At 38.1% G+C, this 141,696-nt stretch overlaps 10 protein-coding genes across 26 annotated transcripts in view; 3 read left to right on the top strand and 7 right to left on the bottom strand.

The window, feature by feature from the left end:
• The first annotated feature begins 1,372 nt into the window (after positions 1 to 1,372).
• On the top strand, positions 1,373 to 3,343 carry foxe1 (forkhead box E1). Its single transcript, XM_041984044.1, has one exon. It carries the CDS (start codon positions 1,732 to 1,734, stop codon positions 2,830 to 2,832), a length of 1,101 nt encoding a protein of 366 aa, XP_041839978.1. The 5' UTR covers positions 1,373 to 1,731; the 3' UTR covers positions 2,833 to 3,343.
• Positions 3,344 to 4,030: 687 nt separating this feature from the next.
• Positions 4,031 to 16,232, bottom strand: spag5 (sperm associated antigen 5). 3 transcript variants are annotated; one of them, XM_041984041.1, is made up of 26 exons: positions 16,102 to 16,218; positions 15,317 to 15,409; positions 14,955 to 15,028; positions 14,741 to 14,854; positions 12,385 to 14,651; positions 12,096 to 12,288; positions 11,886 to 12,002; positions 11,669 to 11,761; positions 11,437 to 11,571; positions 11,129 to 11,248; positions 10,946 to 11,038; positions 10,657 to 10,791; positions 10,468 to 10,561; positions 10,200 to 10,347; positions 10,033 to 10,083; positions 9,651 to 9,825; positions 8,428 to 8,561; positions 7,746 to 7,914; positions 7,125 to 7,272; positions 6,296 to 6,530; positions 5,754 to 5,886; positions 5,584 to 5,664; positions 5,316 to 5,465; positions 5,116 to 5,190; positions 4,943 to 5,023; positions 4,031 to 4,829 (listed from the first exon to the last, which is right to left on the bottom strand). In XM_041984041.1, exons 3-26 carry the CDS (start codon positions 14,991 to 14,993, stop codon positions 4,758 to 4,760), a joined length of 5,052 nt encoding a protein of 1,683 aa, XP_041839975.1. In that variant the 5' UTR covers positions 14,994 to 15,028; positions 15,317 to 15,409; positions 16,102 to 16,218; the 3' UTR covers positions 4,031 to 4,757. The 3 variants fall into 3 exon arrangements, with proteins under 3 accessions (XP_041839975.1, XP_041839976.1, XP_041839974.1); XM_041984042.1 differs by having other exon boundaries at positions 15,317 to 15,441; XM_041984040.1 differs by lacking the exon at positions 15,317 to 15,409 and having other exon boundaries at positions 4,032 to 4,829; positions 14,955 to 15,025; positions 16,102 to 16,232.
• A 608-nt stretch (positions 16,233 to 16,840) lies between these two features.
• trmo (tRNA methyltransferase O) lies at positions 16,841 to 23,166 on the bottom strand. Of its 2 annotated transcripts, XM_041982109.1 has the most exons (7): positions 22,412 to 23,166; positions 22,066 to 22,202; positions 21,522 to 21,696; positions 19,281 to 19,438; positions 17,865 to 17,940; positions 17,365 to 17,771; positions 16,841 to 17,231 (listed from the first exon to the last, which is right to left on the bottom strand). In XM_041982109.1, the coding sequence occupies exons 1-7, from the start codon at positions 22,498 to 22,500 to the stop codon at positions 16,996 to 16,998; spliced, it is 1,278 nt and encodes a 425-aa protein (XP_041838043.1). In that variant the 5' UTR covers positions 22,501 to 23,166; the 3' UTR covers positions 16,841 to 16,995. The 2 variants fall into 2 exon arrangements, with proteins under 2 accessions (XP_041838043.1, XP_041838042.1); XM_041982108.1 differs by having other exon boundaries at positions 16,843 to 17,231; positions 17,365 to 17,940; positions 22,412 to 23,162.
• Positions 23,167 to 24,053: 887 nt separating this feature from the next.
• On the bottom strand, positions 24,054 to 26,505 carry hemgn (hemogen). 2 transcript variants are annotated; one of them, XM_041982111.1, is made up of 4 exons: positions 25,979 to 26,505; positions 25,646 to 25,724; positions 24,625 to 25,208; positions 24,054 to 24,538 (listed from the first exon to the last, which is right to left on the bottom strand). In XM_041982111.1, the coding sequence occupies exons 1-4, from the start codon at positions 26,043 to 26,045 to the stop codon at positions 24,432 to 24,434; spliced, it is 837 nt and encodes a 278-aa protein (XP_041838045.1). In that variant the 5' UTR covers positions 26,046 to 26,505; the 3' UTR covers positions 24,054 to 24,431. The 2 variants fall into 2 exon arrangements, with proteins under 2 accessions (XP_041838045.1, XP_041838044.1); XM_041982110.1 differs by having other exon boundaries at positions 25,634 to 25,724; positions 25,979 to 26,504.
• A 1,303-nt stretch (positions 26,506 to 27,808) lies between these two features.
• anp32b (acidic (leucine-rich) nuclear phosphoprotein 32 family, member B) lies at positions 27,809 to 35,000 on the top strand. 3 transcript variants are annotated; one of them, XM_041982113.1, is made up of 7 exons: positions 27,809 to 28,112; positions 30,953 to 31,102; positions 31,193 to 31,315; positions 31,886 to 32,078; positions 32,231 to 32,361; positions 32,465 to 32,531; positions 34,259 to 35,000. In XM_041982113.1, the coding sequence occupies exons 1-7, from the start codon at positions 28,059 to 28,061 to the stop codon at positions 34,336 to 34,338; spliced, it is 798 nt and encodes a 265-aa protein (XP_041838047.1). In that variant the 5' UTR covers positions 27,809 to 28,058; the 3' UTR covers positions 34,339 to 35,000. The 3 variants fall into 3 exon arrangements, with proteins under 3 accessions (XP_041838047.1, XP_041838048.1, XP_041838046.1); XM_041982114.1 differs by having other exon boundaries at positions 27,811 to 28,112; positions 32,234 to 32,361; positions 34,256 to 35,000; XM_041982112.1 differs by having other exon boundaries at positions 27,813 to 28,112; positions 34,256 to 35,000.
• Positions 35,001 to 43,447: 8,447 nt separating this feature from the next.
• Positions 43,448 to 87,692, bottom strand: coro2aa (coronin 2Aa). Of its 3 annotated transcripts, XM_041983950.1 has the most exons (13): positions 87,604 to 87,692; positions 87,337 to 87,485; positions 58,475 to 58,675; positions 55,616 to 55,732; positions 55,141 to 55,290; positions 54,164 to 54,343; positions 52,290 to 52,406; positions 50,557 to 50,661; positions 50,369 to 50,465; positions 49,017 to 49,129; positions 48,806 to 48,896; positions 48,382 to 48,647; positions 43,448 to 44,139 (listed from the first exon to the last, which is right to left on the bottom strand). In XM_041983950.1, the coding sequence occupies exons 2-13, from the start codon at positions 87,349 to 87,351 to the stop codon at positions 44,002 to 44,004; spliced, it is 1,590 nt and encodes a 529-aa protein (XP_041839884.1). In that variant the 5' UTR covers positions 87,352 to 87,485; positions 87,604 to 87,692; the 3' UTR covers positions 43,448 to 44,001. The 3 variants fall into 3 exon arrangements, with proteins under 3 accessions (XP_041839884.1, XP_041839883.1, XP_041839885.1); XM_041983949.1 differs by lacking the exons at positions 87,337 to 87,485; positions 87,604 to 87,692 and adding an exon at positions 86,938 to 86,975; XM_041983951.1 differs by lacking the exons at positions 87,337 to 87,485; positions 87,604 to 87,692 and adding an exon at positions 68,689 to 68,989.
• Positions 87,693 to 90,891: 3,199 nt separating this feature from the next.
• On the bottom strand, positions 90,892 to 107,273 carry uso1 (USO1 vesicle transport factor). Of its 5 annotated transcripts, none has more exons than XM_041983948.1 (27): positions 107,221 to 107,273; positions 107,007 to 107,113; positions 105,822 to 105,908; positions 104,333 to 104,397; positions 104,050 to 104,126; positions 102,556 to 102,567; positions 101,215 to 101,315; positions 101,021 to 101,123; positions 100,820 to 100,875; positions 100,606 to 100,726; positions 100,342 to 100,520; positions 100,122 to 100,262; positions 99,922 to 100,010; positions 99,668 to 99,822; positions 99,353 to 99,558; positions 99,191 to 99,211; positions 95,724 to 95,834; positions 95,456 to 95,574; positions 95,077 to 95,258; positions 94,848 to 94,969; positions 94,608 to 94,746; positions 93,928 to 94,088; positions 93,602 to 93,661; positions 92,857 to 92,955; positions 92,667 to 92,771; positions 92,303 to 92,497; positions 90,892 to 91,841 (listed from the first exon to the last, which is right to left on the bottom strand). In XM_041983948.1, the coding sequence occupies exons 2-27, from the start codon at positions 107,070 to 107,072 to the stop codon at positions 91,770 to 91,772; spliced, it is 2,844 nt and encodes a 947-aa protein (XP_041839882.1). In that variant the 5' UTR covers positions 107,073 to 107,113; positions 107,221 to 107,273; the 3' UTR covers positions 90,892 to 91,769. The 5 variants fall into 5 exon arrangements, with proteins under 5 accessions (XP_041839882.1, XP_041839878.1, XP_041839879.1 ...); XM_041983944.1 differs by having other exon boundaries at positions 107,225 to 107,248; XM_041983945.1 differs by lacking the exon at positions 102,556 to 102,567 and having other exon boundaries at positions 107,225 to 107,248.
• Positions 107,274 to 110,875: 3,602 nt separating this feature from the next.
• g3bp2a (G3BP stress granule assembly factor 2a) lies at positions 110,876 to 124,167 on the bottom strand. Of its 4 annotated transcripts, none has more exons than XM_041982379.1 (13): positions 123,999 to 124,166; positions 121,868 to 121,986; positions 121,701 to 121,782; positions 119,516 to 119,689; positions 119,013 to 119,103; positions 118,806 to 118,911; positions 118,122 to 118,302; positions 117,587 to 117,688; positions 116,637 to 116,739; positions 116,497 to 116,556; positions 116,260 to 116,388; positions 116,016 to 116,134; positions 110,876 to 114,083 (listed from the first exon to the last, which is right to left on the bottom strand). In XM_041982379.1, the coding sequence occupies exons 2-13, from the start codon at positions 121,960 to 121,962 to the stop codon at positions 113,805 to 113,807; spliced, it is 1,521 nt and encodes a 506-aa protein (XP_041838313.1). In that variant the 5' UTR covers positions 121,963 to 121,986; positions 123,999 to 124,166; the 3' UTR covers positions 110,876 to 113,804. The 4 variants fall into 4 exon arrangements, with proteins under 4 accessions (XP_041838313.1, XP_041838312.1, XP_041838315.1 ...); XM_041982378.1 differs by having other exon boundaries at positions 116,007 to 116,134; XM_041982381.1 differs by lacking the exon at positions 116,497 to 116,556 and having other exon boundaries at positions 123,999 to 124,167.
• A 3,880-nt stretch (positions 124,168 to 128,047) lies between these two features.
• Positions 128,048 to 136,855, top strand: pkd2 (polycystic kidney disease 2). Of its 2 annotated transcripts, none has more exons than XM_041981899.1 (15): positions 128,048 to 128,980; positions 129,403 to 129,516; positions 130,335 to 130,468; positions 130,950 to 131,200; positions 131,287 to 131,511; positions 131,702 to 131,930; positions 132,036 to 132,206; positions 132,307 to 132,488; positions 132,582 to 132,702; positions 132,790 to 132,888; positions 134,177 to 134,298; positions 134,432 to 134,549; positions 134,656 to 134,816; positions 135,483 to 135,630; positions 136,491 to 136,855. In XM_041981899.1, exons 1-15 carry the CDS (start codon positions 128,557 to 128,559, stop codon positions 136,698 to 136,700), a joined length of 2,709 nt encoding a protein of 902 aa, XP_041837833.1. In that variant the 5' UTR covers positions 128,048 to 128,556; the 3' UTR covers positions 136,701 to 136,855. The 2 variants fall into 2 exon arrangements, with proteins under 2 accessions (XP_041837833.1, XP_041837832.1); XM_041981898.1 differs by having other exon boundaries at positions 128,049 to 128,980; positions 134,653 to 134,816.
• A 732-nt stretch (positions 136,856 to 137,587) lies between these two features.
• abcg2d (ATP-binding cassette, sub-family G (WHITE), member 2d) overlaps positions 137,588 to 141,696 on the bottom strand; it is a 10,802-nt gene continuing 6,693 nt past the window's right edge. The window contains exons 9-15 of the mRNA XM_041981900.1: positions 140,600 to 140,682; positions 139,712 to 139,801; positions 139,488 to 139,609; positions 139,230 to 139,384; positions 138,853 to 138,942; positions 138,053 to 138,165; positions 137,588 to 137,955 (exon numbers count right to left, since the gene is read on the bottom strand). Of these exons, the coding sequence (XP_041837834.1) occupies positions 137,808 to 137,955; positions 138,053 to 138,165; positions 138,853 to 138,942; positions 139,230 to 139,384; positions 139,488 to 139,609; positions 139,712 to 139,801; positions 140,600 to 140,682 (801 nt within the window). The 3' untranslated portion in view covers positions 137,588 to 137,807. The remainder of the gene's footprint in view (positions 137,956 to 138,052; positions 138,166 to 138,852; positions 138,943 to 139,229; positions 139,385 to 139,487; positions 139,610 to 139,711; positions 139,802 to 140,599; positions 140,683 to 141,696) is intronic.

Raw genomic sequence — 141,696 nt, forward strand, 5'->3', positions numbered from 1 at the left:
CCTCCCTACAGGACTCAACTTTTCATCAGGGTGTTTGTCTAAACAAACCAACGCTTGCTCTCAGTGTTCCTGCTCTCGCACATGCCTGCAGCGTTAACCCAGCCTGGTGTTGAACGGTGGGAGTGTGCTGCTGTATTTTACACTGTTTGGTTAAGAGATTAAGGTGGTGAACCCCAACCTCGTGGATTACCTGGACTTTATACCACCAGAGCTGCTCAGAGCATCAGCAACTATCCTTTTAGTTAGTCTAAAAGCATCCAGCTGAGGCTAAGTTTATGGTTCGGCGTGGCTTGGCAAGGTAGAGCGGTCGTCTCGTAACCCGAGGGTTGCCGGTTCGATCCTCGGCCAAGTCGAGTTCATGTCGAGGTGTCCTTGGGCAAGACATCGAACCCCTAATTGCTCCTGACGGGTCGTGGTTGAGCCCCTTGCATGGCAGCTTCCGCCATCAGTGTGTGAATGGGTGAATGTGATGTATGGGTATCGTTGCAGATACAGTAAAACGCTATATAAATAAGGGCCATTCACCATTTAAATGAGAATGATGCTGGTACCATCTAGCTTATACACAACATAAAATATTCCATGAAAGTGACTTTAAAAACACGTAGAGCAAGCACTCCCACTAGTTTCGACTCAACCTATTTCAGATGTGTACTCTACTCTCTCGGGTTGTGTCCAGGCTTCATGACGATGGCCTATATTTTGCATGCTGAAATCACAGGAGGCCCTTTGTCTAGAAAACATTTACATCTCTTAACACAGCTGGCTTGTCCAACCACTGGCACAAAACAAACAAGGAAGCAAGATAGAAAAACAACTCATAGGTTAAGTTACCACTAAAGAGGTGTTTTAATGTTAAACATCAAAACAACGAGGACCATTTTAGACATCTTAAAATAAACTGAGGTCGGCTTCGAAGGAAAATTTGAATATAAAGAGGAAACATTAGTTGTTTTGGCTGTTCTGGCTATTTAAACTGAAAGGTGAAGTGCCTACATCAATTAACTCTCATTATAACAAGTAAATAAATAAATAAATGATAAAAATACAAATAAATAGATTCTAAAAGATATAATTAAAAAATATTTAAATGATTAAAAATTTTCTTATTTACTTTTTTTCCAGGATATCAGACCGGACTTACAGTAAAATTTAAAAAACTAAATAAATATTTATTTAAAAAAAAAAACAAAAAAAAACGCAGAAATAGACATTTCTACAACAAAGCATTGTGCCTTTGACAAACATGAACAGCAGACCCTTATAAAGCAGAGGTATGTTAAGAGCATGTGATGCTCTGGGGGGTGTGGCCCTCTAGGTGCTTACACTCTTCAGGTAACACAGAGTGACTCATTCTCTCTCACACCTTCAACACCACAAATGGCGCTCTCACAGCTTAACTTTTCCACTTAAGCCGACAGCGAACCACAAGGAAACAACTGAATGGGACCTACATTTAACTAAAGATTCCTCTGAAGAGCAAATTACTTGTGTGGCATTTAAAGAAGATTTTCTGGATTTGGACTCAGAGACTGTGAGATTTTTAAAGCAGCAAGCTTGCATTTTTGACAGATGGTTTGTTTTGACAGTTTTCCACAGTCCAGGATCTAATCCGGTTCTTCTAGCATAAGGAAGTCACTCAAAGTTGGAAACAACGCATTTTGTGCAGCTTCTGCAATAAATTCACTTAAAAGTCTGTCTTTGAAGAGACTCTTTATTTTCCAACTTTCCATGACAATGCCAGTGGTCAAAGTGGAGAAAGACTCTCCAGCAGGCACCACCTTGCCGTCATCCAATCCTACACCGCAGACAGAGGAGCAGCCCCGAGGTCGAAGGAGGAAGAGACCCCTCCAGCGAGGGAAACCACCGTACAGCTATATTGCACTCATTTCTATGGCTATAGCCAACTCCCCTGACCGCAAACTGACTCTGGGGGGCATCTACAAATTCATCACAGAGCGCTTCCCTTTCTACAGAGACAATTCAAAGAAGTGGCAAAACTCCATTCGTCACAACCTGACTCTCAATGATTGCTTTATCAAGATCCCTCGAGAGCCGGGAAGGCCTGGGAAGGGCAACTACTGGGCACTGGACCCAAACGCAGAGGACATGTTTGAGAGTGGCAGCTTTTTGAGACGCAGGAAGAGGTTTAAACGCTGTGACTTGAGCACTTATGCTTCATATATGCATGAGACGCCAGTTTTCTCTCCTGTCCAGATTACAAGATCAGCAGCATACACCAACTCAGTCTACTCCAACATGACAGTAAGTCCAACCTACGGACAGCAGCTTCCCTCTGCCTATTACCCCTCTTCCTCACCTCCAGGGTTTGGCCATGGTCAAACTCGCATGTTCAGCATCAATAACATCATAGGACACCCAACCACTGCAAGCATGCTGACAGGTCAGGCAGCAGAGGTGATGCAGCAGCCCAGCCGGAGCTTCAGTCCTGAGGGGCTTCCAAATGGATCCAGCCCCTGTGGCCTGGGAGCCCCAGGTTTCCAGAGTCAGCCATGTGGGGGAGCTGTGCCACCTCGCTCCTCCACACATCCAGGCTTCACTTACTCTGGATCAAACAGCCATCCACACCATCAAGCCCACCAAAGCTCATATGGACAGGGTCACACTCAGGGGTATGCAGCAGCTGGCCGGATCCACACCTCAGCTCACGGCCATGCAGAAATGGTGGACCATTACGGCAGGGTCTCCCCAGTCCAGCTGGGCTCTTTCTCCCAGTACAACAGCACAGTAGGTCCTGTTGCCAGCACTGGCGGATATCTGAGACACCCAACATACCCAGGGAACATGGACCGGTTTGTGCCTGCCATTTAAACTTCTAAACACCTTTTTAAAAGGACATCAGAGATCTGAGAGGGCACCAAGTAAGCCAGACTTCTGCATACAAACATGATGATTCTGGACAAACTGAACAGACCGACCTCTGAGACACAACTGTGATAGCTTTCTTTTCTTCTTTTTCTTGTTTGTTGATCCTAAAGCTCTTCTTCTGCACTGTTAAATACATTCTCTGAACCTGGATTTAAATGTAAAAATCATGAGAATGTAAATCGAGTGTAATTTTGTGTGGTTGCAAGTTGTTATTTTTTCTTTTGTCACATCTTGAATGTGAGTTAAAATGACATATTTGGTAATGCTCATATAAGTTATTGTGCTTCATGGTTATAGGCTTTACAGTGAATGTCTTGTGTGAAGAGCGTTGATTTTTGTACATGAATTGCATGAATTTTACTGCCAAATAATGCATAAAGTTTGCCTTTTTCTTTTTTGTAAAGACTGTTATAGCACTTTTGTTCGTCAAGAATAAAACATAATTACTTATGAATCATTGCAGTTAGTTGTGACAAAACATTACATCATAATTACTTTTATTATTCAAACATGAAAAAAAAGCTTTAACTTGCAGCCATATAATCACATTATAGCTGTTACTAATTTGTCTGGTGTTAATGACACATTAACACCAGATAAATTAGTAGTTACTACATTAATTTTCATATTATAAAAGTGAAATGTACCATAAGATCCAGACATGAAGCCACCAGGAACAAAATCAGTTCTTTATTGTCTTATGTTTGTGGTGGGTTTTGCAGTGTTTCAGCTCAGCTGGTCTGAAGTGTTGTCTGGAGCCAGTGTTATTAGCAGCCACTGTGACCAGCCTCAATTATCACGTCAAGACATCAACACAGCACTTGAATCCACTGATCAAGAAAATAAATTGTCTTGTAACTTGATATTTTAGTTAACAAAGGCATCGAGACCTCGTCCATATCTGAATATCTGACAAGACGAGACTTGCGAGGAAAAACTTGTTATAGTTCAGATTTTTTTTTTTTTTAAATGTTTTGTGGACAGATTACTTCTTTTTCCTTTCCATTGCTCAAAGAGTTTTTCTTTGTCTAGTTCCTGTGAATTTAAACATCTATAAATGACAGCAGATGAGAGATCGACTTACTGCAAATTACAGTTAATCAATAAACTTAAAAAAGCCACTATGTACAAAATAATCACCCGAGTGCAAGCGAAAGCATGAAAAACAAATATTATCTGTACAGTAATCTTGTACTACAGCTTGAGCAGAAGAAAAGTCTGTTGGCGTGGAGACTTTCCAACATCGGTAAATATTAACACTCAGGATACTTACACCTTTACAAACCTTTACAAAACAAACGGGATGTATTTTTCTTCATACTTTGTTAGAAACACTAGTCACACAAGTGCGATGTATTAGCAAACTGATATATTGGCTGCACAGGACAAACACTGAGTCAAGAAGTGAAACCATTAAAATCATTGTTTACTTTTCATTATTACCTCACAGAGCACACGAAAAGAATAAAACGTTTCTAGAAGGTCTCAATCTGATAAACATGGAGGCCGCAACTTGCACCACATCATTTTCATACATTTGATGACAACTCTTTAGCCCATTGGCTCAGTGACTTCTCCTTTAAATCTATCCCAGTAAAAAAAATAAATAAATAAAATTATGAAGAAGAAGAAGAAAAAAAAATCGCCACAACACAACATCTCACTGTTATGAGATACAAGGCTTGGGGTTTTCAGCGATCAGTGTAGTTGTTTCAAACAAAAATGTTTGTAAAATACAAAAGAATGAACAAAAGAGGACTTTTAAGATTAAAATAACTTTAATTATACCTAAATTTAAGAACACTTAAGTGTGACAAGCTAAAACATGACAGGCATGAATAAACCAAACACTGATAACAAGAAGCATGTCAGCCGATGTACTGGACCAGCTGCTGGAGCTGCTCGCACTTCTTCACAACCTCTGGCAAAGACAGCAGAGTCTGAGTGATAAAAGCAGAAATACGTCAGTCATCCAAACGCATTATTAGTGACAGAATAGTGAAGATGAAATGGTGTTAAAGAAAAAAAAAAGCAATGTAAAAAAATAACTCACCTCCCTGACTTTATTGATCATGCTGTTTAAAATCTGAAGCTCATTTTCACTTTTCTGCTGGTTTGTCTGATGAATGATTTGCTGTGAGAGAAGATACAACAATATGAACATAAGTGAAAAAAGGTTCTCTGTAGTTAGGAATACTAGTTGTTCTCTATAGCATCAGCACTTACATGTCTCTTTGCTCTTTCAAGGAGTTTAACTCTGGCCTGCTCTGCATCCTGAAGACTTGCCCTCAGTCTCTCCATCTGAGGATCAAATCCAACATGCCAGAAAAATACCATTAAAAAGGTCATTCCTCAAGACCAGAATGAGAATTTGCAGAAGATACAAGTTATTAATTTACACTTTCAGACTGAGTACAGTTACAGACCTCCTTCAGTAACTGGATCTTTTCCTCCATGTAATCTACTGGGTTAGCTGACTGGCCACCAGCTTTCCTCAACTCCTCTCGCAGGAACTGGGTTTCAACCTTTGACTGCTGAAGGGCACGACGAAGTTCAATCACATCCTTTCGCAAGTCCTGAGGGAATTTTTTTTAAATGAAAATAAACATTAATAGAAATGACACAGCCTCTGCTGGAAGGAGAGTGTTACAATTAACAGAGTTATTTAAGAGTGAGTTATATTTGATGCCTCACACTGTTGTCAGTCTTGTGTTTATTTAGAATTTCCTGGGCCTCTTGAACATCTGCCATCAATTTAGTCAAAGTTTTCTCATCCTGTAGAAAAAGAAAAACATAAGAACACTGTTGCACCAACAGTGTTGTATGGATGAAGCACAGTGACGTCCAGTAACAGCAGACCTCACCTGAGCTTTCTGCTGCAGAGCCTGATTTCCTCTTTCGACCACGGTATTTAGGCGGCTGAGTTGACTCTTCAGCTCGAACACTTCAGCCTGATGTCTGTTGTTTGCAGCCTGTTGCTCCACCTGCAGGCCATAGCTTGAAGAATACAACATATTTTTCATAAGGAGAAATAAACATGCAGTGCTTTGAATTTTATAGATTTGTGAGCACATTTTTTTTAATTCTTTTAAAGACAAAAAGAAATTTGGTCCATTGTTAAAAATAAATAAAATGAAAATGGAGATAGTTTGAAGTATTTACTTCTCTGTGTCCATCAAAAATATCTTCTATATTACTTTAAAATTCATGTCTGTTCAGCTATCATCATTTTTACTATCTTATAGAGTTAACATTTTGTGGTGTTCAACATTTTACAAAGTACAGATTCAAATAAGTAACTTTATACTGAAGACCAACTTAAAGTCACCAATCTAAACAGATATTAGACAGAAAACCACAATAACTCAGTGACCTCTGCCCCCACCACACAACTTCCAGCACTTACATGGTGCTGTGCAGCTCCTGCAGCTGGGCGTCTTTATGCCGCTGCACCAACTTCAGCATGCCGGTGAGCTCTGTGACGGTGCTGCCCAGGCCAGAGAGCAGCTCCGTCACGCTGCTCTGCTCCTCGTCTTCCTCAACCTCAACTGCAATCAAGTTCTCTTTTGGATTGGGGGGTGCAATGCGGGTGAAGGCGCTCGTCTCACTGAACAAAGTTTCACTCTGCAGCTCAGGCGTGTCTGGAAGAAGTAAATAAAAGACTAATCAGAGCTTAGATTCTCAATTGTTAAGTTATTTAATGATATTAAAGCTGTCCATCAACTTATAAAGTTCTGAGATTTTTCCAGTGCAGAGGCATAATGTTCAATTTCACTTAATCACAGCTACTTGTACTCACATTACCTGTCATCAGCAGCCATTTCCTTTCAAAATGACTCATCTATAGTTAATGTAAAACTAGAGATTTTGGGTAATAAAAGAAATAAAACCCTTGCAGCAGTAGATAATATTAAAGTCAAGAAGCTAAGGGTATCAAAGGAAAACAATGACTTTGCAATCTTTAAATAAAACAAGACCACTAAGCCATTACAACATTATATTTATGACTCATTTTATAAAAAAGATAACATGCTGAACAATTTAATTAAAGTAGCTGTCACAGATTACACTAGATTGTACCTACTAACAGCAGCTAACTAAAGCGTATTTACCTGTCTGGACTTAAAAGTGTTTAACAAGATGACTTTATCACTGAGGTGCTTTAATGAGCTAAGACCAACAAGTTTTATGTGTCTCTGAGGAAAAAAAAGACACATGTGGTGTGTTTTAAATACCTGATCCAGCAGGTGGGTCTGTTTTCATGTCTTCCTCATTCTCGGTGGTTAACGCCACCATAACGCTGCTGACGAAGGAGCTGGATGGCTGATGGCACGCCGCAGCATGAAGCAGCTGAGACTCTTTATCCTTCTGTAAGTCTTGTGTCTGAAAAGAAAAATAAGTCTACCCATGTAATAACTCTTATACATCCACAGTATTAAATGACTTATTGGCATAATAAACTATGAGGTAAAAACAATAAGAAAATTTAAATAAACTAAATTAAATTAAATAATTAAAATGTTATCTTCCACGAACACCAATAAATCAATTACAGACTGTAGTTACAAGTTTTTTTTACTATTTAATTACCATGAGGAGCTGGCTGAGAAAGAATTGCTTAATGAATGTATGCCGTGTAAAATAAAGCAGGCTAAGAACATCTAATTCATGCCAGTGGTCTTTCAGTACTACTTGCTACATCTTCAGTATAAAATGAAAATAAAAATCATCTTTGAATGCTGTCTGTAACTACACGATACAAACATGAGCACATCTGACAGAATTTGGAACAAAAAGTGGAAAATATGCTGCCTGAGTTTATCTGGATTGAGTCGTGTGACTATACTCTACGTTACCTGGTCATTGAGAGCAGCATGTAGCTCACTGGCCACTCCTCGCAGTGTGTGATGCAGCAACGTGATTTCAGTGACGGCCTGAGCAATCTTCTCCTCGAGCTCCAGCTGGGTTGCTTCAGCTGTGGATCTTGTGGTTTCCATCTCTTCATGCAAGGTCGTGTTCTCAAGTCTGCAACACACGCAACAAGAAAAGTTATCATTCAGAATGTTTAAACATACCTCAGAACAATTTCTGAAATCTATAGGAAATTCAATTTTATGGCTAAATAACACTACATGCATGGAATAATGACAACCTTTAATCAGTTAGTATATCTCTAGGCTTTGCCTGAACATTTTCCCCCCACAGTCATTCAGCCCCGTCTCAACATCTACAGGCCAAGCTTTTTGAAGAAGACAAGATAAGGGATGAAGAATAATCCTAGTTGAAACCATACCACTTCTTGTGGTAATAAGCTGGTCTGGAGTCTTTAAAATAGATTTTCTGATCAAATATTTGTCAACACCTATATAGACAAAGGACTCGTTTCATTTTCCAATAACATTAATGTAAAATGCAAGGCTGTTATAAAGTATGTGAAGAGAAGAATAGAAATATTCTGTGAAACAACAGAAAAACACTATACCAAGAAATGACAATATATGAAAAAGCTTAAGATGGGTTTGGTTAACTTCAACTTACTGAAGTTTACTAATTTCTCTTTTTAGGTCTTCACACTGGACGTTCCTCTCCCGAAGCCCCTGCAGGTTTGTCCTCAGCATATGCTCACTCTCAGACACCTGCTCCCTTGCCAACTCATTCTCCATCTGCAGAAACTAAAGCATGCAACATAAATTAGAGCAGAAACAGTAATTAACTGACGGCACATACTGTTATAATGAGCATATCTTTGGGAGCAATCACTCAATCTACAGCAAATATTCAGTTACATGGACTGGGTCCACATAGTGTGGTCCATCTAAACATGAGATTGCAAACTGTGTAAACTGGACTGAAAGTGTAAACACCTACAGAAGTAGTGTAGTGTAAATATTTACTATATAACTCACACTCAAACTGCTCCTTTTTTTTCTTTTATTTTCATTATTTTTGTCGTTAAGACATCTGCTTTTCAAGTGGCCACGTTTTCAGCTTTTAACTTCATCAGGAAAGTTTTTTTGACTCTCCAAACTAGCGGTGTTCTGCCCGCAGTCTACTCCAGGAAGGAAATAGAAATTAAACAAATAGGTACAAGGAAATGAGTCTGTGATAAAGTGAATCTGAAGACAAATGTATTGTCTCATGTAAATTAAAAGTATGGTTGCATATCATAAATAGAGCCAATAAAAGGGTCCCGTTCTGCACATCTCAGCCACCAGACATCTAAAGTTTAGGAACAAGGTCGTCGTTGTCATCGTCATCATCATCATATTGACTAAGTATTAACAACATTATAGCTTTCACTTTAGTTTTCAGTGTGAAGACAATGTTTCACAGACAACGCAAACACAGGTTAGCCGTTACGATGATGATAATGATCTTTGGTTAGGCTAACTATTGTTTTTATGGACAACTTTTAGGATTTCTCTTCAAGTGATGGGTTACCCAAAACTCCATTTATGATCATTACCAGAAGCATGCTGTGTTAAAAATGATGCAGGTAGCTGCTGTGCTGCAGCAGCTCTGCAGCTGAAACATCAGTTGGTGAGAAAAAAAAAGCATGAAGCCGTAACACAGCATATGTTCGTGGTGTTATGGTGGTCCAACAGTTGTCACTGCAGCCTACTGTTTTGCTTTGGACTAAGGCAATGAGCGTAACATTTAAAAAGCTATGTAAAGAGCAAGTAAGACAGCTAAAGAAAACATTCTTCGATAAGGATCCAAAAGCCTGTCTGAGATTTACCAGTGCACTCTGGCAAGCTAACCTCATTCATTTCCCACACGCCGCTGAGTTGTGCACAAGCATCCTGTAGCTGCTGGATCTGCAGACTCTGAGACTGTGAGACGGTCTGCAGCTGACTGAGCTGCTCTTCACTCTGAGCCAGAGCCTGACTCAAGTCAGACACACGTTGCTCTGATTCACGCAGAGATGCCTCCAACCTGGAAAGAATAGTTAGTCTATCATTAGTAAAGATGTGGCCAGGAGCTCATCCAGCTGGAATAAAAGCAAGTTCCCCTTCCCTCCCATCCCCCCGTCATCCGCTATGTTTTAACTGTCATTTCTTTACATGCATTGTAATTTTACAAAACAGGTCTTTGTCTACCTTGGAAATAAATAAATGTTAACATGAACCTGACAATACTTACGTATCTGCCCTCTCATTAGCTTGATGGATGTCTTTCCATGACTGCTGCAACCTGGAAATTAAGCAGTTTTAAATAGAGATGCCACATAATGGAGCATTATTTGATTCTTAAACTATTTAAAGCAAATTTATTCCGTGAATAAATTATTCTGATATGGGAGCTCATACTTTGTCGTCTCAGCAGCTAATGCCTGCTCCAAGAACGTGTAGGATGCCAGCGTGGAGGAAACAGTGGCTGACAACTCTGTTGCCTTCCTCTCTAGCTGACCTGTCTCCTCTTCTTTCTCTGTTAGCTTCTGTCGCAGAACACCCATCTCTGAAAAATTTTTACCAAAAATTTGTCTTTTTAAAACACTAATATTTCAGTAGGTGGAGAGGAAGAATACATGAAACAAAAGAACCAAAGAACATCCAAAATATTTCTTTCAGTGTTTACCTGATGTCAGAATTGTCACCTGCAGATTTAAATCACCAATCTGTTGTCTGGCATTTTGGAGACTTGAATGGGTTTCATTCAGTTCTTCTTCAATCTATTTGTTGGAACAACGATAATTCAACTACTAATGAAGCAAGTAGAAAAGAAGAACAAGTGGTGCATGTCCAGATTAAATACTAAAGATCTGACCTGCTCTCGCTCCTTATCAGCTTGGTCTCTCGCAGATATATGTTCATCCCTCTCTCTTATAGCATCAGCTGCCTTCTCATTCAGCATCATTAGGGTGGGAGCAGTCTTCTGCAGAAGGCTCCGGACTGTGCAGAGCTATGAGATGAGCACAAAAGCAGCAGTGCTAAGAGCATCATTACATTTAAGACCAAGCTATGGATGAGTGTGTAGATATTGCTGCATTACTAAGAAACTGTTACAGAGATAAAAAAAAAATATATATACATGTTAATGAACACACTAAACTTACTTCAATCATCAAATTGGAGTGCTCATCCATGGTTTGGGACAAAAGTTCAGAGGCTGACCTCAATGTTCCAGCACAGACTTTGTTTAGTTCAACCTTTATTAGAAAAAGAAAGGGGGAAATTATAAGCTATTAAGATGACTAAATGATTGTACTACAGAATCTTATTTCGCTTGGTCTGTGTACCTGTTCTGGATAGGTTTGGTTAAGAGTAGCCAAGAGCTCTTGTTGAGACCCGACACTCTCTTCCAGTGCTGAAATTTCTTTGGCACAGTGTTTCCTTAGTTGTTCCATCGCACTGAAGGCCTGAAAACAGACAACCAGATACACATAACATCTTGAAATAAACAATACTACAAAAGATACCACATAACAGACAACGTTTGAATATGTTCTTTACTATAACAGAAGCTTGAACAGAGCAGGCAAACGACCAATCCTCTACAAGTATATTGAATAAAACCCTAAGAAAATTTTAAATAAATAGTGCTTACAGCCTCCTTAGCTGTGAAGGCCTCTTCCATCTGAGCCCTCATCTCATGTCTTTGCTGAAGAACTTCTTTTACCTTCTCCATCATTCGTGTCTGTGTCTCCGTTGATTTTTCAAGTAGAGACTTCATGTGTCCATACTAAAGCAAAGAATATTCATAATCTTAATAGTGGAAATAAACCAGGAAATAGCAGCTGCTGGTATGTAGCAAAGACATGGAAGACATGTTTACATACATGTGAAATGAGGCTTTGATGGTCCTCTCTGACAATGTCATCCATTTCTTTCAGGTTAGAGAGAGAGGCGTCTGTATTACTACTCAATAAAGCCTGATGGAATAAAGACGGAAAAGTGTTTAATTTTTTTTTCTTATATACATAAATATTAATGAGTATTGTTTCACTAAAGTTTGAGCCAAGTAATTCTGGAGTTGTGTGGCTGTTGGTGTCTCACCATAGTAACCCTCGTGTCTTGCATACACTGCATGACGCTCTGCAGAGAACTTTCATCGAGCTCCAACTCATTAATCCTCCTCAGAGCCTCAGTGTACAGCTCTCTGTACATTGTGGTCTATAAAGACAAATCAAATAACTTAAAAGAAAAATTACTAAAACCAAACCTTTAATTACTCTTTCACCATCACCATTGGTGACATGTTTTTACCTGGCTGAGTTCTGTGTGGTCCGTCTGTACTAGTTTCTCCCTGAGGTCTGAAGGAGCAGGGCCTGCAGACAGACATCTTTGTGTCCTGGCTGCAGCCAACTGTTGTGCCAGGGCCTCAACCATGATCATGCTAGACCTTAGCCTCTCCTCCAGCTCCTGTCTGGGTAAACACTCCAAGCTGCCAGGAGGCAAACTGAGACCACATCAACAGAAAAAATAATGAGTGGCATCATAATCTCAAATTATTACAGGAAAATTGATTTTTTATTTTTAGAAAGAGAACACTCACTTCCACAAGAGGGGGTCAGTCACAGTGCAGGAATCAACCACAGAGAATTCCCGCTTTCTCTCAAACAGGCCAGATGTATTTAGACTGCGCTCGGTCAATTTCACAGGGCTGGTGCCCACACAAACACTGTGGGATTCTAGTGGAGGCACTCGCTGTGGGGGGGCCAAAGATTCGCTAGGTGGTGGAGCAGAGACAGAGAAAACAGCAGGACCCATCTTTCCACATGCCGATACGAGGAGCTCTACCATCTGCCGAAACTGATGAAGTTGAGCCTCAGGAACCAGAGGGTTATCCAAAACAGGCTTTTCAACTACAGACCGAGGCGCTGCACAGAGCTTCCTTCCCAGATCCTCATTCTGTTCTGTGGCTGAGCCTGGTTGGGGTTTCACACTTACTGCTGTGGAGTTGAACAGAGGACGAGGCATGGGGCTCTCCATGATTTCTGCCAATAACCCAGCAGGGTCACTGTTAACTGGAGCCACAAAGCTTTTGTCATCCTCAAGAGCAGAATAATCAACCAAAAACTGGTCTTGAGCTGGGTCCCCATGAGCCTTTAACAAAGACAAAGATGCTTTCTTGACAATGGGACTGAGTATTCCTAACTCCAAGGCTGAGGCAATTGAGGGGCAGTTCGACAGCATTTTCAAAACCTCATGCTGTTGAAGATGTTCCTGTGCATCCTGCTTCTCAGGTTTCTCTGCAGAGTTATAAATAATGGGACCATTAGACGATGAACCAAGAGCACTGTCTTTTGCTTCACTGGAGTCAGAGGGTCCACTTGTGGAGCACACTTGTGTTACACAATCCAAAAGCTGCTGCACTTCACGTGCAGGGCTCTCTGCTGATGCAAGATGGCACCAGTCAGACACATCAGCTCTATGGACCACTGAAGGCAACATACTGTCCTTATATGTTGAAATCTCTGACATTTCATGCACAGGAAATTTAACAATTTCATTATCCAAAACTTCTGAAGATGTCTTTGTCACAGGAGATCCACTATTAATTACTAACTCAGCATCAACCAATACAGAGTGCTTATCTGGTTGTTCATTTTCATCTTGAATATGATCCCCTGTAAGTGGAGCAGACACATTGTCAGTCAGGGGTTGACAGTTTACATCCTGGTTCTGACATGGAAGAAAGGTCTCCTCTGATAACTGGATATCTGATTTTTCAGCCTCACCTGCAGCTTTAGTGAAAGAGTGGGATGTAACAAGCTTCCCTGTGCCTCCCTGGTTGTCAGGTACCATCACACTTGTCTGTTTAACTTCTACAGCTTCATTAGTACATGGCAAGGGTACTTGAGCAGTGACAAGGTTGCCACGTGGTGAGGAATCATTTTTAAAGTCATAGTAGGGATGATCCAAGTGTTGAGTAACATTTTGCAAATCATGGTCACTAGCTAACATGCTTGGATTCATACTGTAATTGTATGACTCACTGATGGCAACACTATGGTTAACTGGTAAAAGGACAGTCTCGTGTGAAAGTTTAGTTTCCTCTGAAATTTCTACCTCACCTCCAGTACAGTCAATTGTTTTAAAGGTTACATCCCACAGCCCATCATCAGTCTCTACAGACCCATTTGCTGGTACAGAGAAGGATGTGATGACAGGAACAATCCCATTTTCACTGATACAGTATGGATGATCAGCATGTTCCTTTTGAATAAGCAGAGCATGGTCATCAGAGTTGTAAGTTGAATTTATACTGTTGTCTTCAGATGGATCACTAGGATCTGCGATGGGCAGAGGAATGGTGTCATCCTGTAGTCTGGAGGCATCTGAAAGTTCCACCTCTCCTCCATCACAGACAAAGGATTTCCAAGTGACAAGTTTCTCTCCACTACAATCAGTGTGAAAATCTTGGATGCCTTGTTTATCCTCCACCTCATCAAAGGAGAGTGTAGTGTTGGGAATTTCACTGACACTCACTTCACTGTCAAGTAGCTCTTTCCCATCAGGATTGAAATAGGGGTGCTCTTTATGATCACAGCATGACTGTTCCATCATGCTGTGAAAGATGACTGTATCTTGTGTTTCTATGTTGCACAAACCAACGTCTTCAGGCAAAATTATACTCTCTTCTCCAGAAACTGAAGATTCGGAAATCTCAACTTCTCCACCAGCGCAAATAAAGGATTTAAACGTTACATCTCCAATCCCATACGCCGTCTGGGTAGTATCAGAGGGATTAGTTAATTTCCCTTTGGTAAATGGAGGCGAGTGTAAGTGGGGATCTGAGTCACAGAGAGCAATGTCATCCTGTCAAACAAGAACAAGTGTTTGGTAAGAAAAAGCCACAAATATACTGAAAAGAATGAGAATTTTCAGTATAGTTTAAATAAACACACCATTGTCATTTTCACAGCATCCAGCTGTGATTTTGATTTGAACTTTGATGACACACACTCAATCTCATTGTCCAGGCTTCCAAGAGGGATACGTTGTCCATATCTGCCAAAGGGCTAACATCAACAAAAGTTGGGGGAAAAAAAAAGTTATTTGGCTTGCTCATTTGTTCATTGATAACTTCACAGAGTGCATAACGGAGTACAAAAGTATTACCAAGCCTCCCCCTCTTGAACTTGGCTTTCTGGAAGACATTACTCTGATGCTCTCAGAAACCACATACAGAACTGCAAAGAAGATGACAGTTTTTATGTTACACCCCCTTTTTTATTGCAGTTAATCTGCTTAACAATAAAGCATTATAACACTGTGTTAATATGATGGATTCAAAACAATTGTCAGACATAAAAATGAATGCTAAACCAGATTTAGCCCCTTTTCATCATTCCTCCTGCTCATACTGTAATACAAATCCCTTTGTGTAGACTTTTTACTTCAGGTGATGGGGGATCTCAATTATAGGCCTGTCAACATTTAAAAGTGCAAAAATAAAAAGAACATTTAGCACAAATTTTCTGTTATCTGTAGAGTGTTTCCTTGATGAACTGTAGAAAATTAATGGTGCTAGCAGGTAGAAAAGTCTAACTCTGGAAGACATCCTCTGCAACAGACTGCCCAGCTCCTTAATTAGCTAAAAAATAAACTGCAACTTATCATTGATTTGAAATATTATTAAATTATGGATTTTGATTGTTTCCCCAGCGATTACATGAAAAAAAAGATTGTCTCAACGACAATATAAGCGTTAATAACCTCTAATCTTTTGGGGCAGGAGCGCCAAGCTCAGGTCCTCAAGGGCCACAATATTCCAGGTTTTCTATGTGTCCCTGCTCCAACACACCTGACTTAGATTAATGAGTCATTGTGTAGAACTTCATAGGCTGTTGGATCAATTTAATTTGAGTCAGGTGTGTTAGAACAGAAAACGTTCCAAATCTGCAGGACAGACACCCTGTTTTAGGGGATATAAAGCAATCGCGCAATCTTTCATAACAGTACTGAGAGAAAAGTCTGTCAACGTCAACAAGCTAACTTTCTGACCTGCTGAAATCGATTACAGACAGACTGCCACTATTAGCTAAACATTTAATCTAGTCCTGCTAAATAATAAATAAGTTCAAGTTTGAACGCAATGACACAATGTCCAGAACAACAGCGAGGCAGTAGGCTGAAAAAACAGGAAACCGTTACCAGAGTCGTTATTTACGTTCTAAGTTCGTTGGTTTAAACACATCCGACAAAAGGTGGCAAACAAACACTTGAAATATGATGAAAGAGTGTGTAAGTGCATTAAGTACAATACCTTCAAACGTTACCAGAACACATCAAGCAACGTTGCACCGGAGAAAAATATTGAGTAAACAAGTTTTACTGAGCTACCATCAACCGCGTTTCATTCAAAAACACAAATGTCGGTACTGCTATTGGTTCATTTCTCTTCTTCGGTACTTCATCGACGTATTGGGGGAAAACACGCTGCATTGCCACCTAATGGTGCCCCCTACAGGAGTCAAGTGTCACTACATGGATGCATGTCTGCATATGAAAAACACCGTATTACCTTTTCCTAATGCTTTTTATCTAAAATGTCTTATGCAAATCAGTATTTATAAATTAGTAATGAATTTTTAACATTTAACCCTTTACCTTTTCTTAATTCTTACGTGTTGTTCACTAAGCTAAGCTGCCTACTAGTTCAGCTTTTAGGACTAGTCCAGCCAAGCCTTGCTCAAGCCTTCTTGTCAATGTCAGCAACATTATCAGCATGGCAAGAGTACTCTAGCTCAAAACTCACTGTTATGCAGCTGTTGTAATACATTTAAATATATATATATATATATATATATATATATATATATTTATATATACACATTTAAATATATATATATGTATATATTTATTTATTTATATATATAAAAGATTTTCTAAAAATATAATTTATATAATCCATTTGCCCACTTTATGACAGACCAATAAAGAAAAGTACGGGGATTTTAACATTTCTTTACATTAAAGAACAAAATTTTTTTTTAAAATTGTTTCAGAACATTTTATTCAGTTAATTTACACAACTTTTTATGTACATCATTTAACATTTGCAAAATTTTAAAGAATGTCTTATAACTTTATTTGCATAAAAATGATATTCAGTCGCATTCAACAAGATCTGCTTGTGAATCTTCACTGAATCGGATTCTCACACTGAGACAATGTGGCGCTCAACAGGTCGGACCTGCAGTACCTCAGCAAAACCATGTCCAAACCAGCAGGTGATGTCAGCTGTGTCAAGGGTGAAGAAAAATAGTCTGTCTCTGCAGCGAGTCCTCCGATACACTGACCTGGGGTCTGCTGACAGAACCCCCTTGATGGCAGCAGCAGCCTCCTCTGAGCTGTGCAGAAACTTAAATCTGGGTCTGTCACTTTCGAGAAGTCCTGTGTGAGAGACAGATTAGATTTTTCTCCACTTTGCTATGAACAACTGCATTCCAAGTAAATCTCAATCACAACAGCACCCTCTTGTGGAAATAAACACAGCAGTCGTTCATCTGCTTACTGATTACCTTACCTGTCAGGTGTGTGGGAACAAATTCTGCCAGCTGCCTCTCAGCATGGGGGGTGAAGCGAACATCCAGGCTTGCAACAGGGGGCTCTTTGATCCAGCCAGCAATAGTTGCACAGGCTTCCTCTCCATAGCAGGGGTGGTCCATGGCCAGTGCTGTCTGTTTTCTTTTAGCAGACTCAGACAATCTAGACTTGCCCTCACAACCATGTTGTGAGATGTCATCTTGGATCATAAAGGCCTCAACTTCCTCTAACACACTGTAAAGATCTTTGGGCAGAAAAAGCTGCTCACTGGCACTGGATGAATGTGTAAAAGAAACGTCAGTTTCAGATTTGTCTTTTGAGAAGAGGATCTCCACATCAGCATTCTCCGTTTCCAAGACTTTGTCAAGGTTTGACATGGTCACCTCCCTATTTACCAAAAGAGGGGTTGCAGTTGGTTGGTCTGTGTTCGATTCAAATTGTTCTAAATCCAAATTAATCCTGGTGTCAGGGGAGTCATACTCTGGAATGTAAGGTTTGATGTCCAGGACTGGTGTGCCAGCAATCATATCAATGCCAGACAGATGTAGCGTATCACCTGGAAAATAGAGAAATCCATTTGTCTTTTATTAGATTTTCTGGCAAACACTACATCTGAAAGCAGAATATTTAGACAGACCAAATGGTTGAATGTGTCAAAGTATTATATCATCAAACATCAATATATACATGGGACGAACATTACATGAAAAAGTGAGCAATAAAGTACTGATTTTCTAAGAGGGACCAAGCTTTACTTACTTTGTAATATAACATCTGGTTGAAAGACTGCAGTCCAGTGCTAACTTTATGTATTTATCCTCAATTCATGCACACAAATCAGCTTATGTTGTTTGCAACATGTATATACACAAACATAGAGGAACGTTCACAGCAAGTGTATCCCAAGTCCTAGTCCATTAGCATTAACTAGCACAACAAACACAACCTGCTGTGTTACATTAAGTTGGATAGCAACATGGACACGTACAATTTAGTGTCAGACTGCCAAGTGTTTACCTAAGTTTACCGTATTTTTGTTGTTGGAATAAAACCCTGTGTTTCCTCGGCCATACCAGTATGTCATTTCTTCTCTGTCGGGTGTTCCGCTCCAAGTAAACGCATCGCCATCAGAGAACAAACACTATCAACAAACCTGCCCCTCTTAGTGGCATCTTTATTGTGTAAAGCTCCATGTTCTTCGGATTCACTTTATTTTTCTTTTTTTTTTTTTAACCACAATTAGAATTTTTCCACTGCTATTCTAACAACGCTGAATTGTTTAAGTCCTTCCAGATTTCTTTGACATTGTTAAGACAATAGTCAGATTCTTATCTATTCTGCCCTCACATGTACAGAAATGCCACCTCAGCAATGGCGGAGGGTCTTCTTCTGGTGTTTGCCCGCATACGTATCATGGTTGTCACACATTCCTAGTGTACATTTGGCACGCTAATAACATGAGGCCACTCGCATTGCTATAGTTTTGATGGAGCTTGTCCACAACTACCTGCATCTTTATCATTTTTCTTCCCTTTTGCACAGAGACACACACTCCAAACTTAACAGTTGGCAGCAGATTGGTAAACTTTTATTTATGGAAATGCAGTGTAATTGAAAACATCACCTAGCAGTGTGGGATCATGAGATCCATTGTCTTCCATACCACTTCCCATGAAAACCTATCTGACATAACTCAGGCAGAAAAAGTGTCTTGAAATTTTATTTACATCAAGTTCACGGTGCTTTAAGTCATTTTACCCAAGTTTGTGAGAGGAGACTACAGCAATGCTGCCCTCAGTTTATGGGTTGCGTTGTTGGAAGCATTACTGCCAGTGCACAAGTGAGCTACAAAATTAAATGTAAAATGTTACATATTTCACCTTTAATAATGCTCACCTTCAATTCTGTCCAACTTCGCCAGCGTTAGACCCAAAGCATTTGGTCTGTGTGGACTGCGTGTCGAATACACACCAACTCGCTGTCCGTTCAGTCGGGGAGGCTTCACTTTGGCTTTACAGCTCAGGTGCCCATTTTTATGAAAGAGAAAAAGGATCCTGTGAAGATTAAATATAAGAAAAAAAGATTAAAAGAAATACGCAATGGGCAGACATAGTCAGCAATATGAAAAAAAAAAAATTTAAATCCTCCTTCAATATGTGTTTGACAGAAGGAAACAACACCTCCTCCACCTTTAATGTTAAATTCTACAACACTTAAACACATTACTAGTTTTAAAAAGCTTTGGACGGTGTTGATAATTAGATTTCAACATGAAAACTCCTGACATGCTTTTAATGCCATAATAACATTGTTATCTGCTGCAGCTCAGTGGGACAAGTCAAGATTTAATTAAAAACTGCTTTTCTTAAGACACTGTCCCTTCTTTCACTCAAACAACCACATTGCAGTGAACATCCACTCACACAAATGTAATAAACTTCCCCAACCGAACACAGCAGCTTTACTGTGGACACATTTTACTTTGGAGCCAAATGAAAAGGAGATCCGTAACTTGGAGGAGACTTTGGTTTTGCAGGAAAAAAAAGGAGTAAGTCAAATGTAGTTTGGCCCTAGTGGGAAACACCATCTAAGGATTGACCATGACTCCATTCAGTTCACTGATCTTGAAACGCCAGTCACCAAAAAAATAAAGGGATCACATAATCAAACTCAAAGTCAGTCACACTTCTGAGATATCAATCTGTCCAGTTAGGAAGTACCAGTGATTGTAAATCAATTTCACCTGCTGTTGTACAAATGGGACAGACAGGTGGAAATGAGAGGCAATTGGCAAGACATCCCTTATAAAATAATGGTCCTGCAGGTGGTGGTCACAGACCATTTCCCTGTCTTCATCTTTTCTGGCTGATTTTTGGTCACATATGAATTTTGCCAGTGCCCTCACCACTAGATGAGATCCTCAGATCCATTTTTAGATCATGAGGTGGTGTCTGCACACCCATAGAAGCTGCTCAGGTAGTGCAACTCATCCAGGATGGCACATCATTGTTTGCTGTGTCTCCCAGCACAGTGTTGAGAGCATTGAGGAGATACCAGTAGACAGGCCAGTATGCCAGGAGAGGTGGAGGAGGTTGTTGTAGAACTTCCCAGCAGCAGCACTGCTAACTGCTCCTTTGTGCAAGGAGGAACAGGAGGAGCACTGACCTCCAGCAGGCCACTAATGTTCATTTTTCTGCCCAAACTGTCAGAAACAGACACCATGAGGGTGGTATGAGGGCCTGATGTACACAAGTGGGGCCCGTACTTACAGCCCACCACCGTGCAGCCTGACTGGTATTTGCCAGAGACCACCAGGATTGGCAGATTCACCACTGGCACCATGTGCTCTTCACGGATGAAAGCAGCTTCACATTGAGCACGTGTGACTAATGTAAGAGTCTGGAGACCCTGTGGAGATTGTTCTACTGCCTGCAACATCCTCCAGCATTATCAGTTTGGCGGTGGGTCAGTGATGGTCTGGGGAGGCATATGCTTGGAGGGCCGCACAGACCTCCATGTGCTTGCCAGGGGTACCCTGACTGCCATTAGGTACCAGGATGACATCCTCAAATCCATTTTTAGATCATATGCTGCAGCAGTGGGACCTGGGTTCCTTCTGAAGCATGACAAGTGGAGTGTGTCAGCAGTTCCTGCACGATGAAGGCATTGACGCTATGGACTGGCCTGCCTGTTCACCAGACCTGAATTCAATCAAGCACCTCTGGGACATCATGTCTTGGTCCATTCACATTGCACCACAGACTATCCAGGGGTTGACTGATGGGAGGAGACCCCTCAGGAGAACATCCGTTTTCTCATCAGGTGATCTATGATATGATCTTTCCACTTTTATTTTGAATATGATTCTGAATCCAGACCTCCACAGGTTAATGATTTTGATTTTTCCATTATTCATTCCTATGTTAATTTGTTCTCAACACATTCCACTATGTAATGGATAAAGATTTTCAACTGAAATATTTCATTCATCAAGATCTAGGAGGTGTCAAGTGTTTGTTTTTGAGCAGTGTATTATATCAATATAACATGGTGCAAGTTTACATCAATATCTCGGTGCCAGACCAGACTGTGACATCTATAAACTGAGCAGCAGCACACCAACAACATTTCACCTACCAGACATGGGAGAACTGCTCTAAGCCCACCAGGGCATGCTCGGGGTTGTTGAACACACTCTGTTTAATCCGTAGTTCTCCCCGCGAGGGACCACACACGGTGGGCTGTCTGGGTGTCCCATTTTTCATGGAAAAACAGGAACTAATGTAACCAATTGGCACCGTCTGGATGTGTCCTGTAAGATGCACAATTGACAATATTATATCATATATATATTGACAGTACTGGTTTTGTCCACACTGCACATGGCTTCAGCTAATTGTGCAAATTATATGCAGCACTTTCATTATTTAATTAGTATTTTGCACTGGATTTTATTCTATGTTTGTACTTATATGAGTAAGGAGTCAATCACTAATCACATTTTAGGTAGTTTTACTTTTTTTTTTTATTTAACATTTTAGAGACTTTTTAGCTAATTTTGTAAATTTTTAACAGAAATAAATCAGTGGTATTTAGTTTTAGGAACTGAATAAAAAGGTAAACAGTTCCTCCACTTGTCTATAAGTGTAAGTGGCTTCAGATATGTATCAATGGTGGTCACCTTGCTCTAATGCTGTCTGTGGTGATGGTAAATGGTTTCTTTCCTTCTCATCATTAGAGAGATTAATCTTTGACACAGCAGCCTGAACAGATACTAGATGTTTGCGATGAGCTCTAACAGCACTGTCCAGCATCTGCCTGTGGAAAGGAGAGGAAGACTTAATTCATTGTTTATTTATTTTTACGAAGAACATGTAAGGAATCTACAAAGATCAAGACAACATAAAATTAGCTTTTCTCCATAATGTTACGCATTTTTCTAAAGAAAATAAATATATGCATAAACCGATAGCTGAGTTATTTGCAGCTTTTTCTATCTGCATCGGATAACCGGATGATAAACATACCTTAGGTTCTTGATTTCTTTCCGCATCACAGACACCTGCTCGTTTAGTTTATTAATATACTCGCCACAGCAATCACACAACGGAGTCATCTTTCTGAATTAAAGGGGAAAACGGCAGGACACAACTTGACTGTCCGCTTCTAGGTGCTAGAGAAACAACATACCGAGGAGGAAGAAACACGTGGGAGAGTCCGAATGCGGAAGCTCATGGTGGATTTTATTGTTGGCCAACCAGGAATGTTTCACGTGAAAAAAACAATCAACATATTCCTTATATGAAACATTAAAATAATCCCCTTGTTTTTCATATTCAGAGTATTTTGTTTAGCTATTTTTGTTTCACCGCCATTACCCATTAATGACGCGTGCATTGAGCTAAATGAACAGATAAAATTTTTTTACGAGAACCGAACGAAAACATTTTGTCATGTTTCTGCCAGCAGGGGGCAGCAGAGAGGGATTGATAGCGACTAACAATAAACAGCACTGACAGAAGTAATAACTAAAACTACCCTACAAGTTCATATTTTACATGCAAATGATGGCATACTACGAAATGCATTCCACTGTTATATTAAACAAAAAAGATTTTTTTTAAAAAAGCTTCTGACATGAGCATTCATACAGAAGTTAAAATGTGAACAGTTATGTTTTAGGAGCCAAACTTATGAATACATCACTTTCTCTTTTTTAGACTTAAATAACATTTTGGCAATACATCTGCATTTCAACTAAAGTGAACTGCAGAATTTTCCATATGCAACATAGCAGTATTACAATGAAATTATAAAATAGGTCTGAATAATACACCTTCTTTTCCAACAATAACCATTTAATCGATTAATTACTGTAATGTAGCGTCAGTCCCAGTATTTTGTTTTTTTTTTCTTTTAGGTAAAGTGTCTGACTTTTGGTGGTTGAACAAACAAGGCACAGATTAGATCATATTAATCACGCTGTACACTAAAATGAAATATACCTGGTAATGAGATAAATATGCAGATAAAAAGGTTTCAGATAGGCAGAATTAATCCCGTTGTAAGTGCTGATTTTCTTTCTTTTTTTTTATTTGAATCCTGGATATTACAGGAGTTGATAGTCTCGTGAAAATAACCAAATTTTCTTCCTAAATCAATTAATAATTCATGTAAAATGTAAGCTGTTGTAAAAGGTAAACTATGGCCTAAAAGGTTTAGGTTACAGAAAGCCAAAAAATAAATTATTTTTTTCCAAAAAAAAAATGCAAACATGTCTCACAGGTGTCCTAGTTTATTTACTTACAAACCTGTATGTTCAGTTTTGTAGGGCAGAAAATATTAGAAAAAAAGGATTTCAATACCAAACTTAAATAAGAGGAAAACATGTTCCATATTAGTTAGTTTCTACCTATAAAGGTATATCATGTTTTATGTTATATATTCATGATTTTCATGTTTTAACCCTTGGATATTGTTTTATCGTATACCTTGTGTAGTATATTGATACCTTTTTTTTACCACTAACGTCATTCACTAGAGTATAGAAATTACTTAAACTTCCATAAAACCAGGAAAATTGTATATTCTACAATTATTCTACAAATATTCAGTGGCACTTGTGGTTACTGAATACACTGTTAAAATAAAGAAGCAAAAAATAATTTTATATAAGCAGTGTGTTTTATTGGATTCAATACATGTTTTAACAATATCACTTTAAAAGAATACACCATTACAAACTCACAAGTGATTTATAGTGTTTTCCTTTAAATAAAGAAGGCAAAATTAACTTTTTGTCAAATGCAAAGTTAAAAAAAACAGATAAAGTTTGCAACCTAAAATAAATAACCAAATAACCACACAGGTTTGGTTTGAATTTACATTTCAGATAAGCAATGTCTACACTCAACACATTTGGACATCAATCATCATCCTGCAGATGAACCAACGTAATACTCAGATACAAAGTTGACCTAAAAGGAAGTATCTGGTTTTGAATTGAACATCTGACAGTCGATTTTGGGGAGAACAAAAAAATTACAATCAGTTTCCAGGAAGATATTCCTGTGGGAGAGGAGGGGAGGACAAGGTTGGAACTGAGTACAATGTGTTTTGCTCGGGCACATTGATTGACAGAGTTTCATTCAAACCTAAAGAAAAACAGAAAAATAGTTAAAAGCGGGACAGAGTTCCATGTAGAGATCGCATTACGGCTGTATTTCTATAACATTCATACCTTCATCAGCACCTTTGTCTTTTGATGGAGAGATTTCTTCATCCTCATCTGGGCCCAAGTCTTCAATCAGAACCTGCTCAAGGACCTCTGCGCCTTGGGACTCTGTGTAGAGGGTCTCCACCTGAGGAGGAGCTGAGGGAGGAGCAAGTGCTGCTGCTGGGACATAGTCTTGGAACAGAGCTGGGGCTGAAACAGCATCAAGAGCTTGCGCTGGAAGTGAAGCTGAATCTTGTGCTGGAGCTGGAAAGCTATCTAGAACTGAATTAACTGGAGTGGGAGAGGTCAGAGCAGGAGCAAAGACGGAGCTCTGGACAGATTCAAGCACTGGTGCAGGAGCAGGGGCCACTGGGAAAGAAACTGGCTGTGGTTCCACTGCCAGTATTGGGTACAGAGAGCTTGATAGTTGATCTGAGATGAGTGCAGAAGGTTCAGGTGCCACTATTACTGCTGGAGCTTCCTGAGTCACAGCAGCATCTTCCTGAATGACCGATAATTGCGGAACTGGTTCAGTCTTCCTGGGCCTCCCTCTCTTCTTTGTGCCACTCTTGTACTCAGCTCTTGATCTTTTTCTTTGGCTCTCCAACCTGAGAGTATGACAATCGTAATTAAGCTCAACAACAGTGGGCATTAACACAGCTCTGTGTGATATTGTTCCAAAGTTAATAGTACAAAGTCCTTGACTGGGATCTGGGGTGTCAACAGACTGAGCAGAGCAACCTTTGGTTTCCTCTTGCTTCATATTCAATATAAACCAGAGGAGCGATAAGCAGCTAGGTAGCTGATAGTGTTTTTACCATGTACTGTAAAGTAAACCCATACAGTAGAAGGCTTCAAAATCTTTATGGGTGAGGTTTAAACTTATACTCCACTCTCAGCTATATCAGAGCAAATATTTACGGTATCCTTTCATAAATGTGAGTACTTGAATGTGAAAAGATTTTTCTTAGCTGTGCAGTAAATGTGGGTTACTGTTCCAACACTGACAGTGTTTTTTCTTCAACAAATTTACCCCCAAACCCACTGGTTAGTTTCCTTCTCTTCTGCCTCGGCTCTTCTCTTCCTGAGAAGGTCTCTGTCTCGCAATCGACGACGGATCCCTCCTGCAAAGCAATAACCCATACATTGATATGGTGCAGTATAAAATCAATGCTGAGTTTTTAACAGTCTGCAACACTGATTAAATGTTGATATAATTATTTGTGTCAGAATAGCCCCCCCTCCAACAACAACAACAAAAAAAACACATCACACTGCACACCATAACACACATAACATACTCATTCAACCTCCTGTTGTGGACACACTGTCTCACAACACACTATTTCAAAACAGGAGAGGAGTTTATGATCGTTACCTTCTTCCTCATTCTGGTTTTTATACTCCGACTCTTGCTTTTTCTCCTGTTGCAACGTCTCGTCCATTCTGACCCTTCCTTTGAATGAATTCAACTAAAGGCGCGCAAGTACAGCAAAGAAGATAGAAAACCTTCTGACTGTTGTCTTTTCCCACCCCCTAGAAGAATTATCTGGTTAACCATTACCGTGGTGCTGGGAGAGTTCTTGCAGCTTTACCCTTATCATATTTGTAAAGCTGGAGGAGTTGGCAGAGTACTGTCAGAGAGAAAGGGGGTGAGGGGTGGGGGAAAGAGACTGGAGCAAGTTGTGTGTTAGAGGAGGGAGGTGGACAGTTTTTGAAAGTGAAAAAATTATTGTAACTGCCCGAGTTTGTGTAAAACAATGTAGACTGCATGAAAGCCAGCAGCCAGTCTCAAAGCCAACATGAGCTTTGATCTTGGGAATTCCTGGTTGAATTTGGACTATTACTCAAGATGTAAACTACTTAATTGTGCAGGGAGGTGCAATAAAGGTAGGCTGCTATTCTGTTTTAAATATGACTTCAAATAAAGCAATATTCCAAAGGCCTACATGTGGATTTCCATATGCAAGCTTGTGATACCAATTAGTAAAACATGCTAGAGGTTTCTGTTTGGGATGAAGTAAAACTGCTGCAGAAACAAATAGAGAAATCCTGTCTTCAAATTAGAGCAGGGGCATGCCCGTCTTATCTCTCAGATGGAGTGCCGCTCAGTTAGGGAGTGTTCTCAATCTTCTCACAACACATTGAGCCATGGTGTGTGTGTGTTTGAGCCACTAAAAAATAAATAAATAAAATAATAATAATAATAATATTTCTGTCCAATTTTGATTAAGAAAAAAAAGCGTCATACTTTAAAATTCAAACTTCTTTAGATAAAACCTGCATCCAGTATCTGTGTTGACATGCATCTGGTCTAATTTCAGTTAAACTTCTATAGCTGATAACAGTCCAGCAGACATTGATGGACTCTTTCCAGGTATGCTGAATGAGCCTAGTGTCACAGCATTACTATTACAGTGAAAAGCAAAGAGGGCTGTCTGTCACACACAACCCCCCCACCCCGACAGCTGAAGAATGTCTGAGCAGATATCTCCAAATAGGAAGTCATTGATACGACAACGCCATCTTCAGGGCACACACGAGACATTTAATGTCTTTAATTTCATTAATAAATAAATAAAAAATAATAAAAGATTCTGCAGTTTTAGGGAAACTCAACAGCCTTGCTCTGAAATACTGAATGGTCTTTTACTTCAGGGCTCGGATGTCTCAGGAAGTTAAAGGGGTGGGGTTCTAGGGGGTGCCCTACCCTCCCTTTGCACACACAATGCTCTCTTTACTGCAAATCAAATACACCCTCCTTTCTACTGATCTGTCCACACAGAGAAAAAGGGAGAGAAAAAATCAAGCATTTTAAAGTCAAGTAAACGACAATGAATTTATTGATCAAAATTACAAAGGCCACCCAAACCTGTTAGACAACAGGTTTGAATAATATAAAAAAATGCGCTTTCTAAATTATGTTAGATGACTGGTGCACGTATACGCAATGAACATAAAGCAATAAGTAAATCAAACATAGGTTTAAGTTCTTTATTAAGTCAGACATAAAGTTCATCATATGACCTACTTTATCATTGTAAACGCTATTTAGAGCGACTGTGCATATATCTTCTGCATATCTTAAATGAAAAATATATATATTTTAGAAAAGAATGTCGCGTGTCTCCACAAAATAATAATAATAATAATAATACATATTAATTTCTTTGCAAAAATAAATTGCACCATAACACCGTTTCGGGGCAGCGTCATGTTTTCTGACTGCAATGCCCTTTCAGAAGCGATGGGCGTTTCTGGACGTAGATGGCGCTGTTGAGCATATATTTTGTTTCAGTCCCGTTTCCCTCCATGGTTTCCCCTCTCTCCGACTAACTTAGCGTTTGGCTCAGTTCATTATACAGTCCTATATTCTCCCTCCATAAGGGCATCTCTGCCTTTGGACTGAAGATCCCACCAAAACCCAAGAGAGAAAAGTTAAACTTTCACAGGGGAAGATGGACATGAAAAAGAGGATCCACTTGGAGCTAAGAAACAGGACACCGTCTGATGTGAGTCGTGCTTTTTTAAAACCAACCCTTAGTTTTCTGGCTAGCCCCGCTAGCTAGCTTGCTACTTTTTTTGCTTTGCGAGTGACCTGTGAAGCTAATTGTGACCACATGGGTTTTAGATTGTGTTTCTCTTTTGTAACAGAGTGGAAAACACTCACAACAAGCTTAATCCTTGATACTGTTCTGGATTGGGCGTATAAGGGTAACGAGACGAGAAAAGCTATATTCAATGGTTACTTTGAAACGGCGATTCCCCCAGCTTGCTGATATTATTGCAGCGCTTTAACCGTTTCGCAGCCTCTTTGGTCAGTGGTGCACACACGGTACAGCTCGACTCCACCGTTGTAGCACAATTAGTAAACTTATTTTAATGCTGATATATCGTGGAATCTGCTTCCTGCGCCGCGTTTGGCATGTACATAGTGCTATATTTTATACAGTCCTTGGAAGCCATGTTTGCTGCAAGCACAACTGCTGAAAACGGGCGCTTTTTATTACAAATACACTTCACCACTCTTTCAAGTGTTTAAATCGAGTTTTATCAATGGCAAACGAGAATCAAGAATAATATACCAACGTTTCTGCGGGCACCTCAACACTACAATCAAATGGACAAATTCAGGAGAAAACAAAAACAGCCATCCATATCACGATTAAGTTATGTTACTCATATTCTCTGACAGTAAATGGTCCTTTTCCAAATAGAAAACCACTCTTGTATTTCATTTCTTTAAAACCCACGTTCAAGCGTGTCCCGTTCCTATGTGTTAAAAGAAACGCACAGCAGATACTCCCAAAAATAGTTTACATTGATACATAGCAACCATGTTTCCCTTTCATCTGTACTGGTCCCAAAATTGCACGCTTTTTAAATGAAGTCTGTTGCTCCCATAATTCAGGATCAGACACCAGCCAGCTAACTTAGTCATTTGTTCCCGCCATATTACCCTGTTCTCTACGCCAGGCAAAGACAACAAAATCCATCCACATGTAAGCTCAAAACACACCCTTGTGTTCTACAGTTGTTGTTACTAAAGGAAAACTTTGCATTTGCAATGAAATCGGTCGACGTGTTGTCTCGCGGCTTCACCAACCGTCTCAGCCTGCCTGAGTGACACGGAGATCCGGTGTCTCGCGCTTCATGCGTGGGAAACCAAAAACTCGACTGTCGGCGTTTCCGCTCGACTCATGCATGAATTAAAAGAAATTTATGAACATCAACATAATTTTGGCAACGTGAAAGTCACTGTAATCGCTCATTCTAAACAGCACTTTCCGCCATTGGAGTGTTCAGAGGACTGCATACTGTAGCCCAGGAATCGCCATGTTGTCATTCTGTCGTCTTTGAAGCCCTGGGAGAAAGGAACTGTCTCCATCTTTGTTTTTACTAAATTTCCGTTCTCTTTCCTCCACAACTTCGACCTGAAAGCGATTCTTTAACAATCTGGCAATATCGGTCGTTCGTTCGACGACGAGAAATATTCCACTTCCCCCATGAAAGATGGCATTTAGAAAAAGAAAAGCTTTACTAAGGGTGTATTCGCAATCCTTTCCGTTGCTGTTGGGTTGTCTAATGGCGGGCAGACAGACCTCTGTAGCTGCTCCTCTACTGCACGGCAGCGTTTAAAAGGGGCAATGGCTAGCCTGTAGCGAGCTAGCTCCCAAAATCGTTGCATTTGTCATTAGCGAGTGCATCAGCAGGCCATGAGGAAGCTGCTGTTTTCTCTTCCTCTTGTCTAAGAAAGCAGTAGATTATGTTTGGTGAAGCACACTGTGACGCGGAACATTTTTAGCGCGAGACACATTGTTCATTTGGCTGTTTTTACTTGGGTAAACGTGATCTTTGAGAGTCAACAACAACTTTTTATGCAACGTTTTTGTCCAACAATTAATTGCGCAACCAGTGTGAGCTTTAATAGACTCAAAGTAACTCCGCCTTCACATTTGTTTTCCTAATATTTAAAGCCACAAAATATCTTTTTAACATTACACATTACATGGGAACAAAGTTTTTACTGGTTTTATTTCAGCACTTTCCCAGATGAATCTCTGCTTTTTTATCAGTTATAAAAACAACGAATATTGTTTTTGTTTTCTCTTTTTTGGGGGGCAAATTTGTGTATGTATTTGCTAACTTAATTATATTTAGATGAAAGTGCTAATTTGCATAAATTTTCATAACAGAAATGTAAACACTGGATAAACTGAGGTTTATCCAGTGGAAACGATATCTTGAAAAACCACTGTAAGCCAGGGAATAAATTTATCATTATCAAATATTCTGGTTTTGCTGGAATTTATTTGTGAAATGTGCATATATGAATTATATAAATTGGGGAGGTCAGCACTGCTACTATTAAATATGAGGGGGGGAAAGCACATTTTGAGAATAGCTCTTTTGAATAGATATAGAATACCACACATTTTCATTGGAAACCCATCTTATACAGGTTACGGGAAAAAACTGTTAAATCTTAATGATAATTTCCCAGTTTCTTATATCTTTATAAATATTGAGACTTTATAAATTAGTTTTCTGAAAGTGTGTTTTAAATGTGAAAATGAGGCCACATCTAATTGTATATGCAGTAATTTACATAAATACACAAAGTGTAATAAAATTAATACTGATCAAAATCTCTACATTGATCATTGATACCCCTGATGTCTCATTTTATTAATCACTTCAGACTGTGTAATTGTATGTGGTGCTTATAATGCTTTTTTATTAATGATTTTGGGGAAAAAAAACTTTACACATAGAATGTTTATGGTTGAATCGTAATGAGAGTTGGAGATAACTTTAAAGAAATATAATTATTATTATGTTGAAATTTCAGGTACGAGAACTTGTCCTTGATAATTGTCGATCGGTTGAAGGGAAAATCGAAGGCCTCACAGCTGAATTTGTCAACCTGGAGTTCCTCAGTTTGATAAATGTTGGCTTAATCTCAGTGTCCAACCTACCTAAACTAGGAAAACTGAAAAAGGTGAGTTTGATGTTTCATCTTCATGTAATTCTATATTAAACTGTGGTTAAGTGTCAGCAGCACTAATATCTCCTTGTACTTATCTTGCAGCTGGAGTTGAGTGACAACAGAATCAGTGGCGGCCTTGATGTTTTAGCAGAGAAACTACCCAACCTCACACATCTAAACCTGAGTGGCAACAAATTGAAAGACATCAGCACATTGGAACCATTGGTATGTGTCTAGATCTGCTATATAGATGCTACTCACTGCACACCCAGTAAAAATCATGGGGGCTAGGTCACTGTCTGTGCTGATGTTGTGCATCTGGTATTTTATGTTGTGATATTTATCATTTAAAACAAAATATATGTTTGAATTGTTGGGATTTTTTTTAATAATAATGAAATCTGCTTTTTGTTCATTTGAACACTGCATCATGCTGGTGTGAGCTTTTTTACAGACTGCTCCTGACACTTTAAAAAACTGACATGTAAAATAACCAAATGTAGACAGTTGTCCACTAATCCAGAGAATCACTTATGTTAACTAGGCATTGGGAAAAAAGAAAAAAAAAAAGCTCTGATCTGCACCCATGTGGCTTGCTGTCGTAATCCACTTAGAAATATTAAAGGGATGCTACACTGAATGGTAATAGTCTCGCAGATTGTCTGGTTGGTAATAAATCTGTCATCCGACTGTAAATCTCATGTTTTATGCACACTGGCGGCTTGTTGAGTTAACACAGTTACTGCGTTGAGGAGCAGCTTCTCATCACAGCATGTCACTGCATTTGATCAACAGAAAAAGCTGGACAACCTGAAGAGTTTGGACCTGTTCAATTGTGAAGTAACAAACCTTAATGACTACAGAGACAGTGTGTTTAAGTTGCTGCCTCAGCTCACCTACCTGGATGGGTATGACATTGAGGACAGGGAAGCCTCAGACTCTGATGGAGAAGTGGATGGAGATGGTGTAGATGATGATGAAGATGAAGGTAGGAAGTTTGCAGAAGTGTGTTGTTTACAATTACAATCATAACGATAGCAGTGTGTGATGTAATTACACAACAATATAAATGAAATGCAGCATGGTTGCACTTCTGCTTTTGTGGCTCTTCGGTGTATTTATTGTTTTATATTATTCCAGAAGGAGAGGAGGAGGAAGATGAGGATGGCGAAGAAGAGGACTTTGACGAGGAAGATGATGATGAGGAAGATGAAGAGGAAGTAGAAGGAGAAGGAGAAGAGGATGATGAGGAAGTCAGCGGTGAAGATGAGGTAAAAATTAAAAAAAAAAAATCTTGTATTTGTTTAAAGCACATCGATGCATTGTTTATGTCTTATTCCTTTTCTCTTTTTAACTTGTGAAATGTTCACCAAGGAGGAAGATTTTGGTCAGGACGGAGAAGTGGATGAAGATGAAGAGGACGAGGATGAAGATGAAGAAGGTATGTAGCTCCTTAAAATAACCTCTTTGCCCATTTTGAGCTTTGTGGATTAAAACCTAGAATACTCAGTCTGAATAAATCATGAAAACACTGTCATGTGACCAACAACTAATCTTTTAACAGCTTTCAAGGCGAGACTCACTTCAGTGTCAAAGAACTTTTTAGTACACGAGTAGACCATGTTTGATTAGATTTTTGTCCTTTAAAGCAAAAAGTCACCAGTAAAAATGTTAATCCAGTCATTTTTCTGTACTTGTAGTTTAACCCATTTAGGCCTGCAGTACCACATGCATTGTTTTTCTTGTCGTTCCTGAACAGCCACACGAATCATGTTAACACTTTCTAGGCATGGTATAAAAATGTATTTTAAATACCAACAAACTTGTGGGGAAAGTCAGTGTCTTGCATTAAATACTGAAGGCCTCGTTTCTTTTAATTTCATATTACGTAATAAAAAGTTTCAGTGGACAGTTTCCCAGAAAACCCTCAGGTTTGAAAAAGTTACAAGTGATGTAGGCAGGGGAGAAACCATCTTAAACATGACCTCATTTGGCAGCTTCTGTTGATGGCATAACTGTGAAACATTCATAGTTCCAAATTTTCTTAGGACCCCATCAGAGTCTCTCCCTGGTGGAGTTCTGGACATAACGTCTTCACATATCTGTTATCCAGCATGAGGGACTTGTTTTGTGGTCGTATTTCACTTCTTTCACATTAACTTTTGAGCTTGTCAGGTGACCTAGAAATCAAAAGGTTTGCTTGAAGGGAAAACTTTGGTTGTTTTTACACCTAATAGTCCGCTAGGTTCTGTACGATTCGGGACTCTGTTCAGTTGACGGTTGCCACACTCAGCCTGAGTTTGCACTTAGCTGAAGAAACTGGACCTTTATAAACGACGTATTACCCTCCTCGCCAGAGATGACGCTTCATAAAGAATTATTAAAGGAGAAGACAAAACAAAAGAAAACTATGACCTATGTTTTTTTGCTGATTGGAGTTTACATCTTTAAAACAATCAGACTTTGGTTGCACTAGGGTCTGATAACGAGACTGGTGTAAATGCAACCTTAATGGTTCTGTAGATTTTCGGTCATAAAAACAATTGATTGTTCGGTTGTGCACTGGGTGAAACGTTGACTGAAATTAATTTAGGTTGATAAATTCCAGCGTATCCATGGAGCTTCTGCAAGTTGTCACCTAAACACAGTTGTAGGAACTACTTTGTGATTACTAAACACATTCAGCTCTTTTCATGTTGTTGCTGTGGAGCTTTTAGATTGATGTGTAGTTAGAGGTGCTCGTGGTTTAAGTCAGATGTGACAGTGAGATAAAATGGTTCAAGCATACGTTTCCACTTCTTTTCATGTCTTTTTTTTATGTCTATAAGCGAAGCCACCACTCCAAGTCATGACAAGATAACTGAAGGCATCCTAGACTGTATCATAACTCAATGAGATTAATGTGATCAAAGGATGTAAATCATCAGGGAGAGAAAAATACATGTTCACATTAAGTTCATTGAATTTTATAACATGCAAGGACAAAACAAAACTTGACAGTAAATTCCTAAATACTGCCCAAGATGTAGTTTGGGGATTTCTACCAGCTGAAGACTGAACCCTGTTCACTGTGTTTGTGCTGAAGATCATTTGTGTGATATTGGTTCAGTGACACCATATGATACAGATGTCTTCTTTGTCCCACCCCCCCTTTCCCCTCTACAGCAGAAGCAACCGGCAAAGGCGAGAAGAGAAAGCGAGATCCAGAGGATGAGGATGAGGATGAGGATGAGGAAGACGACGATTAATAGCAAAACTGAAAACGAGAGCCTACCGAGTTACCACCTTTTGCCCCCACAAACCTGAACGTCCACCCACCCTCCAACAACTCGCACCGCCTTTGTAATCCATGTTTACCCTCCACCTTTCCCCATCCCCAGCTCTGCGCTCTTTTTAAGGGGCAAGACTGTACCGGACGGGTGGGCCAAGTGGAGCTGCCCCCACCCTCTCTCCCTTTTGTTTCCTCCCCCCTTTCCCATGGAACTGAGAGCCACCCAACAACCTCCACCTCACTCTTGCCATGCCCACCCCACCCCACCCCAAGGTTTTCAGGCAGCCCGCCACTCAGCATTCCACAATTTCCCCGTCTATCCCTCTTTATGTATTCCCGTGTGAGGACTTTGGGACTGGTATCTAGTTTTGGGTCTGTGCTTTTAATATTTTGTTGGATGAAATTTTTTTCCTTTTTTTGTGTTGGGTTTATCTGACACCCCTTCCCCTCACCCTCTTTTTTTCTTCTTTTGGTCCTTTCTGTTTCTTATTTTTTCCCAATATAATTATTGCTATAGCAGCTGTGCAACCAGCAGGCCATGGTTTTTAGTGTGGCCGCCTGTTGCACAAATCAAGGTTGTAGCTACATTTTTACTTTCTGTATGACAAAAAAAACTTTGTAAATAAAATGTTAACATTTTTGGCTTTTCTCTCTCCCTGCTTTGCTTTAATTATTACCTCAAATTATTGAGCATTCTGACATTTGTTCAAAAGAAAAGGGGGTTAAAAACAATCTTTCAATTCTAATGTTTTACATATCAGGATGTAGTCAATCCTCTGGTTCTTATCAGGTGTTAAAATGGGGTAAATGCAATCTCAGATGATCAACACACACCATATAATACTCTTATTTTAACAAAATAAACCAGAATAAAACTGGAAAAAATAGGTGCACGGTGTGATTTAACAGACTGTAGAACCATCGTAAAAATAACTTCAAGTGATGATTTCATGTATGAGTCTCATTATTGTAGAGGAATATTGTTCAATGCTGCTTCAATTGATTAAGGTTTATAGGCTTTTATTTTAATGCATAGTTCTGCACAGTCTTGACTTTGACTATACAATTGCAACCCCTTGATTTTTTTTTTTTTATTTATTTAAGATATTTTGTTGTAGATATGCTGCTGAGGCTGAAGTCGTTATCCTTTTGCATGACCCAGATTTGGCTGTGTGACAGATGGCCCCACATTTGACTCTAAAATAGATGCACAGAGGAGGTCATTACCAGCACAATAATGCAAGGTGCACTGGACCTGTGGCTTCAGTCCCAGCCCAGATCACCACATCTACACCATCGTGCTTGCCTGGTAATATTTGGGTCTTTTTTGGGGAGATTTTTTTTTCTGGCAGTTTTTTTTTAAAGCCTAATTTTTCAGCTATATAACATGCTGAGTCAGGAACAACATGGCAGAGTCTAGGATGGAGCTCTTGGGTTTCTTGTATTTTCTCCCAGCATTAAATGGTCTGATGTTAAGATAAAGTTGCCATGTCATCCACTCCAGAGAAACTGTCATGAATGTTGATATATTCCACATAGTTTGAAAAATACTTTATAACCCATAACAGATTCATGGGCAGCTACAGTTGCTTCTCTAAGGTCATTGCTGATGTCTAATGCATTTAAATAGCAGAACTAGACAGCTGCTTACTTTCTTTATTCTTATGAAAGCAGCACAAGTGTGCTTGTTTTTAGAGATAATGACATATAGCTCATCTGAGGTTGCATCTAATCCGAAGACTTTTTAAATACCAGATGATTTGTTATTACATAAAACTTAGAATTGAAAGGTGTTTTTCTGGCTAACTCGACTACAAGGCTGAATGTTGACTTGCTTTCATCATGTTTTCTCCTGTGATGGTGAGTAAAGTGACAGACTTGAAGGATAGGTTTAAATTCTTTTAAGTAGTAGTTATTTAACAATTGCAGGCTCATGTGTTTATTCCAAGAGTTATTGATTGATGTTCTGTCCAATAATCATACAAGTAATGTGGACTAAATCCACAGTCTGTACTATATGCAAAAACTCAGCTAAATCAGCTGGTCATCTTTCAGTCTGTTTATTGCCAAATTTGCTGTTTATTTGCTTCAAAAAGTCCATATTTAGATACTTTATTTAGTCCAGATACTGTTGATTGAGTAGTTTGTTCTTTTATTTACTGATGACACATTTCTATACAGAACAATTCATTTCATGTCAGTGGAAGGGGGTGACTTAAAAGTTTGTACAGACAGGATAAACAATTACAAAGCCTCACATCCAGTGCTTGGCTTTGTCCCTCAGATTGTATACTGGTATAAAGTACATTATCCCATTTCATTTTGGGGACAACAACCAGTGGACATCTTGCATTATATGGTGCTTTACTCTCCTTGAGGAGAGCAAGATGACCAGACCTGTCTCTACTTTGTTTATAAAAGGAAACTTAAATTTATAATATGGAACAATGACTACTAAAGTTATAAACAAAAACTATGTTGTCATCAACTGAAGTCTTCATCATTATTTTACTGGCCTCTATGCACCAAACTACTCTCACACCATTTTTTCTAAAGGCACTTTATAGTTTACAAAAGATGTAACTTTAAATTAGAAATTAAACAAAAAGGCATGTTTGTGTGTGAGAGGGGTGGATCCGAACATGTTCTGCAATAACTACTACAATTTTCATCCCTGTAAAATATCTATCTATCTATCTATCTATCTATCTATCCATCATTTTTAAACAAAACAGATAACCAGTTAGAACGTCAGCCTCATCAACTTCTAATTTCAATACACTCGGAAGCATCCATCCAGTTTGAGAGGATTTCTGAAAGTCCTCGCCATTAGAAATAAAGCCATTAGGAATAAAGCCATTAGAAATAAAGCCATTAGGAATAAAGCCATTAGGAAAGGGCAGATTCCCTGCCAACAGCCCCAAACAACATAGATCACACCTCCAGCAGCCTTCAGGGGTATGACTTCCCAGCAACAGGTTAGTCGGTAAGTTACAGGTTTCTCAAGTTCAGTCTTTAATTCTCACTTTTAACTTAAAACAACTGAAATGAACTAGTTCAAACTGAAATGGTGAACTATGAACTTGAACTATTCATTTTAAACTGAATGAACTAAACTGAACTAGTTCATGGGAAGTATGACCTTGCACAACGCTGACTCAATTAAATCTTTCAAAATGTTATTTCTTTGGAACAAATTTAAAAAGTGATTTAAAATTGTTTTTAATTAAAAGATTTTTTAATGTGTTTAAAGACTATTTCAACACATTACAGTATTACCACATCATCACAGCAGCATTTTGTTGAACCTAAGTCAGATGCAGTGAAGCTCATTCAAACTTAGCTGTGAAAGGTTGCTGAAACCCAAACAGTGAGTGCTACAAATCACTTCACTGTTATGTAAGTCACTTCTGAGAATAGATGCTTTAATAACTAAACATCTCAGACACTTACTGTTGTTTGTATTTAGCATGTTGAGTTATTTTGCACAATATTCATTATAAAGCAACAGCTGATCATTATCTTCAGTTTCACCATTACTCTTTTCAAGATGATACTCGCTACTGTAACACAATGTTATGTTTCATCCACAAGAAAAGTAAAAGTTATATTTATATATATATATATATATATATATATATATATATAAATATAAAGGTTGCTAGAATATATTGAATCACCAATTCAGGCCCCAGTTTGTACAAATTATGCCATGTTTTCCTCTTTTTTTAACAAGAGTCTGTAAACATCTGAGAACTGAGGATACCAGCTGCCAAACCTATAGGAAATTAATGTTGTCCAATTCTTGTCCGATACAGGATTCTAGCAGCTCAGCAGTTCAGTCTTTTATGTCATATTATGTTTCATGATGTGCCAAATATCTTCAGTTGGTGAATGGTCTGGATTGCAGCCAGGTCAGTCCAGTATGCAACTTTGATTTGTTGTACTGAAATATGCCTTCCTTTGCATATTTAATCTAGATGGGAACACATGTTGCTCTAAAACCTGTTTTCCCACCTTTCCTTTTGAGAGACTCTGCCTCTCTTTGGTGCTTTTTCCGTCTGCTATTTTGTTTTAAGACATCTCACTTTTCCAGTCTTTTATTGCCTTAGATGCAACATTTTGAGATGCGATCCTCCCATCAAATTCAAGATAAGCTAATACGTTTCACAAAATATTTAAATGTCTCAAGCAACAATTGATGTTTTTGTTTCTATTATGAATAAAATACTGGGTTTCTGAGATCTACAAATCATTGCATTCTCCCTTTGCCATACATTTTACACAGTAAAAGGGGTTGTAACATTGTTAGATTTTCACACAAATCTTATAATTAGACAGGATTTGGTTAATAAATGAGGCAAAAGCAGCTTTGTAGAGTAACCCAGCCTCAGTCTCACATTTTAGAGATTTATGCACTTTATTTCTATCCAGTTTATCCAGTACTTTTTCACAGTCTGCTGTATTACAACACCTGCCCTAAAGCTGCAGAAAAACAAGACAAACATTGTCATGTATTAACAAAAAAATTTTTTAACTGCCTTTTTTGTTTGTCAGCAAACTCTTCAGAAAACTGCAGATGGGCAGCAGTGCTTTTTAGAGAGTAGTGCATTTTATTTGTAGTCCTGCCATATGCGTCACTGTAATTCATTCTCCTAACGGGGGACTCAAACATAAACACCAATGTGAGAAATACCTTAAGTTGTTATGAAGTTGCTTTATGACCTTGTGAAGGATGAAGCATCTTAATCTTGGAGTAATCAACCATTCATGAGAGGGTAGCAGTGATTTGAGAGTTTTTTCATTTGTCTGAAGTTAACTAATGATTTTGAAACCTTTCATTCCATTTAAGCACCAACAATTTTTTATTTTACAAAATTTCCGTAGACACATTATGAAGAACGATTTGGATAGATTCCCATTCCTTTAGTAAAACAGGTGCCCTCTCAAAACTTGACTGAAGTAAGTTGTGAGTATTCTGATGGAGGTCCTATTTCTGTCCTCTGAGAAACTAGGGTGAATCTTGGGTAGATGACTAAAAATGGTATCCAAATGACATCTTAGATATTCATATTTCACACCATAATATGTGCATAAAATTAGGGATTTAACTTTGGAGCCAGTGAATAAAACAAACAAAATAACAAAACTGTAAGAGTTTGTTTATATATCTATCCCAATAAAATGATATGTTCTTCATAAGTGATGTAATTTCAAGGACAATCAAAGGAAGATTGAGTAATGTTGATTAATTTATTCAAATGACAAGTCAAAACATGGTTATTCATCAGTGTCCCATTTTAGGAGACATTTGCATATGATAACATGGTGCAGACATTTCTATATGCATGTTGCCTTTTCTCCAGCATATTCAAGGACATGTATGTTTTTATGCTGATGACACTCAGTGATGCGTGTCGTTAAAACCCACAGATCCTATCAGTCTTGCAGTTATGAAAGCTTGTTGCTTTCTCAGTCTGAGATCATTCTGTTCAGTTTCACAGATTTTATAACCTCTCCTGGCTCTCCAACAAGAAATATTGCACAGAAACACAAAGGTAATATTTAAAGGTCCCATATTATACATTTTTTCAACAATATCATATGGGTGTCAGAGGTCCAACAACATTGTTTTCAAAGTGTATTACCCCAAATTCAGCCTTGGTCCTTAATGGGTCAATGACAGCATCCACTACTAGGGGAGTAGTTAATTCCCTTTGTGAGTTCACAAAGGGGAAGATCTCAGACTCACCTGTTTGACCACACATTGGCTAAAAAGCGAAGTAAGCAAGTGAGAGAGGAGACAGAATTTCCTCCTTTTTGGGCCTCATACACAGGTTATGAGGACACATATGACTGTTAGAAAACCTTTAGAAAGTGAGTTTTGCATAATATGGGACCTTTAATGGTAACCTCTGTTTATGCTTGAGATTGTTGTTCTTAGTTTTCCAGCTTGTGATGATCATAAAAAAAGAAAGAAGAAAGAAGTCCGGCTCAATAAAAATATGGGCATGATGCTTTCAGTGCACTACATGTATACTCAGACATCAGATTCCTCTATTGTTTCCAGTGAGTACAGATGTTGTGGTTATTCTTAAAGCTTCTTGCTGCACCTTTAAAGCCATAAATGACCCTGACCACATTTTAGTCTTCCTGACTTATGTATGATTATTCCTGGGTTGCAACTGAAACAGATTTTTTTTTTTGTTGGAGACACACCTATAACCTAAAACAAAACTATGTTGAAACTAGGGCAACTTTAAGTTGCTTGGAATAACTCTGTAACTGAAAAGAAGCAAAATGTGGGTAAAACCAGTTACCTCAAATTGTTAAACAGTTTTTCCCTTAAGCAAGAGCCCTGGCTGACTATAAAAACACCAGTACTGCTGAGACTTGTGCACCGACAGCAGTGGATGGAGTTTAAAAAACAGGTCAGGCAATCCTGTTCCTGAACAAAAGTCAGCCAGAGAGGAGAAGCTGTGCTAGAACTGTCCTGTCACAGGTCAAAGGGGTTACACACATCACAATTGTATTGAAGCCACGGTATGTGTCTGCATCCTGGTTGGTGCGGCGTGTCCCATGTGATACGTGAAACGAGCCAAATCTAGAAAATCATTGTAGTGCTCCCACTAGATAAACGCAAGCTGTGCAAGCAGTTCGTTGGCCTTTATGCTTTATTTACATGTATATCTTAAGAACTTACTAAGAAATACTGGAATGTTTCTCCTCAGTTTGTTGGAAGAAATACAAAATGAGTTGCCCAACATCTGAAAGCAACAAATGCAAGAAACTGGTCCAACTGCATCGTAGTGGCAGAAAGTATGAACACCATTTAAAAGTTCCCTGAGGGGAAAAAAAACAAAACATTTCTATAAGCAGCTCTGAACAAGTTTCAGCACATTTAACAGTTATTTATTCATGTATAGCTTAGCTTTAAGAAAAGCAAGAGTTTACAAAAGAAAACTTGGACCCACCACCAATATTAAGCTACAAGTCTCATGTCAATTTTAATTTAACAGTCTTGTGGAACAGCTGAAACATCAAATTAGGATTTTAAGACTTCAGTATAGACACTGTCACGCTTTCTACAATATGCTGGAGGTTTCACTCGAATAGCTGGATTTCTTGAGCAGATGAAGTATCAGAGTTGTTCTGGGACAATAGCTATTCAATTTAAGCTTGAAAATTCATTCTTCAGCTGGGAGAAAGCCAAAGCGTCCTCATTTAAGCTCCACTTGTGCACAAATTTAGTCTCTTATGAAGACTGAATTGCCCAAAACTATTGTAGGAGCAAGTAACATGGGGAAATTACTTTAAACTGCAGTGTCAACATACACTACCGTTCAAAAGTTTGGGGTCACTTCCCTATTGAATCCCATGGCAAAGTGACCCCAAACTTTTGAACAGTAGTGTATATTGTGTAAATCTACTGAAACTTCTATTTAAAAAGTGCATCTGGATCAAATAACTAGATGTTTTGTACATGCCTGTTTGTTATCTTGTGTCTTAAATACCTGAAACATAGTTAAGAAACCTGAAGAAAATTTGAAAATGAAAACAGCTACACAAAGAAAGCCTGATGAGGGAAGAAATGGCTAAAATGTCTGACTGATGATGCAGTTATATTTTTACCGACTTTCTTCATTTACAGACTTTTTACCGACGGGAGGTTGGGAGGGGGGTGGGGGGGTGGGGGGGTATAATTACAGGGGAAACCTTAACTTTAGAAACAGGAGCGTACGAACAACCTTGAAGAGAATGTGTATATCGGTTAGTGAGGCGAGGGTTTGGAATAAACTCAGCCAAGAGATGAAGCAATGTTCAAGCATGAGTTTGTTTAAAAAAAAAAAACTTAGACTGATGATTAGCAATAAGTAGATGAATGACAACTTGAGGTGAACTTCAAAGATACTTAAATGTCATAAATTTACATGTATATAGGAGTATTTATGAGTATGATTGTAAAATTGTTTGGCTGTGTGTATGTATAAGGACAAGCTACAGTTCCATGGGGGTACTTGGAGTTACTTTCTTTCTTGGTCAATGTGTTGTATTTTGGTTTGTTGTTGTTTGGGTTGGAAACGGCTACAATATTATTAGATTACATTTTCTCGGTATGATGCAGTGTGTATGGTGTATGTGTGTGTATATATATATATATATATATATATACATATGTGTATGTGTGTGTGTATAGACATGTATGCAGGTATGTATGTATATATGTGTATATATTTATGTCTATGTATGGGTGGGTCTGTAGGGATATCTGTGTGTATGTATTATGCATCTATATGTATGTATGGGTATACTGTATGTATGTATGTTTATATATGTCTATAATTATACTTTCTCCTTTCTTAAAGCCATAAGATTTGGCAAGTAGGATGATTGTAAAGTGTAATTATTAATTATGTGTGAAGAGGTAGGAAAAAAATAAGTTTTACTTCTCCCTACCCTTTTTCAGACATGTCAATTGGGTACATGGGTACAATTATATTGTTAGTTGTATATATGTATGCTTTGGTAAAATTATTTTGACCTGTCTGAATTAAACATTAAAAAAAAAAAAGAAAAAGAAAAAAATTCTTTAAGATATGGCACAGCCCTGCTCTTGTTATCACAACTTCGTCAGAGCTGTGAGGGATTCAAATGGTACTAGTTAATTACAAAAGCAGGTGTAATTTTTTCTTGAAGATGAATCAGATACCCATAAAACAAGATAAAAAAAACCTTATTACAACAATTATGGAATATACATTGTGAAAAGAGAGAGGAAAACAAGCTAATCTAAAAGTTGTGAGGTACTCTGGCTCTTCACAGTGACTCCACATCAAAAAAATTAAAAGAAAAAAAATGTTTTGCGTGAGCTATATTTGCCAGAGCAACAACTTTATATTCAAGCTCTCAACTAAACTGTCTTTTTTCTGTTTTAAAATAAATATAAAAAATATGTTTATAGCTTGTACATGGCTTCAATTACAGAACTGGCTTACATGATAACTGTTGTTAAATTAATCAATTTCCAGTCACTCAAAACATATGAGCATAGAAAAATGCAACTTAATGGAATGGCAAAAGACAGCTGGGATCAGGACTTTTATCATTCATTTGGCTCACTTACATTCAAGCACACATACAAGCATGCATGAAATATGCACCACAGCCATCTCAGTTTACAGTAGTTCAATCATTGCAGAGCAAAAAAAAAACAAAAAAACAAATAGAAAATAATCTCAGAAATATCCCACAATCACACAGGATGTCTAACTTTCACCCTGCAATGACTCTCAAAAAACACAAACGGCCAAATCATTCAGTCAAGGCAGCAGCAAACATCCTTTATCTGTCAGCTACAAAGAGAATAACAAAGAAAAAAATTACAATAAACTTGCATAGCTGTAAAGCGTAAAAAAGAAACAGGAAAAGGTAAAAAGGTGCTGATTTAAAAGTGTATGTACATGAACAAAGAATATGTGCACCGTGAGTAGAGTTGAAAGACTGAAAACACACAATCACCCCTGAGCAGCAAGCATGCAGGGCTCCGAAGAGGAAAACAGGTGAGCCGGGACCTTACAAAGAATGAGGTGGCTTTGGAAACGGGGTTTGTGCAGTATTGCATGTGTTCTGTGATTTAGTCTTAAAGGGAGCTCTGTGACTGGGAGTTCTTGACGTTTTTTATCTCCAGCTCTAGTTGTTTGATGCGAACATCCCTCTGGCTTAGGAGCTCCCTCAGCCGTCGGATCTCCTCCTGCTGCTTGTGGAACTTCATACGTAGCTGTGGGTGAACACATAAACAGCACAGTGAGATAAATCAAGGCCCTTATGCCCATAAGGCAGACACTTAAAACCTTACTATGGGTGCACGGCCACCATGACACAGATGACTAAAGCACTGAGTGAACACAAATGTTCATTAATAATGTATTAACATGAAACACAATGTGGTTGTTCAAGGTGGAAGTAACAGCATTTGATCTTTACAAGGCTTTGTGGGTTAAAAAAAGAGTTTTAACCCTCTTTACAGTGTTGTTATAAACCTGCTGAACAAAAAGGGAGATAAGATTGTGTTGTGTTTGTAACAGGCAGTGATTAAGAATAAAAAATCTCAAATTGCACTGAATTAAAGCTTTCTATGTGGAAGTGGCCAATAACAGATCATGGATATTAAAGTCCTTTTGAGGTTTGTCTTACAGTTTTAATAGCATCAACACTATCATAATTCATAAATGCATTTTCTTGTCTTTTTACTACATAAAATCTTACATGGAAAGGTCAAAAGGGAGTTAAAAACTAAAGGAGTCCATGTGTATCAGACACAAATGTTTTATAGAGCTTAATATCATAAAACTATTAAGCTCCCCAAGAAGAAGATGAGTGTATGTGGATTTTCTTTCTTTTTTTCTTGCCTTAGGTTTTTATCTCTGAGGCCTCATGAAATCTGCCCTTATCTTATGAGTGGTGGAACTTGTTTGGGGGTGTATGACATAACAAAAAGGAACCAAAACAGGGTATAAAAACTGCTCACTAGATGCAGTTACATGTAGTTAAATCAAGCTACAGTTAAAGCTCAAGCTGGCCGTTTAATAGTCATTCACACATTATATGTGCATGTATGGGTAATATGGGTGTTGAATTTAATCAATTCTACAATGTATCGTGATGCGGACGTAGACGATTCGGCATTATGCGGCAAGGACCTCATACAGAAAAGTTTTTAACTTTGATTTAAAACTGCTGAGAGTGTCAGCAGACCTGCAGTTTTCTGGGAGTTTGCTCCACATGTGAGGAGCATAAATTAGTTCTGACTCTGGGAACAGAAAGTAGGCTTGATCTTGATGACCTGAGGGATCTGGTTGGTTCATAACGAACCAGAAGATCCTGAATGTACTTTGGTCATATATATATATATATATATAGTTTACCTCAACAATGTTATCTGTGTTCGATTACAAATTAAATATTTACAGGCAAATGTTTTCTGGCCATAAAAGGAGAACATGAAAAACATCTTCTTAGCTTCCATATTCTGTCTGAACTGACTACAGAAAGACTGAAGGGATAAAACACACTGCTTTACTGGAAGAAACCTCACCACTAGAGGGTTGCTTAAGCATTTTTGATACCAGAATGTCACTGTATAGTAATGTTAAACAGGGAGTTCATAATTATTTGACTGTTTGTATTATTTGATGAAGAAAGAAGCAATGTGCAGTGATAAAAAAAAATGAAGGACGCAACACATAGTAATACATCATGAGGCATCGTTGACAGGATAATCGTAATCGAACTGAATCGTGAGACCAGTGAAGATGCAAAGTCCTAATGGGTAATAGAGTTATTCACAGAAGTACACCCAACACCAGGATGCTGTGGACTCTGCTAAAAAAAATATTTAAGACCTTCTACCATTGGTAATTATCTCTGTGCAGGATCATCATACATGTTTACGTAGACAAATTTACTCCACTGATGGTGTCTTCAGGTTAATTAAAAGGTGGTTTTGTCAGATGAAATTGCAATTTTAGAAAATCTGGATTTTGTCAGAGCAAAGCAAGAGTCTGGAAATGCTCTAGAAATACATGCTGATATGTTGTCTTAATGGGCTGCTTTTTAATGTATGATTAATTTGGTCATGTGACAAAAGTTTTTAAAAAAAAGTGAATTGGACTTTATCTGCATTATGCATTATTATGTTTTACTGTTTTTACAAAATGATGTATAAATATGCAAAATTTGGAAGACTGGAGCTTGTTTAACTTCAAACTGCCTTATCTTGGGGTGTTACTCTAATTTAAGAGCATGAATTTTCTATGATTTTGGTCAGACAAACATGTTTACAAGCATGTTTATATTCTGGTTTTGGTCAGACAAGGTTAGACTAGGAATAAGTGAAGATAAAACTGTTTGGCACCGGAGATGTCAGCATGCTGCTGCAAGTAAAACTGCCACATTCAAGTTGATAGCGTGAATGAAAGAGACATCTGTATCAGGCTGAAATTCAGCTTTGAGACTGACTTTCCAAATCTAGCCCCTCAAGTACAACTTGCTAAGGAACATTTATAAATATTAGGTGGAATATAATTACATTAATGACCATAAATTTCTTTGTGTTAGTTTTTGAAAACCACAAAAAGCAGTCATTAGGACTCGTTCCGAGACTCGGACTTGAGTTGCTTGCGATATGAGACTCGTGAACAATCTTTTTTCTTTCTTCTTTCATGATCTTCTCTGTCCGATCTCCTGCCTGCTGTCTCTGTGCTGTCATTTCCCAAGACTAACAGTGACCTAACGTCACACAAACACTGACAGATGTGAACACATCTGTTGCTGCAACACTGTTATAACTTTTGGGCATTTAAAACTTAATAAAAGGGACAAATATAAAAGCAGCAAACTGCAAAGTCTGTGGTATAAAAATCCAAGAAGTGGATCCACCATATTACCCACCCTAAAACTCACCCAGAGAGGTTAGTCACTGTAATATGAAAGCTAATGTTAGCATCTATATTAGCAACAAGTTTAGAGGCACAGCTGTGTAAAAGCTGTCGTGTTACTACCTTTGTACTAAAATAATGTTAACTCTGTCATATTGGCTCCACTGAATGCGTTCAGAAGAATAATAAGACACTTACAGAACACAGTTTTCCATAAACTGCTGACTTTGCTATGTTGTTAAATTGGGACCAAAGTGGGATCATACCCACTGTAAACAATGTGGTTTTACTTGGGCTGTTTATTAGAAAAGTACAGCTGTTGCTGATTTATTAATATAGGGAATATTTTTGGACCTCCAAATAATGGAACTAAATTATTGAAAATATTGTAATTTTTGTATTAAATTTTGAAAAGTTCAAAATGAATATTTTCTGTACTCAGTTATTTCAAGCCCTTAAGAAAAAAGAATTTTTCTAGTGCAGGGATCACAAACTGTGAACCTCTTGAGTCACTGTCCTTTGGATTTTACATGTTGACCTGTTGTAGGACACCTGAGTCAAATTATTAATGGGTCATTAAGAGACCTGTGTAGAACTACAAGTTCATTTGAATCGGGTGTGTCGCAGCAGGGAAACGTCTAAACCTGCAAGACAGGTGGTGATCCTGCACTAAAGTGCAGCATATTGGCCCTCCTCTCTACATTCAGGAAAAAAATGCTATGAATTGCAGTATTAGTATTTTAAATTTCTCTGTGGGTCCCAATGGATTTTTGTACACATTAAAAACAGTTAATAAGTCATAAGTCATGTTAAGTCATGTGATAAGTCATGTTAAGAGCATTATTAATGTAAATAAATTTCCATGTTCACTTAAAGATTTTTTAAATTCAGTAAAGCAAAGAAATTGTCCAGAGGAGAGGGACAGAACATTTGCCAGTTTAAGCTAAAAATCAGTGTGGTTGCTAAATGCTGGTAGATAACGGGTATGTATGGATTTTAAGTTCCTTGGAAACTATAATGGAGTCTCCTAAGCAGACCAGATGTCAAGCATTGCAGGTCAGATTAGTCATTACAACTAAAAGTGACTTCAGATTTGACTTGGACTTGCAAAACAGTGAACATCTCTGAGCAAAATTAAAAGCACAAAAAGTATTTCTTTTCTAACAGATGTGCAGCAAGGTCCTGGTAATATTGGGTTTCCAGTGATCTTTGAACTGTTATTTATCTGGGGCAGACAGTCATGTCCTTGACGACATTAAACAAACAAGCAGTTGATTATAAATCAAGGATACGACAATAAAGCACAAAATTCCCAGAACAAGAACTGATTGGCCATAAAAATAAAATTTAGTCGACTTTACTTTTTTATTTTTATGGTTTGTGTCAAGTGATGTGAACAAGAAACCACCTCATTCTCAGTTTATACTTGAGAATTTGCCCATCAGCAACACAGAAATATGTTAATAAGTTACTGGCTTAATCAAAGATTAATCTAATCATTAATAACTTAAACCTTTGTGTGTGAAATATTATAAAGCAAAATGACTCTACAAAGAGATCACAAAAACTGGATAAATCAGCACCTCATTCTCTGTCCTGGGAGGTGAACAAAGTGCAAGATCCTCCCCGTTGCTCACAGATGTCCGAGTCCTTTCATCCCCTGCATGCCCACTCTCCTCTTTGGCATCTTTGGATACTTTGGCTTCCAGTTGGTCCTGAATGTAAGCGAGCTGTAACATGCCTGGCCTGCTTTGAGACCTGCGAGTGTCTGCAAAGTTACCCAGACCCTTCATGTCTGAATGAGAGTCGGCTACTTGACTTCCCGGCTTTAGGGACATCAGCATTGGACCTAGAAGACAGAGCCCAAAAGGTAAAGATAAACATGGATTTCTTGGTTTGTATATTTACTCATCATCCATAGCACAGAACTTAATGAATTGCTCTTTAGAAAAGAAATGAAACTACCCTCATCAAATCATACAGTATCTCACACACATTATTTCTGACCTTTGTTGTTGCCGCTGAGCCACTCCTCTGCACTTAAAGCTGGCATGTTACCTGCCGTCATTGGATAGATGTCTTCTTGGTATGACTCCGACTGGAAACATTTGCAGCACATTCAGACACAGATGGCTAATTCAAATAAATCCAAAGGGAGAATCATTTTATCTTTTTACACAGCTGTGTTTATGGTTTGTTTAATCTTATGTGCTCTCACCCTGCGGGGTACAATCATAGAAAGAGGTTCGATCAAGCTCTTGATTGTCACTAGTTTGTAGAATCTGAAAACCTCACATGAACTCACATCCAGACCTCTCTTTGGCATCACACCTGTAGGATGATACACACACACACACAAACAGTATTATTCTGCCTCACAGGAGACGCATTCCTCACTGTGCTGCTGTGTTATATCACACCTGTGATGCTACAGTACAGATTATTTTCATTTAATATTGCTCAGAGCTAAAAACAGAGTTGCTGCACAACAAGAGACTGAGCTGTGCTGTCATCTTTCTGAGGCTGGAGCCAGGATGAAGGTATGTGATCATAGATGTTTGTCAGTAAGCGAATGTAAAAAGAAACCATGCTGAAGTTTGTGAAACTTGATGAAAAGATGGATCATGTAAATAAGAAGTATTCTGAATGCCCTCAGTTTATGACATGGCTAGGTAAAAAATGCCTGTAAAACTATTAACGCTATATGCAAAAAGAAACCTTTGAAATCTTTAAAAGCTCTTTAAAAAGGTCAGTACAGTGTGTTTAAGGAGGACACTGTAATGTAACAACACAGAAGGATTATTTTTGGATTATTTGTACTTGTAATCAGTTTAAAACAATATGTTGTGTTTGACTATCTCTAATAATCATACGTGCTGAGAAAAAAAAAGTCATTAAATAACCCTTTACGATCAAAGCATTTTGGCAGCAAAGGAGTGACTACGTATAAACATTATGCATGAAACAGGCTTTATGATCTAAACTCTTTGCCGGTATTTCCTTTGTTGTGGCCCATGAGCCAGCTCATAACAATGTGATGTAGAGTAAATGTTTACTGTATTGTTACACCTCTTTCAGCCTTGCAGAAATGCCCTCTTAAGACATGTCTCTGAGCCAAGTTGTTTAGCACAACTACACATTTGAGTACAACTTAATGAGCCCAAAAAGCTACCTTTACATGTAGACAAGCCCCATTTCAGGATTGAGAATTTAATGGTATAAAACTGCTTTAAAAGAATAATTAGTTAGGAGTACAACTTGAGATATGAAAGCATGGAGGTTAATTTGTACCCAAGTAACTGTGGATAGCTGTGTAACATAAATATGAGTTTAGAATCTGCAGCATAAGTACACACCTGTTTGCAGGCTCATGATCATGATCTACAACATCAGTGAGGAGCTGGTTTGGTTATTCAAATCCTGCAGACTTATTTGCACAACAGCTTTGCTTACAGGTGCCAGAGAGTCAGCACAACAAGGAGGCAAACTGAGCTTCCAAACATCTAGCATAACAGAGGCTGATTACAGAGGACATTTCTGAAGGTTTGTGGTTGTGTGTGCATTCCTTACCCATTCCTTTCTGAGGTAAGAGTGAGCGATACTCTGTTAAATAGTGGATGTAGGGTTTTTCTGAGCTGATCTCATAGTACCTGATGTTTCCATCACCCTACAAAACAGACATCAAGTCTTTGTAACAGCAATACAGTGTGTGTTTTCTGTTTGAATCTTGCATTATGAAATCTATTTTATCAGCCCACCTTCCCAGCAAGGTAGAGCATGTGTGTATCAGGGTCATAGAAAGGGAAGAGGACCCCTGAAGAACCGTCCAGATTCTCCTCCAACAAAGGCACAGATAGATCATCCTACACACACACACACACACACACACACACAAAACTAGTTAAAAACAACATAACTGACATATACAACAGACAAGAAAATCCCCCTGATATCAAAACACTGCATCATTTTAATCCACTGCTACGTAAGAAGCAGAGCTGAATTAAAAACTGTGAGCACTCAATCCATAATCCGCGCTTTGCCTTAATCCCTCATCCACGATACACTCTCATCCATCACAGCACTCCAGCCTGCCACACAACTGTAACTACTGAGTAACAGGTGTGGTCTGGGTGGTGACATGAACAAGAGAATAACTCTGGATTTACTTTAACCCACTCTGAGTGAATCATTCAGGTAAACTGCATGTGCTGCATTTAATCCACTAGATGGCAGAGTTGTGTTGGAGACAGCAGTTCCACACAGTGGAAACCCAAAAGATCATCAGCAATTAGGATGAAAGAAGATTTGGGGGGGGGGGAAAGGAACGTTTAAAAAATAATTAAATAAAAAACTAAATGAAAGTGAAAATCCTAAAAGTTAAAGTAAAAAATATATATATAAAAATGAACGAACAAATCAATATACAAATAAACAAATGCTCCATTTTGCAGAAAGCTGCATGAAAACCCTTGGAGGTCATGAGGTGATGAATAAAAAAATATGAATAATTATGTATTAGGACCATGTAAACTACATATATTTTACTATATAAAACTCAAAATTGCCTTGTTGTTGCTGTTACACAGTCAGAAAAACTGCCCAATCACTGAAATAAAATAATCTGAGAATCATTCTATTTTGAAACTGAAAACTCACAGACATCCACTTGTTAAGACTTACTAGCTAAATAACATGACTGCGGAGAGTAGTGATACCCGTGTTATAAGTACGGTGTTTACATCTGACAGGTGTTGCATTTGATTCACACATGAGGTTGTTTGAAACAAATAAGCTGTGGTGCAACATTACCACAATTTTTACTTGGTCCAAAACATTTTACTCTCCTTACTTTCTTTAAAATGTTAGTTTTCTATATTTACTATATTTAGCCATTTTTAGTTGGTGTATGTTATTTTAATCTCTAAACCTCGGGGGTTTTACATAAGGCGGAGTCAAGACCTCTCCAGTTGTGATGTAATGCACTGACCCTTGCTCCATTCATGTTACTATTAATTATGTTATGAGGGCATAGCTCTGTGGCTCTGATGATTCAGACTGATCATTTTTAGTTTGCCAGATGTAAGAATTACTGCCAGAGGCTTCTGCAGTTGTTTCATCTCTATTTATCTTTATTCAGTGTAGTAAAAATAAATCACCTGATTATTATCATTAACGTATGCCGTAAAGGCTCTTGGAGTCAGATTAATTTTCATTAAATGGATAATATAAGTCCAGGTCTAAGCTGATTTTACTGATATCAACAAGGAGTTTATGTGAGTAGAATCAGCACAGCAAGCAAACTTCTACATAGCAGTGATTTAAAATGCTTCTTAGAGTTGTCATGTAATTAGGATGTATGTAAAACTAGGGAGATCATGTAATTAAGGTCATGACTAGTCAATCTATCAATAAAAATAAAAAAAAATCAAGTCTTCTGTAAAGGTTTGCTCTTAGATGGTTAAGTCAGTTCCTCTGCAGGAGGTCTCACCTGATCCCACAGAGCTATCTGTCGATGGTTCCAACGTGAGGTGCCAGATGTGAGAAGCATCTTCATGTTTCCCAGGATCAACACTTTACTGGCTTTGTGGGTCTTGCAGTTGGCTTCCTGCAAAAAAATAACACAATATATATTAAAGGTCAGCATAAGTCAAGCATGACAACATTCATGTACATTATAATACCGGAAGTAATAAGAGTAACATGAGCTGTTACCAGCACTTCCATCCTTAACAGGGATGTTCAATTCTGGTCCTCGAGGGCCACTTTGCAGCAAGTTTTAGATGGTTCCTGCTTTGACACACCTGATTCAGATGTAATAGATCTCCCCAACTGCTTGCCAAGTGCTGCACAAGCCTATTAATTTTCAATTAATTCAAATCAGGCATGTTGAAGCAGAGAAAGATCTAAAACCAGCAGGATTGTGGCCTTTGAGGACTGGAACTGGATGTATGACAGCATTTTAACATTGTAGGATCTTGTTATATTTAACATTAGCTTATTCTAGGGTTTACCCACACCACCAATCTAAAATCTTTACAATGGTTATCAACCTAAGAAATTAAATATTTGCAAAGATTACTCCAAAAGAGTCTACGTGAAGTTTGACAGGTGACCAGTCATGGTCTTACATTCCTGATGTAAAAAATGTGACATCAAAATAATTAGATCACAGTTCACAGCTCTGCAATTCAACAGTTTCCCAACACTGTACAGTCTGAAGTGACTGGTCCCATATTAGTGAAAAAAGAAAAAAAAAAAAGAGGTATTTTTACGCAACAAAGGTTAAGAAAGCTTTAGCATTTCAGTTTTTTTAAATACTATGTGTACATGAGCTTCTTTTCTTGACAGCAGACTAATGTTAAGGGAGGGCGTCACTAGCAGGTGACCCAGAGGTCTATGGAGGTATGCTGTGATCCAGCCATGCCAAAGGTGGCGTTTTTGGCTGTGTAGTGCTGGATTAGTGCTTGGGAAAAATGGAAAGGGAGTGAAAAACTCCCACTTAAGCTTGGCAGTCAGGTTTCTGAACAGCAGAGCAAAGGGTCATGGTTTAAGAAGTTTCTTTCTTAAAAGAAAGTGTCCATGGGCTTTATGTTGCTGTGAATTTAATTAAGCATAAAAAACAAGCTGGCAAATCTTGATATTGATCTTGAGTAATAAGTCAGAGAGCATTTATTTAAAATTTACTTCCAGTAATATAATGTTATGAAGGGAACCAAAACATACTGCAAATGAGAGGCTGATTACTAAGTAATAAAAAAGTGATTTAGCGACAATGAGATTGGGATTACTTTTGCCAAAAAGATTATCATTGTCATCTACCTTTATAGACATTACACTATATTTACAGTAGTTTAATGACTTGTACTTCAATTATGCAACTGTGTGAGACACAACAGCATGACAACCAGCAAGAACAGTGACACAATGACACAAATCCCACTGGTTAACTCAGGCACAGTTTGAAAAGGAGGAGCTGGCGTGGAGGTGGGTAGCAAAGCAGCTTGCAACAGAGGCAACAAAAGCGGGCAAACTGGAATGATTTAAATGGATGAGAGGAACAGCTGGGCACTCAGCTGATACTGTTGATGCCGATTTATTTTTCTATGTCTAAAACTAAATAAATTCCTGCTCTTTCAAAAATGGAAGAACAAAAAATAACAGATTTAGCATTTTTAGTCTTTACGGTTATGAGGATAATAATATTAGCTGGCATGTGCTCCAGTAATATCAAATCAATGACCTGCATTGAAATTTCTGGGGAGTTGTTTTTGCAGATGAAAAGAACTCAAGTCTTTTTCTGTCATTGTTTAAGTTTTGTCCTTCCGTGGACGATGCAACTCCACATTTATAGCAATACACCACCTGCAACAGGTTTCCTGAGCGTGGCTCCATCAACCGGACTTTCTTGTCCTTGCAGGTGGTGGCGAGGAGGCTGCCATCTGTATTGAAAGACATGGAGAGGACCACGTCCGTATGGTGGCTGATGGTCCGCACAGGGTTTTTGATCACCTGCTCTGGAGAGTCGAGGTTCCAGATCATCACCTGAAGGAGTAAAGGTGCAGACACAAAGTCAACAAACCATCTGTCTGGAGAGAAGTTGGACATTTTTTTTTTTAAACTTGGACTGAAATAAAAAGGAAAATGTTACAACTTATATCTGCTAATAGATGAATTTAGGCATTTACATTAATGTTAAAAAATGGCATACTTTGTTCTGAATTTTCGTTGTTCTGTGTGAGAAAAACAACAATATATTTTGTACAAAGAACTGAACATTCCTTCCAGACAAAAGTCTTGCAAGCTGGCTTAAACAGCTGTGCTCAAAGGTGGGCTGAGAGGCGTGCTATCTTTGGGAGCACTACTCGATGGTTGTACAAATGGGCACAAGAGTGCATTTTTTTCTTATCTCAAAGGAATTTATGCTGTTGCAGTTAGTTTTCAGCTGTAAAGCAGGAACTCTTGGAGCTTTGAGAGTAAATGTTATTCCTCAATTGCTTTCTCACATCATATTGAACCAGGAATAAGAAACACAAAAAGCATACAAATATATTAATATGCACAACGTGTGTTAGCATTTAGTCTCTAAATGGCATGAAAACAACTTGCCTACTCGTGATGCTGTGAGCATTACTTCTAATTTTCACACGTCAATAACGCAGCAACCCTTGGAAGGAAACTACAATTACCTGTTTGACTGCATTATTATACAGAAGTGCCCAAACTAAAAGGTTGAGTATGTGTTTGGTTAATTACTTGCTGTCTTACAGTCACTTACAGATAAAAGCTTCTATACTTGTATCAGGGATGGTGAGTGAATCTGCTGTGTTTGTTTGTGTTACCTGGTAGTCATAGGCTGTGCTGAAGAGGATGTTGTTAGCAGTAGGGTGCCATTCAATGAGGCCCACTCTGCGGCTGTGACCCTGCAGCTCCTTCCACGGCACTGTAATGTTTTTCAGAACACCATGAGGAGGGATTTCCCACACTTTCACCTGCAGATATATGCAAAACATAAATCACTACAAAGCAACAAAACTAAGGATAAATGATAGCGACTCAAAACACATTTTAGGAAAAAGCCCTATACAGATGGCAAAACTTGTTGAGTCTTCCTTTCTCTTTCTGTCTGCAAGGATTTGTTCTGAGCTGCTCTGCCAGGTCGGAGCTGAGGAATGTGAGGAATGACTTTTTGCTCTTTTTGAAGGCTTAACAGCAAGGCAATAAAATGATCTTCCTGCTGCAACATGCTCATATCCCTGGAAAATTATTACACATCAGTTTAACAATTTTGTGCTTTGCACATGTGTGTGCACACACCGTGGTGTCCTCGGAGCAGGAGGCGATGCAGTAGTCATTGAAGGGATTCCATTTGATGTCTAAGATGTTGCCGCTGTGGCCCGATACTCGAGGGTGGGTAGGATCTACTTTACCCGTCTGACAAGCAAAAAACACAAAAAATAAATAAATAAAATACTGTGAAACATAAGAAAAACAATCTGATCTATTGGAAATTAACATTGTTTGATCTTTTGTGAAGGAAAACAACACCATTCACTCTCATACCTTATCTGTTATATACAACAGATTAGTGCAATGCAGCAAACATAACAATATACAATTTATAAAACACAGATAAATCTACACCCTCATAGCCACAAACATTTTTCTCGACCTATACAGAATTATATATATATATATATATATATATATATAAACACACACAACCAGTCAAAAGTTTTAAAACACCCCAATTGTTCCAGTTATTTATTGAAAATTATGCAGTTTGATGTCTCATTGCACTCTTAAATGAAAGTATAGTACAAACTGTTCAAGAAATCCTGGAATCAATTTAAAGACCAAAATGTATTCTACACTTTGATTAAGTCTGGAGACTGTGCTTGCCTTTCCATGTTTTCAAGCTTACTATCTTGTTCTTTTTTCCTGTGGTAGTTCTGGCACAGGTGGACTTATGTTTTGGGTCATTATCTTGCTGTAGGATGAACCCCTGACCAACTAGGCGCATACCAGAGGGTATGCATGGCGCTGCAGTATGCTGTGGTAGCCATTTTGGTTCAGGGTGTCTCTGACTCTGTACAAGTCACTGTACAGAGTGACATGTACAGAGTGAGAGACCCTGGATTCAGCAAACCAGCCTCTGACCACCACGCTTCCTCCTCCATGTTTGAACCACCCATTCGACTACTCGACGGCATACAAAGATCATGAGTGATGAACCAAAGATTTCAAATTTTGATTTATCAGTCCATAATACCCTTTTCCAATCTTCTTTAGTCCACTTACCTTTGTACCATTTTAGGCTATTCATCAGACTTAAAGGACTTGAACTGCAATGAATAACTGGAAAAATTGGGGTGTTCTAAAACTTTTGACTGGTTAGCTCTCCCTGCAAATATACTGTTTCCACAAGCAAAATGGCAGATATGTTCAAACAGCATTACGGGTTGAGTATGAGGTAAGTGTAGGTGAAAGAATGAGCTCCTTTCTAACTTCAAACTCCCAGATGTTTTTCACTTTTTAGATCTGTGAGCTCCAGCCAACATTACTCACTCAAATAATCCCTCGAGGACATTCATCAGACTTCACACAGCTCCATGCTGAGCTGCAACACTTTATTCAACCTCTTTTTCTTCATATACAATAGTAGCACAGTGATATTTAAAATGAATACCTTAAACTTAAAAAATTAACAAAGGCAGTATAAAAGTCAGATGGCCAGATGGAGATGCAAAGTGTCTAACTAAACAGAGCATGCAGGTTAGGGCATGTATTCCAGTTTGCATGCAGTCCAAGTCTGCATAACATTAACATCAAACCAAATCGCGTATGACATATTTGATGATCCTATTACAAGGGAAAAGCCACTTAAGATTTTCTGCCTCAACAAGACTCCTAATTATGCACCAACAGAAACTTGCAGCAGACATATACACCTGCAAGCTAGATTACTATGCAGTTAAGGTGGAACAAGGGAGTGATATCACCATTATATGTGCCATAGCTAATAAATGCAAAAGGAAGTAAAACCTTTGTTCCAGAAATTATGAATGATAATAACCCTTTCCAAAGAATTACAACATATCAGTGTACACACACACACACACACAGAGGTGGAATGTGAAGGCATTGGAGAGGGGAGTGCTGAAGTTTCACCTCCTTGAGACAGAAAGGAGGACAAGAGGTGGGAGGGGGGGGGGGGGGGATCAAAGATGAGTTATGTCATTCCTAAGCTCATATGCAGCTCCTTACCATCACAGGACTGTAGTGATAACTTAGACACACAGAGAGTGGAGCAAAGTGGGGAAAAGATGTTCAGCCTGATGAAGTGAAGCTTTAAATTCACCCAACAACTGGGTGAGGATGTTTATTTTTGGGTACACTGCTATTAACACCAGTATACTTGCATAAATAATGTCTGTCGGGGATTAATCTGAATCTTGTTGATGAGGAACAAGAAGATGCTATAATGCTGTCAGACGTTTTATCATACTCAGAGGTTCTTTTGCAAAGCTATTTATAGTCAGAACTGTGTCCTCTAGGTGTGCTTGGCATGCAAGAACAAAAAGAAACCACAAAAGAGATGCCTCTGTTAAAAAAAAAAACATTTAAAAAAAAGAAAAATCCAAAAAAGGGAGAACTTTTTGATCAACTCATTCATAGATAAAAATATCCATGTTCATTTTTCCTGCTTCCTCCTGTTTGCCTACAGTTACTATGTGAAAAGCAAATAAATGTCCTCAAGTCATTACGTTGTCATTTGCCAGATTCAATACGGCACCTAGAAAAAAGTGTATTGTAGGTATCAAGGAATGCTGAATACGTTTGTCACAACAACCAAACGATGTAATCAGACCTTACACATCACAACTATGATGCAAGATTATCACTAATGCTGATGTCATACATGCGTCTAGTTCAACCTTTACTCTATTCAATACGACAGCTGTCTTTGACTGCAAGGACAGACAAATTTAAATAATTCATAATATCTTATGAGTCAGAGGACTGCAGCCTGGGTTTGCCCAGCAAGAGAATCAGAAAACCATGCCATCATATCCCTGTATGCCTTATCAGGATTTTGAATGAAGCAGAGAAGGTACCACTTTAACAGTCTGGTATCAGTTTCACTGTAAACCTGTTTTTGATGCAGATACTCACATGATGAAGAGAGAGGACCAAAAAGGCCCCTCCCCCAGCACACTCGGTGATGACGGCGAGGAAACGAGGGTTAACAGAGCAGAAGTTGTTGTCCTGGACGCTGCGCGTGATCGGCACGCCATCGTAGCAGCTCTCCTTGTTGGCAGTTTTACCAAACACATGGCGGAACTTGGAGCTGCGATACTGAGGACGCCATGACATCTGAGGGAGGAGTAGAAGAGAGGTCAGTCAAGGTGAGAGTCAGCCATCATGCGGTCTAAACTGTGACAAAGCAGATCTTCCTGAAGAAGATGTGAAAGAGCTGATCAGTTCTGTTAAACAACAACAAACAAATTGCTCATCAAAATAAAATCAAAGTTTGTATCATATAAATACAACCCTGAACCACTGGGAACTGATAAGCTACAGATATGCAACATCACATTGGTCAGTTGGACAAATATATCAGCTATCTGCTGTTAGCTGAGTTCTTTTGTTTTTTGTACAACTTTAACACTTGTTATATCTACACAGCCAGTTTGCACTGTTTCCATTTCAGATATCCTAATGTGTTTTTTTTATACTAGTTCTGGTATGATCAGCAGAACTTTTATTATTGGTATACTGCTTATAAAAAATTGGAGATGTTCACATTTCTTTTTTTTTGTTAGCATGTTTGCAAATCCAAAAACCTGCATCATTCTGATCTTTTATAATCTAATTCCTAATAGGTGACATTGTATTCTATTGCAGATCAAGCTATGCGTTTGCTGAGAGCTGCATCTTCTGGCTACTGCATATGCACACATTTGAATCCATACAGTGTGTAGACTCAGGTTGGCCAAGCTGACTATTTGTGAATTGAAAAATAAATAAATTGATTTAGGCTGAAGATAAAAATGCCTTACATTACAAGGTAAAAGGGTTAACAGCAACAACAAAAGATATCTCTTACTTCTCTACACGTGAAGAGCGTTTAATGAGTCTGAGAGTGTAAATTAGCTTGAACTACCATGGTTTATGAAATCCCAGAGTATATACTATATAAAATCCACTTTGTTATTGTTCTGAACTTAAGTGTTTTAAATCTGTGTAAATAAAATACATTTAACAGAAGATGTTTTATGTTTTCTGTGTTCGTTTCTTTTTTCTTCTTCATTTTTCCATACATCACAAAATGTGTTTCTTAATGAACCATTCAAATTTGCACCCTTTGTGATGCCACACATACAAGCACTGTGTCGAGACCGGGCCTCTTAAATTGTAAATAGTCTCACATCCCTACATCTCCCATTTGTTATACTAATCAAAATCCTGAAAGGACCATAGGTGTCACGGGTGGCAATAGTTTAAAATAAAAGTTATACCCATAAATGTCTATTGTGTCATTGTAATATCCTTCAGAGCAGAAAGACAAATTCTAGGGAAATAAAAGACATCCTTTAAACCATCATACATAGCATGTCCCATTTAAGGATGCAGTTATTTTCAAGGTACAACTACAGAATAATTTGTGGTGTACCACAGGGTAGCGTTTCAGTGCCTCTTTATCTTTTAATTATCTATTCATATGAATTCAGTTTGTTTTCACATGACTGTTTGGGAAACAAGAAGGGCATGTTGATACAAAGTGAATGTAGTTCTTTTACTTTTGCTTATGCCCGTGTTTTTATGCCATCCTAAATGTAAGATTTACATTTACATTTTCAGAAATGACTGAAATAATTAGACACTGGGTCATTATAAAGAAAAAAAATGTTTAGTTAAAAGAAAGAGCATCTTGGTGTAAATTGTTTTAACTCTTAAGATCCCAATTTGACATATTTGATACATACAGTTTCTAAGACATTTTACAGTTTATGTTAAAAACTTTGCTCAAAATCCTGTTGAACACAATCTGATACTTGTCTTCTGCCCCCTAATACCCAGCCTCACTTATATAATATATATAATATATATTATAATATATAATTTGTAAATATCACATGGTAAAAAATAATAAATATCCCCACAAAAAGTTTTGTTAAAGGGCCAAATAAAGAAAGATGTTTTACAATAAAGACATTCCAAAAATCTGACTTTTCTTACCATTTTTCCAGGTGTGCGGCCTTAAAGGGTTAACATAAATCTTGGGGTTTAGTCCTAAACATTTCAAACATTTTTACATGTTTTCCTTTATCATGATATTTAAATATTTGTGTAATTAGACAAAATCACAGAAAGCTGGAGCTTTAAATGTTTTTGCCTTTTTAATGCTAAACCCTGGTGTTGCATAGATGTTTTATCCTTGACCATATATATTAATCAAATGTAATCAGAATGCTTGGATTATTTCATGCGTAAAGAATAACTGGTGGCTTCTTTGGGGTAACCCTTTCACACTACTGTTATTGTAAAAAATGTCCACTATATATGCTGCCTTCTCTATGTGTGTGAATATAAATTAAACATTAGACCCTCTGTTGATTTAACTACTTCTAAAGACTTCAAAAAGATTTGTACAAAACAATGTTGTTGTCAAGATATTCTTCATATAAGACCCATCACTTAGTCAACCATGCAACAACTAATGTAGCGGATAGAAAAAAAAACCAAGCAAGAGTACCCAAATCATGAGTCTCTTTTTAGCCCATTTCCATGAGCCAGTCAATGCATATGTCATTACTAGGGATAAGTGGCTCTAGTCCACTGGGATGAAGCCTGGCCAGCCGGCGTGTCTGCTCTGCTACTCTGCCTGGCTTTCTGCCTGCCTGCCTGCTGCAGGGTCATTACTTATGTAATAAGGCTGGAGGAGGTTGATGGGACAAGATGTTACCACAAAAATGGACACAAACAATGAGTAAACACTACACACACACAAAAGCAGGGGTGTTGAATTTAATTGTTTTTATAATGCATTGCGATGCGGACGTGGATGATTCTTTATCAGTGCAGCAACAAAACATATCATCAATTATATGTTTAAATATTCTGCCGCCCCTTGCATGTGTGTGGCGTGATCTAGCCTGCTGCAACAGATTGGCAGATAAATGAAAACATCCCAAGAAAGATTCGAGACCAAATCCGTTTTGAAACCTTTGCTTAGGAAAACTTTAAAACTAAGCAAATAGAAAATATATCAGTATCTCACTGGAAATACATTCATTGTCTCAGTGAAATCACGTAAAATTACACATCAAAATGTGTAAAAAACGATACGTTTACATAAGTAAAAAATTATTTGGCAGTCATCTTGATACAGTCTTGCTTGTTTATTTATTACATTATGTGTATAAGAATGAGGCGCCTTGACTGTTTAAAATGATCACAAATTGTTTAACTGTCAACTTATTCTTTAAACATTAATACATTGAAGGATAATATAGTATCATCAAATACTATACTGTGTATCACTGCAATAAATTAATTTGAAATAATAATGTACTTGTGAAATTTTTAGGGGTACTTCATGACATGTCTATTAGCCACACAATATCTTTCATCCTTACTGCCCCACCAAGCTTAAATGAACAAATTCATATGTAAGACAAGTCTAAGAGAAAAAAAAAAACATATATGTGGGGTGGGACTCATAAAAAAATAAAAAATTAATCACATAACAATATTTGCACCAAAAAGCAACATCATTTTATTTTAAATGGATTTTAGTGGACGACTGAATCAAATAATAGACACAGTCATTAATATTGTAAACTCAGCTTCATGTGTGTTATTTTGGACAGGGTAGGGGCCTGCAGAAGCACCCGCTGCTCATCAAGAAGAAGTTATCTATATTTGCTTTCATGTTAGTCTCCAAAAGTCACCAATAACACCAGAAACAGTTGCTAGATTTGTCACTAGCTGCTTACTTGAAATAGAGTTACTAGATGCTGCTAGGTGTTAGGTGCTATATTTAGCAGTTTTGAAAACTGCTAAATATAGCACCAAAGTCGCTAAGTTGTTAGCCGAGCCCTGACGTGTGCAGCAGTGTATTCGGTGTACCAGGAACTCGTGCACTGACAAACGTTCCACGTTGTTTGGAATTCAAACCAATAAATGCGCTAATTTTTTTGCAATTAATTGTAATTAACGCGTTAAAGTAATTCATTCATTGTCTGTACCTTCATTCATTCTTCATTCATTTTCTGTACAACTTCATCCAATTAAGGGTCGAAGGGAAGCTGGAGATTATTGCTGCAATTAACAGGAGAGAGGCAGGGTACACCCTGGACAGGTAACCAGGTCCATCACAAGGCCAACACAGAGAGTTACTAATTAACCTAACATGCCTGTATTTGGATGGTGGAAGGAAGCCAGAGTACCTGGAGAGAACTCAAACATACATGGGGAGAACATGCAAACTCCACATAGAACGGCCACTGTTCAAAGCCCCCCCTGAACCGAAACTCAAACCACCACACCACTGACCAGTGAAGAGACCAGCTACTACGTACAGCCCGAGCAGAAAGTTTCAAGAACACCAAAAAAAACATAAAACAATTAAATCATTCTGATTTATGCCGGTGCTTTTTCACGATGGCCAAAAAAAAACAAGTTTAGCATGATGCAGGTCTGGCTGAAAAGAAGCTGGGCATGGAAGAAAAATGTGGTGAAAAAGGAAAAATGGGCGAGATCATGACTTAATGTCTCAGCTTACACCTCCACCTCTCCCCTTCTACCCTGAGGCCATTACACACTGGAATGTTTCCACACCTGACAAGGAGCTTCACTGAACTTGCATTTGAGTCATCCATATGACCATGCCATTTCCTGAACCTCTACCATTTCCATATTTGTAACTTCTGCATTTGTTATTTAGCCAAACAGAATTAGGCTTTAAAAGACTATATCCCAGCAGACATGTTGCCAATGCATCACAAAGAGAAATGCAACTACACAAACATAGAGAACACCTGTAGATGGTTCTAGAATACATCTATTGATGCTACCTGGACCCATCTTCAGTGATAAACCCAGGGTCATAGAGTGTTTCAGGTCTTTGATCATTAGACACCTTTGCCCGGGCGACCCAGTCAGGAGTCCTTGACTTGCGTAACTCCCCAAGTGCCTTCGGACAGCAGCTGAGGATGTGCTCCAAGGTACCTTTCTGGCACAGTTGGCATATTGGAGTGTCTGTTAAGCCCTAGCAATGCAGATTAGATCATCACAGACCAATTTCGTAGGGTTTGGATCTCCAGAGCTATGTCCAAGTGATTTTGTGCTGTTCAGCATACTTGCATCTTGTCCAGGCTCCTTGTTGGTAGATGCTGACCATCTTGACTCAGACGTCTTCCTCCACCTCTGCATGAATCTAACACTGTACCAGTTGACACTTCTATGGGCTCAATATAAAGCCATACAGATTTTGCAGCTGTAAAAGGATGTTTGCAAATAATTTTAGAGTAGGTATTTGTAAATCAAGTTTTGTCATTCTGCAAAAAAATCTGCCTGTAAAACTTAAGTTTGTGTATATATAGAAAAGGATTGGCATGGTTGTGAAAAAGATTTGTATCTGAGAAGAAAAATAGAAGTGTTTTTTGTGAACATCTTTTTGAGGATGCAAAGTGAGAAACTGTGTGCAAGTTGCAGATGAGGATCTTTGGCCATGTTTTTTACACTTCTGATTGGATGATGACAAATCAAACTGTCCAATCACAGAGCAAATGGCTTCCAATCCTTCAGCACTACTGCAGGCATTTAAAAGGGAGCAGATTCATTTTAAAGATGAGATCTAGAGCAACCGCAGAGTGGTTTAGTAAATGGCGCTGGGTGCAACAACCTTTCTGACTTAATTAATGTCATTAAGTTTGCAACATTATCAGACAACATGATGGCATTCAGTCCAAGTCTGGAACTGCAAAGTGAATGTGATAGACCACTATTACTCTGTCCAAGGCTCCAGCAGCAGGTACTGCGGACTCTATGTCTGCAAACCACCACTTTCAATTTAAAACTAACCCCTAACCCACAACATGCAAATTAACTCAAGTTCCTGTTTTTGGTTTAGATTTTGTGACTCTTGGATGCTTTATTAAACGGGAGCTGGACAGGAAAGGAAGAGCAACCGGCAGCAAAGAGTCCCGGGCCAGGATTCAAACTCGTGCCAACTGCATCAAGGAGCTGTAGCCTTTGTACATAGGGCGGCTGCTATACCATGCCCCACCTTGAGGTCCTTTCTGTCCTGAGTGATCTTTTTGGTCAGCCACCCAGAAGATAACAATAGGCATGGATTTTCTTCATTTCAGTATATGTCCAATTTTGTGTACATTATTAAGAGATGGTTTTGTAATATATTGCAGGATGAAGTGCATCAACTATGAAGTCCTTAAATCTCCATTGTTTGTTTTATGATACAGTTCTGAAGAAGAGCAGTAAAGCTCTGGCTTTGACAAAGCCTTGTCTTTTAAAATGAAGCAGGATGTTCCAAACACCCAACTCTAATTTGATCTTCTAATCAACTCCCAATCCTGGAGAGTCACATATTATTGCACCTTGGAGATTCTCAGCATATTCTTTTGTACTAGAAAATATGTCTACATTGGAGATAATACAAGCAGAAAAAAAAAACATTACATTTTACCATTATTTCTACTGCTATTACTATAGTTGTTATTCTCATAATACATAAATAACCAAACATATTTGTGGTGATAATCATCCTTTTATGGCTACTTTGCACAACAAAAACAAACCCCACAGCGAAAAGGTAACCATATGCCAAACTGCAAATAAGGCCATAAACCAAAGAGAGAAATTAAACTCTTGACCTCATTAGGAGAAATCACTGTTACCTGTTTTATTTCTTTATCTTTAGCCAAAATTTTGAACAAAATCAACCAGCAGATGCACATTCTTTTAGGAGCTGATGTGAGGCTTAGTAAAGGACATGCAATTACAAACTGCAGCACATCTGGGTTGCTATAATCAGCATTTATGTTTGCTGAGGCTTACAAGACCAGAGGGAGAAGCTTCCAGGACAGACAGCTAAGACATCTTGTCACATCTGAAATAGGTTGTAATCAGGCCAGTGGCAGCTTCTTTTCAGCTGCATCTTGCAGCAGGTACACAGCAGGCTGCATGGTGGGCTGCCTGTCTCCACGACAAGCAGACCTGATGACGAACTGCTATTCCAGCTATTTTTATGCTGGCTTACTACTGATCAAAAGACAGCCATGCATGTTCACCAACAGCAGAAAATTGCTTTATTCACAAGGACTTATTTGATGGGCTTTATGTCTGGCAAAATAAGAAGAAGAAGAAGAAGAAAAAGATGCTGTCCCTTTTGTCAGAGGGAAATTTATTTTAGTCCATGACCAGTGAGTCACAGCAGTAACCGCATTATGGGGTTGTAAAAACATCATAAAACTAAACTGAAAATACAGACATGACGGGGGAAAAAAAAAAAAAAAAAACTAAAAAAATCTTTAATGTACATCTGGTTTGTTGTGTCAAAGATTTTCAGGCAGTCTACTTTTTTCTTCTTCTTTTTTTTTTTTTTTTTACAGATATGAGTACCATGCGTGTTCACCTATTCCTCACCTAAAGACTGTCTTAAATACCTCATAATCAAATACACTGGCAGCCACTCCTCTATAGCCACAGTTCAGAGCCGGGGTAGTGCCACAGTTCAAAGATTTCTTACTGATGTCAAAGTATCGATAACCTATATTGATACTTGTGAAGAGTCAATGAGTAAGATGTTTTCTAGCTCAAAGTCTGCACATCTAGAATATGCATCAATACACTGTCAATTCCTCCATGAGCTCCTCTAAAAGAACTCACTCATCCTAAACACACTGTAGTGACCTCAAGACATCAAACCTTATCTGAAAACCAACACAAGTCCTGCTCTAACTGTAGGTGTAATGTTTTGTAAACGCTCAGGGTGAAATTCAAGACAAGGAATGTACAGGTGTGACTGCATGTCGTGGCCAATGGGTGCACGCTTACTTAGTGTGTGTGACTGAGATTGTCTGATATCACACACGACAGCTTGCAACCACTGTCTTGTAATAGGATAACAGCCACACTCATAATCCAAGGGGTGCTTCATTGTTACAGAGCACACGTGTGAACAGATATGAACGGCTAAAACAGGATGTATGTGTGTGGGTGTGTGTGTGTGTGTGGGGGGGGGGGGGGGGGGGGAGTCACAGTTTACCTGGAGAAACTATACTCATACCTTGAGAGTCATTCACACAAGACAAAAGACTTATTTGTTTCTGTTTCACTAAACCCAACCAACCAACATGTCCACATGCAGCACTTAAGCGTACATTTGGTTTCTGTTTGTACAACCAGATTGACCTAAAGTAGTGCTGTATTCCAGCAGGCTTTTACAAGTATATAAACCCATGACAAGAAAAAAAGCAGTAATGATTAACAAATACAGCAGTCTGGTGGGACTGAGAGTATCACTTCCCCTCTTTTACAACAAATAACAGCTTCTGCGTCTTCTGTATTGTTTTAGGGTGCATGTTACTTTACTGAACACAGAGAAACACACCTCCCATGAATGTTTCTGAGGGGTCAGCTGTGACTTTGCTCTTCTTAGCTAAAGCATGTTATAGCAGCTACTTACAGGGAGAACTGTAGCACTGTATCAGTAAAGATGTCAGAGTTGTGACGATCGATATGGTTTGTTTGATGCCTTCAAGGCCCTTAACACAGAGGAGAGACAAAGAGGATATCTGGAAAATTTGAAATCATTTCCAAGTGTAAGCTTAACACCATCTTTGTGCTTTGGACTCTTTTGATGATGAACTATAAAAGTGTAGATAACACCAAGTCTCCACAAAGCTTATCCTCCAAATAAATGACTCTTTTGTCTTTCTGATGCAATAGACATTTTGCCATGTTTACAATCTGTGGGGTCAGCAGAAGGATCAGAGAGGACTGTCGCTGGCTTCATCTCACGTAGACCTTTGTAGAAAACCTTTAATCTGAGGCTTTCTGTCACAGTCACATTTGTAAAGTTAAAAATCATGTTGGTGCATATATTTTCTATAAAATGTCATGGTTTTAGAGCAGATCAAATCTATCTAAGTAAAAACAAAACCTTGGCCAAAACTTTAAGATATATCAGCTATTTCCTATTTTGTAGGACACTAACTGCACTACTTCAAAGGTAAAGGAACAACTGAAGCTCTGACCAATCAGATTGCCCAAACTTGCAAATTTGGAGGTAAAAGCTTAAAAGCCCACAATCAATATGTCAGTAATAAATCCTCATTGAACAGTAACAGTTTGAGCAAAAACAGAAAGCAGATTTGTTGTAAGTTTGCAATTTTTCCAGACAAAACAAAAGAAAATGCATTATTCTCTCTCACATTTCTTTCAAATGAAATTTGAATTAAAAAACATGAGAAAGACTTTACATAGGAGCTATTATACTGTATATAAGGTACATAATGGTCACAAGCAGAAAACAGATCAATTGGAATTATCCTCCAATTTAACCCATTGATCCAGTGAAGATGCAAAGGAATCATAAACCAACAAAGGCCTCAGAGAGAGCAGGTATACCATTATCATGAGTTTACTTTAGAAAGTTTTCCATTAGTTTCTCTGATGGAGAATGTGCACAGTTCCTGCTCTTCAAGTCCATTAGCTGTTGAAGGATATCCATGTTATCTGTAACACCATAACATCAAGGATGCTCTTACACTTATGGAGACTCACTGTATGCTGGCACAGGGTGTGAGATACACACTTGTTTACAGAGTAACATAACAGCTGTTTCTTCAGTTGTCCTTTATTTTTTTATTAGGCCAAAAACAGCAATGCTGACGTCTTCATGACCGTTGACATAAGAATAAGGATAGCTAGCTTAATGAAAAGAAGTGAAACAGAGTACAAATAAAACTATGGGGTGCATATTTCATTGAATGGCAGTGTTTTGAACGGGTGAACACCTCCATAAATAGCAATCTGTGGGTGGAAATGAATTTCCTGGGATGTGAGATGGTGATGTCATTTTTACTGCTACGGAAACATACATATGCATACACAAACATATATATATACATATATATATATATATATACACACACACACACACACGTGTGTATATATATATATATATATATATATATATATATATATATATATATATATATATATATATATATATATATATATATACAGAGAGACAGGTCATGGGAGGATTTCATGAAAGAAAGAGAGCGACAACACGCAAGAGAAAGAATTTTCCATTGAGCATGAGTGAGGCAGAGTGGGAGTTCAGCAGCACTTACCCTGTCGAGTGAGTCGTCAGTGGCAGGAGAAGAGGCAGCAGGTCCTTGAATGAGAAAAAGTTACTCCGTGTATCAAGTGGCAACCCAATGAAAGAAAAAATCCCCACTTGTCTTTCTTTATTTCAAGCACAGGATCACGGCTGCTGCTATGTTTCTTCACACACACACTTACACCCAGTTCAAAACCTCTCTGCCCTCTCCAGGTTAAAATGCTTCTTTTTTGGCATGCACAGTGCACAGAGCCAGAGGAGCTGGTGGGTGGGTGTGTGTGCAGCATGAAGCTCAGTGCATGTGTGAACAAGCAGAGCGAGTGTACAGGAGTGTATACACTCCCCAAGAGGGAGGTGACTACGAGAACAGAGAGAGAGAGAGAGAGAGAGAGAGGGTGGGGGTGGGGGGTGGGAAGAGCAGCAGGTAACCACACTCGTCACTCCTCTGCAGTGTTTGCTCAATTAGAATTTCTCAATCTTTGCATGAGGAGAGAACAAAAACTGCAACGCTCATCTACTCTTGTTGCTCAATAGAAAATGAAAAAGTTTTGCCAGATGTGCAATCTTTGTGCGGAAATATATGCACTCATCTCTTCTTTATGGATCTTGAAATATCCATTAAGTTTAACATCAGTACACTTGAGAAAAAGCTTTAAAAAAAAGACAAAACCGGAAAATAAAATTAATCAAAATATTGTAAACAAAAGCAAGTGTTTTTCGGTTTTGAGTGCTTATGTATATTTTCTTCTATAGCTGCCAGAAAAAGCAGAAGACATGACATAAAATAGAACTTACAGGGATCTACAATGATAAAGGATATCAACTCTACAACACGAAAATAACAAGAAACTAATTTAAAAATTAAAGATTTTTTTAAGTTAAGAAAAAAGAAATCCTCAAATATTTATATCTGCTTAAAAAGTTGGAAACAAATTACTTGTCATTAACTGATTATTCCAAGACATAAAATAAAAAAATGGCTGATTTGTTTAGTAGAAGCTCCAGGAAAATCTGTATGTCCATTCACTTGGCTTTAGCTGGAAAGCAGTGGCAGAACCAAAGGCAAAACATTACATAATGCCATATTAGCTGTGGAAGCTTGGGCTTACAGGTCAATAAGAGAGCTGAGTAAATAAAGTTGGATACTGAGTGGTTGGTTTTTGCACAGTCAAGCAGAGGTGCTAATTGCACAAAAGTGACTTCCTGCACATTGGCTGTAAAGAAAAGAGGTTTTCTAAAGTAAATAGTTAAGGTTTGATTTTATCTCGTTAAGATTTCATATGGATCAATATGTAGTGTTGGTCAAAGGTTTGGATGCACCCTTATTAGCTTGATGGCAGCTTTTTAACTGACTAGTAATGGCTATCATGACACTTGTGTTTGTCTAACAGTTTGATTTATGATTTACCTGTCCTTTTTACACATGGCCAACAACAAACTAAACAAACACAAGAGGTCAGCTGTTCTTACTAGACCCAGCATACATAAAAGCAGCAATAATTCAGGATAAAAAAATAATCTGAAGTCATTTTTTAAGATATAATCCAACCTGATTTTAATCCAAGAAAGCATACATTTCACAGAACCTCCCACAAAAATCTCACACCAACAGCAATACCATTTTTAAATATTCCCTTCAAAACTATATTTATAGCTGCTGCTAGATTGGGACATTAAAGGATGCAATGCCAGGAATGCTAACAGCTAGCTTAGCTTAGGCTAAACTAAGCACATAGAAGAAAATGAAAACAGTTATCCAGTTCCGGCCAATGATCAAAGCTACTGATAACACTAGCCACATTAGCTGCACTACATGCTAACACAATGGACTTTGCATTGTTGTTTAGCTAAGGAATCCTTCTAGAAATTAAGTTCACATAGAGAAGAAACAGGTAAAAAGGTTGGACAACAAGGAGTTTCAAGTGGTTCCTGATCACTGAGAATTTTGCTTTGAAAAGAATTTAAATTCACATTAAGAGCATTTACAGAACTTTGTAAAAATTAAATAACTGCAGCTAAAGTATCCCCACTAAATGTTAAAGGAGGAAAAAAAAAAAAAACTTAACAGACCTTAACAAGTCTTTAGGACAAATCACACTGAGGCTGTGATTAAATTATTTATTAATGTCAATTTCAGAATAAAATGTTCTGGGTGTTTGATTCCAAAAATGCAGCAGAAAGGATTCTTCTTAAATATTGTTTCTACTACTGGATTTTGTTTTACAGAATTTTTACTGTTTCATTTATTGTGGCCTGATATCTGGTGTGCCCCTGAGGAACCCTATGTTAAAATAAATCACCTTGTTGAGGAAGAACCAATTTCAGCTAAACACACTGTCAACTAAAGCAGCATTATAGTTGACCAGATAATCAAAAATTATATGTTCCAATCCTCCATCTGCAAAACAGCAAATAAGGAACAGACAAATAAAAAACAAAAAAGAAAAAGAAAAAAAAGTAGAGTATCTCATCTGCAATATGGTGAAGAAAACTTTTAGTGTAGCATTAATAAATGGAACTTAAGACATTCAGGTAGGAGAATGAATGTACATATGTGTAAAAACACATAAGCGCAAGCACACACACACACAGAAATACTGTTGATAAAGTGTCAACAAGGTATAAACCCAACTCTCCAAAATACACAGCAAAGTCCAACGGTCACCCAGTGTCTCTGAGATAAGAGACAGAGCACACAAACGGGTGAAGACATTGGAAGCTCTGGCTCATCATAAGTTGAAATTTAACAAACCAAATCTGAATGGATCATTTAAAATCAACAAGAAAATCCAGTGCAGACCTAATCCTAATATTAGATCATAACATTTTACCGTCACCTCATGACAAACTTTCAGCAAATTCTCAGTGAAGACTCAAGCCAGAAGCAATCAGTGACAAATTCACCAAGCAGACAGACTGATGCGTGATTGGCAGTGTTGCCATGTAACTACTCTCTTATCACAGCAGACAGACAACTGTGATTTATGACTCATATTTCCTTTCATTCAGCTCTTGGCTCTGGATTAAAATTTGCTGTTCTCTCTCTGTGTGTGAAAGGCACCTATAAGTAAAGACAGGGCACAAGTCCTAAAGCTTCTGACTCTTTCTCTCTAATCATGGTGCAGTTGCAAGCTAATAGCTAGCTACTGTGAGAAAAAAAAGACAAAGCCTTTGACACATGAGAGACACAATGGCCTTCTATTCTTTACTGTGTCATTGCTGATTAGGTGTCTGGCTGTGTTTTGACTGTAAAACACCTGGTCTTTTACACCAAGTGTCAAGTCCAATCCTGAATTCCAGCCTGGTGCCTCAGCTTATTTATTTTTTCCCTTCCCCGATACCTTTGTTTCATAAAATCCATGAGGTCAAGTGTCCAGTAACTGAGCAAACAGTGATCTCCCATTCAAATATATGCTTAACTAAACAGGTGCAGCCCGTAACTGAAAAAGTCATCTGGAGCTGTTGAAGTCCAGTGTACACAGAACCCTCCATTAAAGACTGATTAATTTACACAAGTCCCTCAGCAAGCAAGCACTCCTTTCTGACCATTAAATAGTATGATATTATTGATGGGTATTAAGCCTGCACTGAGCAAGAGAAGCAAAGACAAGCCTTTTCTGTTTATCATAAATTTGCATTTGCCTTATGCTGTGGTTTATTGCTTTACTATGCAAATGAGAAACCATGCCTGTTGTGACATAAACACACAAAGACACTGACTCGATGCCATCACACAGTGCTCAGTGAAAACATTTAAACACTTTTTTTTGTTTCATCCTTCTGGTTCATGTGAAAAATATAAACTTCAATGACCATTTTTTATTGCAACAGGATGCCAACTTCAAATAGTTCAGTTTATTAATATAATAATAAACAACAAAAGTAATCTTATGCACTTTTAACGAATAATCTAATTAATATAATCATCTAATTATAATCCAATTAAGTAATTTTCATCATAATTGTCTATAAATGTATTTCTGTAATGGTAAATAAGAATTTGCCTTCTAATAAAACCAACAGATTGCATCAAATCTTCTCTTCGATTCAGTCCTCCGTCCAGCGCATACAAGGGGAGACAGTAGAGAGGAAAAACACCATTTAACAAGAAGAAATCGCTGGAAGAACCAGATTTAGAAAACGTTGCTATCTTTATAAACTAGCGGTAGATAGCTGCAGGAATTGTTTGTCAATTTTAACAGTAATGTCGACAAACAGTTGTGTGAGATCCCCGATCATCTCGGGCTGTATTGTTCCAAACTTAGCCATGATCTCAGTTTTGGGACATCATAGGACATGCAATATACAACATTACATTGCAAAATTAAAAGACTTTTGATATATAAACAAATACTTCAATATATCGTGCTATCTCAGTTTTTTTTTTAAGAGCTGCATTTTATTTCTGCAGCTGTGCAAGTTAGCTAGTTGTACAACATGCAAATAACATTTTGATCACAAACTGATCATTATGTTGTTTTCAAACATGTTTTGCAACAACAGAATAGTAACCAAATTATACAGTTCAACAGACACAGATACATTTTTCAGAGATAATTGTTTTGATAAAGTTATGATTTTCCAAGGGAGCACTAGATTTGAATTATATCTGCAAACATTTACGTAAAATAGAAAAGCTTGGGTTTGTAGCCTGAAAATTTACATTTATAAATAAAGAACTTGTAGAAGTAGTAGGTTAATAACAAATGATTTTTCTTGGTTAGTATTATCTGAAAAAAACTAAACAAAACTAATATATTCACATAGCAGGTCACATTTAGTTTCACAGGTCAGCTACACTGGTGCATAACGTTGCTGGGAGAAACATCAATTTCTTACATGTATATGAAGCTGCAGCCTTGACAGTATACAATGATTTAAATGTAGTAGCGCTACAAAGATGCTATAACTTCTAAGACATTGATGCTTCACACACCTGCACACAGTTTATTTGCAACATTTCCAAGGTGGACACACAAGATCAGCGTCACCAAGTCATGATCCAACCAAATGATTTGGTCACAATTTGTCCTTTTGTTCTTGATTAGTGACTTTAATAATAGCCAGAAATTTTTTGACATATTGTACCAAAGTTGAACCTTTTTTTGTTAGTATGACACATCAGTGAGAAGTTATAACTATCTTATTCATTATCAAGTTATAACCAAAAAGAAAGCCTGTTTTATGAGTTTATGCTACCTTTAACCATTAAAATCTAGGGTTGCAGTGGTTCTGAAACTGAAACATCCAGACTCATATTGTTTCACAGGGCAGTCTTCTGTACTACTTAAGTACACTGAGTGCATAGAGCAAATAGACAACCATGCTGGGAAAATGAGGGATTTCTTCACTGAGGCTATAAACCAAATTTCATGTTAAACTGCTGGTTTCACATTTTCTAGTTTGAGCAAAATTACCTAATAAATTCAAAAAGAGAAAATGAGGTATAACCAAAACAAAAGCTTGAAAAGTGAAGTCTAAATCAAACCATCAAAATTTAAATAACTTCCTCTGTACTGCCTTCAGATATTGGGTCAACTGCCATTATTTATAATCAATAACGTTCTGATTATTGTCTCAGCATCAGCACAGCCAGGTCCATCTCCAGCTGTTTGTATAACAGAAACAAATGGCAAATAAAAATAATGTTCCAATAAAATGTTTTCATTGATGTTTGTCTGTGTACACGAGGTTAAGCAGACTAAGTTAAATCAAACTTAGCAGTGACGTGGAGCAGGACAAAGACTTCTTTTCTCAGACAACAATACAAGTTACAAGAATCAGAAGCGGCTCATGACTCAACCAAAATAAGGTGTGGCTAACCTGATAAAATAATTGGGTAACAGAGCTTTGTCTGAGCTAGTCTAAACCTGGGAAAAACCGCTGGCCTACACAATTTATTTTCTGTTTCTGGCCATCACGTTGGAAGGAACAACTTGATCTTTTCTGTTTTACTCATTGTGTAAGAGTGTTGCTTCTTTCGACTATGTTTCTGTTGTAGGAGACGGCACTCATCAACACAACATCAGAGGTGACTCAGCGCAGTTTGTTAATTCATGCAATTCCAAGTCAAGATGGCAATCATCAGACAAAGTGATGAGGGCAACAGGGAATCTGATAAAATATTCAAGTCATTTGAAAACTATTTTGTTCATGCCTGTAGCTGTACACGAGAACACTTTTGTCATACAGATGCTTAAAGTACATTGTTTCATGATGATCTCACTTCCAGCCCGAATATGGTATGTTTGCATGCCCATGCAGTGCATCTCATTCTTTCACATTTGATTCAACTGAAACAGTTCCCATTCAATGAGATCACAGCTTTACTCACCTTCGTAGGTAATCAAAGCCAAAGAACCCTGGATGAACATCAGAGAAGCACTCAACTCAAAATCTGCCCTATACCTATGTCTCATGTTCACATAAAGTTAACTATGAGTACAAACATAAAAATGTAATCTTTTGCAGATTTACAGTGTACTTATACATATAGGTGCATTGAAGAATACTACAACAAATGTCTGCCAGGTCAGACAGCTGGAAACCCAGTCAATTTCTTCACTGCCAAGTAAAACCTTAAAACACTCATTTAACACTCAGTATATGATGATCATTTCACAGATTGACGTGACATTAATATGATTGGGACAAAAAGATAACAGCCTCATACACTCAGCAGTATGACAAATATTTGCTATGCTAAATTTGACGAAAGTTGGAACTAAATTCTGCTACCACATTTATTATTTTTAACTTTTTGGTAATGTTTAATCTTGCAAGTAATATAGCTTTATAGCAGTTTCCTGCTTGGCCTGCTGATATGTATCTGTAATTGCCCTGAAAGGTTCCTGGAAAGACCAGAGTAATCTGAGACCAACAGAATGCTGAGCATTCATAACTACTGTTCAGTTTGTATCCACATATCAAACACTGTAAACGCAGCACTTAGCAGAAAATTGAGATTTGTAACAACCCCTGATTATCATTTTTCATCATAACAGTAAGGTTACGCAACATCCTACATGAATGTTATTGATTATATTTCCTACGTGTTGCAAAATCACGGAAAAGCTTGGACACAACCACTCATTCAGGTCTTTAGAAGGGTGAAAGAGACACAACCTTTCAAATGTATTACACTATTCTAACTGCTGTTTAATGAGAAGCTGCGCAAAGTGGAGGCATATTAGTTTAAGGTGATTTTTTCCAAGGAGAAAAGCAAGACTTGTCATCAGTTGAGTGAAATGGTTACAGAAATGTGTATTGAAAAAATAACTGCAGAGCAAACAAAGTTCTTTTGAAATAGCTACAATTATGGATCATATCACCAGAGAAGTTGTCTCTCAGGTCATAGCCTCAAGAGGATTTTTATTATCGTGTGTTAATTATAACCATAAAAAAGCCACTCTGCAGACAGCCAGTGGTCTATGCAGCATAACCTTATGATAAAATATTCAGCATCAAATAAAAAAAAAGGAGAATGAGGAAAATGTGCAACTATACAAAATGAGGTTTGTCCCAAATGTTCTAAATTTAGCTCAAGAGACTTTTTGTTCTAGAATCAGCCATTTGCTAAATATACATAATAAATATTAAACAACAAATGGGCTGATGGATGATTAATTATTCAGCAGAGGCAATGTGTTTGTCCCTCAGACCAAACAAGTCACAGAGATCCTCATCTAGTCAATTAATACAACATCAATGAGCAGCTATAGGCTACCCATCTACTCTCTCCATAGTAACTGTAGTCAAGGTGAGATTCACTTTCTTTGACTCGAGGGTATTAACTTGCCTTTATGTGGACTCAGTGTTTCTCTATAAACAATACACAGATGGCGCACTGCTGCAGTCCACACCCTGTTATCAGATCACGCCCATTAGCTAACTGCATTAACATGTTTTGATGGTTCACATACACAAAGTGCTGCTCGCTGTCCTGCTGAGCGTGGCGTTTCTCCAAACTGATGAGGAAAAAACAAGTTCTATCAAAGTGTACAAGAATATAAGACTTTTATAGACATTTATAGACTGCCATAAAAGCAATTCTAAAAAGCAAGCTAGTCCGCAAGCATGCTAGCAGCTCTGTGAAGCGGCAGCAGTGATTTGAGCTGAACACTAACATCCTAATAAATGTTTAAGTTAATAACATTTAACATCCTCTGCATGTCACAAACACCTTCACAGGCTATAAATTGAAAGAACACTGAGCACTTTGTTTTGACCTGATGAGGTTTGATGGGAATTAGAGGTACCAAGTGATCAGAAAAAAACACAAATGTCTGCACAAAATTTCCTAAAAAAAAAAAAAAAAAAAAGACGTCAGACAGCTGCTGTATGGTGGACTAAATATACCTTCCCCGAAGCAATGAATGTATTAATTATCACATACAAAATAAGATGCTTGGGACTTTAAACATATCAATGAGAACCTTTTGCACAAACTGTAGGTTGAGGTGGTTATTGTAATCGACTTGTACATCTTGTTGAGTTAAAAAAACAAATGTACACAGCTGCTACCTAAACTGTTAGGCAACAACTCTTTAAAGGGTCTAAGCATTTTTCATGGAAGTACAACCATTAGAGCCACTCTACAGCTTGGAAATCAATATGGTGAACACACACCATGGAGGAGGTAATCTACTTCTATTCATGAATAATGAATCAGACTCTGCTGACCCATATGCCTCACGGTTAAGACCAGCTGACTGCAGAAAGGACAAGACTACAAATTAGATGTGTATAACTGTCAAGCAAATTAGAGGCAAACTTTCTAAGAAAAAATGGATAACTTAAAATATTTCTATTGAGTGTTTTGGGGCTAATAAACTAGGATGAGTAGTGTCTTTAGAAAGTGGCTCATAAAGCAGGTTCAGCACTATGGCAATAAGCACAGTAGAAGGCGTTAGCTTTGTCTCTAGAAGAGGGAACCGATGAATGTTCATTAAATCAGACCTTTAAGTTAAAAGTTTGCTACATCAGAATTTATTTAGAAATTGCGTGTCCACACCTGAAGGAAAAGCCCACAATGGTTGCTACAGTAAACCTAAAACTGAGCTTTCTGTGGTCCATGTTCAGCGATAACCAGACAGCACAGCGACTACTTTTCAACCTTTAAATAGGCAAACTGACTGAAAACAAGTTTGTTCGTCCAGGCAATTTTCATTAGTATGCTTCTTAAAATGATTCTGTTGAACCCCAACTCAAAAGTTTGTCGCAGTCTAAGTTTAATTCTCCAACGCGACCCCTGTTTCATCATTTCAGTTTCTTAAGGCTTTCTGAGTGTAATTATATTTAAAATGCTTGTGTTATGCACCAGGTTGTCCATAAACTTACCATAAATTGTGCAACTTCATTCCAATCTTTCTTCTTACCCACACCTTTGCCACCAACAATAAAAAACTGAATTACTGGGAAAAAAGAACTTAAACATTCCAGTTTTAGCATTGTGTGCAGAGGACCACAGATTTGGACTGAGTTTGATGAGAAACTAAAAATGTCTAACTCCGTCTACATCTTCAAGAAAAAACTAAAAATGCAACTTTTATCACTGTATAATTAATATTAGGAAAATTCTTAATTTAATCAAGAACCTGTCTATAGATTACTGATTTCCACCCCAAGGTTACTTGTACATGTTGTTGTGATTTCTCTCTATTATGTTACATTGTTCTATTATGTCTCGACCATAAATATTAATTTAATGCGCTATAATACTGGGATTATTTTTTGTGTTCCTGTTGCATGCCTACCTACTTACTTGTTAATTGATATAACCACAGAATAACTGGTCCACACACTGTCCATCACCTTTTGTTTATAGAAAACTGGGCCACCTATTATAAGCTGTATTCACACTCCTATCAAATGTTGTATTTCTTTATGTGTGTGAATAAACTAAAACTAAAGTAAAGTTAATTTTCCATAAATGTGTATTACTTTTACTTGGTTTAAGGTTATTTTTGTGACATTTCAGGGCTTCTTTCTTTAACAGAAGGGTACCAAAAATTATGTCCACATATTTATCTCCCCTTAGTTTTTCTTCAATTTTAAAAAGTGGGTTAAATTAAAATGGAGGCCCCCATTTCAGCAACAGAGAACAGGCTGTTCAGATGAATGCATCAGCACAGTGAAGCATTTTATATTTCACCTTGACTAACTCACACCATGGCAAAGTCTCAAAAATGACCTAAGGGGTACAACACAACACCAAATAATTTGAGAAGCAATGTTTGGAGCCATTTTGTGTTCTACACTGTAAATAATGAACAAATATGAGGCAGTTTATTATCTTTGTAGCAAGCGGCCATCTTACTCTATGACAGCAAATCTGCTGACTCACCTGCTAGCTTAGCACTTAAGCAAGTCACCAGGCATTCAACATAGCACTGCAGCCCACTGGAATTGCTTCAGGCCAGGTGTTTCAGAAGTTCATGATGGTGCTAAAGCTACAATATCAAATTACAAGTTGGACTTTTTTTTTTCCAAAATTAAAATATAGCTGGCTCTAACCATCTTTTTTAATGTAGCACTTCAGACTGACCACTGCTTTAAAGAGCCTATATTATGCTTTTCAGGAGGTTCCTAATTTTATTCAGAGGTCTGAGAAGAGTATGATTTCGTCTTCATGTTTTAAATGCTGTATGTTGCTGTAGCACCCCTTATCAATTTCTGTGTGAAATACTCAGTTTAAGCACCCATTTCTCTAACCGTATGTGAAGCAACGCCTGCGAGATAACTCAAGCTTCCATGCTGCATCCCATGTGATCTGCCTCAAACGTTGATGCTACATATCGAACACACCCATCCAATCTGGGCAGTTTATTTAAGCTGCACACTTCCTCCCTTGCTGCCATGACTACTGCTTATTGCTTCCTTTTGTTTCAAGCCACTGCTACACCAGCAAGCACCTGTAGGCTCTGGTTAAAAGAGAAAATATTGTTCAGCATTTACTCCAATATTAACTGATTAAAAACCAGGCATGCACTAGGAGTGATTGAATCAGAGTCTGACCACCAATGCTCGATAAAGCTTTAATCCATCAACTCGTGGGTTGTCTAACTGAAATATATGTTATGAGTTACTCTGAGTCTGGGTTTATGCTTTAGTCTTTGGAAACTATTTCTGAAGTTAGCAAGACTTGTTCATCCACGACCTTCCATCCTTCCATCCCATCCTCTGTACCTGCTTACTCCAATTTAGGGTTGCTGGATGGTTGAAGCGACCAGTGCACAAGACAAATCTTTATCTCAAAATAGTTATAGACGCTTGCCAATGAAAAACCTGAAATACACAGATTCGTTTTCAAGGATTTAATCCCAACAGTAAGATCTCAACACATGCAAAACAGAGAAGGTGGACGTAAAGAGAAGATAACAAGATCTTTCAATCAAATCATAGTGTTACAATATAAATTTGAAAAAAATATGTTATTTGCAGACACAGTCATGCGGTTTGGTTCACTTTAGAGGCAAAAGCCAAGGTTTCACCTCTTCTGTGGTCTTCAGAGTTTCGGCTTCCTGCAGGCCAATGAGCACTGTGCACAAATCTGCATGCTATCTTTATCCATTTTTAAAGTAATCCCCTCTGCGTTTGACCCACGTGGGAGCAGCCGCAGATAATACTCAAACAGTTGGACAGCTGTCATGTTACAAACGTGCAGAACAGCCTGCCACGCCTGATCTGAGTGACAGTGATGTAACAGCAAAGAGAAGAAGATCAGATTGAAATTCAAACAAGTCTTTCAAATCCATGGTTTTAAAGCTCATTATCTTGCGTGGCTCCGTGAATGACCCAGCCCTGTAGTGACAAGAGACAGCAGGCCCCGATTTGTTCAGGGAAGCTCATGATTTTCAGGACAATGGCAGAGAGAGGTTCTGTGGTCACAGGCAGACTCCACAGTTATGCAAGAGCATACAAGGATTTCCAAACCATTGTCAGGACGAGTAAAGTAATCATCTTTCATGTCCACCAGCAGATTGTTTCTAATGCCCTGGGAATGTTGTATTCACTCTGGTAGTGAAGCGAGCACCAATGACCCATAAATCACAAGCTAATGAGTCTGCTCAAATTTGAACATCTGCATGTTTAAAGAAAAGTGTTGAAAAGGGTTTACAGCTGTCACATCATCCCTGCTTACACATAATTATAACACTGTACAATCAACTGTAGACAAAAACTGAATAAGAGTATCTGAGGAATTAAAATTTTCTGCCCAGTCTTATTAAGCTTTTCTCAATATTTCCAAAATTATGAAGCAAACACTCTAGAAGCATAACTTGATCATAAACTATTTTAAAACTAAATAACTTTGCATTCTGTTTGGATTTCAAAAAGCTAAAAGGAGAGGCTGTAAAGCTTCTGAAAGGAGGAACAAGATCCTTTTCACATCAGAAAATTATCTATAACCTTCGCTCAGTTCAATAAACACTGGAGGGTTCTGGTACGACCAGGTTGTGGGAGCTAATGTTTCCAAACAGATGTTGCAGACTAACAGACTTTACTGATTGTGCCGTGAGTTCACCGTTTCAGATCAAATAATCCATGCAAGGGTTCTGACAAAGACGTAATGAAATGCTGTTTGTTGAGCGTTGGCTGTAGGGTCGGATACACCTGGGGGATTTGTTCTGGAGGCATAGTCATGTATGAGGCATCATTCATTGGCAACATTAAGTTCTCCATCATCACTTTAAGGCACAAAGTGTGCTCTGCGATGGCGAAGCTACAGATGAAATGTGAGATGACCTCATTCAGCTTCAGGCACTTCTAATTAAATCAGTGATGTCATCCACAGTGAGGAAAGTAGAAATGCATGAATGGTGCATAAACAATATCCTTTTGTTATATTAGTCATAGAACCCAGTAACACCCGCTAACATCTGGCTTTAAAGTGCAATGCAAAAAGTATTTTGTTTAATCAGTACTCAGTCCCACATCAAATGACTCTACATAAGTTGCAGGTTATTAAATCAGCTTCAGCTCTGATTGGCTTCAATAGGAATTAATCCATTAACCCCCATGTAAACACACTCTTTTTTATGAAGATTGTTCAGTCTGGACTGGGCACAGTTGACTACTTCTTCAGAGATCCATGTTTACTGAAACTGACAGCAACAACACAAGGACCAAACGCGATAAGGTTTTATCAATTTTACCTTTCTGAAAATCAGCTGAAGTTCACTGTAGCTGAAGCAAATGTCCTTGGTACAGTCAAAAATAGTACTCCAGCCTAGTTTTTTTAAATAAAGTTATGCTTAACTGTTGTCCAACACAGTCTACAGACTGCAGTGTAAAGCCACACCTTCATGTTGCTGTAGTTGCAGGTTTCTCCTCTGGGAAAAAAAACAATGTCTTTTTAACCTCTAGCCTGTATGAGGACTTGATTACCAGAAGGTCCTGTGCATTAGTGTTACAGCAGTAAAGAGAATCTTGTAATTTTACAGTGACGTATTTAACGGTTCTCATTTATGATGTCCTGGAAGCCTCTTGTTGGCAGCTTACAGGATGTCTAACTCTGCATTTCAAGCATTTTAAATGCATTGAAACTAGGTCTTTGTGATATATGCACTTGGAAAAATATCTTTATATGAATCAAATTTTTCAAGTATGGGACTTGGGCACGTTGGTGTTACGTCTGAATTTCCGGTGACTGAAAACTGAGCTAAAATCAAGTCCAAATGCACCAGTAGTGAAAAGAAAAAACTCCCTGTTGGTGATTGACATCTATCATTTTATCATGGCTTGCAGAATCCTGACAGGCGTATTACATATTGACAGTTGTTTCTGTTATATAGAAATAAAGTTTTAAGAACTACGCCGCTTGGGCTTGAAGTAGGCTAAAACTAGACAAGCTATTCTCTGCTAAATGAGAGTTTGGGTTAAAACCAATGCAGAAATAATGTCTTATGGTCAGTGGGTTTGTGGTTGTAACCGCACTGGTTCTCAACACACTGTAGCCTCCATAGAACAAAACATACTATTACTGGCACTAGTAAACAGATTTAAACATTTTGTTTTAGCAAATGTATCTGCAGTTCAAAAACCCATTTAAACTCACTACTTTTAGTTCAGAAATAGAAAAAAATATGCTGAACATTAACTAGTTTCAGCTTCCTGATGCTTCAGGATTCCAGGTTTTTAGCTGATTTTATCATGTAGATACAATATCCTTAGGATGTAAAATACTAACAGATAAAATAAGGAAGATCGCACATTGATCAGCTACAACCTGCTCAATCGCTTTCTATTGTGCCGCTCATACAGCTCTGATTTGTTGGGTATTGTTAAATGTCCTGTAGAATATCTCTACACAAGTACATGGCAGTTTATTCCGTGTTTATTGAGATGTTTTCAGTCAGATCAAAGTGGACAACCAGTCAACCACTGGCAGCCCATGAGTCATGCTGCTACCATGGATACAAATAACATACAGATGGTCTGATAATTGGGGCTGTAACTTATTTGGCTGCAAAACCTTTTAATAATGCTAAAGGATATTAAAATCTAGCGGTAAATGTACCAGACAATAAAAACAGACTAAGCTCTTTATCCGTAAACGCACAAACAGTCTGACCTGGTCCTGGTCATATCAACACTCACTGCCCTGTAATTGGTTTTGACACCTGTGTGTGGATTTACACCTAATGAACCATTAAAATGCCACAAACTTGACACATTCAACAGATGAAACACGCAACTTATCAGAGTTTCAGAACCACTTCATTCTTTCATCATAAAGAGCCGAGAGGACTGACATGCTTTATAACTATAAGTTTAAAAATATTCATCAGCAGATTAAATTGCTTGTTGTCAATAAAAAGTCAACTTTCATTTTGACTGAACGCTTTATGAACGTCTTATCCATGCTTAAATTTCCAAACATATGTGTCTGCTAGATAAGATAATGTCATATCATCTCAGGTCTCCAGCCAGCACAAAGATTTTCTTAATGGTTGCAGAAGGTAAAAGACAAATCTGCTTCCTGTATTAATTATTACTATTTAATAACAGCAGCTTAACAGCCACGTATTCCTCTGAGAGGAGTTTCTGCCTCTCAAGGCCTCAAGTTCAAGAGATTATTTGCTCAAAAGCACACCTTCAATTCACAAGCAGGACTTTGATACCTGTGTGCAGCAGGAAGTCTGTAGTCTGAGGAACTTGGGTGGCAGATGTACAAGATGAAACCAAATAAGAGCTTCCATTTAGCTCCGAAAGATTCCAGTAGAAAAACAATAAAGTGACTGCTTATAAAGAAACAAGCTTCTACATAGCAAACGAGACTAGTCACAGTTTGAACAAAGAGTGGGAATCTCTGGCATGTGTTAACAGTCTGTGTGATGCCAGGAATACAGGTTTGTGTTTGAATCTGCTCAGGTTCATACCGTCTTCTAGATTGCCAAGTTTCTATATTCTTTTTTGTCAGACAGATGAGAAAGAAGTTTGGCAAGCCTGCAAAAAACAGCCTATTTAACAGCTGATAAGACATGTCACAGTAACGTCACGTGACCCTTCTGAGGAAGACCACAGATGTAGTTGAAACATGTCAAGGTAACAAAAAACTTTTCATCTGTCGGACAAAAAAGAAAATAGAGACTTGAGGTTTGTGTTGTACAGATAGCAGTGTAAAGAAAGTAGAATTAATAAGAGGTGAGTACTAAATATATAAATTCCACAAACTCATCAAAAACTTTTGGGGACTTTTTTTTTTTTAACTATTGTACTTCAACAAGCAATGTTTACCCTTAGTTGTTGCACACACCAGTGAAGATATGAAGCAAACTCATCAGTCTAATGCTTATTTTGGCAGGAATCTGCCACTCAGGTAGATGGCAGGTCTACTTAGTGCAGCCATGACCCGTAGCAGCATACAAAGTTATGACTCCTGCTGTCCCATTTAATATTACCTCATACAGCCCGGAAATATTTGGGCCTATGAAAGAAAAGCTGGAGGACCTGAGGGTGAATTACAGCATGCAGATTATGAGCATTTTCCTTGTTAAGAGAATGCAAGAAAATTTGCATTAAACCGCAACAGAGCTGAAGGCTTGTAACTGACCTTGCTGTTTATCTCATGAGCTCTGGTAAAAGAGAAGAGGGGCATATCTGACACATGACTAACCTTTATGAGGACGTTAGCTTAGCATGAAGACAAAGTAAAGGAATGACTTTCCATAACAACATGCATACTGAAGTATAATATACCAATAGCTTGCCTTAGTATAAATTAAGTTATACTGAATAGAAACTTCAAGAATCAAAAATAATTTGTGCTTCATACACTACTACCATAAGGTTCATAAAGAAATTTTACAAATCACTAATGTATGGTTACACCTGACACGTAAGTCCACTTGTATTCAACTAAATGAAGCAGGAAAATATTTTTAAATCCCGTCTCTTATCTAGCTTGCATTGATTTTAATTTAATTTTTTATAAATGTTAATCTAGACCCAAAATAACTAAAATAATAAGCCACGTGAAACACTTGACTGAAATCATGTGAATCTTTATCAACTGAGTGCAAGGCCAAGTCAAATAGAGCCCTGTTGATCAATCGCTCGTTTTATTTTTTTCAAACTGATTTGAGGCATCTGACATTAATTTGCATAATAGTTAATGGCCAAAAATACAAAATCATTCCAGGACAGTTTAATTCAGTCCGTTGCATCTTAGTGATGGACCTGCAATAAAAAGCTCTCTGTGAATGAAGATCATTTATTAGTTCTTTAGTTCCATACGGAAATTGAGACAGTAGTTAAAGAGAAACTATGTAATCTAAAAATTATTATTCTATCAGATTAGTTCCATCCACTATGAAATTTATTTCAAGTTTAAGTTGCTTTAGATGGCAAAAATTCCCTTTTTTTTATTTTTTGCCACATTCCGAGTCGCTGTCAGCTTTGCTTTCTTATTACTCTTTGATTTTTAAACTGGTTGCGCACTGACTGCGTTTTACTGCAGGTGAGACACTGATCAGAAGTACTCAATACACACACCCCTCAAAAAAAAAAAAAAAAAAAAAAAAAGTGGAAAACTAGAACCTTTTAAAGAATGGGACACTAACAAGCTTTTTTTCCCTAAACTCTGAATTATACTAATTTATTCCAGTAGAGTCCAGAAATAAAAATATAGAGCTGCAAATGACCATAATAGGCCATTTTTAGAGCTCGGAGAAGGTCCCATAGATCAACACTTAAGCTCCAATCATGCAAAAGAAAATTATTAGAACATAAAGGAACAAGTTTGTCAAATCAACTGAAAACTGTATGTAACAGTTTGGTTATCTTAGCCTATTTCCTTTTCTTTTTGTGTGGTCGTTTGCAACTTGCATTTAACAATAGTATAAAAATAAATTAAAAAAAAAACAACCTAACTCATCACCTTCAAGCCATTAGCTCTACACTTAATGGTTAAATGTTAATCTAATGATTAAATGTTATTATTTGACCTTAACAACACACATTTAAGGCTGAAACAAATGGAGAGACAACTAAATTACTTGTAAATATAACTTTATACATGAGAACTAATTCAAATAACTCCCACTATTGAGCTCGTGGCCTTCTGTATTCAAATAAAACATTCAAATTTAAGTTGATGCTAAAACAAGAGCTGAGATATTACTGACCGCAGGATTTTACACTTCTATAAGGTCGTAGTGTTGCACTACAAACATCTATAAGCAACCATGAATTGCTGGCCCATCCAATCACAGTGCATGCACCCGTCTCTGCCCCTGTGAGAGTGATGTCCATTGCCACACTACAAGAGCTGGCACAAAGTCCTAAATTCATCCCACCGCTCCACGTGGTCAGCATTAGACTCGGGTCATTAAACACCAAGCTTTTTCTTTTGTCTTGTTTGTTTATGTTTGGAAAGAAATCAGTAAAACAATGGATCTGAACCATCTGGTGAGCTGGAGGCCCAACAGTCACCTACAGAGCAAAAGTAACTGTTTACAGAAGTGAAAACGGGAATAATCACAGTAACAGTGGAGCATATTATGATCATAATGTGGCAACAACAACGTCAACATTGTGTTTTGGATTGACCAACTAAGAGCAAATGCAGTTCAGAATCAGCAAATTGATCTTGAAAGAAAAGTTCAATAGTTGCTTTGTGTATTTAATTTGCAAAAAAGGTACCTAATCTAGAAAATTTTCACATTTAAGCAGTTTTTCTTCTTGATCCATTAACACAAACTGTATAGCTTGATCAGAGAGCTACATGAACCCATGTTTCTCTCAACAGACTTACTGTTTCAACTCTTCTGGTGTGCAATGTCATGTGCGTCTACCTCCAAACATCAAGAAAATAATAACCTTATTTGGGAATTAGCTGATAATGTCAATCCACAAAAAATAATTCCAGACTTCCTTTTTTAAATCATCTGTTGGTGAGTTGACTTGATAGAAGCAGCTGTCCACTTGTGTGATCAAGAAACTGCGACTTGAAAACCCCCTGATCAGGCATCCTGTTGCGACCTGACGCTGAGCTGTGTGTCCGCTCAGAGGCTGGAAAGCCGCATGGCAGAGCTGCGTGTCAGAGCCACGCTGCAAAGCCACAAATAACACCGCGCGGCTCTCAACCTGCACAATCCGTTTACCGAGACGCGTGACAAACAAACCTGAAACCAAAAAGCTGGAGGGAACTCACCTTTGAGACGGTCATGTGGCGCGCGGGGTGCGGCGGCAGGAGGTGGATTTGCCCTGGAAGAGGTCTCGCCGCGGCGGCGGTGGAGCTGGTACTGCTGCTGCTGCTGCTGGAGGTGCTGGGTTTGTGTGTGGTGTGTGTGGAGCAGTCGCCTGTGCAGGGACGTGTCGTGTTATATCACCGGTAGCAGTTGAATGTTGGTCACTGTAAAAGTCATGATGCCCGGCTTAACCTTGAGAGTACCAGAAGTCTGAAAAAATAGAAACTCACAGGAAGGACGATTCCCTCCCCAACCTGGAAAAAATATCCCAAGAGTCGGAGGTAGGAAGAGGAGGGGGACGCTGGATGAGCAGAGATGGGAGCAGAGGATGGAAGGAGGAAGAGGAGGGAGGAGCGAGGCAATCAGGTTGATTTTACGCATGTGGCATCAGTGTAGGGCTGAAAAAACAAGCACAAGTCAAATAAAAACACTACACAACACTGTGCACTAGATAAAAGCAGCCCAAGTAAGATTATCTACAATACTAAAGTCTGCTTTTCATTATGTCACATTTTACTTTTACTAACTCCTCTATGATGAAGGGAGGTCCGGTTCTTTTCAAAGAGTCGGCTCTTTTGGCTTGGGTCCTTTAGATTCGGCTCTTATGGCTCCCCAAAGTCTCTTCATTTAATATCTTTTTACAGCCTTTGTATTTTAGCCAAATATAGCAGTTTGGTTTGCGTGTTGGTTAGATTTTTTTATTCAATGTTTTAAGAAAAAGCCATTTTTATTTTGGGGCATTTCTTTTAATAACAAAGAAAGCAAATAAGTGTAACATTTTAATATTTTAATATATATATATATATATATATATACATATTGTATTTTTGTTTGGGTAACTTCTGTCTGGTGAAGTTCTTTGTACATGAATGGCTAGGGGTGTTTGGACAGGATGGCCGCTGTAACCAAGGAAACAGGGCTGTGGACACTAGTTCCTAAAAAAAAACAGGACAGTTGCGTTCACGTTTTCCAATCTGCAGCCAGGGGTTGTTGCCTTATTGTGGACTGCTGAGAAAGAATAGGGATGGCTTTATAAAGGAAGCAGGACAAGCCCAAATAAGGAACTAAACATAAGAAAACAAGCCCCAAAAACCCAAAACCTGCAACTGATGATATTTCCAAGTGACTTTACAGAAAAACAAGACCAAGAAAAAAGTCACTTGAAACAAGGGAACTTGTCAACACTGTCTCCTTCATTCTTTCACAAAATATAGTCTGTCCTCACATGGTCACATGGTTTGCCAGACAAGAAAAAATCCAGCTCCCACCTCCATGGATTCTCGGCAGAAAACTTCTCGTTTTCTACAAAGAACTGACTCGTTCACAAGCAACACATCAGTGCTTATACTGTCAGCTATAAAAGATCATTTCAGCCACTATAATTCAGTCAATGAGATAAACCTTTTGAAATCCTATCTCAAGCCTCCTTAGTTTCCCAACCAATTTGTACTAATAACTTTATTTTTAAATAACATAACTGGGAGCTGCCACAGGCACAATGCTTAATTTGTTTTTCCAAAGCTCAATATTAAGTGAAAATTTATGAAATGGTTTACTGGTTTTGTTTTAAATCAAGATTTAAGGTGTCTGCTTTTTAAGGAAATATTAGCTGACATGACATGGTCAGATAATTTTTGCATATTTACAGTTCAAGTTTGTCTGTGAATATGCAGACAAACTTGAACTGAGGCGTTAATCTGCTTTTCATGTTCTGGGGTAAAGTTAAAAAGTCGGCAATGATGACAGCATTGCACAGAAATAGGGAGGGAGAGCCATCGATACAGGCCTAGCATCAGTTTGGCCTCCGGGCCTCTGAGTCAGTGTGCCTGATGACATGTGGGCAGTATAGTGCAGAGATGTACACTCACTGCGGGATGTATGCCACTAAATTTGCATAGATCCTGGATGCTATTTAGGTCATTGCTAAGTTATTTGTATGTGTACAGATACAGTAGCTGAACAGCTGCTGTCTTTTGATTTATGCCTGATCAGAACCTCCAAACTGTATTGAACACAGAATTAATTTTTATGTGTAAAAATGTAAAACACGTGAAGATGATCCAGTGTGGACATAATACAAACCTTAACTAAGTCAGAAGTGTTAAAGACATGCTTTAGGCAGGCCAAATGTGTGTGGTTGGACACAAATCGTTTTCAGGATGTTTATTGCCCCCTAGTGATTAAACACAGCCATTACAGGTATATTAATCAAAGAGGCTGCTTTTCATATAATTATATGCCTTCACACAATCATGAGCTATGATGTTACACAGCGAAAAGTGTTCATCCTTTATGGCAAATAACATTTAAACAAGAGTGGAGGAAGAGAATTACCTCATGCCTTGATTATTTTAGAGAACTCTACACAATCAACATACTGGTAATTACCTCAGATAAAAGTTAATTACTCAGGAATGCTGCCTTCATCATGGATCCACTCATCAACTTTTATCAGGGCTAATTATCAACTTACTGATAATTTGCTCGGATAAAAGTTGATTAGTGATGAATGCTGCTTTCATCATGGATCCACTCATCAAGCGTCACGAGTTCACATTAAACCTAATAATCAACTCAAACTATTTTCTACGTTAACCTACGTTTGTAAAGCAAAGAGCAGACGTTTTTTAAACTGCCTGAGCAAGAAATCACGATTGCATGCATCATAATTTGCTTGTGATGCTGAAATTTGCCCGTTTTCACTTCGTCTCACACTACAGCACACAGGATGAAAATGTGACCATCTGTATTTATATCTTCAAAAACTAAAGTGAGTCTTTAAGTAAGAAATCATATACATATGTACATAGATACATACCATTTATACCCTTCACATCTTCAGCAACTTAACAGCTGTTGCAGTAAAACATTCAGCAAATCAAACTGCAGGTTGTTCCCTACTTTAATCTTATGTAACTTTCAAATTAACTGAATGTATTAGTGTGCAGCAGAATGAAGGAAAATTAAATTGAGATTTCTTTACATCCACTTTTCATTTTACGTTTTATTAAAACATAGGACAATATATCTTTTTAATGTTGCAGCTTTTTAAGGCAAATAACATTTTTATAGAAGTTTCCGATTGACAGTCCTAAATATCCTATAAGCCCAAATACAAAATCCAAGTAGGATTTACAGAAAAAGCTAAAAGTTACTTTTTAAACTCACCAGTTTGTCTACCAGTGTGTGTGGCGAGAAAAGCCCAACGGTGCCCATGGTTTTTCCTTAAATGGCATTTTAAGACTAAATTTGAGTAAAAAAACTGAGAAAGACGGCTGCACCTGAACTAACCATGAGAGCTTTAACACTTAGTACGTACTGTGTGAACTTTCTAGCAGTTAAAGTATAGAGACAGGGCACGGGCAGCTTCAGCAACCTGTGTCGTTTAACCCCGTTTACAGTATTACGCTCTTGGTGACATTCTTTTAAAATGGGCTGCCTACATCACTGGTACTGTAGTAAAGTCTTCAAACATCCAAATAAAGTCTAATCTGAAACAAAAGCAAAAAGTCTCACTGTTAATTTAGTAAAATTTAATATATCTACAATTATTTATTCCTCCACATGGCATATGATAGATTCTTTATTCATTTCAAGGTGGATCTTAAATTGATAAGTTACTCAGTATTATACAGAAGCTAGATGCCAGTACTGGACAAAAAAAGTTGCAAAAATACATTTTTTTTTTTTTTTTTTTTCTTCTTTTGGCTTTACATGTTTTCCATCAGTGTTTTGCAGCATATTGCAGAGCAGTTGGATTGAGAAAGGTAATGGAACAATTGAGTGTTAAATACTATAATGCCAACCTCATACTGACTGAAGACAGACTAATCCAGAGTAAAGCACAGTGTGGTGGAGGAGTTCCTAATGCTGCAGACGCATCTCGGTGGAGCGAGCAGTGCAGAATAGGAAAGTAGCACGCTGATCACTTTCATCACTTCTGTTCATAGCTGAATTACGTTACTTATTAAAGCCTCCTCTACATTTTCCAGATGGGCTTATGTGTTAAAATTAGTCTAGCTTTTCTGTTGTGACTAGAAACTATATGACAGTTCATTACTATAAACACATGACTGGTAAAATCCATCACAAACTGGTGGAAAACTTAACAGAGATAAATGCACTGACAAGTTCAAATCTCTTTGCGTTCACTGAAAACTGAAATGCTGGAAACAAGAACTTCAACTTGAACAAAAAAGGTCCAAAAAAACTAAACATGCACATATGATGTGATGGGGCAAAGGAGATAAAGACAGCATGGCAGCTGGGCGAAGAAACTGCATTGATGTACATCAGTCCTATTCTTCAGTTTCTCAGGTTCATTTCTGCCAAGTCTTTTCTTTCCTTCTGGCAGAAAAATTTCACATTTCCTGTTTTTCTTGTCAGCGTTTTTCCTCTAGTCCTCATCTTCATCCTCCTCATCATCATCTGTCTGGTCCCGGGCATCAATGTCGTCTTCATCTTCCACCTGTAAGGAAAGTGCCACAGTCTAACTAGCGCAAACAGACAAAACAAATCTGAGTGCTGTGGACACAATGCATGCGTTTGTAGCTACTCTACACACTCACTACTCACCACATCTGTCACTCTACGACCAACAAGGTAAACTCATTTCAGAACACACAGAGATTACACATCACAGACATTAACAAAGCAGTATTTTGTCCAACAATGTGGAAAAAAATAAATATTTAATGGCTTTTTTCTTTTCTCTTTTAGATTTTGTAAAAAATAAATAAATAAATAAAAGCCCATAAGGCTTTACACCTTTTATCTAAAGTTTGACCTATCAAGACCTTAAAAAATATCCAAATCTCTACTATGTGAACGAGTATAACTTATAATATTGCAGTATATCACCACCCTGCCTACAAGGTTGGATTGGTAAGGTTTATGACTGGATGTAATGACAGTCAACAGTTTCTTTACCGTCTCTCCCAGGTCTTTGAGTCTCTGTTTGAGGCTGTGAATTTTCTGGTCCTGGTCTGCCAGGAGCATCAACAGGTCATCCTGCTCCTTCTTGGAATCTTGGACCTCAGTTTGAAGTTTTGCCTTCTCCGTTTGCAGGATGGCCACCGTGCTCGTGGCTGAGGCCATCTTCTGCTCCAGCTCTGCTCTGCTCTCCTATAGCACCGAGGAGGAAGGGCAAAAGAGAGCTATGAAGAGTCATGAATCATTCCTGGATACAAATGATAACCCAGAAAAAGTCCACAATTACAGAACTTTATCCCAGCCAGCTGGTGCAGAAATGTCAGGTAATGGGCGTAAAGGTTAACGAGCACAGTCTGCACACCTTCAGTTTCTCCATCTGAGACGTCTGTGCTGCGAGTCTGCTCTCAAGATCTGCCATCTTGGTGACGTCTACCGAGTTGTCACTGGTTGGCTCTGTTGCAGATGACTGAAAGACCACAGAGAAGTTAATCCAATAAAAGACCCATTAAGTATACTTCTGTCAAACTGGTGCCAATTTTCACGATTTTTACCCCAGCTTCAACTCTTTTGAGCAGCTCCTGTTTCTCTGTTTTAAGCTGGCTGATTTCTGATGACTGGGACTGAACCTGACGCTTAAAAGCCTCCAGTTCCTGTAACCAATCACAAAAAAGACAAGTGTATATACATCACATAAGAGTTTTAGATTCAAATCCAGTGGTAATGAAGATAGATCATATTTTTATGTCAAATTGTGGAAGATAATGCAACATATTTTAGTCACAGAGCTCCGTTACAGTCCAAAACCAAGTACCACATAGAGCCAAAACATGGAACTGCCCCATGTCTTCGTTCATAATAACAAACATGTACTTTGTATACAGGAGTTTTTTATGAATCAGACCAGCATCCATATACAGATCACTAGTAAACATGACATTTTGAGATCTTTTTTTTTTTTTTAAGCATATCTATTTTGACTAGACCCCAGACTTCAGCTCCACACAGCTGCAATGGGAGTGGGTCAAAAGCTGTTTTACAGACTGGTAAAAATCCATCAGGTTTTTCTTCTTGATTACAAGTAGTTAGTGTTGGTTTCAGAGCCTGCATGCAAGATGGTAAAGCAGGGAAAACGTGTAGTGCAAAGAAAAAGTGAACTATGTTAGATCAGAGCTGGAGCCAATAAATAACCACAACTACTACAGCATCATGTGTTATGAGACTGAATACCAATTACATTTTTAATACTGCACTCAAAAGTCAGACGTTACTGGAATAGGAGCCAAAAAAAATTCCCACCTGGAGCAGCTCTGTGTTGTCCAATCCTCCTGTCGGACCCTCTGCTGTCTGTGCTGCTGACTAGTAGTTACACACAGAAAAACAGTTAGTTTGCTCTGTAAATGGGACATCTACATCTACAGTTTGGACAATGGTAGTCAGTATTAATCCCACACTGCTGGAAGCTGTTTGTTGCTTTAAGTGGTTCTGGTTGAGACTGGAAACTACATGTAACTATGAAGCTAACAGAAAGCAGCTTTGTGGCAGTCAATTTTTATCATGTGCCAGCACAGCTTATCTGGCTGTGTTTGAAGCTTATACACACACAAACATAAAAATCTACTAACCAGGTTGTTAATTAGTGCATCTTTTTCACTGAGTTGTGTCTGCAGAAGTGTGTGCTGCTTTTGAAGCTCCTCCATCTCCTCTCGGAGCTGGGAAAGCTCTTCTGTCTGCAGCCCGTTCACCTGTGAGCTGTCTCCCTGGTTGTTAGACTGGCTCTCCTTACCTGAACATAACCATCCACAGACACATGCACTCAGTTAAAATGTTACACAGCTACAGCAACAGGAGGGATATGAAACCTACAAGAAAAATCCAGCTACAGTTCATCTTCCTTAAAGAGTCTGAACCAGTCAATTTGAACAGAAGCAGTGCAGAACTAATATAACCTAATTTAACAATCTGGAAGTAATCATAGGAAAAAAGTGTAGTGGGAGAATCATTTATAGTTCTTTGACATGGTTTGGTTAACTCTATTACATAGAGCAATAGACAAAAGACAACATGAGCTATTGAGGAAGTGCAGTTTAAATAGTGAATTCATGTTATTTTATCTTTTTTAAACAAATAATTCAAGATATCAGACAAACACAAAAACTAAAATTTTTCCTTTCCTCTTACAAGCACCTCTTTGCAGCATCATAAGCTTAAACAAGGATGGAAAGAGACTTTGGAGAGTTTACGCTCATTTCTTTACACAGACATGTCAACACACACTCGTTAGCAGGTGTTGTAGAGAACCCACCTAATTTTAGCTTGAGTATGTTGTACTGATCTTTATGTTGCTGGATCTGGGATAGCTGCTGAGTGATTGTAGTCTGCATCTGTTCATTCTGAGTGGTCATAGATGCCACCTGCTCTTTCAGTTCCTGGATCTGAGCATCCTGATGATCACAAAAACAAAATGAGACTGTCAACAGGAAGCTACACCAAATAAATAAATACAATACCAATACATGGAACATCAAATGGCACTTTTGTGTACCTGTTCTCTAATCAACTCTTTGTACTGAGTTACAATGTTGTCATGTTGCTCTAACGTCTTCTTCACCTCCTCTTCCTTCTTCTCCTCCTCACTGGACTTGTGAACGGCTTTAGTTATCACACCTGTGTACACCAGAGAAAGTACTTTCCCTCTTAAACTCCTGCTCATAGTAAAACTGTCAGGATGAGTCGGACCGTCGCTGAATATGAAAACAGAGTTCTCCACTGACCCTCCAGTTCTTTGACCAGCTTAGTGAACTCGTGGTCGAACAGCATCTGCTCTGGAGACGGGAAGACAGGCTGCGGCTTCAGAGCCGCCCGCGAATACAGTTCATGTTTGGTGATGAACCCCAGCTTCTCTACAAAGTTCTCCTTTCCGATTCGTTTCTCAATCAGCTGCTTTAGTTTCTCTCTACAGAAAACACAAAAATACTCAACCAAAAACACAGTATTTGCCTAAATACATTTTAAAATATACTAAAATTCAAGTTAAGTATGTAAACCTATTATTTGTCAGAGAATATAAAGTTAAAATACTATAATTACACTCTTGTGTTGCCAGTTATTTAAGTAAAATGCATCAGAGCATGAAAGTGTTGGATTGATTACTTGGTGTAGTTTTCCAGTGAGTTGTCGTTATAATAGATGCAGATGCCGAGCAGCAGCGCACAGAGACCCTGCACGAGCCTTTCATCTTCCCCCAGGTTCTCTGAGATCTGAGCAGTCAGCTACAGGAGTCACTCGGTCAAGGATTCAATCATACATCATCTCACACTCTCAGAGAATCTTTTTTTTTTTTTTGTATTAAGTTTAATTTAAGAGTAAAGCGCCAACAATGAATAAGTGACAATTAGACTGTGAGCAGCATCAAGGATACAAAGGGAACATTATCCTGATTGTGTAGAAAGTGTGTGACAGCAATCGGACAGTTGCTGATCCACGTGCAAAGCAGCATGAGGAGGCCTACCCTGGTCTGCACCTTACTGCCCTGTAGAGTACATCAAAAAACAAAGAAAAATATCTTTACATGCACTTCTGAAGAGTTACAGGAAGTTAAAAAGACCAGATGCTAAACCAATAATACTTTTGAAAAAGAAAACTTTTGACCCAAAGGAAGCATATGCTGAATGAACAAAATGTATTGCAACAGTACATGTTATAGCAACTAATCTCTAAATAAATCCTGTCATTTAAATCAGATCCAGATTAGAATATTTAACAAAAAATTTACATCAAAAGCAAGTTGAAGCAATTTCTTCAAAGTACTTTAATTAATTCCTAAATGGGAGAAAATTAATGGCTAAATATTTACAATGGCAAGAGAAATCTAAAATTGAATGCTTACATAACCATTCATTTTGCTTAGATGTTTCTAAGATTTTTTTTTGCCACAACCTGGACTATGGGGGTTAAAAAGTTATATATATAAAAAAAATGAACAAAATTCAAATACAGAATTAGGCTGTCCAATTTGTGCTAATGCTGCAAACCACAACCATTAAAAACGGTTAATAGGGTTATTATAAATGAACAACAACACAAAAACATTCAGATATTCTAACAAAATTAGACTGTAAAGAGCATGCAATCATATGAGGGGATTCAGTGACTTTGCCATGTCGCATTAGGTACACCAAAAAATTCATAAAGAAATTGTTCTGTCTTACTTTCTTAATCCTACAGCAGCTTGCAAATCAAAGTGTCCTAAAACTGCAAAAATGTTTCCAGATATTAGCACATGCAAAGCAAAATCCAATAAAAATGCTTCCATGAAAACTAAAAAAGGAGATATAGAATTTTTTTCCATGAAAACAACTTTGAGAAAGATGTAACATGTTTAAAGATGTGCAGTATATTTTTTCTTAATAAAAAGGCAAAAACATTACTTATTTGTTTCAATCTGCCAAAGGAAAAATGGTGATTTTCATGGAGTTGGAGTATAAAATAATGATGTTGTGCAGAATGAAGTCTAAATTGCAGCCTTAGGCTTCCTATCAGCTGATGCATTAACTGTTAATGCACAGCATGCTTTAGACAAGGAGACGCCGTCTTCCTGCATTGAAACAATGATCTCATACATGGCAAGCATGTATGAGATCTGAGCAATAAAGACCAGGGATAAAACTTAATAGCATTACATACCAAAAAAACAAAACAAGTTTCAAAAATCACCTTTTCAGCTTTTGTCTCCATATGTGACGTAATGCAAAAATGAGGAGTAAAACAAAAGACAGAAAGTAACCATCGGTATCAAATGAGGTTTAGACTTCAGATTTTTTGCTGGAAAACAATCAAGAGTATCAGGGGCTTCTTTTTAATCTCATTACTAACCACTTTTCTTTCCTCACACACTGGCTTCATCAATGTCCTGACCACCAGCTTTTAGGTACCAGAATTGTTTTGTATCTGTCCTGTGTTGGTGTCATGCACACAACTCTGTTGCAGCATTTTCCTGCCACTTGGGGGCAGTCTTAAAAAGCTGTGCATGTCACTCTTGCTTATGTTCTTATCTCTCTGGCTTTGAAAAGACACAAATTAAATGTCACAAAGATCTGCTCTGTGGTTGAGCAAAGCTATGTGTTTAAAAAAATGACAGTTCTGTGCAATTCCTTTTATCCTGCAGACATTAACTTTCAACCAACCAGCTTTCCACCAGTGCATAGGTTTATGTCTGAAGTCTGTACTATTAGTTTTGGCTAAGAGCCACCTATAGGGGTACATATGCGCTGCTAGCATGGCTCCCCTTATAGTCACAATTGTCTTGTACAGTGCTAAACGCAGGACACAGAGATCATGCTAATGTAAAATGGTGTTGAATTGTACCACTGCAACAATTCTCTAAACAAACCAGGCAGACCTGCTTTAGTACACAATCCAAATCTCTCCTAAAACCTGCCATTTTGAGCATACAGGTTGTAGAGAAAGAGATTAGACTACTGTTTGATATGAGCCACAAACTGGGAGGTTCATATCAAGGCTTAGAAGGCTTATCACTGTGACAAAAACAGAAAGACAAGAACAGTATCCTCTTATCTTTTCAGCCTGTCTCCCAATGGCAGAAGACGGTTCTATCATTTGTATCTGCAGTCCCATTGTTTTCGGTCACTTCCGAGGGTTAGCTTGTAAACACTGATTTTTAAGTGATCAATCTGGAGGCTCAGCTCCAACAACTTGAATCCAATATGAAATTTCCAAGAAGAGCAATATGACGTTAACCACATCTCCTTCACCTGTTGTCACTTTCAACACAGCAGCTGTAACTCAAACAGTTTCTCACCTTTGTAACTAATAAAGAATTACCTAAACATGCGATGACACAATTAGTGGTTGTCTGCAGCTTTTGTGTACAGTCATTTTTAGCAGACTTGCTCTGAAATTAATAAGGTGGATAGGCAGTAGTATTAAAGGACCCAACTAGAAGGTGTTATGCATTATAATATGTCCCTTGTGGGATTCAAACTCAGGTCTCCCAACTCAGCTATCCAGCCGCTGGTCAAACCTGCAGGACCTACTTCACATACATGTTTATATACAATTAAGCAAGATTAACTGCAGTCTGTCAACACTAGAATGTGGTATTTTAGGGAGATGTTTGTCAAGACCTTTTTACTGCTCCAGCTGTTAGCAATTACAGGGTGTAGACAAGAACACAACATCAGCCATGTCTTCAATAACAGTGAAGAGTTTATCAGAGCATGTTTGTTTTTTTAAGCACACGCGCATGTACTCCCACAATCCCCAGAGAATGATTTAAGAAGTAAGCCCTTGAAAAATCTGAACCCATAGGCAATTTTTTTATGGTATATGTCACAAAACCCTCAATGATTTGTGTTGTGTTTATAAGAAAATGTAAGTAAATGACAACAATGCAGGTCCCTTGCTTGGACAAGAAAAGACCCAAGGTGCAGCACACACTTCCTGAACAGACAAGTAGGGACTAGCAGCACAGCAACCATCCAAGTTCAAAGCTCAAAGCAAGTGTCAGAATAATATAAGCACAGATTTAAAAAAAAAAAAAACAAAGGCATTGCTGTGTCTCTTTCCTTTGAACGTCTCTTGGGTATCCCCTCGTCTACTTCCCCACACTGCACTAGTCCACCCTATAAAAGCAAGCATAGCTTCCATATCTGTTGCAGTTTACCTGTCTTCCATCCTAAAAAGGGATAAACTGGTTTATAGCCTCAAGTTAGGGACAAGGTGGGGAACTAATGTGTTAAAAAAAAATAAGAAAGATCCACTGACATGTGGGCCCCCAAGACTTCTAGTAAACATGCCAAGCCAAAATAACCAGGACAGGTGCCACCCAAAGCACACACATACACACTACAGAGGCACTTTACTCACCCGCCGGACGATCTTATCACCCTGCAAAACCACAACAATGTGACACTGTTGTCTTCACTGTGGAATACAATTCAGTATTTACCTTTGTCAAACAAGTCCTGTTTTTACACACACTTCTATACTACAAAGACACACATAATCAGTCATATTGTTATGTCCTACCTGAGACAGGATGTTGGTGCACTGCTGCAGCAGGGAGACAGGAGGTTTGCCCAGGCTGGTGGCAAGTTGAACCCTTAGTAGCTGCTCCTTCTGAGTGAGGTTGTCCTGCAGGGCATGGGCCAAGGCCACAGCAGCACACCAGTTGGAAAGAGAGTCTGCTGAGAACAAGCCACCGCACAGAAGTTGGCCTGCTGAGATGGAATTGGCTGGGGAAGAAAAAAAAAGTCAGCATTAGTTAAAACTCCTAAACAAAATGAGCCATTTAAAACAAGCAAGGATCTTAACTACTTCAAGGAGAAATTGAGTCAAACTTACCATCAATAGTTGAGGGCAACAGAGTAGCCACTATCTCCCCCTGGCCCTTCTGGTTTTTGTAAAGGAAACACTGGAAACAATAAAGGACGGCACAGCGAAGCACAAATGGCTGTCTCTCATTTACCATGGACATGAGCAGCACCACAATGGCTGGTCTGTAGGACATAAAAAAGACACATCAAGTCAGTCAAAAGGAAGCACTTCAATGTGATGGATATGCGAGCTTTTAAAATGTGGTGAAAGAGTTGTATTACCTTGGTGGGTTTGAGGGGGCGTTGACAGAAGCAAAGTAGTCCTGGTTCACCTGTGAGCCTCTGATAACCTCTGAAACAGTGTTGATAGTCTGAAAGAAAGCAGCCGGACCAAAGTCAGAGACGGTGGACCTCCTGTTTAGAGCCAGGAAACTGCAGGCTGGGAGTCACTTGACTGGTTAACAACAGTTTATTTTGATTACCTCAGTGAGGATGTCAGCAGGCACACCAGTGGCCATAAGGATGGTACATAGCTGCTGCAAGAGGCCACACTGGTACATGGATTTCTGACAGCTGGCTGTAGCTCCAGGTGAGTTCACTGGTGACACCATCACTCGCACCAGCTGGAATTACAACGTTGTTTGAGATTTTTGACTGGTATTAAGATTAAAACAACAATTAGACTTGGTTGTTGTGTTTTACCTGAAGCATGAGGTGAAGGTTAGTGACCTTCTGTGCCGACCAACCGGAGTTGTCATCACCAACCTCAAACCAGGGCTTCATTCTCTGGATATAGGAGCCCTCCTTGAAGAAGTTCTGGTTAGAGCTGTTGTTCTTTAGTAGGTTAAGCAGCAAAAGCAAACAGTCCTCCACCACAATACCTGCACACAGGAAGGAGGCGCAGTTATATACAAAACATTAAATTTTAAATGTTACATGAGAAAGCTAAAGTCAAAATCCATTCACCTCCATCACTGCTGCCCTCTTCTGTGATGATATCTAAGAGACGCTCAAATGCATTCTCAAACGCCACGATTTTCTGAATGGCTGCATTGCTTTTGGTCAGCTGTTGAAGCAACAGCAAGCCCTGTCGAGCACAGAAAACAAGATGTCACCCATTCGTGCAAATCTGAATTATTTCAGATCAAAATGTTCAAGAATGGATGATAAATGTACTCACATCATTTCGAATTACTTCTCTGGAATCTGCCAATAGATCCATTAATCTGGAAACACCTGAGAAAGGTAACAAAAAGTGTTACCTCTAAAATGACAGATGGCCTCTTTAAGAGGCTCAAGCAAATAGATGAAAGAGATAATGAAGACATTTGTAGAGGACCTGAGTTAAATCAAGTTAGACCTAAAGTGGTAAGAAACTCACCCATGGGGCTGACCAGAATGATCCCCTGCACCTGGACGCCCTGGTTCTTCAGGAGAGCAGTCAGCAACTTCACCCCCGGCCAACGGACATGGAAGTCAAACTCCTAAAAATCATAGGGAACATGTAAACACACTAGCAGAGGTTTAGCTAAATAACACCGACCTTATGCTATGGGACAAGAAACGGTACAGTACCTCCAGTAGAGTGAGAAGCAGCATTATATGTTCTGGGTCCTGGATAAATGTTTCTGTGAATTGGGCACCGAGGTCATCTGCCTGCTTCTGGGCATTCTCATCTGTGAAAGAAAATGGAAAACATTTTTTAAACCTAGAGCAGCCATTAATCTACTTGACAGATGGGCTTGTTTGTTAATAGCAATCAACTCAAGCCACAGATGAAATGACAATCACATCTCTAAGTTCCCAAAATGTTGCAATATGATGAGAAATCACAGGTAAAAATCACTGCAACTTCACCAGGAGTAACACGTGAGGGGGATGAACAAATGTGCACATTTTCACTGCAAACTTGAAATCAAACTTTCTGGGGCAGCTAAGAGGCTACACACAGATAAGGTGAGAGCTGGACCATCAAGAACTTCACAGGGATCTTCACTGATAAAACATTTCATCACAGATGACTGATTAAATAAATGAGTTTCATTACCCTAAATTACAAAATGATCATCTCATACAGATCAATTTAGATTATGTCAACACATTACATAAGAAATTAATCTCTAAAAGCCATGTTTTTTAGCTCCAGGAGTCAAATCACTGTGTGCACTACTTGCCGAGTACCAAACAGAGGCTGGATGATGAGCATACAATGAAGATTTTTAGCAGATAAACGACAGATGGTTCCCTTATGATGGATTGGAAACCAAACCAAAGACATTTGTTGTCACCAGAGGAGCAAAAACGTTCCATTGTGTGTGTTAGCTATACCAACATGTTGAGCTGAATCAAAATATAAAGGCAACAAACCCTGAAAAATTAATTTCACGTTTAATATTAGGCTGCCATTGTTACTCTGAATAAGCAACAGATCTAGCAACAAACTAATGAAGTTTAAAATTCTAATAAAACTGACTTTTACACACAATAAAAATCAACAAAAAGTTGGGCAAAATAAAGAGAACAAAGAAAGTAAACAAGGAGCGTTGTGTTATTAGGAAAGCGTTACCACCCAAACACCCCCTCGCCCCTTTTCTGGTGTCTGTTAGTAAAGTTAGTAACCTTATCATACCACAGCTTCTGTACATTTGGCTTGGTTTCAGTACTGGACACATTTTTAGGTTTCCCCAAGACAAGAAGAGGGGTTACTGAATATAAAAGGGGGAGTAGGCGGGAGGATTTAAAGCTTCACTCAAAAGCTAGCATTCATACAACTGCTGTAAGTCAAGCATTAGCTGACCGATTCTGGTGAAGACAAGCTATACAACAAAAAAAAAGCTAACATGCTCTTTTCCACATCCCAACCAAGTGTTGCTGGTGGTTAATGGGTTAGGCATCATGCACAGTCAAAGGTTTTACCTTCTGATTCATCTGTAGGGTTAAACATGGAAGAGAAGAGAGAGACGAGTCTTTATATAATGCACTCATTATCAGTATGAAGAGGAAGGGAATGCAAACTCCTACTGATGTGAAATCAACTCATTTACATGAGCCTACTTAACAGTGGTTTTTAATCAGTTTAGACCAGAGGTCAGCACCCCGCGGCTCTTTCATCTCTCTGATGCGGCTCCCTGGCTTTTGAAAATAATTAATGCGTATTCAATTAAAATGTATTTTCACGCTTTGCCGTGTGTGTGGAAGAAGTGAAAACTTTCCTGAGCAGCAAAGGGCTCACACTTCCTGAGTTGGAACAGCCAGAGTGGCTGGAAAAGCTACACATCAAGGTAGACATGACAGCGCACCTGAACATGCTGAACACAGCTCTTCAGGGGAAAGGACGCACAGCCCTGCACATGTTGGAGGAGGCTTTGGCATTCAAGCACAAGTTGACCGTGGTTACCAGAGATTTACAAAAAGGTACACTGTCTCACTTCCCCAGTTTGAGAGTTCGAAGAAGCTCACATGACAAATTCAGAGTATTTACATTCTGCAATCACCGCAACGCAAACGTTGTTTGAGAAATGATTCTGTGAGTTCGGAGAAGGAAAAACTACATTATCCTTCCCTGTCACTCCCCTAAGCCTCGATCCATCCTAAATACAACTGCATTGGCAGGTGTGAGTCAACCTGATCTTGAGATGGAACTGGTATACATAGCAGACAAAGACATATGGGTGTCCAAGTCTAATCGCTTGACAGCAGACCTTGAAGATGTTGCCTGTCAGACTTGTGTTCGAAACTTGGAATGCTTTCCCCGACGTTCATGTGAACATGAAAAAGTCTGCTATGCACTTGGATTCCTGTCTTTCTTTGGCTCCACATATGTAGCAAGTGTTCTCCAACATGAACTTTATTAAAAGCAAACATCGCGCACGCCTCACAGACGATAGCTTATAGTCCTGAATAAAGATGAAGGTGACGGCGTACCTCGCTGATGTGCAGACACTGCACGCTGAGGTCCATGAGCAGAAATCACCAGTTTTTGTTTTTATTTAAAATGTTTTTGTTGCATGCAGAAATATAATGTTTTCTCTGCAGTCGTTCATTGATTTAATAAATGAAACACATTATAGTTTGTTTATACATAAAATAAAGGCCAAGGAAAAAATGTTATATGCAGTGTTATTTAATTTTAAATGTCAAAAGAGATTTGTGGCTCCCAGTGTTTTCTTTACTGTGGGAAACGGATCCAAATGACTCTTTGAGTGGTAAAGGTTGCTGACCCCTGGTTTAGACTGTTTATAGCTGCAATATACAATAAATGAAATTAAATGAAAAATACTTTATCAGTATCAAGAGAAATTACCTTCAAAAAAGTCTAGAATGTCATTAGATAAACACTACTATGTATTTCTAATGCTAAATGTTAGCAAGATACATTCTATTAGTTCAAATAGCTGAATGATGTAATACCTTGTTCTTCCTCCTCATCATTGCAGATGATGTTGTAGAGTGTGTCTAAAGCATATCCAAGGATTTCAGAGTCAGATCTGTTTCAAATGGAAGGAGAAACATAGCATTAAAAACAAAAAGTGTGTCAATGTTTACACAATCTTTAGACAGTACACAAAACATGTTTACACAGTCAAAAAGATGTATAAAATAAATACAATCAGTAATCCAAAAAGATAATTTTGAAAACATTTCTACAATTATTCTAAAACTACCTTATTTACCTGCTGAAGTGTTTACATACCTGTCAGTTTGCAGTATGTTAATCAAGTGATCCATTGCCTGGGTCCCAACTTCCATACGGTATTTCTACAAAAAAATATATCATTTTCATGAGATTGGCGACATTTTGTAACCACAGCATAAAAAAACCAATATAAACTCCAATATTAACAACATGACAACAGAGAGGAAGTTTGTGTGTTAAAACCTTGGTGACCCCCTTATGTATCAATGCACAACCCTGTGCCTCCTAAACCCTTTATTCATGGCTGATAAACTCATTAATCATGGTTGAGGGCACAGCTTGTAACATAACTGTGAAGAGACATGAAAAGAGACATGGTGAAGGTTTTTTAATGATAAGTTCTCCTAAATCAGTTAAAATTTCACCAATCAGACTTATTTAAATTGGTTAATGGCATGTTTTTTCCCAGTGAGATGAATAGCAAAAGGTTAGCTTCAAAACAAACTACTATTTTTAAAAACAGAGATGTTTCTAATGTTTTTTAAGTCATAAAAAAGATTGATATTTGAACACCTCACTGTAACGCCTAACAAAATTGAGCAGCCCCACAGCTTAGTGAACAATACTTGACTTAAACACTTTGACAAATGATCAACACAAATTGTTGGAGAAAAATAACTTCATTCAACCTCATTAGGTTTAGACACTCCAGTGTCACCCAAACCAGGTTCAGTGCTTGTCCAGAGTCTAACCTACAAGAAATTCTTTGTTTCATCAGCTCCAAACTGGAAAAACTAGAACTACAGCAGCACCAACTTTTCACTGGTCCACAGCTAAAATTCAGAGACTGGAAGGGTAGTTACAAAGACCAACAAAAACTTTCTGTTTAAAAAGCCTGAGTCTTATCTTTATAATCTAAAAGAACTATAAATAATTTAATGTCAACATTAGGCTAAACAGCACTGCAGGTACACAAGCAATAAAACAGTTTTTTGCTGTTTAATGTTTTAATATTGTAAATTAAAATTAAATTATGCTGGTCATTGTGCAACACATAGCAGCATTGACTATCACCAGAGCAACTGTGTTAATAAACAGCATTTGCACATATGTTTTTGAATGCTGTATTGTTTTATTACACTTTTATAGAAGTGTATATGTAAATCTTAATATTAAGACATCAGTTTGCAGGTGGACAGCTGTAACCTAGGAGGAAAACCAAACTATCTGCCAATTGTAAGGTTACATTGATCCTTGGCCATCTATCCTCAATATGTGTACGATAGTTAAAAATGTGAATTTAGACTTAAGTGTACAAAAGTGCTAAATGAGTGTGGGTGTGACAAGGTGAATGTAGCTTGTAATGTAAAAGCAATTTGAGTGGTCAGATAAGACAAGAAAAGCAGTATATACAGACAGTCTGTTTACCAAAGAACAAGAGAAAAACACTGGTGTGTAAAGATACACTGTCATCTGTGGTCCTCAAGAGAAATGCCGAATACACTCCATGTATTTAATCTGAAGTCATTTTTATCTCATACTATACCTTAGAAAGGGACTTGAGAGCCCGGACAGCATCTCTGCGGTCTTCAAGAAGTGTCGAGGAGGCAACCCGGTCACACAACTTCTGTATCTATTGATAAAGAAACCATCATTTGTTTTTCTATAATTATTTCACCTCCCTGAGAGTACTTCATTGTTGGATCTTTTCTGCATCAAAACACAAATGTGGCATGACTCTAATTTTAAAAGAAAAAGCCCAACAGGTTTGGCAGCACTAATAAAAATTATTCATATGTCATTGGTAAAACAGTGTACTACAAACCCATCAATAACTGCCTGTACTACAAAACAGGACAGGAATTTGTTGATAACACAGTTGACTGACTGTGAATATGTAAGTTATTAAATGGCTTACAAACAAAAAAAAAAACAATAAATAAAGGCCGATTCCTCATTACTTAATTTACTATTAAACATCCTTGTGCCAAAAAACAGCATAAAGTGAAGGTTTAATTGTTTCTTAATTTACATTAAAAAAAACGTTTACTTGCCCAAAATACCTCCCTGAAAACCTAAAACATACAGCTTTAGACAAATATTTGACAATGAGGCAGTGAAGTTGACTATAAATCAACTAAAAGCAACGTAGTAAATACACCTGTATTTCTCAAGTGGACATTCAAATATAATTTTCTTACAGGAGTTACCCCAAAGACATTATATAAGGCCAGCATGTGACACCTTTCTGTATCAAATGACCGAAATTGCAAATTACAGAATCAAAAAAGTGAAAAATCGCAAATATCAAATGCTGACAAGTATCATAATGTGGTGACGTTACTTTTGAGTTGCACAACCCTTTATTTAGCTGGGATCTCTCCTGAGCCATATAAATGTTTTAAGTTCTTTGTTGGGGAAAAATAAATTAATTAGAACAAGGACCATGGCTGATCAACTGACAGGTGAAACTGTTGGTGAGTTAGTCCTTTGTGTCCGCTGTGACAGCAGGTAAGGAACACACTCCCGTAGCTAGCTGACAGATTCGCTACGATAGCTAATTAGCCTGACTGGCTTACTCACTCAGACATACGTTGTTTTGATATATCATTCGGGGTATTTATCTAAAATAAATAAATAACAATGGGCGCAAAAGGGTGGATCAATGCGTTTTCAGTTTATGAACACTACGGTGAAATCATAGCCACAGCTAGCTGTGTTGGTTTCCTACCGTCTCCGCTCCGGACGGCTGCGGCCCGGCAGCCTGCCCTCCCATCACTCCTCTGAAGAAGTTCATCCTTACAGACTTCTTCTCTCTGGAGTTTTCAAAGCGTCCCTCTATTAAGATAAACAAATAAACTAATCAAATTTTCTGTAGCACGAGTAAAAGGTACATAAAAGCTAAAGAAAGAAACAACACTATAATAATTTTTAAGTGCACTGACCTACCCCGGAACACAAACGCGCGTACACTACGCATGCGCGCAAACGTGGCGCTACGTGGCCGATCAGCAGACGAATGAGCTACTTATTTAAAGGGCAAGAACAACCATTGATTTCATACTCAACACTGTGTAAATATTAAAGTGGGTGGGGGCGAGGGTAAGTTTGGACTGCGGGAGGGCTATTGCTTTCACAGCTCTGGGGAAGAAGCTGTCTCTGAGTCTTTTTGTGGTGGTTTAATGTGGTATCGTCCACAAACACCACAACCATGTTGGTGGGGTGAATGCCAGGGCAGCCCTGTGTGAATAGGTTGAAGAGGGCAGTGCTGAGCTCACAACCCTGCAATGTTCCAGGGTTGAGGATCAGGGGTGAAGATGTTGACTTCCCTATCTTCACCACCTGGACCATGTTGGAAAGGAAGTCATTGATCCAGGCACAAAGTTTTGCTGACAGTCCCAGGTTGTGGAGCTTTAGGGCCAGCACATCCGGGAGAATGGTGTTAAAGGCTGAGCTGAAGTCCACAAACAGCAACAGGGCCATGTGAAGTGCTATCAAGACAGCATCCTCCATAGAACGGTACTCCCTGAAAGCAAATTGCAGGCTGTCTAGGCCGGCAAGAATGGCGTCCTTGATATCGTTTAGTAGGTTCCGCTTCAAACACTTCATGATGTCTGGGGTAAGAGCGACGGGGCAGTAATCATTGAGGCAGGTAATGGTTGTTGTTTTTTTTAGCATAGACACAATGATGGAGAACTTCAGACAGACATAAACCATGGAAAGCTGCAGGGACAGGCTGAAAATGTCCAGGAAAAACTTCTGCCAGTTGGTCTGCACATGACACCTTATCTGGACCCGCAGCTATTTTTTATGTTGATCCTCCTCAGGGTAGCGGTCGCTTGGTACAGCTGCAGGGTAAGAGGCTGATGCTGTGCCTTTGGTTGTGGAGAGTGAACAGTACTTCTGCTGCTTGTGTTTAAAGTAGTGACTATAGAATTAATGCTCCAATTATTACAAATAGTCATTATGTGTATTTTACTTTATATTTTGTCTAGACCACTGATGAGGAAGCCACGTTCACTTGGGGGATGAAAGTTGGTGTTGTAATGGTGAAAGATGGAGAAGACATCATTGCTGCATCAATAATTCTTGAGGAGCAAGTGGTCCTAACTTATGTGATGGACATCTGATAACTAACAGGTGTTGATACAACAGGAGATTTTTATTCATGATAACATAAGGTGATGTAAGACAACAAATTATGTTTGTTCATTTAACTCAAAATTTTAAGGCAATCCTTTCACTCATATTTTTAAGCTGAAACGTTATGTTTGATTTTACAGGGCCCTGTATAACAGGATATGTGCAAATTCAGTGATTTTTATTTAAGAAAATGCTAAAAATGATTGGATTCATCAAAAAACACATTTTTAACACAGATCAGTGGATAAATATTTCATGTGATCAGTAGTTTTTTGCATGATAGGCGAGGCTTTGTGAGAAGTACAACCTGCCTCTAGAAATAGAACTTGTAAAATAAATCCACCCAGCATTTCCATGTATCTCCAATTGCCTATACTGCAGCTGCTTTCCATTTCATCACACAAATGCACAACACAAGGAAGTCCTCAGCCATATTTACAAACTACGGTTAGACACTGTAATGGGTGACAGGGACATTTTTGTCAATGGATGGCAAAAAACATAGGATGTAGCCACCCTCTGAAGTTGCTTCTTTTTATTCTTCTTCCTTTAGCTCCATATAATAACTGCAACTGATGAAAAGCCATATGAATCATATAAAGCAGGCCATGCCTGTGACTTTTATATTAAGATCTCTAAATTTTCCTGTCTGAATATGTCATATTTCTTGTTTCCTCCACCTTCTAAATTCACTGATTTTCTTTTCCTCATGTCTCTGTGTTCTTTGAATCTATCTAAAATATAGTTTTCTTTATAGTTATATAAGTTTTAGGGCTGTGTGAGGTGAAATGCCCCAATACTACTTTTAAAAGTGCAGAAAACATTTCATGTGTATTTGCTTCTCATGAATTACACTCCTTTTATTCTATTCACTTTATTGGCTTTAAACAACTAAATTGACATATGTTCATTGTCGGGGTACCATTTTTTTCCCAGAAAAAAAAAGAAACATTCATTCAGAAACATAAAAAAATCAAGAAAAAAAAAACTCAGAGTGGGTTATGATTATAGTACTATGGTACTCACTGTATCTTTAAGGGTTATCAGACTCTAAGTCCAGTTTGTCTAATATTTTCCATTTTTTTTAAAGCTGAGGGGTCCCTCTTGTAGGTCACATCAGCTCTTATTTTCTCTATGTCTATGATGATGTCCATCCACATGTACAGAGTTGGGCTCTCCTGTGAAAGCCATCTTTTGGTGAGGCCCTTTTTGCTAGCCACCAGCAGGATGCTAAACAAATATTTGTTTTTGGCCAGTCATTGGGCATGAGACCAAAATAAAAGTTTTCCTTTCCAGGAATTACTTCCTTTTAAATATTTTTGTATTGCAGCAATACAAAAATGTATTTTCCAGTCATTTTTTAATACCAGGACAGTCCTAAAAACATGGTAATGATGTGCATTTATATTTCCACACGTTTCTCCAGCAGACTGGGGAATTACCTTTACAGTTAGATTTCTGGTGAGGAGTAATAAAATATATTATCAGACATTTCCAGCCAAATTATTTCCAGCGAATTACTGCATTTCCATTGATATGGCCATATTGTTTTTTTGTCATTTCCATTCCTCCCTACCTACTTTTCCCATTTAGTTCCAATATATAGAGTTAAATGTGGTTTTTCTATTTATTTTTTCTACCGACAAATGTCACATCTTTAAAATAAGAAAAAAAAAACTTCTTCTGAAATAAAACAATAGGACAATTCAGATACACCACCACTTCTTAAACCAACTGGTAACAGCTCAGAAAAGAACAAAACACCTCTTCCTACCAGCATATTATGTTCCCACAACCTAATGGGAGAACGTTTATATGGATAAGGGGCTAATAATTAACAGAGAGATGGTCAGGTTTTTCTCCAGTCAGGTTTGATTTTCCATAACTGAACCCTCATCCTGTTAGAACAAATTGAAGAGACACCGATGACATTACTAAAACATGATTACTTTATGTATGAGCATGCATGAACTGTATCAGTAAATATGGATGTTCCTTTCATGCAAATGTTTCTATTAAAGAATAGGAATCTGGTAGTTAAAAATCTTGCTATATCAGAGCGAAAACAGTTTAATAGCTCTGCTGAGGACATGCCAGTCAGGGAATAAGTGATAAAAAGGGACATTAGGACTACACTTATTTAAATAAATCCCTTAACCGACCTATTGATGCAACATGAACTTGGATACGATGTTAAAGATATCTGAGCTATAACCTCCAAAATAAACAGGAAAGTAAAAAAAAAAAAAAATGCACAGGACCTTTGTAAATCAAAGCTTAAAAAGAAGGGGACTTAAAAGAAAAAACACTGGAAATACTCCTGTAAATAAACCAGCAACCAAATAAAAATAATAAAGATGTTTGCAGCAAGCAGCTCCTTTACTCCACAAGTTTCTGTTCAACCTGCAGCAACTAAACAGCCTCTCCGGGAGTTACCTGTAAACATGACTCATGGTATGAGCGGTGTCATCAGTAGTTTATTGTATATTAAATCCAACACATTCAGAATGTAAAGGAAAAACTTTAAAAAAAAAATTCTAAACTAAGGGGGAAAAAAACCAAAACAAATTCTCCACCTGCAACAGTTTCTTTTCTTTTTTTTTAACAAGCAACAAGTTAAAGGGTAAACAGTAAAATCAAGAAGGCAGCCAGCTGTTCATCACATCTGCTAAAGCCAAGAAGGTACTTCTGTTTCCACCCAGAAAGGATTGGAATGATTCTCAATGGACGAACCACTAATTTTACTTTTAATCACAGGAAAATTAATTTGCATTTTTATGTGATAATACTTTAGTTTGGGAAGGGGAAAGTCTTTAAAATAGCTCAGAAAAAAGCAATTATCTTACTGTAAGTTTATTTGCTCAATCATTTTACTCAAACAAAAGCCCAAGATTGGTCTGAAAGCATGATGGCTCCTCTTCACCACTCATTGACTGCTGCTGTGATAAAAACGGATGACTGCAGTCAAATGACCATTTTAAGTAATTACCTGACAAATAATGAGGTTGAGGCTCCCATGAGAAGTATTCACACACTCAGACTAAGGGCGGTCATTTTTCTGTAGCATTAGGTCATAACCTGGTATATTAATATTTGCGGAAAACCCAATCTGACAATAATCTCAACCGGCCAAGACCAAGGAATCCATCTTAAATATGTTGTCTGTACATTTTATTGTTTTTATGAGCAAGAGTAAACATTTTTATGCTGAGCATTGGTTCGCTGCCAGATGAGAAATTTAAAAAAAAGGCTTTGTTCAGACCAACAGATTGTCCCAGAAATATTGGAATCAGTGCAATACCGCCAGACAAGGAAGACCTTGGTATATTTGTCAAGAAGATGCTACATCATTTTCACTTCCCATTTCAGTGCAAGATAGCATAATTATAGCAATAACATCTGCCATGTTTTCCTTTCCAGCTGAAACCAAAGGCCTCCCCTCCCTACTTACCTACCTAACAGTAAAAACACAAAAGGATGCTTGTGCACAAGACAGGCGCCAACTAGTTTGGCATCCGCAAAAATTCAACTTGCCTTAAATGAAGTTTAAAAAAAAAGAAAAAACAGAAAAAATAAAGCATAGCGAAGAATCAGCGTATGAAAATACAAATGCATTGACAATAGAAAAGTGAGCAATTATTTACTTGAATGTGGGCTGCAGCTGTGGCCAACCCACCCACAGATTATAAAACTGTTCATGACAAATAAACACCGACAACCTTGTGAGTCGATGGATCGACCCAAATGTTGCCATGAGGTGCGAAAAACTCAAGACTGAAGGTCAGCCAGTATCTGAACCACACAGATTAGCCGTTTAAACCTTAGCTCAATGAAATCATGGTCATGCAGAGCCATGATCGGATAAACCAAGGACCGAGCATTCACTGTTACCATCTTGTATGTACCATATTTTTCCCCCATTTGTTTTGTTTTTGTTTTGAGAAGGGATAGAGAAAGTTCTTTAGATGCACCTCTAATAATCTTTTTACAAACAGAATATGAGGCACCTATTGTCTCTACAAAACCCAGGACAGACAATTACAAAATAAAGAGTACAAAACTCACAGCAGATCATCTTAGGTAGTAAAACAGTATGGAAAAATTAAATATGCACCTGATAAACATAAATCTTATGAATACTGTGAGTATTATTTTTAAGTCTGCTCTTAGCAGAATAAAGTTCAAAATAAGCAGCTCTGTATACCAGGAGGCAGCGAGCCCCGAACCGCTTCACGCTTCAGTAAGACTGGAAAAGGTGAAATAGAAGGCACCATCATGCTTTTATCAAGTCAAGAAAAATGAAGTTATGCACAGAAAAGCAAAACGTACAGTAAATTAGGATTTTTGCTGTACATTTATTCGGTTACTCCGCACCCAAGACAGAAGGGAGGGAAGGTTTCGTTCATCCCAGTTTCGCAGTCAAGCTGGCAGGAAAAACATAAAAAAAAAAGAAGCTTGGAATTAAAAAAATAAAAATAAAAGGAGTGAGCCTTCCATCATTACCACTCTTCTACTTCTCCTCCTCTGTCCCCCCACTCATTTGGTGAAAGTCCAGGATTTTAAACTTTAATTTACAAATGAGGAAAAATATAATGTAGATTTGCTTTTCATCTTGTCCATCCAACAGTATTTGAAGCGTAGTTTTGGGTCAAAAGTGTGATAAGTACATTGGTCACAGCAGTCAGGCTGTAAAAGAGGCCCGACCCAGTAAGTCGTATCACCGAGAGACCAAACGAGGCTCCCCAGCTGTGTCCCGAGGATGGATGTCAATGTAACATGACAAAAGTACCCATTAGTGCATACTGATGTGTGCATTACGCAACTTTGAAGCAGTGGTCTCTCAAATGGGGAAAGTAAACAGCACGCCTTCCCTCTGGAACTGCACAAATTTTGCATTTCACACTTCAACAGTAACGGGCAGGAAACTACAATATAAAATGTGCAATAGAAGGATTTCGTGAAGCAATGCCCCTATTAAGTCAAGGCATATAATCTCTTTTCAAAATGTTGGGCTGTGTTGTAGTTTAAAGTCTTATCAGTCCCTCCTAATGTGGCAGATTACTCCTGGTTGGTTTGCCTTTTATTGTGAATTTACAAATTACAGTTTGTGAATTCTTGAGATACCCGACAAGGATGCTCAGCTCACAAATAATAAGCGAAATTTGCGTTTGCTTATTTTGTTTGGTCTATTTCACAAACAATTGGTTGACAGGCTGTCACATTCCAAAGCAAAACGAGGGAACACCAAAAACAAAACAAAGAAAAAAAATTAAAAACAAAAAGAAAAACAAATATATACTTTATACATGAAGATTTCTTTTCCTTAGCAAGAACGGTTGAAGATGAAGAACACGATACTACTTCCACTCTGCAGGTGGTGCTCTTCTCAGCGGCGCTGGTTTGTGAAGCGGCCGTCTCCTTGGCCACCAGAGCCTCTTCCAGAGCCCATGCCAGGTTTAGGGGCCATGCCACCTCGAGATGGCGGTCCCCTTCCATCACGCTCACGCATCATTCCGCTTCCCACGATGCCTCGTGAACCTCCAGAACCCCGGTCGCTGCGCCTCATGTCTCGGCGTTCATCGCCACTTCGGGTCTCTCGTTCACGCACTGCCCTCGTCTTCTTCTCCTCCACATTCAGGCGCACCTCACCTCGAAACATGATGGGCTGCAGGAAGAACAGCATGGTCACTACAAGTCTGATATAATAACTTGCAGGTCATTCACCTGTTAGCTCACAGGAATTTGTCAAACCTTATGTAAACCCAGCCAGTGAAAGAATTTTAGCTTTGAAGCTGCACACAGCTAGGGATGGGGAAAATTTTTGAGCCAGCAAAATTACAAAAAAGGGGGCGTCCAAAATAATCCAAATTCACATCTTCAAATCCAAGGCACTGATGCAGCTGGGTTTATAGTGGTATAAAAAATGAATAAAAGGGTTCCATTAAGTGATAAGATATATAGTTGTTGTAAATTTCTGCCTCAAAGCTGCATAAACTGCATTGTTTTTTTTTTAATAAATGGTATGGTTAATTCAATGGCATGATTCAAGCGACAAATGCACATTATTTGTCACCGCAACTGGACACACAAACACCTACGCTCCCTTTTTCCATTCAATCATTTCCAGAGTCGGGTATACATTTTTCACACATCATCTTGCACATAAATCCTATTGTAGCTGCACTTAGGAGCAACTTCCTGTTTCGTGGCCAAGGACAGACCTTGGCCAAAAAGCCAAAAGAGTAAAATCTATTCATTAAAATTAGACTTAAAATGCAATTAAATTACCAAATAAATAAATAACAAAAAGCACATTTTAATTAAAACTGGCAAACTTTTTTTTTATTTTTTAAATTTAATGAGGGTTTTTGGTAGATCTTGACATGCTACAGGTGTGTGCCTAATTTAATCCATGTTAGTATATGTAAGGGCTGGCACTGAATGAAATATTTTAGATGCACTTTACATTTTAGAGAAAATCTCAAATTGCTACAAGTTAAAATGGCAAGTAAAAAAGAATGATTAAGCAGTCTAACTTTGTTGGCGTGCCAGATGATGTGTGATTTATAGTTCGAGTCATGGTGTGACGGTGAAATTTGCCAATCTGCCATGAAAAACACGCAGTAAAAGTTCAGTTTTAATTTAATGACAACTTGTTTTCAACTCAGTGACCACATTTGAAGTTGGTCATGTAAAGAAGTTGAGAGAAACAAGTCCACAAATAAATTACTTCCCGTTTCCAGAGCGCAGGACTATTTCAAGATTTTCAAGGTTGTCGGACATGCTAAATTTGATGCAGAAAGGGTGTCGTATGAAGGAGTTATAGCAAGTTCCTGTTTTACAGCCACATATTAAAATTGGATGGGGCACCACTGCCCACTGAGACAGAGGTGCATGAGGCAGTATAAAAGTACTGGTTTCAAACTATTTCAAGTAGAAAACGTAAAAGCAATGCCATTAAGGACAAAAGCTCAAGCTGTGCCACAGGTAGCTGTAGTGTTCTAGCCCACCTCCTGAAAAGCATACTACAAAAAGGTCATATTAGCCGATTTCATATTTAAAAATGTTAATGCTAAAAAATTTGGGATGCCATAGGCTACCTGCTCTCTTGAGGCTACACATGTCTATGTCCTTACTGGACTGAAGTGATTTGTGTCATGTCCAATCGATCGTGTATAAATAGGGTGTCAGAATGGAATATGTTTATACCTATCACCCAACCACAAACTAGTTCACTATCCGGATGGTTCGGTTTATCTGGACAGGGTTTTTTTTTTTTTTTAATTGAACAACAACATCAAATCAGAGTAACTAGGGCATTTTTAAAACAGCAAGGAGTATAAAGTATAGATAATTGTGTGAATATGTAAGGAGCAGAAATATAAAGTCAGCTGAAAAACATATACTCCAGTAAAGGATAACCAAATGCAAACTTTCAGATTTTGGGTATTCTGTGACCAGTAAAATAAAATAAATGTGTTTTAATAGGCCTTCACACCACTTTGGTGCTCCGGCCTAATAAAAAAAAAAATGAGTCACCAAACACCACCAAATGAATGAAAGTGGGTAATGAAATGTTGATACATGCCCCTTCTACCTTGGCCCCCAGGATTCTTTGAACAGGATCAGAGTCATCAAAGACCACAAATCCAAAGTTTGGTAACTTCCCACCAACCCCCTTGGTGTTGATTCGCAGTTCCACCACATTTCCATATGCTGCAATGAGACAGAACAAAAATCACTAAAGAACTTTGGACAAATTTTTTTTTTTTTTTTTTTTTTAAATACAGGAAATAAAACTTGACTGCTAAAGTGTTGCTTTCATAGACAAAAAGACATACTCATGAAGAACTCTTTGAGCTCATTCTCATCAATGTCATGTGGGAGGTTGCCAACAAAAAGCTGGTGGCTGTCAGGGTACCGGACAATCCGCCTGCTGTCCATGTCACCAGATTCAACATCTCTGCCACCTGCAGGTCAAACCAATGATACAGATCAGCAGCACATCATCAGTATCACACCGATGACAGAACAATGATCTAGAATAAAGAGATGTGATCTAAAACTGTCATATATACCTTTGTTAACAAAACTCAAGTGTGGTTTCCCCGTTTGTGACTCAGATGATGCAACACCATCTAATCGTGACAGAAACATGCAGATAGTGAGAAAAAACCAAATAAATTGATGAACCCTTAATTTGTGGAGAAAACATTACCAGGTCTGGGACCACGCTGAGTGAAAGTCGGTCTATCACGTGCACGCTGGTCTCTGGGGCGAAGAGGTGTTGTTTGTGTCTCCGGCTTAGCTTCAGCTCTGGGCTATATAAAGTATATTAAGTGAAAATTTATTTCTGTCCTTCGCAGATATATGCACAATCAGATGAAGTCAAAGCTGGTTCAGGGGTGTCCAGCTCCAGTCCTTAAGGGCCACAGTCCTGCAAGTGCTGCACAAGCATGCCAACACAATCTGATTCAGGGGTACTGCAGCAGGAAACGTACAAAACCTGCAGGACAGAGGCACTCAAGGACCGACTTTGGACACCCTTGGCTGACATACTTAGCATTTAATATTTTCATTTTAATTTAACTTCTGTAGTAATTTGCAGTTAAAAATGAAATGACCTTGAATGGATCAAAGTATTTTTGTCAAATTCCTTCATTTGAACATTAACTTCCAATTGTGATAAATGTAAACTACATATTGTCTCAGTTGGTCAGGTGTATGTTCATTAATGTTATGATCCCAAAAAATGAGGTCAGTTGAATACCCGAGTCAATGACCAGGTTTTTCCATCAGTGATGGGATGGGTTAACTCCAAGATGACAATGCCATGAATAACCAGACTTAGGGTTTTCAAAAAGTGTAACATCAGACTACAATAATCTGTGGGGTATATTGACTCTCCCATGATCAATTTAAGATGCCCCCAAACAAACAAAAACAAATAAGGCAACTTTGAATAAAAATAGCCATTGCAACAATGGAATTACCTAAACAATCCTTTCGCAAATGCATATCTCTTTTTTATTTATTTATTTTTTTGGCCATGTAGTGTATAAACGCCCTCATTAGTGGCTCACACCTAGACTTAATTCATTAAGAAAAAAACTTAAGAAAAAAGAACTCTGGTTTGATGAAGTCCAACAAATCATTACAGTGATTTACCTGTGAGCTTGGAGCTTTAACAACATGTGGCGATATTCCAGAGGAAGTGACTGTGCCAGTAGGAGGCAGGTTTTTACTGGTCACCAAAGCCCAGGAGAAAGTCTGTGAGGATTGCAGTAATGCTCTATTAAGGCCACACTGATTACGCTCAGCCACCAAACTTTGATAACTGGGTATGCATTTGAGCAAAGGTATCACATAATCATCTCTAAATTTGGCAAGATGTTGATCTGATGACTACACTGTTCAAGAATCTCATTGACATTCAAATGAAATTTCTTCCTGCATAAAATGAAAAAAAAAGCTACTTTTAAACTTGACATAAATCACTGGTTGTTTAAACTGACTTTAATTCAGACTGTGAATTTACCACTTTGCCAGTCTTTATACCTAGTATAGGGACACACTAAGCAGTGCAGAGTTTTAAGAGGGCCATAACTACAGTTCAGATTTGGTAAACTTAAGGCAAAGTGTGGCCCAGTGAACTCAGTGAAACTACTGAGGAGTAAATTATCTATAAGGCACATCAACCCACCTTGGGAGTCTCCTGTGTGGTTGGTGGAGACTCAACAGGTGCTGGTGACTGTGCCTTCTCCTCCATTTCTTCCATAACTTTCTCATCTTCTTCGGGGTTTATCTCCTCTGCTTTGGGCTCTGGCTCAGGCTCAGGCTCTGGCTCTGGAGCTGGCTCCTCCATGGGCTCCTCTACCCCATTACTGCAGGGCAAAAATCAGAAATGTGTTACTTCTACATAGATAAGTTCAAAAAGGTTAAACCAATCATGCTAAATTTTAAGTTATGTTTAGGCTGTCCACTGACTAAGTTTAACAGCTTTTGCTACACCAAGTCAATATCAGCAAAACAAAATCTGTATGCATATCTCTTTTTACATCATAATTTGGCTGTACAATTTCCAACACAAGAATAAAAGGGACTAAAGTTAAAATGATCGTTTTATATACTTAAATATTTCAAACTGAATTAATGCGACCCAAGCAGAACAGGAAATTGTGCTGTGCCAATCCTGTTTTGTCAGTGACAGTGAAACAGACTCAAATGCACAATAGTCTCCTACTATTAATGAAGTACGTTGCATTTGGTGAAGGTCTTTGATTTTTACAACTTGTTTAGCTATAGTTGGCTGATTCACTGTTACATATCCGATAGATATCCTAAAATTAGCTTTTGTTTTTTTAGGGTTATGATGAACTTTGCATACGTGACAGGGTGGGGTTCATAGTAGGTGGTACTGTTGGGGCTTTCCTGAAGTGGCTCAGGGGATGGCTGCCTCTCCTCTGGCTCCTCTTCAACTTCCTCCTCTGATTCTAGATAATAGAAAGCAAATGAATTAGCACTCCCACTTTAAAAACAGGAAAACACAATTAAAAAGCTACAAAAAGAAAAAAAAATGCATGTGGAATCTTGCCTTCATCAAGCTCAGCCTCAGAGTCTCCAAAGACCTCGTCTTCATAACAGAAGATGTCATTGTGGACGTAGAACTTGTTGGCCACCGAACCCTAAGAACATATGTCAAACATCTTATAACTGAATTTCTCTAGACTGATGCACTTAAAAAAAGAATAACAGTACTTTCATTTTAGGTAGACTAGATTGACTTTTATTTAGCCTAGTCAAACCAAGATGTAAAGATAACTGAATCTGCAACAACCTAGAATCATAGAGCTGTTATTTTACAGTAAAAATGCTATGATGACTAGCTGGCAGGATGTGTTAGCAAAAAAAAAAATTAATTAAAAAATGACTGTGTTCATGACTTAGTTAGCTGGGCTTTTCTGTGCCTGAATGACCAATCCAGCATTTCTATGTAGATGCATGTGTGTGAAGTTTGCCATAAATCTCTACATATTATTACTCATTACACCTCAGTCTTAATGCCTGTGAACAGCACTGAAAAACTCAAGTACTCACTTCTGGAGCAAGCACAAATGTCTGCATGAATTTCCTCATAGGCTGACCATTGTTCGACAGTTCTCCGAGGACCTGCACGACCACTCCATCACTCAGAGTAGCATGGGCATCAACATGCCTGATCTTTGTGTGGCATTCACTAAACTGCAGTGACATGACCTTCTTGTGGATTTCCTAAAAGATGTAAGGTTAAAACAAGGAGGAAAGGAGGGGCAAATGCAGAGAATGAGAAAAGATCAATAATCATTTTGATTTTAATGATCATGTCAATACAATTTTGATACATGACAAGACAAGGCTGATTTTCAAACTGGGGGAACATCAATGAGGAATTTATAAATGTATGTTTTTTACTTTCACAGGCATATATCAGCTAAGACTTGGTACCCCTTTTTCTATTTGGCAATGTTTAGGAATAGAAAAAGATTAAGGTTCGACTGATACATCGGCTTGCCGATTTATGAGGCCGACATTTGCGTTTTATTTTATTCAGCATGATTAACAGACAGGTGTCTACAGGCAACTCTGTGTTGTTGGCGACGCTGCAGTCATGTGCAGCACATGCATTACTCCTCCCCCACTAGCTTTCCACCAGAGTGTTGGTGGAAATCCTGCTGCACTGGCTTAAAAACAATGATAAGTTTTAAACTTAATGTGCTTTACTAAGTGCAGTAGAGGAAATTATATTTGTTATGAAATAATCTTGTGCACCATCAGCTTTTTTTTTTTGTGAGCATGCACTTATAGCATATCAAATATGCCTCTTTATTCATTTTTGCAAATAGCTTTAATATATAAACATGTGATGTAAAAGGTAATATTTGAGTTTGAACAAATGTCTCACATTTCCATGATTTTTCTTCTGTCCTGTTAGTGTTGCAGTTTCCTGTTTCTCCAGATTTTGTGCATATGCCAGGGTCAGAGTTGCCGTGTAGGTAGGGACATTCTTCAGCCAAGTTTTATAAATTCCAAAAGCTGATTATAATTGGCTTACACCGGTTTCTGTACCTACACCAGCTTTATAAATGAAGCCCTTGATCTCCTCTAGGTGTGACTTCTAAATAGTTTTTTTTACCTCATTGTAAATACTGTATATTGTCATGACATGAATATTCTTGTCTTCTTTCCACGTGCTGCTTCGCGAACAGTGGCAACGTGCATGCGGTTGATAGGACTGCAATGCGGAGAGAAGGAAACTATTTTTCTGGCTCACAATCTCTGCTGGACGTTCCTCTGTCAGCTAACTGTAGAAAACCCTTTTGAAGTTTTTTATGCACTTATATGGACATTACACCATTAATTCATCTCTGCATCCCACCATCCCATTATCTGATCCAGAACATCGGGAATCTAAAAATAGAACAGCGCAAAATCTTTCACGATGAAAATAACCACCTATGGCCAGGATATGATTATATTTCTTCTGAGCTTTACATACTAAATGTTAAAACTTGTTTTAATGAGAATTCGTGTAGTTTTAGGAAAATTCATGGACCAGCAAGACTATGATGTTATTTTACAGTTATTAAATATGCACATTTCAAAATTGTCTTGGCTGTTCTTTTGTTAAATGCATCTAATGTTTACAAAACAAAGATTTAGCACAGATATTTTCATCACTCCAGATTTAACCTGAAGGAAAAGGCAACAGTGAGCATTTCTGTGAGGTGCAGATGAAAGAACAGCAGCTTCATCTATGGTTCTCTCAACGTACAGACTACAGCGTTTTTACCTCATACATGTTATTCATGTTATTTAAAAGGAATTCCTCGGCACAAGGACCAATTTTTGAGGAGACCGATGATAAAGAGAAGTTCACGCAGCTAGATCAGTACCTACAGGAGCCGGACAGGCTGAAGGGAGAAAATGCAGAGCGTTTCTGTTTCCTACATTATAAACCAGCAACTCCTAAACTGGGAGGATTAAGAACTTTTATTTTTAATAAAGCTTTCTTAAAAAAAAAAGAAAACATTTCAAGTGGATCCCTAAAAAAAAGTTGTAAAAAGTTGCGGTTTTATGCAAATCACACGATATTTAATTTCCTTTCAGCCCACTACCTCCTTTCAGGGTACAATTTTGCAATCAGTGTTTAAATAAAAACATGCGTCTCACTTTTGAATATCCCACCATCTCTGTTATGCAGTACTTTAAAAATGAATCATCATGATTAGACCATGACACTTACCGCCTGGCCATAAACTGCTTCTGCCACCTTTCCACTGGGGTCAAGTCCTCCATGAACAAAGGATGAATTCCTCCCATAGAACCTAAAGGCACAACAGTAAAAAAAAAAGTATTAAAACCTAAAGATTTACTATCCACCAGATTACTACATTATATTTATGTAGTTACCTGTGTAGAAAATCTGGTGCCTTGTTTAAAAGTGTGTAATACTGCCTCACAAACTCCCGCCCTACAAGCAGGGGACTTGGCTTCTCCATCACCATTTCTTTGGTAAACAATATTAAGTGCTGAAACAGAGAGAAATACCAGGATTAAGTAGCTGTGTGTATATGTATTCGCTTAATGAGTACACACAAATATAAACTTAGCATGCCAGGGATTTATTACTGTAAATTAATGACAGGTATGGCATATGCAATTTTTGATGCTAATATTTCCCATTTTTTCATGGCCCTTAAGTGTGAGTTACATCATTTCGAGGAATTCCTTATCAGCATACAAAGATTAATGTGCTTCAGGTAAGGAATGGTGATGTCTGAGTGGCAAGTAAAGGAAGTACAATTTCTGGTATTTTGGATATTTCCTTTTACTTTTTGGTTCACTTTGTCTTTACTGATCTACCTTTTATCTGACCATCATCAATTTAGAAATAAAACTGACTGAATTGATAGGTTAGCTAGTTGACTTTACTCCAAATTCTGTGACACAAATGGTAATTTCTGATGTATTTCTACTGTGTTGCTTTGTTAAAAACTTATGATGGGATTACCAAAAACTCTTCTTAAAAATATTGCGCTCTAGTTCCAAATTGTAATAGGTATTAACATAACATTTCCATATTTATCTAATAAAAACAGATATTAACACTTGTATATAGGTATGTATTAAACTCCCCTGTTAATATAATCTTCCATTATGTTCATTATACTTAAAATTATCTATACTATTATCAGTAGTGACAGAAGTAGCAGTGGTACTCGCTGTAGCAGTAGTATGAAGTTTGACATACCACAAATTCGACAAAGATATTCCTGACTATGTAAATAATTTTCAAAATGTGAAAATGTTGAAAATATAAAAGACTCGCAGAAAATCATTGTATATCCATAGAAACTCATCAGCAACAAAAATCGTTTTCACAATGGCTAACACACAGGCCAACACTCAACTGCGCCATCACAATCATGCAATGAGACAAAGAAAAACCGTCTGTGTAGATGAAAAAGGGAAGCTACTGGCGCAGACGTTCAAGTTAATTAATGAGGAGAATGGCTTTCCCTACAATTGAATCTTTTTGTAAACCTATAAATCAGATGCCATGTGTCGCACACATCTGCGCAACCCTTTGTAGAAAAATTTCCTGCTGTATGAGGCCTTTAATTTCTGTGCTAACAACACTTTACCATATTTCACATCTGTCGCATGTTCAAGGGCGATATGACGTGACAGATTCATCGTTTTGTTCGTATGCTCAACATCTAGAAATTTCAGGAACATAGTGTGCCCATACTGTCAGCTAACGCGATACTATTGTAAAAACACGGAACCATGATTCTCCATATGCCGGCCTCTTTGCTGTCACCTGAAATGGCTAACGCTAACTTCGCAGACAGCAGCAGCTCCAAGCTTGCGACATTGCTACTCAAGCTAACAGGAACGTTGGCTAACTTGTGGCGTCGTCATATTTCCTCGGACGGTGATCACATTAATAGTCTTAGGAAGCATTTTACGTTAGCAAAAAATCTGCTGTATTAAGTTAACAATTAAAATGGACGGCTAAGAAAATGTTACTTCCTGTACATTCACGCGAGTACACTTACATACTGATTACAAGCAGTGAAAACCATTAAGGAGACATGACGTTAAACCAGGTGATGGCCATTGTAGTCACTAGCAACATGAGTTCACAGTCTATTTAATTTTATGATTATTTGTACACATTCGAACACACTGCTCCAAAAGAGCTTATTTCATACCTTAAAATTCATTTAATCACCATTACCCCAAAACTTACACTATTTATCGAATCACTATCAATTAAACAAGTTAGGTGCTATGCTAGCACAAAGACAACAAAGAAAGGTAGGCTTGACTAAATCTACTTAGAACTCAATAAACGTAACTGTGCATATGTCTATTTTTTTTTTACTTTAACAGCCGCGAATCATCAGCCTGGAAACTTTGAATGACAGTTGTTTGTGGCCAAGTACTTGTGCTTAGACAAGACAATGCAGCTAACGTTCAGCTAGCTACAGTTAGCTTTTTAGTAGGCTTACAGCTTGAAAGGTGGCTAACTTACCTTATGAAGTACCTATCTAAGTAGACAGAATTAAATTAAATAAATTCGCAGAAGTAACCCTCTGTAAACTGTTCTGAGCTACAAAGTATCTCAGATTAAACGATTTGATTCCAACCCTCCACTAACCACCACTGTATGATCTCCGCTGTATCAGAGATTGAAGATTTAAAGTGATAGGTTCGATTTTCTTTTTTACCCCTGCAATCTGGGTCAGGGAACCCCCATTGCACCGACTCAACCAATTGGCTGCTAACACTAGGCGGCATAGATATTACGTCAGCGCTATAACCACATCCACTGTTTACTTGTAATGGTGAATGGCAAAAACCATTATGTAGAAACGTTATTTTTCTAGTATTTTATTGAGTTATCGTTGTTATTATTTTATCTCATTTTATTCAACTCCATTAAACAGTTTTTATGACTTAAAAACAGCATACCTGCATTCCCTGTCTTTTTTTAGTATGCCTTTGTAAACATATATATATATATGTATATATGTCTATATATACTATAGACTGTCTATAGACTATAGACTGTCTGTATAATATATATATATATATATACACTGTCACTCTATCCATTTTACTCATTAATAAAGATTTCGTTATGAAGAGAACTCATTCTGTGAAAACAATTCCTGACGTGTTTGTCTTTTTCTCTCTTGGATTTATTTTCTCCTTCTTCTGTTTTTGAGAATCTTCAAAAATGTTTAAAATTTCTGCAAATGTCATTAAACACCATCAGTTTCTCAAACAAAATCAACAAGGAAATGCACATTACAGATTTGTGAGTAACAAAATTAACCACTAAAAAGTAGATTAATTTGTAGGTAACATTAGACTCAGGTGTTTTCAATCAATAAGATGACAATGACCTGTGATGGACACCCGGCTTTATTTGAATAACAGGGGTTATGACTTTTATCGCACAAACACACACACACATTGTTGTACAAAAATTTAATTTGAGCAGCTGCTCCTTAAAGCGGTGCCTTTTGAAATATTTACAAGTATTAAATAAATACAATCGCAATAAAAAAAAAGGAAATGAAATACAACGGAATAGTGCAAATGAACAAAATGTAAACAGTAAATAGTGCAGATGGAGAGAATGTAGACAGTAGTCACACAGAAGGACCAGCTTTATTGCACATTTTGGCCAATTCTTTATGGTGTGATATGGCAGTTTATGTAAAGAAAACTATCAACATCCCACAGCTGAAGTTATTCTATACATTTAAACTGATGGAGCAGGACTGAACAACTGTTAGGGGAAATTAATACTTAATACACTTATTTCTGAACATAGGGGTCATATCAAATATTCCGTGTTATAATGTGTTATCACATAGCTCAAATAAAATCAAATCAAACTTTATTTATAAAACATTTTTCATGCCATAGGCAACACAAAGTGCTTTACATGATTAAAAAAATGTATTTAATTAACACTGTTAATATTTGTTTTCCACACGTTAATGCAGCTTTTTTTCTTTTTTTTTTTTCCTTCAAAGTTCTTGCTCACTGGCTCTGAACACAAAGAAACCACATGCAGAAGCTTGCAGTCCATCTCTTCCTCTATGTCTCGTCCTGCCGCAGCTTTATGTCTGATGTAAACAGGAGAGAGCGGGTTTATTCAAATGAAGAGATGTTTTCTGTCTGGCACTTAAGAAAGAAGAAAAAGAACCAACGTTTCTCTTTGTCCATCAACACCCCCAAAAAGGGTAGTTTTGTTTTTCCTTTAAATTAAATGCAGTTTTATCCTGGTGGATATAAATTTTGAGGTAAGACAGCAAAGGTAAGACATTTTATAAATGTGTTTTACAAATGTGCAGCATACATTGGGCCGTCGTTTGCCTCCTGTTCAGTGAATCTTTTGTCATTGAAAGATGAAACTTACAGTTTTGGAATCTGTGAGATGTGTACTTCCAGTAAAGCCCATAGGTCCAACCTAATGAAAAGAAAAAAAAAGATAAAAGATAAAGTGTCATTATGTTGTATAAGTTCAGTGCAATTATTCTATGAAAAACACTGAAAAAAAGCTAAAAACCTGCATTTGTTATTATATCTATATTTAAAAACATTAGTTAATTCTTTAGCATTTTTAACCATGGATTAAAAGCCATTGTTCAAAGTCCAGAAAGCACTTGCAGCTCTGGAGCAGCAGGTTGCAGACCTGGATTTGGTGTTTGTAAACTAAAATTTACTGCATTTTCTTCGTGTGGCAGTAGGTCTTCTTGTAGAAGGAAAAGGACATTTTGCGCATAACAATGCGATCAAATGCTATTAATCACATTTAATGCGATTAATCGCTATTAAAAATTGTAATTGTTGCCCAGTACTAATTCATTATTCGTTTTACAGGCAAATGTACAAGCAATAAGAAATACGGACTTTTTCCCTTTCAAAGGCAACAACAGCCACTTACTGCACCTCCAGTCCTACATAGCCTTATTACAGATAAGTAAAAATAAAAATAATACACATCCTTTCTTCTTACTGTAAGCAGATAAACACATAGATAGTTACACAGCAGATAATAACGTCCAAAGAGGTAGTCTTGTCAGTGAGATGAAATGAGGCAGAGAGGGAAATGAAATATGGTCATTTGCTTTGGCTCCTTTTTTTTAAAAAAAAAATGTAAAAGATTCTAAAAAGTTCACAAACTTTAAAGCACTGTTGTAAAATAGATTCTCAAGGTTATATTAGATTGGGATTTAGTTTAAGAAGACCACAGAGCAAATTGTTCACAAAATGGGGAGAGAGATTCTTTTAAGTTGTAGAATGAAGATGGGTTTTGTGATGCTTGGTGTCAAACAGCTTAAACAAATTAAAAACTAGGACACATGGCTTCTATTGTTCCGGATGCAATGGTTCGAATTATCTATGGATATTAAGCACCACTATGTAGTCAAACAAGTTGTACACTGAAACAACAGCTAACTAACTAACTAACTAACTAACTAACTAACTAACTAAATAAATAAATAAATAAATAAATAAATAAATAAATAAATAAAACAAGCACATGATGTAAAATGTTATATTTATTATAGTTGTTCTTAAAGAAGGGAGTGGGTGCATACAGTCACTACAGGAGTTTGTGGATAAGGAGGGATAAAAATATGTAGACTCTTACACATGATTATAATTTCACCTGATTTATTGTTAAAAGTACATAGTTTGAACTGATGTTGAAGTGCATATAGAAATACATGAATCCTATTTCTGTGGGTGATTTTTAAGTATGAAATGTTAGCAATCTGGAAATCAGAGTCTCCCGTTATCTATTGATAAAATTTTTCTTATTTGTAATCTATACTAACAAATAACATAAAAAGCACTTTACATTCTCATTGTTTATATGTTCTTCATAAGCCAAATTTACCAGATTTACTTGTGATCTTTTCCACTGCAAGCATTTGTTTAACTTTTTAGTCTTGCAATCAGTTTTTACAATAAAAACGTGCAAACATTTCATAGTAAAAAGTCAAACTGATATTGGCGAGCAATGTGAAATATGTGAAATACATCAGGGTTCCTATAACTGGAGACCCTGAGACCCTCTGCATGCTAACGTTCAGGTTCAGATAAAAAAGTGCTGGCCCATAAGTATCAAACTACGACGGCACTGGCTCCTCTTAACCAAGTGCCATGTTGTCATAGCAACCACATGTCCAAACATAAGGAAGTTATGTAATTTTTATAATCAAAACGTTCAATTTTATTATTTATTTATTTTTACAGAAAATTACAGAGTTAAAGGATACTTTAAAAGAGTTTCAAGGAGTTCAGAAAAGGTTTTCAAACAAAACAATAACATATTGGGAACTGAATTCTGATGATCTAAATCAACAATAAACATTACATACCCGTCTATTTTTTTTTTTATTTATTTATTTATTTTTTCAGACTGGAAATGCAAACTTCTTTTACGTTTAATCACATATCAGACCACGAGAACAGTCTAATATTGTAAAAGGTTTTCCAGTGAGATGTTTTCCATTAGCTGCGACGCCATGACTTTTAGTGTAACCTGAGTCCCGAACAAATGAAAAGGAGAATTTTGGGAGAACTGTTCGAGAACAAGATGGCTGTTCTGGGGCAAGAAACTGTTTTTTGTTTTTTTACTTAATAACGGCATTTTTGTGCGGTGGTCTTTCTAATGCATATATCTAACAGCGCATACGGCACACAAGACACTTTTTCTAACTAAAGATAGAAATTTTCCGACTGAATTTCCTCGCTCGAGGAAAGTTTTCTAACGGGTTTGTCGTTGAGGGCGACACTTTAAGCAGTTGGCAATGATGAGCTGGATGCCGTCACTATACGAACTCTCGCATGAATTTTATAGCATACCGTTTAAACTGGCTGTTTAGTTTTTGATTTGGCAAAGTTTCATAAGCTTTTAGATGTATTTATGAGTTGTACAACTGAGTTGATGACTTTAAAACGAAACGCTGGCGATGCTCCAGCCGTCCTAACTTTAACCGTCTTCTTTGGGGTAACTGTAACATTTTAGATGCTTCGCACTCTATAAAAAAGCTAACTTGACCATGAGTTCATCTCGAGTCAGACCCCAGCAACTATCGCAGAACCAGAATGGCAGGTCAACCCACAGACTTAACTCCAGTGAGGGGATAGAGATGGAGAACATCCATCATCAAGACCTGGGTCTTGGAGGAGTCACGGGCACTCCGTCTACTCCGTCCAGACAGGCATGGAGCCGCGATAATCCGGGTTTCGAACCAGAGGAAGAGATCATGGAAGCAGACTGGCCTCAAGCTAGCCCCGGTAGGAGGTCAGTGTCCACGGCCTCCAGCAGCAGCTGCAGCAGCGGCCTGGGTAGCTTTAATCGCGGGGAAAGCAGCACTGAAATCCCTCAAGGAGGACTGTATCCGACCCCGTCTCTTAATGCCCAGCAGCAAGAACGACATGGACATCCCAGCTGTTTGAAGCAGATACTCCAAAAAATCAGAAGTAATTATCTATCTATCTATCTATCTATCTATCTATCTATCTATCTATCTATAATATAATTATTCATTTATCAAACATAATATAAAAAAGATGTTAGAAAATACTTCTCTAATCAAATATAAAACATCAAATGCAAAATTAAAATAAGTTCAGTCAAATCAAATGAAATTATTTGCAATTTATTTACAACTCAAAAAGCATATTCTTCTTTTTTTCTTTCTTTATTTTTTTTTAAATTACAGTTCCTTCTTGAATCATACGTTATCTGAACTGGACAAACTGAAATAAAGACTATCTGTGGTGTAGTTACACATTTGGGGACACCGAGTGCTGATCATACTGTACATTTGATTGAAATAACTGTTGATGTGTATGTCTTGTACATATTTTGATGTCCTCTTGACCTATTGTTTCCTTCGCAGTACTGTGGGGCACAGAGCTGATGGAAGACAGTGACAGCAGCCGAGAAAGATACCTCAGGAATGTAATGAGAGAGATGCTCACTTACATTGCATTCCTCATCACTATTTGTATCTGTAAGTATGCATTTCAAAAACCCTGTCAAAATGATAATTTAGTTGTCTGACTTCACAGTCACTGATCTGTAACATCTTCAGTGAGCATTGAGAGATAAACTGGAAAAAAATAAGATATTTTGGAATTAACATGTTCATTTTCAAATGTTGAGGTAAACGTGATAATTTAACAGTTTGCATGTGTAATGACTAAGTAATAAATTTAAATATTGTGTTTTAACAAATAGTGTGAGGATATCAAACTAAACCATGAGTTTGCTGTTGATTGCAAAGTAGAAAGTTAATAAGTGACGTACAGTATATGATAATGTCAGGATGGCCTGACATGATAACCTTTTTAATGTGTCAGAATGTTGTCTTCCAAGTGCATCATTGTGGCATTATTTGCTATTAGTTTAAATAAATGAATGCATTTGAAATTTGTATTGTGCAAGAAACTATACTAGATCAATGCTTAAATTCAAACAAAGGACATTTGAGGACCATATTTGTGATGGCACAAAGAGTTAAAAACTGATGGTAAAGTTTCTTCCTCTGCAGCAGTGAAAATGGCATACTGTGGTTTAGGGTGGATCAGGAAATGATTTTCTGGCAGGCATGATTAGGGCACATTTAGCCAGGCAGCGCTTGACTATTTAAAAGTTTCCTTCTCCTGTGCAAGCTACTGTAAAAGCCATTGAGAACAGTTAGCACCGATTAAATCGTCTATTAAGTCTATTTTAATCTGATTTTGAGTTTAGATTTTGTGCTCATCACAGTGGTTATAAAACAGTTTCTGCTTACTCTCTGTAATCAGTATTTTTTAATGTGCTCTGCAGTGACCTATGGGATGGTGAGTGCCAACATGTACTATTACACCAAAGTCATGTCTCAGCTTTTCCTCGACACGCCACTTTCTGCCGGGGATCCAACAACGTTCCGAAGCCTTTCCACAATGGAAGATTTCTGGAAGGTAAACTGCAACATTTATCCCTGTCTTAGGTCAGATAATTCATTTGGCACAGACTTAAATCTTTTAATTTCCACTGTCTGTTTGAAATGTCTTCAACTTGAAAAAGGAAGGTAAAAAACACATTTCCTGCCATTTTTGCGTATTTACTCTATAGGACAGATGAATATATAGGTAGCATAGCATTAAGATTAAAACAGAGAAAAAGCAGGCCTTGTTTTGTGCGTGTCAAAACATATCTACTTGAAACCATTTTGATCAGTAACCTTCAGAGATTTTGGACTGATACTCTTAAGGCAAAACCAGCTGATTCATCCTTACTTACGGTTATGCTACGCAAAGCCTTCCTTGGCTGTGGGCTCATATTTGTCTTTTATAACACATAAGTTTTGTGTGGTAAAAAAAAAAAATTCTTTACACAATAATCAAATTTGAAGGCGTTTGTTCTGTCTGAATGCCTCTGTGCTATAATCCTCACTTTTAGTTCACACAAGGGCCCTTCCTCAGTGGGATGTACTGGGAAGTGTGGTACAACAATAAGAGCTTGCCAGAGAATCAGAGTCTTATCTACTATGAGAACCTTCTCCTCGGGGTGCCGCGGCTGCGGCAAGTCAAAGTCCGTAACGAGTCCTGCTTTGCCCATGAGGATCTTAGGGATGAGGTACAGGACTGCTATAACATATATACTCCAAGCAACGAGGACACCGCCTCCTTCGGGCCTAACAATGGAACAGCGTATGTCCCTGCATTCCAATAAATTGGATTAGACTTAGAAATCATCCAAGTCTTATCCTAAATCTTTTCTTCTTGATATATGACAGGTGGGTATACACCACAGAGAGTGAAATGAATGGGAGCAGTCACTGGGGGCAGGTGTCTACATATGGAGGTGGAGGGTACTACCAGGACTTGTCTCGTACTAAAGAGGAGTCAGCCATCCAGCTGGAGTTTCTCAAAGACCACCTGTGGCTGGACAGAGGCACAAGAGCAGTCTTTCTTGATTTCTCTGTCTACAATGGAAACATAAACCTTTTCTGTATTTCCAGGTATTAGTCTCACCACATGTATTTACAGACTCACTTGAGGCATCAATAACACTGATTCTGATCTTTGATAAGACACTTCCTCCTTATTGATTTACTTGATTTACTCATTTTATTTCTACTATGTCTCACAAAATGACAGTATCAGCTTCAAGCTACTGTTGAATGAGTTTATATATTCAATGTTTGTCAGGTTGTTGGTGGAGTTCCCTGCTACTGGTGGTGTGATGACCTCCTGGCAGTTCCAAACAGTGCGTCTGATAAGATATGTGTCCAGCTGGGACTACTTTGTGGGTGTGTGTGAAGTGACATTCTGCCTGTTCATCCTCTACTATGTTGTGGAGGAGGTGTTAGAAATCCACATCCACCGGCTGCATTACTTCAAGAGCCTGTGGAACTGTCTCGATGTTCTCATTGTCGTGGTACGTATGAAGGATGATTTATGGGATTATTTAATTTAAATGAAAGTAATTTTAATTTTAACAGACATTCAATGACTTTTGTTTTTGTTTTGTTTTTTTCCCCAGTTGAGTGTTGTTGCAGTTATTATAAACATAACTCGAACAGCCATGGCTAGAAACCTGCTCAAAGGCCTGTTGGAGAACTACACCGCACACCCCAGCTTTGAGCCCCTGGCCAACCTACAGGTCCAGTTTAACAACATGGCTGCAGTTATTGTCTTTTTTGCTTGGGTCAAGGTATGAATCTTTCACTTTTGGTTTAAAATCAAGCCAAAACATCCTTAGCAGAAACTTAGTGGCATGTAAAATGAAATGATACTTATTTCTCTTCCACCAGCTTTTTAAATTCATCAACTTTAATAAAACCATGAGTCAGCTGTCCAGTACCATGTGTCGCTGTGCCAAGGATCTCGTGGGCTTTGCCATTATGTTCTTCATTATCTTCCTGGCGTATGCTCAGCTGGCCTACCTGGTATTTGGAACTCAAGTCAACGATTTCAGCACTTTCCAAGCTAGCATGTAAGAACAATCCATTTACCAACTCATCTGACAAATAGCTAAAAAAAAAACAAAAACAAAAAAAAAAACAGTAATGTTTTGTTGTTTGTGTAGATTTACCCAGTTCCGTATCATTCTGGGAGATTTTAACTTCTCAGAGATCGAGGAAGCAAATCCAGTGCTTGGTCCTCTTTATTTTACAACGTTTGTCTTCTTCATTTTCTTTATTCTCATGGTGAGTTGGGGATTCACAATGTGTTTGTTCTTGTTACTGAAATGCCCAAATCACGCAAGTTACTATGTTTTCACTCTGTCTTTACAGAACATGTTCCTGGCTATTATCAACGACACATACTCTGAGGTGAAGGCTGACATGTCTCAGCAGAGGTCTGAGATGGAAATGACAGACCTTATTAAGAAGGTATTGAACTTCATATGTCTTTAAGTTTGTATGGGTGGGCATGTCACAAAAGCCACCAAATTTCAGATTTAGACTCTTTGGGGGATTTAACGATCTTCTTAGTGGGCCTATTGTATTCCTGCCTACTGTCCATAATAACTTACCCAAAATAAATAAAGTATATTCAAAACTACAAGGGCTGGTCTTGGTCTCAAAAGAAACTTGAGACATGTGAGATTACTACATCCGTGTCAGAATCATGTTACTGTGTCATAGCATATTCACCTGGAACACAGTAGAACATTGTAATAGTTATCTCCTCCTAAAAAAGACATTACTTTCAGTAAAAATCAGAGGAAAGCAGCTGAAGTAATGTCCGATGAGCAATTTCAAAAGTAGAAAATAAAAAACTAAACCGGAGTAGTTTTATAGAGAACGTGCACCAGTGTCATCAATGCACAGGATTGTGGGAGAAATTGCCATTTTGGGTGTACCCACCCACTGTTTACATTAGGTTAGCAGTGGCTATCTTTTTAATCTCCATCCTAATAAGAATTTCTGATGATTATCTTGTCCAATAATTTTTTTTCTCAAGTTATGTAACCAGCTGCAGCAGCAGCATCGTGGTCAACGCACACAAAGGAAATTAACCAGCGTATTTTTACCCACCGTTTCCGTCTTGGTGCACTGCAGTGAATACTTTAGATAAACGCTGGAGATGTGGTTTTGGCTGACCGTGGTTTGGATATAAAGGACAGTTTAGGCTTTATGTGCGCAGAAGTAAAGATGGCTGCATTTACAGCGTCTCAGCTATGAACGGGATGATGAGAGAACAGGTGAGGTGGTAGGCTATGCCTGAGAATTTATGTAGAAACGGTTAGTGGCTACAGATGCAATAAGTATGCGATTTTAAATGCGGTGGTACCGATCTGGATGAAACTCCACCAGGTTTTGATTGTTCTCTGATTATGAATCCCAGTGTTGTCCTGTCAGACATTCAGTCACATTCAGGACTGTTAACCCTTTTCAGACCTTTTCAGAGTAGATCTGCCGTCAGATCCAGTAAAGTTTTTTGTATATTCCATTGCTCTTGTAATAAATAAATACACTTTCTCACATTTTTGAATGCTTTCATATTTTTACTGCTTTTTTTGAAAGATGTATTAAATTTCTTTTGTAGAAGGTTCTGGTCTAAAAACCTACTATGTAAAGCGAAACGTCTTCAGCTTTATGTTCCCAGTCTGTCCATGAAGCTGTTTAGATAAGCTTAGATGTGATTTGGAGAGTTTCTTCTTTTTCCTTTCCACAGGGTTGTAACAAAGCTTTGATGAAGTTGAGACTAAAGAAGACAGCAGTAGACGACATCTCTGACAGTTTGCGCCAAGCAGGGGGAAAGCTGAATTTTGATGAACTCCGTCAGGATCTGAAAGGGTGACTGAAACCTCAACTCATGCTTAAAGTTATCAGCTCATTCTGATGCTGATTCGTTGTTTGTGTCTGCGTTTTGTTGAATATTACATTCATGTAGCCAATCTTCATGTATTTGTGTTTTTTCTCTACTCAGAAAGGGCCACACAGATGCAGAGATTCAGGCCATCTTTGCTAAATATGATCAGGATGGCGATCCCGAGCTTTCGGAGCATGAACACCAGCAAATGAGAGATGACCTGGAGAAAGAGAGAGTGTGTGACAAGTCCACCAGCTTGTTTAATTATGTTTAACAAAATCAGGAAGTGGAAGCTTTGACACCTGCAGACACTCAGTGTGTTTCTGCTCATATGCTAGGAGGACTTGGATCTGGAGCGCAATTCGTTGACTCGACCCAGCAGTGGACGGAGCTTCCCTCGCACCCAGGACGACTCAGAGGAGGATGATGATGAAGACAGCGGTCACAGTTCTCGTCGCCGTGGCAGCAGCTCAGGGGGTGTCTCCTATGAGGAATTTCAAGTGTATGAAGCTTTCAGATCTAATGCAAAATATAATCCATGCTGGTCAGTCAGTTAATGATAGTTGGCTAAATCATATTGCGGAACACCCTCAGGACATGACAAGAAGAGACATTCATTTCACATAACCCTCTCCTCTAAACTCAATCTAAATTGATTGTGAACATTTATGATCCTGAATATAGATAAAGTAGATGAATCTGATTTAATCATAAAAATAGTGAAACACTAACCTCACCTTTCACTTGCTCAAAATGTCTGCCAGAATGAAAGGAAAAATACTTTGTAAAACTATAAAAAACTATCAAAAAGTTAAGCATTTTAGATTCAAGAAAATGAATATTTACTAATCAGTGCTTTTAGTTGAGTCACAGATTACATGTTCATTCCTAAATGTATTATATGTAGCAGACCTATAGGTGAAAAAAATGTCTGTTTTTTTTCTTTGAGGTATAACTCTACAAAACTAGATATTTGAGCTTGGTATATTTATTTGATGTTTAAGTACAATAATAATAATAATAATAATATGTACAGATTGTAACTTCTACAAAGATCTCTCAAATTAACAGTTGTTAAAACATGTATGGAGTTTAGAGTTAGACTGGAGGTACGCTCCATATTTAATGTGTAACATGATAAGGATGCTAATTGTTATTTGTCTGCCAGGCTTGTGAGGCGTGTGGACAGGATGGAGCACTCTATTGGCAGCATTGTGTCCAAAATAGATGCTGTGATCGTGAAGCTGGAAGGAATGGAGAGAGCTAAACTTAAAAGGAGGGATGTGCTGGGCAGGCTGCTGGATGGAGTTTTGGAGGTGAGATGCAGTTTAGTGAATGCACACACACACACACACACACACACACATACATATATATATATATATATATATATATATATATATATATATATATATATATATATATATATATATATGTATAAGGGATATTGCCCTACGAGGTGTCCATCATCATAAATTAATGGACGATGTGGAGGCGTGAGCCGTCCAACGCGAAGCAAATTTACAGTGGGTGATTTCTTTTGTTCCGTCAGCACATCATATACTAATCAGATCGATGCTCAAACAGCACACAGTAACTAGCTGCTGTTTAAACTGAAACTTTTAAGATGGAAAAAGGCAGTGACTCTTCAGAGTATTCGATTTTATACTCATTTATTAATTCATTTAAAATAAAATAAAACTACTATTGTTTTATGGATTTGTAAACTGGAAAGTGATAAGATCATAATAGCAGCTTTTAGAAACAATAGCTGAGCATTTTGTTGATAAAAATCCTGCACTGAAGTGGTAAAAGTTAGTTCAAGTTGTTTTGTGAGTTATCTTTCTAAACCGATTTACATGAAGGAGTTCCTGCTTCTGCAGCAGAGGATTTTAGAAAACTTATTTCTTTAGGTGGATTTGATTCTAGAGAGAGCTGAGTCATTAGGCATGGATGTGTTTTTTCCAGACATTCATGACATGCTCTGATTATTACTGATTATTACACTTAGCAGTGCATCTGTAAAGTTACTCTCTGCTACTGTAGGCTATTTCAGCAAAGATACACCCACACATACACACACACTGAATAAGAGTTACTACATTGCACTTAGAGAGTTACTACTATTTACAGCTGTAGGTAATCCATATTATGCTGGTGCATCTTTGTTTGTCAGGATGAGCGTTTGGGACGGGACACAGATGCCCACAGGGAGCAGATGGAGAGGCTTGTGAGGGAGGAACTGGAACGCTGGGAGTCCGATGATATGGTCTCACAGGTCAGCCACCCTCAGCCGGCCACTCCCGTCGGCCCACGGCCTCGTCCTCCCTCCTCCCTGTCCACAGACGGCCTTGACATGAGTACAAATGGGAGCGCCCATGTGTGATGACTTGGCATGCTAAAAAAATTACTCCACTCTGGAAAAAAATATTAGAAAAATTCCCTGCAGCAGCTCAAAAAACCTCAGATGTGGGACAGTTTTTGCAAAAAAAAAAAATAAAAAAAAATAAACTGAAGATGTTAACATTACTTGACATTTAATGCACTGAAAGTGAGCGAAGTCCAAATCTAAGTTTTCTTTAATCTGTCCAATCAAAAATATTACTTTGATAAAATAATGCAAGCAAAAACAAAAAAGTAAGTTTGTAGAAAAATGGTTTTACATTCATTAAATTCATACATCACAGTATGAGACATGTACTTGCATATTCACTTACTCAGAATTCAGTGAATGAATTTTATATTACATGAAGAATGCTCACCTGCTTTTGATCAGTGCATCTACACGTCTGCATTTACACTACATTTCTCCCTTATTTAACAAACAGTAGGTACAAGCATGGCACGTCCTGTCATATTTACTCATCTTCTGTACACCAATTAAGCTTTACATTAACTAGCTTATGATTTTATGATACATATTGTAACTTGAAACAAACTTCAATTTGGAGTGCATCTGGTATTCATGGGAAACCCATGCATTTATTTTTCTCTCTTTTTTTCCCCCTGTACTTTAATTTGTTTTGTTTTTGTTACAATCTAATTTTCAATATGTTGCACTAAATAAAGTGTTAGTAAAATTTATAGTGTTGGTTTTTTTCTCTCTCTCTTGGTTTTTCTTGAACATGGAGGTGACCCTGTGACCATCCACCTCGTTTTTTTCTAAAGCGAGGTTTCTAAGCTCAGTAGGTATCTTTTTATTCCTTTTTCATTACTCTTAAATGCAGGAAGACACAGTTCCCAGCTAAATATGATGGAGCTGCACTCATGCTTGCAGATGAACTGTTTTCTCTCATCTACTGAACATAATGACTCCCCAAAACACTTTTTTCAGTTTTTACATTTCACACTGCATCTGTATCAGAAGACACATTTCAGTTAGCTAGTTTAAAAATAGTGGATCTACTTTTAGTCTTTGCTGCTATGCTACAGTTACACATTAACAGAGACATTTTTGGTGATTATCAAAAACAAAAAAGAATTCAGTCACACATTAGGTGAACTTCTTGATGTAGCGGAGCTTCAGATAGGCAATGATGAGGAATGTGATCATCATGGCAACCAAAGCTACATGATTCTCCCACAATCCCCAGGGACTGTACTCTATTCCCAGGTAGTCCAGGTGCTGCTCTCCTGTACATCTGAAATAAGGCATGCCAAACTGGTCAGCCATTAGAGAACAAGAATGACTTGTAAACTAACAAAGCACTGCTGGAGTATGTAAGCAGGTCTACTTACGTCTGGCCAGCTGTGTTCACAGTGCAGTTGGTCTTTACTGCCGACACATTGACATCTAGGATGACAGGCTCCTCACAGAATCTCAAACCAACAAATTCATTGATCTTCAAGGCCTGAATGTAAACAGCACATGAAGCACAGATGTAAATGTGTATATATATACCACCGAGTATCACCCCGTTGATAAAAAAAAATGTTAGGCTGTTTGTTTTACAAGTTTTGCTCCATTTTTTTTACATTAGATGATCACTTTAGTTGTAATAATCAGTTCATTATTTCATAAAATCTAGACCTAAAAAAGGTCTCATTTGTGCCCCCCTGTTCCTGGTCAGTGCTCCTGCCTGGCCCCCCATCAAAACTTTTCTAGACCAACCCCTGCATAGATGAAGTATAAACCCCTGTCTACGACCGGCCAACTACTGTGTTAGAGAAGGGTCCTGCCAAAGACAATATTTTTGGCTAAATATGTGCCGATGTGGACCCTTCTTCTCAGGTGAACCATAAACAAACACAACAAGAGAGCAAAGCTGATCAGCTGATCACTGACAATGGGTGTCATGATTCACAGAACAACATGAGCGTAGAGGGAGGAAGCAGCTGCTGCACAAACACTGAGACTACCAGAGATCCTCTAGAGCAGAAATACAGGGAAAATGCAGGTGTGGAACCCTTGCACTGGCATCTACAGTAGTAGTCTTCCAGCAGGACAGCAGTGGGGCCCACAAGAAGTGCTTAGAATGGGATAAAAGAATAACTGTTTCTGAAATTTTTCTAGGTAAGAAATTTCAGTTTTGACTTACTGCGAGACCGTAACGAGGGATGCTGAAGTACTTCAGCCAAGCCAACCAGTCTACAATGCTGGGTAGGTTCACAAGGAGACCTGAAAAAATCTAGAAATAAAACAGAAAATCAATATACAAACCCTATGTCACAGTAGGTGGCTGCACTGAATCACAAGAACATTTTCATATAGAGTGAAGCCTTCATTATCAGTAACCTTGTAATTAAAATTGGCTGCTGTTACTTACTCAGCACACAGATTTGTAAGGTAGCAAACAGTTCAACATTTAGTTTCAGATTCTTAAGGTTCATTTCCACGTGTTTCTGTTACTTTTATTAATAAAGTTATAGCTGTTAAATTCTCTTCCCCAACTTATATGCCACTATGGTGTCTTACCATCATGAAGACAAAGGTGATGGTCATGAAGATGTTGGCGAGAGCCACAACGCTCTGGTCAGCCGAGATGGCCATTGTCATGGCAGTGGCTGTGTATGCCACCAGAGTCACTGTCAGCGTGAAGACAAGAAAAGCCTCGACTGTGGACTTTAGCCCTGAGTAGACAGACAGTTATTAAACTGTATATTGACCTGATTTATGCATCCAGAAGTCAAATACTCAAAAATTTAAATAAACTCATAGATCTGTGAATCTTACCGATCAAAAAATAGACGATAAAGCTGAAAATAACAGATGTGATGGTGCGCATAGTGATGTCAGACAAGATCTTAGAGAAGAAGTACACAGATACTCTGTAGTAGCCACTGATGTACTCGTGCCTGTCACAAGATAACATGTGAATTAATCATTTATTGTTCCGTGATGCTGCGATGCTGCAGCATTGTTTAGCATAGTGACAAACGTCCTGCTTGAGTACATACACAAACAGTTTCCTCTCTATGATGAAGACCTCAGCTGCAGACACAGTGCTAAAACACTGGTTGGTTGTGATGAAGAAGAGGGCACCCATCCTGCAGAAAACCACAAATCAAAATAATCATATCTCTAGTCGATATCTCAAGTCTTCACATCATAACCCACAGATGAAGCAGGTCCAGCTTCAAATAGATGTGGAGGGTATCTCTTATTTAACCTCAGTTCAGGGTGTTCCTCCACAGAGCAAATGAACATAAACAGGGCAGGCTGGATGAGCATGAAATCCTAAATGATCTAGCTGAGGATCCATTAAACAAGGGTTTCTTTTTTCATTAAAAAACAAACAAACAAACAAACAAAAAAAACAGTACTTCTCTTTAATATCATATATATATATTTATAGTGGTGATCCAATCACAATTAACACATTAAGGTGAGATTTTATTAACATTTTGTTAACTGGCTTTTCTGTGGCCCTGATATCTAGTCTGACACTGACATTTTGCCATGTTGTCTGTGCACTGACCCTGAAGTATAATGGCATTAGATCTGATATTCCCCTGAACCACGCACAGAGACAAAGAAGGTGTTCACTAAGTACCAGGTTGCGCCTTACAATATAAAGTAAGAGGATTAACAATGTAGGAATTACTCTTCTTTTCACACTACTTATAAAAAGAAACCACTGACTTAACCTTCACACAAGTCTGCACGATTAAGGACTAAATCTGAAACCTGATTAATTCGGTCAGCACTCAGGTAAGGATTATTGCTGGAACCTCCTGGATACATTCATGTTTGAAAAGGCATAATGCAGTGTTTGTCACATTAAATAAACCCTTGTGTAGGGTAATAGAATATGACTTGAGTGTGTGTTTGACCAGTCCTCTCACCTGTTCTGGATCCCACTCTGGTCATCTTTGACCCTGAAGAAAATGGCTCCTACGATGAGTGCGAGGAAAATGTTGACTCCCAGCTGCATGTATAAATCATAGATTTAGATAACAGAGGCTATGCATCTGTTTAGTTAGTTAGTAGAGTGTTGCCTTCATCAAGGTAACAATGACTAATAATATTTCTTCAAATAATCTCAGAAGATTCTTCACTGTAAGTGACATGCAGTTGTCTTACTGTGTGTATCAGAAAACACAATGCAATATTCAATCCACAAATAATCTTTTACATGACTTGGTTATCACCACACAATGAAACAAAAACACAAATCAGACTAGTCCAAATGGGATGTGACAGTGACATAATTTAGAATTTCATCATTTGTCTTTAGGGATTAATAAAACTCACTTGTTCCAGTGTAGGGTCGGCAGGGGCTGGAGACTATCCAAGCTACTAACAGTCGAGAGGAAGGCACTCACTGGACATCTAGTCCATCGCAGAAGAATTTAGAAACACCAATTAAGCTAACATGTTTGTTTTGGACTGTAAGAGGAAGTTGGGGGTAATGTGAACAGGGACACCATAAACTCCACAATGAAAGGCCCCATCTAAGGTTCGAAATAGAAACCATGCAGCCTGGTTAATTATTTTTTTTAATTGTTTATTATTATTTACATCAAATTAATTTTGTACATTATGTGAATGAAGTGTCAGTTCTTAAAAGTGACACACTCCAAGGAGATAAAGAGGACTATGAAAAGGGATACCCCTGCAACTGATGCACATAAGCTGGTCTAATAATTGAGTTAATATAGTACAAATGTTGCTGAAGTCTGCTGAATCATGTATTTAGATTTTTCAATTAACATTGAAAGTAAACAAAATTGTGCCAGAAAATTTTCTTTTGGAATTTAAGAATTTTTTCATGGTAATTAATATTAGTGCAGGATGTTCCCCATGTTTTTTCTGTTCACGTCGCAGGAACTGACAGTCTTACTTAGCTGGTAAATCGAAGTACTTTTCAAGCATGGAGGGGGAACCTTCTGTAATGTGTTAATTCAGACAGTTTAGGTGAACAGCTGGCTCATGTAAATAT

The sequence above is a fragment of the Melanotaenia boesemani genome, chromosome 4, assembly GCF_017639745.1.
Source record: "Melanotaenia boesemani isolate fMelBoe1 chromosome 4, fMelBoe1.pri, whole genome shotgun sequence".
Lineage (NCBI taxonomy): Eukaryota > Metazoa > Chordata > Actinopteri > Atheriniformes > Melanotaeniidae > Melanotaenia > Melanotaenia boesemani.

Bases quoted from the DNA above. Each gene is read 5' to 3' on its own strand.
- spag5 (XM_041984041.1), bottom strand. From the start codon at position 14,993: ATGTCTTCCAGAAAGCCAAGTTCAAGAGGGGGAGGCTTG. The intron at 12,003-12,095 runs GTAAAAACATGT...TTGTCTTTATAG, and splicing joins ACCACACAGAACTCAGCCAG to ACCACAATGTACAGAGAGCT. The intron at 5,665-5,753 runs GTGAGGTCTGCT...CTTTTTCTACAG, and splicing joins CTCTGCAGCAGAAAGCTCAG to GATGAGAAAACTTTGACTAA.
- hemgn (XM_041982110.1), bottom strand. From the start codon at position 26,045: ATGGACGAGACGTTGCAACAGGAGAAAAAGCAAGAGTCGGAGTATAAA. The intron at 25,725-25,978 runs GTAACGATCATA...ATTGCTTTGCAG, and splicing joins AAACCAGAATGAGGAAGAAG to GAGGGATCCGTCGTCGATTG. The intron at 25,209-25,633 runs GTAAATTTGTTG...TCATACTCTCAG, and splicing joins ACTAACCAGTGGGTTTGGGG to GTTGGAGAGCCAAAGAAAAA.
- uso1 (XM_041983948.1), bottom strand. From the start codon at position 107,072: ATGAACTTCTTCAGAGGAGTGATGGGAGGGCAGGCTGCCGGGCCGCAG. The intron at 93,662-93,927 runs GTTAGTAGATTT...TGTAACTACTAG, and splicing joins ATGCACTAATTAACAACCTG to TCAGCAGCACAGACAGCAGA. The intron at 92,772-92,856 runs GTAAAAATCGTG...GTGGTCTTTCAG, and splicing joins TCAAAAGAGTTGAAGCTGGG to TCATCTGCAACAGAGCCAAC.
- pkd2 (XM_041981898.1), top strand. From the start codon at position 128,557: ATGAGTTCATCTCGAGTCAGACCCCAGCAACTATCGCAGAACCAGAAT. The intron at 134,299-134,431 runs GTGACTGAAACC...TTCTCTACTCAG, and splicing joins CTCCGTCAGGATCTGAAAGG to AAAGGGCCACACAGATGCAG. The intron at 134,550-134,652 runs GTGTGTGACAAG...CTCATATGCTAG, and splicing joins ATGACCTGGAGAAAGAGAGA to GAGGACTTGGATCTGGAGCG.
- coro2aa (XM_041983949.1), bottom strand. From the start codon at position 86,967: ATGACATTGCACACCAGAAGAGTTGAAACA. The intron at 49,130-50,368 runs GTAAGGAATGCA...ATCATCCTACAG, and splicing joins CTTACCTCAGAAAGGAATGG to GTGTGATGCCAAAGAGAGGT. The intron at 44,140-48,381 runs GTGCTGATTTAT...GTTCACCCACAG, and splicing joins CTCCCAGGACAGAGAATGAG to CTACGTATGAAGTTCCACAA.
- anp32b (XM_041982112.1), top strand. From the start codon at position 28,059: ATGGACATGAAAAAGAGGATCCACTTGGAGCTAAGAAACAGGACACCG. The intron at 31,103-31,192 runs GTGAGTTTGATG...CTTATCTTGCAG, and splicing joins AACTAGGAAAACTGAAAAAG to CTGGAGTTGAGTGACAACAG. The intron at 32,079-32,230 runs GTAGGAAGTTTG...ATATTATTCCAG, and splicing joins AGATGATGATGAAGATGAAG to AAGGAGAGGAGGAGGAAGAT.
- trmo (XM_041982108.1), bottom strand. From the start codon at position 22,500: ATGACTCCGTTGTGTGATTGCTGTGGCGAGTATATTAATAAACTAAAC. The intron at 17,941-19,280 runs GTGAGCATTATT...TCTATTTTCCAG, and splicing joins GAAGTTGGACAGAATTGAAG to GTGATACGCTACATCTGTCT. The intron at 17,232-17,364 runs GTAAGGTAATCA...TCTCTCACACAG, and splicing joins TGTTCCCACACACCTGACAG to GACTTCTCGAAAGTGACAGA.
- foxe1 (XM_041984044.1), top strand. From the start codon at position 1,732: ATGACAATGCCAGTGGTCAAAGTGGAGAAAGACTCTCCAGCAGGCACC.
- g3bp2a (XM_041982378.1), bottom strand. From the start codon at position 121,962: ATGGTGATGGAGAAGCCAAGTCCCCTGCTTGTAGGGCGGGAGTTTGTG. The intron at 116,557-116,636 runs GTAATGTTTTCT...TGTCACGATTAG, and splicing joins TCAGCGTGGTCCCAGACCTG to ATGGTGTTGCATCATCTGAG. The intron at 114,084-116,006 runs GCATGTATCAAC...TTCTTCCTGCAG, and splicing joins TGGGGGCCAAGGTAGAAGGG to CCCATCATGTTTCGAGGTGA.